The following is a 105,001-nucleotide window of genomic DNA, read 5'->3' on the forward strand; positions in this document are numbered from 1 at the left end:
CCTGAAGGATGGCTTTTGGAGCATGGATCAGCTATAGGTTGCATCCACGAGATTGTGCTGCTAGCTGTGGGCAGCCGATGACCGCGTGCCACGGTCAAGGTGCTACATGTTTACAGTTGACAGGCGAACTGTTTAGGATCGATACAACTCATTTCCAAGTCACATGGTGTTAGGATTCCTACTCGTGAAATGATTGTCTCTACTGTATTTTGATATATCTGCCCAGATGGGGACGTTGTCATCATTATTTATTGTTGTTCTAGGTTGTTGCTGTTGTTGTTAACCATAAGAAGGAAACTGTAAAAGATAGAAAGACGACGGCAGGACAGCAAGCCTAGCTTGAATGGCCGCTGGGAGAAAAGGAAAATCAATATTCTAACGTTTGGGTATAATGCAAGCTAGTTTTAGATATAGTGCACTACTAGTACGTACGATACGATTGGGGAATTACTGAACGAGAATAGAACGCGATGAATAATTAATAAGTCTCGACCGCACCAACACGAGTGAGCATATAGAGCATTGTTAGTGTTGTTGCTGTTGTGTTGTTGTTGTTGTTGTTGTCCACACTGGACCATTATCTTATCAAGAAATAGAGCACATGGACTGACGTTCACATAATTCTGCGGACAAATGCGTCGTAATTATGGTACATTGTATACGACTAATCTATGATGCAACTAAGGCATCCTATTTCCTCATTTCCAAGACCAAAGATGAACACATAAAGTTGATGATTTTGTTAATAAGAAAATACATTCGAAACAAAAAAAAAGAGGGCAGATAACGTACTTAAAAAAGCAATGTAGAGAGACCTATGAAGAGATGTGTGTGTGTGTGTGTGTGTATGTTTGTTTGTTTGTGTCATGATACCAGTAATATTATTATATGAGTCTGTTTTCCCACTGGTTATCGTGTAAGTTTGTATAAACGTATAAAGCAGGCCTACTGGTATAGATGACTGTATGTATAGTTCGCTCTTTAGCAACTCCTTCATTTTCATTTCCTTGCAGTCTTTTACGAAACTAGGTGTGTTTCTATCTGTGATATCTATTACATCTAATGTATACCTTATTTCGTCGTTTTGTTGTATACGTGGTGTTGGAAATGAAAATGAAAATAAATGAATGAACAAGTGTCTATTCTATTTCGTATTCTCCTTAGAAAGGTTGATGGCTTTGATTCAACTACGCTTTATTTATGTTATGAATGTACCCCTCTATACGTTGCAGATCGTTAATTCAATTACTTCTTTTTAGTAGCATTCGGAGTATGGGCTGGGAGAGTATACTCTCTTTTATTTTGGCTGTGTTTGGTTTTGTTTGTGGCGAAGATGATATGTTCCTACCAAAGAATTATAACTACATGAGGTACTAAAGCATTTTATTGTTACAGATGCATGACGATTTTTCCCCTTGAAAAGCATAGTTCAATGTGACTTGCTAATTCTATATGTGCGTGGGCGTTTATCATGGTTTGGTCACTATCGTGTCCGTGGTGAAGAAGGCCTTCAGAGTGTTATATACTCTCAAAGAGATTCTTTCTTTGGCATCTCCTGATGTATGCTACATGGATTCTACCTCAAAGCAGGCTCTGCTTATAATGGCATGGCTACAAATTACAGGCCTGTCATTCATTCACTGACAGAATATAGGTAATTGATGACACTTCAAGGTATTAGTCTGAAGTATAAGCCCAACGTAGTATACAAGCGCTGCTTCCGTCTTTCTCTTTCCAAGGTTATAATAATTCTTAATGGACATCATTACGCATGCAGTACCGCAGCGAAATGAAACAATGCGCGATGTGCTGTGCTCCCATTGTGCCAATTTCCTCGCCAAACAAAGCAACTAGCTTTTAGTCACCGAGCGCATGCAGACGTGAATTTAAGATGACTCCATTCTTTTGCCGTGGTTCACACTGCAGGCAAAACTGGTATACATGTACTTATTATAGTAGATGGAACTTGCACGGTTGCTATGGTTACCTGAATGCGTCATCTCTGTTGCCGCACAGACGGAAGACATGTCATGGTATAGTCCATCGGCAAGACCGGACGCTGTTTGCACATTGGTGGCAAAACCTGACGATTTTTTTCTTCTTCAAGTCATCATGCACATATGCCTAAGGATCATTCATTCAGTTCTCCCCATAGGCCATTCCCCCTTTAAATGGCTTATGCCTAACATATGTAATGATTTGTATTATCAATGAGGTACTGGGCGAATCATAATGTACGGAAAGTCTCTGTTCTTACATTATTATTATCATTTTTTTTTTGCAAGATAGAATTAATAAGGTCTGCAAATGTCACTCTCTGACAAAATTAGTGTCTGCAATGATACCTGGGGGGGGGGGGGGTGTTTCATCAACGTTTGTCAGCGCTGACAATTTCAGCAAAATCCTTGGTTTTGATTGGCAGAGATGCTCTGGTCACTGACTGTTACTATGGTGATTCAAGTTGTTAGCGCTGACAAACGTTGATGAAACACCCCCCAGATAAGAGTGAACAGTGATGCACATCATACATCTTACATTGAGCAATGATACGGTTGCACAATTTCAACGCAATTCAATAATCATTTATTCCCATTCAGCATATAAACCATGAGCTGATACTTGAAACTTACGACGAGATTTCAAAAGGTTCAAACAGTATGGACATTCATAGTTTCCCTTACTATGTCTTGCTCTCTTCGTTGTATCGATATTGAGAAAACATATTATTCCCAATATATTATATTCACGCTTCGATGATTCGCAATCATGCTGGCAGGTGCGCATCTTGTAATACGAAAATACAAAGAAAGTCAAATACTCGATACTGAATTATCGTATGTAGGCCGCGGACCACATTTTGCAGAGCTGTACACGAATACTGAATGACACACTTCACCATACGAGAATGGATACCATCAAGAATGACCAATGGTACTGGTAGTGGTCGAGACTTGCCCATTGCAATTTAATGATACAAATTGGAAAATATTATTCTTCAAAGTTCGAACGACCTTTTGTCCCTAGAATGCTCTCAGGTTACTCAGAGTAAGATATACTTATGTGTTGCACAGCAAGATAGCCACAGCTTGCTATAGTGCGTACAACTGTATACCCCTGACCAGACAGATCATTCTCTTCCAATCAACATCTCGATGACTAATACACATAAAATTAATAACAAAGTATTCCAGAGATATTTTTATTTTCGCAATATATACTTCCATTGTTGGCTGTATCAGGCCATAAAGCAAAACACACCGAAAATAAGAACATCACATCGTTTATGTAATGATAACACAGGATTGTTTTAGGTGTAGCGTTTACACTGTTTATTTTGCTGGTTGGAGACAATAAATTTGAATAGATATAAATGTAGATTTCAAAAAACAAAACAAAATGTAGCCTTTACAGAGGGTCTAGAGGAGCTAAAATTTGTTTCTTCCATTTCATAGCAATAAGATTTCCTTTGAAGGATCCACATCCTACACGCATTGCTTGGTATTCAGTGTTGTTGTTGTTGCTTTTAAGAGAAAGAGAGAAAAAATGGGGCCCTATAAATCAAATGATTTGCCCCAGACAATACTAATATAAAACAAATAAATCTTTGATTCAGTGTTCCTCCACCTGTGGCATAACTTAATATCTTTAATTTGCCAGGCTGATTACAATATATTTGATTTAAAACTTTTACATTGTGTTGTCAGACAAATAAAAATTTTCGAGCTTTGTGTCTCTTTTTGGACGTAAAGTCGGAAAATAGCTAAAATTGACACGATTACGAATTAGTTACCACCTGATGAAGAAGAGCCGAGGGAAGACACTAGAGCTCACCAACATTCTTTGTCAGTTTGATTTAGATCTTCTCCTTTATCATTTATTGCGATAAAATAATCATCGACTATGGCGCATAGCATATAAATTGATCGTGTGACATTGGCGTAATATATTTAAATACCAAGTGGAAAAAATAACACGTTTCTGTCACGTTCGTGAATACATAGTGATATATAATGGTGATTGAACGAGTATTATATCTCACAGGGATCAATGGGGAGCAATAGCTTATCTTCCTAGGCTAAAACATCGGACTACACCAGTACCGCCAAAGAGCACTGCTTAAAGGGATTACTCCATCAAGTATCAAGGGTGGTGGCGTTTGAAGGATTGGGTGCCCTCATGCCTTGGGGATATTATGCAACATCACGATGTAATATATACGTCAAATCGTGAGCCCACTCATATCAATTGCATATTTCTTTCGATAAAAAGAAATGCGGTCAGTGGCATTTCATGTGTTATGAAGAATAAGAAGAATTATTAAGATGACGTCACTCCACGGACTTAAAGGACAAGTTCACCTTCATTGTAATGCATGTGGATTAAGTGATAGTAGAACACATCAGTGAAAGTTTTAGGACAATATTATTAGACTGTCCTTTCAAATATATATTTTTTAATGTTTCTGTGCAGTTACTGCTGGATGAGAAGACTACAGTTTATGATGTCACATGCGTAAAATGATGAAAATATGAAGAGAATTTTACAAAATGTATTTTTGACAAAAGTAGGCCTACACATTCCTTTGATTTCCACTAACATTATTCTGTTAAAGATGACTCCCTGCCTTCTGAAAGAGGCGAGTCAGGTGCTCTTTTATCATAAGAGAAAACTGATATGTTGAATTTCCTTTTTTTTCTTTATATCGTTATTCTACACAAATAATGTGACAAGACAAGTTTTAGTATGATTGTTTTCTCATCCGGCGATGACGGCACTGAAATTTCAAAAATCCATAGCTTTTGAACGAAATTTTCCGATTTTCCTCAAACTTTCACTAATGTTTTCTTTTGACAACCTCCTTGTTGCTTTCTCTCAATTCACATGCATATAAAGTGAACTTTGAGTACCTTTATAAACCTTCATTAACCTGACAGTATCACAATCATACACTTTCTAAATTAAATGAACATACTTTCTGTATTTATGATAAGACTGATAATATAGAAACTGTGTTCATTATAGCATCTGTATATTATAGAGAATAACACGAGGATGCGGCTTATATCCTCTTCCCAGAGGGCGTCTGAACACTGCAAAAAAGTCGAGTGTTAAATATGAAATACCAAGCTGCTGGTGCTCATTGTGGTGCTAAATTAACACCTCACGGTGTCACTTAAAAATATGAAACTTTTTTTTTTCTTCCAGATAGGTATCAGTAAAGTTGTCCTTCTTGTTGGTTTTGAACTTCAACAAGACAAACAAGAACTTTCCGATAAAGTTCTTGATTCTTGAAAAAAAAAAAGTGTTGTGAACACATTTACACCACTGTAACACCAGTTGGTGCGGTTTCCCATTGAAACTGGGCTGGTGTTATACCATTGACATTAACACCAGCAATATCAACCGATACCATGCGTGCGTCCATGTTAAATTAACGTGTCAACAATATCACCATCTAAAGTGTCAGGTTAACACCACGAAGTGTCAGGTGAAGACTTTCCAACACCATCACAACATACTTTTTACATCTGTTTAGGTGTGGTCCACTATTAAGACTTGATCTGTGTTAGAGTTAACACCGATCTTTTTGCAGTGAATGTGAGAGCGCACATGCAGGTGAGCTGCCACATGGTTAGTCAGCGTTTGCGATGTGGATGGAGCACAGAACTCTTACTATAAGAGTTCTGGGGGTGGAGCAGCCAAAGAATACATGCAGGAAGAAAAAAGTGTTTAAAAAAAACCCACCCGTATGGTATATGATGCTATATACGTTTTCTTTGTTGGTATAACAATTTTAATCAGGGGCTGATCCAGGAATTCCGAAAATAGGGGGGGGGGGGACCTTTATAAGATTAAAGGATGTGCACCCGCCCCTTCCGTTTTCTTTTTATTTCTTTTGTTTTAACAAAAATAAAGGGGGAGCCCAGGCGCGCCCCCGCCTGCATCCGCTGCTGTTAATGGGAAGAGGCGTCCCCGGACCTTGACTTAACACGTTCAATACTGAATTCTGTAATCCCCTTAGACTTAGTACACAGGCCACAAGGTTCCCGTATGGAACGGGTTAAGCAGTCAGATCATAGCCCCCCCCCCCCTCCCCCCAAATCACAATCGTTCCGAGGCCTCTGTCACCCCTTTTAATATAAATGGAAATCTTTTACAGACATGCTCATCATACAGGACTGTTGACGTCTGCACCAGCGCGCGTCCTGTCACCAGTTTCATCAACGTTTGTCGGCGCAGACAGGTGTCAGCGTTGACAATTTCAGCAAAATCCTTGGTTTTGATTGGATGAGATGCTCTGGTCACTGACTGTTCCTCTGGTGATTGTCAGCGATGACAACTTTTTGCGCTGACTTAAACGTTGATGAAACACCCCCCTGGGGGGCGTTTCATCAACGAGTTCGTCGGAGTTTTCACCGACGAATTTGCTATCAGCCAATCAGACCAAGGATTTCATTAGCTTTTAACAGTTGTCAGTGTAAATCCTTGCGTCTGATTGGCTGATAGCAAATTCGTCGGTGAAAACCCCCGACGAACTCGTTGATGAAACGCCCCCCTGATCGTAAACAGAGCCCTGTCGCTTTGATCGTAATGTTGGATAGCGCCATCACTCGGAGCAAATAAGAAGCGAGCGTGCAAGCAGAGTGTGCATGTGATCCCATATGTACACAAACAATACCGTTATAGGATCTTGCCGGTAGCAGAGAGTTCGATGAGTGTTGTTGACATTATATTCGCTTCGAGGATAGATCAGAAAACTCGTCGCACAGCAGCAGAGAGGTATAAACGGCTGTCCTCAAGTTTCTATCTTCTGCTTCGGCGAGGCGAATCTGCCCATCAGTCAGATTTTGTTCGTTTTCGCAGATATTACTAATCGACTCACTGATTGAGCGACGATGAGGGTCATATTTTCACTGGCGACACTTTTTGTATCGGCTGCTGTCGTCCTCCCACGGGCTGCAGCCGGACAATTCCGCCGGGACGTTCCCGTGCCTCGGCTTACCATCGACCTAGACGCCGCCCCCGAAGATCGTTGGGCACCCGTCTTGAAGCACTGGGACCTCGAGCAGCTGAGAAATTTGTGGATATCTGCTATCGAGTAAGTTTTCTAGGGACTCACACCATGCAGATCTATTCTTCTGGGATGTAGTAAGCCTTACTCCACATAGTTTACTAATTTAAACCACCAAAACTGAATCACCTGAATCATAGACCGATATGCCGCTACACAGTCTAAAATTACCTCTTCACGGCCCGGTGGGCGTGGGCTTTGTACTTGACGTTCGGACATTGCTATGGTCAGTCCTCTGGTGGGCCGTGGGCTGACCATCCTCATACATGTCCCAACGTCAGATAAGAAGCCCACCGTGGAGAGACAGATACCACTGCACTGGTCGAGGATAGCCCGACCAGACGCTGTTAGTACGCTGTGCGGCAACTTACAGCGACTGGGCTGTGTATAGTTACGGTCTAGGATAGACCTGGATACTATAGTTGTAGATCTGGCTACTCAGCTAAAGAAGTCATCTGTTTACTTGCATTCAACATGCTCAAAACCGAGCTGCAAAGCTGGTTTTTCTAGCCCAGAAGAGTGACCATGTCTTTCCTCATCTTCAGCAATTACACTGGCTTCCTGTGCAAAAGCGAATCATCTATGTACAAAATTGGGAATTGTCAATCACGTACAAATGCCTTCAAAATTGTGCTCCATCTTACCTCCTGAATCTACTTTCACATCATCAATCTGAAAGACAAGCTTGGGCCCATTGCATAAAACTCCAACCAGATTTTTTTCCGGTTGAAATCACAAAGTTCCGGTTGGAAGCTCCCAACCAGAGTTTTTATGCAACGGATTTTACATTCTTAGATTAGCAACCTTAAAAAATTCAGGTTGGGCAAATCCCAACCAGAATTTTCTAAGGTTGCTAAAAAAGTTTTATGCAACGGGACCAACTTATTTTTTAAGGAATGCGGTCAAGCCAAGACCCAACCCAGCTATCTGTCCCTAGGACTCTCACTCGGACAGGAGACAGATCCTTCTCAGCAGCTGCCCCACGCCTATGGAATCAACTCCCTCAAAGTATCGGGGAATCACCATCTCTGTCAGTGTTCCAGAAATCCTTTTCAATAACTGATTGATTCATTATGTACTTTTTTCTCTCTCTGTCTGTTGTATTTTTTTTCTCTTCTCCTTCCTCCCAAGTGTAAGATGGATTTGTGAAGCGCTGTGATACATGCATTCATTGTAAGAGCGCTATGTAGATACCAATATTGTATTTCTCTCCTTACTCAAGTTGTACCCACCCACAGGCCACACTAACTGCACTGTACGACCAGCCCCAACGCGTAGCGTTGGGGCTGGTCGCAGTTACCACCCACACATGCTTGTGATGTACAACTGTATACCGGTAGGCCTATATGTTTCTTGTATTAATTTTCAGCCCCTTATCGCATTAATATGGTGGTTTGTTGGCATACCCCTAACATGCTTATGATGGGGATGGCCACCCACTGCAGGTGTCCTTTATTTTATGCAGATCCTTTATAGGTGTATATTAAGGCAAGATGGCAACCAATTTGATCTAATCAAGGAGAGTGTATACCTCCTTACCCTAATCACATCTTGACAATGTCACACACACACACACACACCTCCTGCCCAGTATGATGAAAGTGAAAGGACATATTTGTCTCAACACTATTATCACTTACAGAAATAATTGTCGATCAAGAACAATTTTTATTTATAGTTTCCAAGACTTGGAATACTCTTGGGTGAAAATTTTGTTGGCTCTGAAAAGAGAGCTGTAACGTGATGCTAAAAATTAGGGAGAATTTCATTTCATTTCTTTGCTAGTCATTTGTCCATGTGCTGTTTAAAATCATTACATGGAAATTTGGCTTTAGAAGTTTTAGAATGATCAAAGCAAAAACCAAATTACCTTACACATAACTACATAACATCAAATGAAAAATGTAGGCCTTACTCATTTGTTGCAAAGAACTAAACACTCAAATGAAGTGGATGATATTAGTAATGCAAATCCATTTGAAATGACTGTGATTCCAAAGAAAATAATGCAAATAGTGAATTAGGAAAACATAAATAATTATGAAATATGGAACTGACTTCATTTGAAGATAATTCTGTGTAAGCTAAAATAATATTGTGGTTTATAAAATGTAGTCACCTATTTTTATTTTCCATCAATACACACTCCTCCACCCGCCTTTAAAGGGATCGTATAGTTTTGGCTGAGACCTAATTTTAGGTTTCTAACATTTTTTGGTGAGATAATGAGAAACCTTTAATGAAATATGAAAGAGCATGTAATTCTATGAGGAATGCAACATTCATTTGATGAAAATTGGTTTTGAAATGTGAGAGATATATATCCAAAAAAGAGTGATTGTAATAAAGTGTGGGACCCACACTTTATTACAATTCTTTGTTTTACTTTGTTTTTTGGATGTTTCAGTCATTCGAAACTCGATTTTCATCAAATTAATTGTGAATTCCTCTTAAAATGGTATGCTTTGTACTGTATCATTCGTGCTTTCTTGGTATCTCGCAAAAAGTTAAAAGCCCAATTTTCATCTCCACCAATACTGTACCATCCCTTTAACCCAAGCTATATCTCTCTCTCTATTGCCCTCTCTGCGCGATCAGCGGATATTGCACACTTGCATACGGATTGCTTAAATAGGACAAGAGCAAGAATAATTCTGTCGTACCAATAAAAAGATGCAGAGCTCTGCTATAGACAGGAAAATATCGCACACTTTGGACAGAGTGGGTGGCTACTGGTGCTTTTGTAGGTGGGTTACCTCAAGGGCAGGTTCAACTGTTGGTAATGCTACATGTACATTGATTCTGTCAACCATTCCTCAAATTCAATTGAATGAAATTCGCTCTACCTCTGTAGGCTGTAAGTGGCACTATCCCATTTAAACCAAATGCTGTTTGTGCCGAGACACTAGCATTAATACCTAAGTAATTCTCTTGCCAAACTTTCCATCAGCATTTTCTCATTTATCTAAAGCTTGATGTAGTTAGAAATTCAGCAAGTTCACCCAGCCCACTTCATATCTTTAAATACAAACTGTATCATTACCTCCGCCAAGGGAAGAGGTTATGTTTTATCATTGGCATTTGCTTGTTAGTTGGTTGGTTTGTTTACAAGTCTGGCCCATGTGCAAAATAAATAAAAAAGTAGAGAACAGATTTGGATGAAACTTATACAGAAGTAGTTGAAAATGATGCAAGGAGCAGATGAATAGATTTTGGTATTGATCCAGGAATTTTTATGGATTTTATGAAGGATTTTCAATATTTTGGCAGGTAGGGGCAATGAATTTGGGAGTTCAAGCTGCACATTTTTTTCTTTTCTTTGAGGTTTGCATATCTGTGCGCTGCAGTGCATGCTGTAGTTTCTGCTAGGGCAAGGTGCTCCACGCAGCTGGAAGTTGATGACGTATTAAAGGGAATGGTTAGTAACTGATCAGTGGGAATGCTGCAGGGATGATTGTTCCAATTCTTGTGGGATTCATTTAAGAGTTCATTATAATTGTCTATTGTTTATGTGAAAATAATTTGCTTCAGAATGGTCTCATATTCAAGTAATGTGCAGTTTAATGTTTCAAGGCTAGCATGCCTGTACAGTGACAGGGCATTAAACTGCACATTACTTGAATATGAGACTGTTCTGAAGCAAATAAGTTTCACACAACAATAGACAATCCCTGAACTCTTAAATGAATCCCACAAGAATTGGAACAATCACCCCAAGCATTCCCACTGATTCCCACTGATGAGTTACTAGCACTCCCCTTTAAAACAAAAGGCTTTTAATTTGGGAAATTGGGTGATTTTCAACTAATGAAATGGAAATCCCTGATCTCTATGGAAGAAAATATCAGTGGTGGAAATGAGCTGCTTGGCAGAGGTCTGCATACTCAGAGTGCTTCTCTAAATAATTCATTATTTGTCTAAGTAACTAGTCTAGTAACTTCAATAATTCATTTTGTTACCCTGTCACTTGTGGGGGGGGGGGGGGGGGGGGGAGGTCAAGGTCAAGTTGATTTCCCCCATCGCCTCCCCCATCGCCTCCCCCCCCCCCCCCCTTTTGCTGCCCTGGTGCTTAGACGGGAACTTTATGAAAGGGTGGAATTTTAAAAATTTAAATTCATAAGTGTGTGTGTGTGTGTGTGTGTGTGGGGGGGGGGGGGGTGCAGTCCCTAGCCGCCCCCCCCCCCCCCCCCCCCCCCCCCGTTCCACAGCCCCTGATTGTTTAGACTCAATTACTATTTTTATTCATGGTTTTATTCATTGGTTTGTAAAATACTCTCTTTTTTTCAACAACAACAACAACAACAACAACACTTCTAATATTGCACTGCTGTTTACAAGGTTGGAAACCTTGTACTCATGCCAAACAAAAATATTTTTATATAAGGAAAAATAACAACAACAAACCAACAAATACCATTAATACAGTACATGTAGGCTGTATGATACAGTGAGTGTACTTGTGGCCTTTGACCATACATTTTCTTTGTTGGGTGATCTTTCACCCAATACAATTCACTGTATAATGGGGAAGACTTTGTCTGGATGTTGACTGAACTGGAGATAAGGTGAATCCAAGAACTTTGAATAGAATGGTCACAGATCCAGCAGCCACAATTACACGCAGGGCCTTGGTATAACCTCCTTTGTATAATCAGGTTTTGCCTTCCAAGGCAAAAATTGATTTTATTGCTTGTCACCATTCATGCATGTTATGCAGGACAAATTATTGTACGAGTTTAAAGAATAACCAGCACTGAACAAAGAGTGACCCCTTGCATCTCTCTTTGTGCTATTTATTTACAACACTCAAAGCAAAATCAAGTGATGAATAAAAAAAAAAGAATCTTGGGGAGTGGGTACACTATGTGCCCATTTCATGGCCACATACATATACCCAAGAAAGAATTAATACATGTTGAATACCTTGAAGTGTTCTACCAATCAATGTATTATTGCCATGGAAATCTGAATTTTTTTAAAGAAATAATCAAGCACAAATATTTTCCTGTTATTCTGTAGATCGCAATAGTTAGCGATTTGTTTCTGTGCATGTGTGTAACCATCACACTTAAGCAAATTAATGGTTTCATGTTGTATTGCAAAAATTTGTTATCCAAAACCTTAAAGTTTGGATTTGTGTGAGTGGGGCTGATATATGGCACACCAGGCTAATTTGAAACTGTAAACTTTTTGACAAGATTAGTGTTTATGTGCTTGACATTGTTATCAGCAAGGGGGGGTTGGGGGATAAAGGATGGCTGTTATAGTGTTTGACATTGTGTGTTGTGGTTTACACTGTAGATGTGGCTTTTATGTATTTGCACACTGTATCAGTCATCGCTGGGTCATTACATGTTATTTGCTCTTACTGAGGATTTTATCAATAGCTCAGGAATTATTGCCTTTGTTGTAGATAGCAAAGCTTTTTTCTTTTCTTTTTTCAACCTCAACTTCTGTCATGATTTTTTAAGCCACAGATTGTAAAGAGATTTTGTTTGTTATGTGTACATAAGAAAGAAAGCCCTCTGGTATACATTGTAGCTACCAGTGTTTGTATCCATAGTACATTCATGACAGCATAAACTTGGTTCCAGAAGTTCCCAAAGATACCTTATTTTCTACTCTGTTATCCTAATTGGCATCAAACTCAAGATTACTGTTGTGCAAATTTGATATGGCTATCTCCATCCATAACTATGACAGTGAGTGGCTAAAATGGGATATTTTATATTCAAGCAGTGCACATACCAACGTGGGCTCACTTTTTCAAAGCAGCGCAATGCAATCATGGAAGATTCTGATAAGTTGACAGAACAATTAACTGCCTTGAAGCCAGACTAGCCTACATTGGCAACACATATTTAATCTGTACACAGATTTCTGTGGACGGCGTGGTATCAATATACCAGATTAAAGCATACAAAATCTGTGCATTAAGCGATGCATGGCTAACAGTATTAAGGTGGCCAAAACATAACAGCCAATATTAAGAAAAGGAAGACTTACAATCAACAAGTGAAAGCCATATTGGATTAGCACGAGGTGTATTTGCAAAAGAAGAAGGAGAAGGGGGAGGAGAAGAAGAAAAGAAAAGTCAGAAAGAAAGAAAGAGAGAATATATAAAAGAGGCAGTTATTAAACAGTGTCTGTGTGGTAAGAACTCATTAAAGTATCACTTCAAAATTGAATCTTAATGCTGAGTACAAATGGCAGAGGACACTTATTTTTTGAGTATGTGTGATTAAAAAAAATTCACCATTTATCCTGTTTCCTACAAATTGCTGTTGTCCTTTTGGGCTTTTAGGACAGTTTTCATTTACTGTTGAATATTCATGTCGAGATTCCAATCTCCTAAGACTTGCCCAAGCCCTGTCAGGTTTCCATAGGCTGTGAGGTATGGTTATGAAATTTGAATGAATGAATGGATATTATATTGTATGTATGTATACATACTACATTATATATAACACTTAATTATCAAAAAGAAGAGAGGAGAATGTTCACTCACATGAAGAATGATCAGTAGGGATTGGAAAGATTATGATGCAATTAGTTTTGGATCATGACAGCTGAGTGTCATATTATAGCCATGAAATTTTAAAGAGATACCCTGGTATAGTTTTGGTTGAGATGGGGCTTCAAGTTTCCAACATTTTTGTGAGGTGATAAGAAACCCCATATTATGAAATATTAAAGAGCATATGGTTCTTTAAGAGGAAATAAAAGTTAATTTGATGAAAATTGGTTTTGAAATGGCTGAGATATCCAACAGCAAAGAGGTCCAAAATCATCAAAGGTGGGACCTACCTTTTATTACGACCACTTTCTTTTACTTTGTTTTTGGATATCTCAGCCATTTCAAAACTGATTTTCATCAACTAAACTTTGAATTCCTCTTAAGATTGTATGCTCTTTTAATATGTCATATCAAAGTGGTTTCTAATTATCATAATATATAATTATATAATATATGATATTATATAAAAAGTTAAAATCTGAATCCCCCATCTCGACCAAAACTATACCGCCACTTTAATTTGTCATGGTTAGAAATACACCATAATATTATTTACATTTTGTTTGACTACTCATTGTAGATAAGAAAAGAAAAATGGAAGAAAAGGGGAGATCAAGTGTCACATGGTGTTGAAACAATCAAAGTTCAGATTCATACAGCAATTAGCTGTGAGTGTAGATTGTAAATAGAGCCTTCTTTATCATCTAGAGTAAAGATCTATTATCTAGAGCAAAAATTTATCATCTAGAGCAAAGATTTATCTTCCACTCAGAGTGACCTTTTTTGTGAGGTCAAGAGCACTGGTTTGTGGGTGTGTGCATTTTATGGGCCTGATCTACACAAGGCAGTAGGAGTTGACATGAATTGTGAATTATTTGAGATAAAAGTTTGTGTCTCAAATCCCTGTGTAAAGTGAGCAGCCATTTTTAGTCATGACAGTACGCTGTAAATGTGGATATTTTCGCATGAGTAATTGTTCTCGCTAGGCTGGGTTAGATGATATTTGTTGTGTGTTTTTGATCCTGCGGAATCAGGACGGCAATTAAAAGAGCGTATGGCCAGCAAATATAGGCTTACTTGTGTGCTTTTATTTTTGAGCTCTCTGCTGATTGCATGAAATGCACATAAATTTTGACACCGCGAAAATGTTCACTTTCACAGTACTGGTATACTGCATTTGCAAACAGACAGGAGAAATGCTCTGACTGTAGCTGTACAGTAGGTGACATACTGTATGAAGACATTGGGATTTATTTGCCCCTGCCAAATCCTACTCAATTTTCAATTTTGATTTTTTTTTTTAAATTTCATCATGCATAACATGGGGGAGAGATTAGATATTATTTACATTCTTGGGAATTCAGTCAAAAAGTGAGGTTGTTATCTAGCTAGAATAGTGAAAAACTTTTCTAAATAGCAGATTTTGAGAAGTAGATGAGAGGTGCAGCGGATGATGAGGCATCAAAATTGTTGAGGCATCATTGTTGTTGTTGTTAGTCTGTGTTCTCTGTGGTAGTGTCCCATTAGAGAAGGGCTTTTTGGTCTTTGTCATTAATTCATTGTCTGTCAATATAGTGAGGACAGGAGTACAGTTTTGTAGCAGGACAAAGTTACTTTTTATGAAATTTCAAAATGAATCTTTTTCAGTGGCTTAAAGTGTAATAAGAACTATATTTTTGGAATTTGCCCCAAATTATATGGATTCAGTGAATGCAAAATACGAAAAGAAGAAAAATCAGTAAAAATAAGTGAGGTTTTAGGAAAATTACATAAGATGTTCAGAGGTTTTCAACTTGTAAAAGTTTTGTGTGTAGTTTATAGTTAAAGGGTCATATTTCTCTGTCCTTTGCTGTACTCCATGATGGTGAATTTAACCACTCGTGATGTTGTCCAGAAATTCAGATTGGCGAAAGATTAGACATATATATTATATATAAGGAGTATTGCATACAGCATTAATTCAGATGGTTGATGAACTGTTGCTGTGTTATCAGAAATGAAGCTCAAGGCTGATTTATGGTGTCTTGATCTGAAACAGGTTGAGTAGCTCTCAGCAAAGTCATGTTACCACATGGCAGCAAAGATTAATCTGTGTATCTTGCTTTTATTGTCTCTATCTGTTCCCTTTTTCTCCAGCGATAACTTGCCCTATGAGGCAAGACCATTGATGGATGTGGTCGGCATGGCGATTGAGGATCTTCTCCCGCAACCATATGCTGACGAGCTGAGGGGCATCTCCAAGACCTTGAATATAACACTGGGCGAAATAACGGTAGTCAACATGCTGTATGAATTCTCAGCGTAAGTTTTTTTTTTTCCTAGGCCTTGCTCATCAGTGCGTAGACTTGATTTGATATTTTGTGTTTATTTTACCCAGGAAAGAGGAAATGAAAATTTGCTTGACTGTGAAAGGATTTCACTAAAATTAAGTCAATTGATTGTTTTATTTTTCATTTGTTCACTTTGAAACACTGTCAAAATGATTCAGGCAATGTTGTAGAGTGCCTTATAGCAGCAACATAAAAATAGTAAATTGCACTCAAGGTCAAAAGATGCGTGATGCTTTTTCAAGAGCAGGAACATGTATGTTGACAAGCACGCTGACTATTGGAAGTGGTGTTTAAAGACGCTTGGAAAGATAAGCCCATTTTGTTTTAAATAGGCAATTACACCCACCATGACGTGCTCATTTTCATGTAATCTTCCGTTTTGCAGTCATCATGCATGTAGGTGGGTGCATGCATGCATTTTGCACAGCTGTGTTCAGATGTGTGTTTCAGTGAATGTTAGGGTTTTTTGTGTCTGTCACTTAATGGACTTTGAATTTCTGTTCTTGACAAGTAATATTTTGGAAGAAATTGTTCTTGTTCAAATGCATTTTGTTTGACAGCTTAATAAAATTCCTGTAGTGTTCTTTGCCACATAAAGAAAAATAAGAAAAACTTCGGATTTACATTGCAACACCCAAGATCCATAATAACACAGGAGTTCACAATGTGTTCGTACTAGATTTTTGTATATCAGCGCTACAAAATCTTCTTGCATAAAGAAGTAAAAATTGCTTACACCCATTTTTTTCTTTTAGTAATCCAGGGTAGACCACTATTAAAACAAAGAAGATAATTATTCAGCAAAATTGCAAATTTCCATTTGGTGTCCAAGGGTGGCAGAAACCATATCATATATGATATACACCCTTCTTGACCAATACATGCTTCTCTGGCTTATTACAGCAAGAGGACTCTAATACAAAGGCTCATAAGGACCTTATAGCGTTTAATCCTCCTCTACTGTTCTCCTTGCAGGGCGTGTACTAGCATCGTTGCCCAGGACAGCAATGGCACCATTTGGCACAGCAGAAATCTGGACTTTGAGATGACGGCACAGTTGAAGAATATCACAGCCATCCTGGATTTCAAGTCAAAGGGAAAGGTAACCATCAGTTTCAAGTTGCACTGCTTTCTGGCAAATAGGGTACTGAGGACTTGAAAGGAAGGGTGCACATACATGACAGCAACCAAATATTGTAAAGGGGCATTCCAGATGATTTTCATAATTTCACAACATGGAGTACATAAATCGACAGCTTCATTATATAATAGATTAGTGGATAGTTCTTGAGCAGAAAAACAATATCTTTAAAACCCTTAAACAAATTACACTGAACAATGATGATGACATACGAGGCTCACATTTTTCAGTAATGTAGCAAAGCAACTCCATTACAATACCGCTTGCTTGCAAGTTCACATGTGTATAATCTATGCATGCCTTCTTCTTTTGTTCTGCTTTCTTAAGCCCCAACTCATGCATTCTTATGGTGAGGCAGCCATGTCATCATCCTCATTCATTGCAATTTGTTATAAATTTTGAAAACATTCTTATTCTTCATCCCAATCATCATAAATTCTTAAGCTCTGTACTCAGTGTAACTGATTTATAGTTGTTCAAAATGTAAAAATCTGAAAATCATCCGGAGGTCTCCTTTAAGTGCTGAGAGGTCATGTTCTTTTTGAGTTAAGAGCTTGTGGCAAAAGACTGCCAACAAAGACCAAAAAAAAAATTGAAAGAAATAGTACATCTCATCTTCAGATACTCTGTCTAAAAAGCAGGATGCAGGATGCAGGAAGAAGATGAATGTAGGATAGAAAAAAATGGCAGAGCAAACTATTATAAATGATAATAGTAGTCAGTTCTTAGAACACATAATACCTGAAGATAGTTTCTATGTGTGTACAAAATTACTGGAAACAAAATCTTTCAAATATTTCTCTCTTCACATGTAAATAACAATTTTCAAAAGGTAAGTTTTTAACACAGATCTGAATTTATCAAAATCTGTAATGCATCTAATACTGCCCCAAAAAAAAGTTTTCACGTGCATGAAAAGTTTGTTAATTCTGTGAGGAGCAAAGAGTAATTTGCAAAAATAAAATGCATGTGGAAGGTTTTGTCTACATGATGCATTGAATGACAGTGGCAATTCTCAAAAGTTTCATGCTGCGAAAAAGGCCATCACCACCAATTCCCAAAATTGCCATGCTACAAGTGTTTCTGGTTTTACAATTCTGAATTGCATGCATGCTGGCACACACAATTCATTCATTCATTCATTCATTCATTGGTCCATCCATCCATCCATCTATCCAATTCATTCATTCATTCATTCATTCATTTATTCATTCATTCATTGGTCCATCCATCCATCCATCCATCCATCCATTCATTCATTCAATCATACATTCAATCATTCATTCAATCCATTCATTCATTCATTCATTCATTTATTCATTCATTCAATCACTCATTCATTCATACATTCAATCATTCAATCATTCAATCAAAATCATTCATTCATTCATTCAATCATTCATTCAATCAATCAATCAATCATTCATTCATTCATTCAATTATTCATTCATTTAATTATTCATTCAATCATTCATTAATTCAATCATTCAATCATTCAATCATTCATTCATTCAATCATTCATTCATTCATTCAATCAATCATTCATTCATTCATTCATTCAATCATTCATTCATTCAATCATTCAATCAAAATCATTCATTCAATCATTCATTCAATCATTCATTCAATCAATCATTCAATCATTCATTCAATCAATCATTCATTCATTCATTCATGCAATTATTCATTCATTTAATCATTCATTGAATCATTCATTCATTCATTCATTCATTCATTCATTCATTCATTCATTCATATAACACTTCATGCCTGGTTGATATAGTTTGCTGACTTTTGCTGGTCACTCTCGGGGAAACAACTAGGGGTCACTGCCCTGGTATCCATTTTCTTGGTGTGTGTGTTTATGTTTGTATGTGGGGGGGGGGGGGGGGTGGGGACATTTCACTTGGTTTGCACTGTTGCTCTTTCAAGGAAGTCAAGCCTGATCTGTTATATATGGGTCTGAGTTTTGAATCTCTCGCACACAGGGACCCCACTCTATGTCTCATCAGAGGGACTGAAAGCCTTGTCTTTAGCTGAAGAGGATGGCATGATTGTGCACAACATTGCTTTCTAATAGCTAGACTTGTTGGGACCCATACCAAAGCCTCTTAATTATTATCATCATTACTAATGACATTACTATTGTGTTTCTCAAGAGGACAAACTTCAGTATTTAATATTGGTCAGAAAGTTTCATAAGTTGAAGAGACTCATGCGATACCATCTGTATTAAAAGTGAGAGTATCATTCAGATAATAAATGTCTTGAGCAAGCAACTTGACACTGATTGGTCCAGTGGTAACAATGCTTTCAATTATCAAGGAAGAGTTATGAACATATTGTCTCTCTGTTACGAAGATCTTTTTGTTGTCAACGACAAAGATATTAGTCTTAAATACTTCCTGCAATCATTCTTAGTGCTGAATGAAACTGGCTATGAACCAACTTGCCTGCATTGAAGTGCCAGTCTCATTATAATAATGATTAACAATAACTAACAGTGCATATAGCACATAACAAATCATGCATATGTCCCAATGTTGTCAAAAAATGGAAAAAAATTATTTAAAAGACATAGTGCAATTTCAGTAACGATAATGGTACCAAGCTTCATGCTTGTGTACACTGTTTAAAAAAAAAAATGAATTTTCAAAGCAGACTTGAATGTATTGATATTGGAAATTTATCTAAAATTTAGAAAATTTCTCTTAAAAAAAACAAACAAAATTGAAACAATGTCCAGAGTTGTGTAGAGGTGACAATTTTAGACCATTGTGATGTAATGTTTTCCCCTCTCCAAAGATCATTTCTTCTCCCATTTTGTTACAGAATTACATCACGATCAAATCACATGCGTCATACTATTAAATGTAACCAATGATGAGCAGACAAATGATAATAAATGAATTAGTCAATAATGATAAATGAATGAAGTCATTAATAATAATAAATGAATTAGTCATTCAATCCCTATCGATTTATGACATTTACCCCACTATCGTTTCCTGCTTACAGTGGTTATATGATTTTTGAAGAGACTTGACAGTTTTTTCCTGAAGATCGAGACCAAATGATTACTGACAGATTAGGACTTAGGACCACTCACAGTGACAAGCCTGAAATCTACTCGAGGAGGGTTGGAGGGTTGGTCAGTATGACAGGGGCAATTGTAGTTGTGGTTTTGTAGAGATGAGCTAACTGAAGTCTTCACTGATGCAAAGTGAATTTGGGCTAGCCTTGCAATATATCCAGCCTCAGAACCAATTTTTCTTCACCCACATACATTTGGCTTATTGTCAATAACATTATCATGCCCAGAGATGTTTTCAATCACATACATTTCCTTTTGTTGTATCAGGGCAATTCCCCCTGCAATTGCCCTATAAACCCCCTGTTGCAATTATCGCTAATTATGTGTGTAATGCTGCAGCCAGCTTTTGCATTTGGTCTGTACATATATAGCCCCCATGTCTACTCAAGTTTTGTGAATAATTGTTTTACTTCACCGAGTCCTGAAACACCACAAAATGTAAACAGCCTAGATCAGGGTACTCAAAAGAGAGTGCTAGGAATGTGATAAAACCATGCGATGTAAACAATGCAATTTAATGAGAACCAATCAGCAATTGGTATCAAAGTTCGTCGACCACTTTGCACACAGACATCAAGTGCATTTGCATTTCAGAGCATGTGATGTGCTTTGTTTTGTTATTTTTGGTTTGGGGGGGGGGGGGCGGGTGGGAAGGAGGTTGGGACAAGAAACTGTTTATCCTGTGGAAGTTGGGCCAATTATAGACAATCTGCAATATGCCAGAATGATAGGAGATAGCTGTAAAGAAAGGTGGTGATGTAATCGGTTTCAATTTCAATTTATACCTTTTATCTTCTGAAGTGGCCAGCATATCATGTCAAGAACAATAGATAGAGAGGGGTCACATGAGGTTTTTGATCATGTGATTATGTCACCTGATATTATAGTTTATGAACAGATGAACAAGTTACCCTGTGCCAGATCTGACTTACTCCTCGCACAAACGAATAAATAATTATGTGACTGAAATCAGATCTATCTAAAATCAAGCAGAATGTCTGACATTTTGTGACCAAATTCCCAGAGGTTTTACTGATGTCTCCACCATGCCCTACAACTCAGGGCCATGCAAGCAGAAAATCCCAAAACATTGAGTGCCCAGGAAATAATGATTGCTAGGATAGGATAAATGGCACCACCAGTATTGTTTGAGTACTCAATCTGGGCTTCTAGTCCTCTAAAACCCCCACTGAATAACCTGCAGCTGCCTCTCTTGAAAAAGCACTGAATCAGCAATGGGGCACTGCATGTGACATAGTGGATAAGACTACCCACTCCCAATCGGGGGTTCAATTCCCACCCAGTGCTTATGTCCTTCAAATATACACGTATATCTTACCTTACAGTACATGATCATTTTCTGTAGAGCTAGAAGCAAAATTGTAATATAGGCCCCTTTACAGCTTATTTCATCGAGTCAAGATGGGCATTGCAAGAAATCTTTCAGTGGTTATAGGGGGTGAAATACATTAGGCACATTCTGAAAGTAAAGTAGTGTATTATGCATCTTTGCTGCATGCATTTTTATCCACCTACCTCCTGATTTGTTTGCAATATTTACCAAGGCACCCCGTGGTAACAAGCACAGATGGTGTAGTCATCCTCAGAGTATTTTGTGAACAATTTGCAATGAATTATAATGTTAAGGACCATGTATGGAGTAAGCTCAATGCCAGAAGGGGAACAAGTGCTCTTGACTCAATAGTTTATTGACCTTTGTGCACCATGCTGGAGAAATTCACAAAGAAAAAAAAACTGATTGTGAATTTGTTTAAACTATGTTAGTGGAAGTGCCTCCAAGCTTTCTTCTTTGTATTTCGTCATTCTTTTTTTTTTTATAAAAGCTGTCAAGGCCGGGGGGGGGGGGGGGGGGGGGGGGGAGGGATATTTATGAGCAATCAAACACAACTTTTAGCCTAATTTAGTGGTTGCTTAGATTGTTTCACTTCTTTTGTTTTTTCTCTAATATAGCAAAAAACAAAATAAAGCAAAACAAAACCCCCAAACCACAGTTAATTATAGTCTCTATGGGCAAAAAAAAAAAAAAAAAAAAAATGTTACGAAGAAACACAAGCCCAAACTTAATTGTTACTATAGGCAAAATAGATTCACAGAGCAATTACACACAACTTTTAGCAAAATTTATTGGTTGCTGTTATTGTTTCACTTCTTTTGTTTTTGGCAAATTATTTACCTGTGCCACTTAAATGTGCATTTTTTTTTGCACAATTTACTTTTGTTTCCTTCATCCTGCCTTAATTGTCTTTCTTTTTCTCTTTCTCCTTCATATATTATTTTTTCTTCACATTCCAAAAGTGAAACCATAAATGTTTATCACGCTCATATTTACACTAAAGGTTTTCGAGTCTGTGAAGCATTTGCCTCCAGAGCGCTTAATGTTAGATTTTTGTTCATCACGAACTATTCGTCCAGATGTTCTGATAACAATATTGAGCTTGAAAGTTTTTACACTTGTAAAAAAAAATGATACTATGATTGATTATGTCTTTTAGGACTACTCTGTCAAAAATGAGACTGACTTTGTATCAAGCAGGTTGCCAGTGATAATGACTGGGTTAAAATGATAGAAAAAAAAAATGCTGAAATTTCTCATTTCTGTACAAATCTTATTTGTGTGTGTGTGTGTGTGTGTGTATGCATTTATTTTTTTTTCTGTGGGGAAGAAAAATTTGTTCATAATTGTCTAATTTGCTTGAATTCATGCTTACAGTATGATTTACGATAGTACAATTATATTTGTAGGATGATCTCCAAGTAAAGGACCTCTTTCAAAATGATAGCTATCATGTGATATTGATCAACACCTGCTCACTCTCAGACTGGTATTTTCTACAGATGGTTGATGTTGTCATGGTTTCATTGGAGAAATTTTCACTTTCTGTCGCTGATCATGTGTCAATCATCAGACGTACTGCTCTCATGAATCTGATATTACTCAATTATGAAATGTAACACCCATCATATGTAATGCAATCGATATTCTGAAATGAAAATTGATTCTGTGTTTCTCTCAAAAGTCCATTTCCATACGGTTTTCAAGTTGACTGCAACCCTGAAAGGGTGTGTACAGTTCTGGTTGAGGTGAGGATTTAGCTTTTAACGTTTTGCAAGATATTCAGAAACCACTCTATGAGATGTCAAAGAGCGTGCGATTCTAAGGGGTATCAAAAGTTTATTTGATGAAAATCGGTTTTGAAATGGCTGAGATATCAAAAACAAGGTGAGACAAAGAGATCCTAATAAAAGGAATGGCCTGGTGCCTTTTATTATTATCATTTTTTTTTTGGATATCTCAGCCATTTGAAAATCAATTTCATCAACTAAACCCCCCACCTCAACCACTACTGTACAGGACATCCCTTTAAAGGGATAGTACAGTATTGGTGGAGATGAGAATTGGGCTTTTAAATTTTTGCGAGATACCAAGAAAACACTTACATGTATGATATAGCACAGAGCATACCATTTTAAAAGGAATTCAAAGTTTATTTGATGAAAATCGGGTTTGGAATAACTGAAACATCCAAAAACAAAGTAAAACAAAGCGATCGTTACAAAGTGTGGGTCTTTTTTGGATATCTCAGCCATTTCAACACCAATTTTTATCAAACGTTGAATTCCTCATAGAATTACATGCTCTTTCATTATTTCATGAGATTTTTCATTATCTCATCTAAAAATGTTAGAAACCTGAAATAAGGTCTCAACCAGAACTGTACGATCCCTTTAATGCACTATATTTTTGCCAATTGGCATAAGATGTCTGGAAACTAATCATCCACAAATAATGTAAAGATCAACTAACTCCCCAGATTTCTATCATGTCATTATGACCTGCCCCCTAGACTGAGGCACAGTGCCATCCCACCTGAGTGGACTTGCTAACTTTTATAAAAAGATATAAAAAGTAAATTAGGAAATCACGCAGGGATAAAAGCAGCATAGTAGAAATTTTTTATGCCAAATTACAACCCCTCCCCCCCCCCCCAAAAAAAAAAAAAATGTCAGACTCAAAAAAGGAATAGATACATGTAACAATTCAGTAGTAACAGTGTCATAGATGAAAATTCAGAGGTTACGAGAGAAGCACTCTGAGAGCGCAGACTTCCACCAAGCAGCTCATTTCCACCACTGATCATGTTCTTCCATAGAGATCAGGGACTTCCACTCATGCATCTGAACGCATGCTGAAATCGCCGGATTTCCCAATATAGAAGCCTTTTGTTACATCATCAACTTCCAGCTGCTCGGTGCCTTGCCCGAGCAGATCAAATTTACAGCACACACTTCAGTGCACATAGATAAGTTACACACGAGAGAAAATTCGTAACTTGAATCATCATTGTAATGATGATTGCAATTCGTCTTTAGAATTATCGGACCTTACACACGCTCGCTCGAAAACTGTGATTAGAATTCGAATTCTCGAGTGAAGGCGTTACGTAATCCTTGGTGACTTGTCAATCAAATAGAAACGTACGATCGAGTGCATGCATGCGGTGTGCGTATTATCTACGGAAGTGCTTGAAAGGTCACGTAAGCTCCGCCCCTCAAAAGATGTTTTGGAGGTCAAGCATTACACATGCAAATTTCGCACCGTAATTTGAGTGAAACTTCCATGGAATTCACCTCCGGACTAGAATTTGAATTCGTGATTGTGATTAGCATTCGTGATTCTAATTTGCTTCCACACATGCTAAAAATTCATCATTAGAATTAGTTTTCACTGGAATCATCATTCAAATGACAAATTTTTGACCGTGTGTAGCCGCTCATAGTGCAATCCTCAAATATGCGCAGCTTGACATCCCAAGTTCATTGACCCTACCTGTCAAAATATAGAAAATCCCTCATAAATTTCCCCCCAAAATTATTGGATCACTACCAAAATTTAATAATTTAATTGTTACTTGTGTCATTTTCAACCTTTCCTGTAAGTTTCATCCAAATCCGTTAACTACTTTTTTGAGTTATTTTGCACATGGACAAACAAACAAACGGTAATGAAAACATAAACCTCCTCCCTTGGCGGAGGCAACAGACCAACACTGGCAAAATCAATCATATCTTGGTGGAGGTAAATAAACATGTTATTTTCACTTCTTCCTGTCGGTCAGAGGACAAAAACATGCATGAAAGCGAAAAGAAAATATGACGGAACTTGTAGTGTGTCTGTTAACAAGGGTCCATGTCCTTATTGTCATGTGATAGGCTCGAGGCGGGAGAATGAGTGTACTAGTAGTTGTTATGCCTTGCAGGTCTGAACATAAATGAGGGTATGACCATGCATGCATCTGACTTCCAGAGTAAGCCCTATGTATTATCAGCTGTTGCTGAGTTTCAAGCACAGACCCAATGTGTGAATCCAGCACTCGATGTAAAAACACGCATTCGTTTTTCCCCAGCATTTCCTCCTGTGGAGACACACCTGAAATTTCTCATAGAACAGTCTCAGCACAAATCGATAAGGTGGAGATCATTTCATTTCAATCCATTTCATTTGATTTATTCTTTGTCCGTAAAACTGGAAAATCTTCATGAATCGGTGATAGTATGACTCCCTCGAATCATGCAACTTTCTCGGTGTTTAAATTTGATTTTTATGATTTTTGTCTTCCAACTTTGGGTGTGTTTATGCTTCCATTTTGGGGGCCAAAATCAGGCTTTTGAAACGTGATTAGTGCAAAACGCCGTTGCGTTCATGCTTATTTTGATAGAAACGCTGATTCAAAACGCTGATCCAAACGCACAAAAAGATGCGTTTATGATCAGCGTTTCTGACTAATCGCATTTGACGGGGAAGCATAAATGCAATAGCGTTTCTATACGCATTCAAAGTGACGTCATCTACAAATGCCTTTCCGGTTCACGTGAAAAAGCGCGCGCCCGGCCAGCCAGCTACCTTAGCCTGTGCAATTTTCCCATGTACTGTGCATTTAAGCATGTCTTTCCCAGCTGCTCTCCCAGGCCAGGCCACCGATCGCAGCGAGCGCCCCAATTTGACCTGCCACTGCTGAGGTCAGCGAAGCAATCGCAAACACTCTTTCCAAGGCTCGAAGAAAGTGAGCATAAACAGTGCTCCCGTGAACGGCATTTTGAATCAGCGTTCTGAATCAGTGTTTCAAAACGCCGATTCTGCCTTCGCAAATTGAGCATAAACACACCCGTATTGCTCCCCTCCCCCACTACTACTCTTGAAACAGAGAGGTTTCAGACAGACTACCAATCAAATCACTTCAATTGTAATCATGTTTCAGAGCTTTGTTTTTAAACATGCTTAGAGTTATGGAGTGTTCACACACTGAAAGGTATGTGTACGATACTGCATTTCAGGCTTGAGAATGCTAATGGATATTTAATCTTTGATATTAACAAGGAAGGTCAATGAGGATTTTTTTTTTATTGAGTGGACATGATATCCCTCTAGATCCTAAAGTGCTATTAGGTGTTGTTTTTATGTCCCTTTACTTTCAAATGATCCTTAAATTACCTTGGAAGCTTTGTAGTCTGTGGCGAATTAAGACCTCATTTGACATCAGTTGATTCCCCCCCCCCCCCTAAAAAAAGGCATTGAATGTGAAGGTAGCGCTATTAAGGTATGCATGTCGGCCTATGAAGTAATATTTTCTGCTCACTCGTGGTGTTTGTTTCTTTCCACTAACATGTGTGAGATATTTATACACATAGAAGACCCAATTAATAGCACAGGGATATGTGGATGCTCTTCATACTTCATTCTTCGTATGCTGCCCACAGGGGTACATTCGAAAATCATAAATACTGTAAAACGCAATATTTTCGCAGCATGAAATTTTCGCAAATTGGAGCCGATGCCATTTTTTCGCGGCATGAAATAATGAGTAGCCTCTAGCATTCATATACATGTAGTGCAGACAAGAACTTTCGCGTGCATTTTAATTTCACGAATCTTGGCTCTCGCGAAATTCGTGAAAATTACAATGCACGCGAACATTCCTCGTTATACAGTAGTGCCCATCAACCGCACAAACGCCCGTTGAACCATTGACAAATTTCATACCCCGAAAATATCTTGCCTTACAGTATATGCTCCAACAACACAGACATCCCCAAGGCTAGCTTTCAATGAATATAGGTGTGTTGTCCTCTGAAACTGGATGGTGTAAGACAGGTACCTGGTAGTTCTTATACATGAGAGAATTGTTACAATTGTTTGACCTTCCTATAGAGATTGACTGCCCTTTCTGGCCAAGGACATGGAAAAGTTAACATAATGCCCCTGCCAATAGCTGAGCTACTTACATGCAGCTATGAGTCCATTGTGCTCTTATAAAAAGTGCTTCATTTCAGTGGATGCATCGCTACTCAAAAGCTGCACTTTATCCATGTCATTGAGTCATCTTTGTACTCTACAGTGTACACACTGAACATGCTGATATGTATCACATTCATGCTTTAGACTCTTTTTTTCAATGTTAATATTTGCATGGGAAATGCTCCTTAAATGAATAAAGGAATAAACTGTCTTGATAAATGTAACACTAAAAATTTTGCAGTAGTTCGAAATTTAAGATATCTATTTCTTCTTTTTCTCTTTGACAGACCGTGTATACTACCACCAGCTTTGTTGGCCAGGTTGGAGTGTTTACGGGAATGAAGCCCAACAAATTCACCATTAGCCTGAATGAAAGGGGTAACTCTCCTTGTTACAGTTTTTACCAGCACTTGCTACTGTAGTCTCTATGTAGAACATGTATAAGAGTCATGCAGTTGAATGCATTTTTATGTAAACATGTTTTGCTGTAATTTCGGAAAGCACTGATGAGATGTGACCTTATGGCGCTCTGCCAAAGATGGGAAAGACTTTTTTTTTTTTTTTTTTTGCATGAACAATATTTTTTATAAGTATACTACAAATTGTGGCTGGGAATATATTATGGTTCTCATGAGTGACAACTCATTTAATATTACTTGATATCAGATAATGTTTGACTATAAAGAAGAAGAGAATTCACAGTTATGAATCCATCTGTAATTCATCTTATTTCACTTCATGCTGACCCCTAATCCTCGTCCTCCCCCTCCTCGTCCCCCCCCCCCCCCCCATGAATATTTCAGAGAATTATCTACATCTATGTTTCCCATCTAATGCTGATGAACCAGCAATCAGAGAGCCTAGGGAGTAGAAAAAAGTACTGTATGCAACATATAGTTAGCGAGTCTAATTTCTTGTGAATTAGGACTTCTCGATAATTTTGGATTGTGGAGTACCGTTCTGAACAGAGAAATATGATATGCATGCACGTCACATTCAAGTCCGGATTAGAGTTCAATATTTTTGCGTGCTTTGGAATTTGCAAATAGCACTTGATGTGCAAAATATGTGAAAATAAAAAACTTACAAAATATTTGTTGTATGCAGTAGTTTATAATACAGAATGGGCACTGAGATGGTTGGAATACTTGGATTTAGAAACATTGATATTACACAAAGGAGAAAAAAGGGGAAAGTTGTTTTAAAAGAAGAATCACAAGAGAAGGAAGAGGAGGAGGAAGAAGGAGAGAATTTCAAAGGGATGAAAAGATAAGATAGAAAAAAAGGAAAGGAAAGGAAGAAAATGAAGAAGAAAAAGGTAGCTGGATGAATGGATGAAAAGGAAAAAAAAAAGGGAGAGGAGGATGATAAGAAGGAATAAAAGGGGAAGGAGGAAAACCAGAAAGAAAAGAAATGAAAATAAAGAAGATGGAGTGAAGAGGAGTTCCAGGAGGAAGATACCCAGGAGAGGAAGGAAGGGAAGAGAGGAAGATGAATAATAATTGGAAGGATAAGTGGATGGGCACCAGAGATAGGCAAGAGATGGATGTATGTAGTAACTTGAGAAAGAGAAAATAAAGTTTGAAGAGCTCTGTTTCTCTCTTCTTGATGATCTAGGGAACATTAATAGTTGAAACTGAAACTTGTGATAATAGTCATAATAATAAATGATGTGTTCATTATGATAATAATTAATGATTGATAATAATGAACGATGTGTTTGAGTGAATGGTATTAACTGAGTATGTTCTCTCTTTGTGTCACAGACAAAGGGAGCATTGCAGCCAACATGGTGGAGCTCCTCAAAGCCTTGCTACTGAAGAAAGTCAAGTTCACGTCGCTCATTGCAAGAGATGTGAGTTTGCCTTCCATCCACCTCTTGTATCCATGTACAGTCTGACCTCTCCTATCCGGACTTAAGTCGAGACCGGCTCTAATCTGGATAAGGGATTTATGTCCAGATATGGGAGACTCAATGTTTAATACACGCACCTGCTGAAGAACAACTGCCTGTACCATGCCCTCATAATGAAAAGTTTTCTATCCATGTTCTTGCGGTGATTTTGGGGAAGTGAATGTCTGAATGCAGGTTATTTGGATGAAAATTAGATGTGAATATATGTTCATATATTGTTGAGAATGATATGTAATTCATTTGAGTTTCTGTAGGAATTTTGTTTAAGTTTGAAATCCCCCTTTTCCCTGTAATTGTTAGATTGACAAAACAGAAATCATGCCGAGATTGCATCCAGATAACAGAGAGGTCCAGATAAAGGGAGGCCGGATAGGAGAGTTTGGACTGTATTTCAGAGATATTCATTCGATTTGATGGTGTGAACTCACTTGCCTGTCGCCCTATGGTGGATGTTGCTTCAAGCGAAAACCGTAAGGTTTGTCAGGCTGCCTGCCAGAAATGCAAGACTCCGATTCAGCAGGGAGATAATCTCCGAAGACCCTCGTTCACACCGGCTGCCTAATCTTTATTTTTAAAGGGATGGGAGTGGGATATGGGCATTTAATAGTGTTTCAAAACATGGCACTGCACTTTTTGATTATATTTTTCTCTATTCTGTCAGAGTTTGTTAAAGAACGGGTGTGCAGATGAGGATGTGACAAAAGACTTAATGGAACAAAACCAGCAAAATCAAACACAAAACAAATAGAATATCATTAATACCCTCCACATGATCCGATTGAAGTGTGCATGATTCATTTCTGATTTTTTTTCCCCTTTTTGTCGTTGTTGTTTCTTCTTTCAATGACGAGGATATTTGTTTGACTCCTTAACATCTGTTTTGTTTCATGTCATTCATTAAACTCTTCTGTTTACAGACAAGTTTACAAGTGCTTTGTTTTGTTTTTAATGTCATGCTGTTTGTATGCTCAAATCCAAACTAAATTGTGTTTTTTCCCCTGCAACCAGGATATGTGTAGAATTTGGGTCAAGTAGGCAATGAGTGAGCCCTTCATGTTTTCAGGGTTCAGGTTTTTGGTTTCTCTTTTTTTTTTTGGGGGGGGGGACTTGTGTTTATAGAAAGGCACCACATAGTTTGTAGGTGGCATTTGTTTTCTGCAGAACAAAAAAAAGAAAGAAAATGAATTGATTATACTTGCTGAACCTGAAGAGGAAGTACGAGGGTATGTGTATTATTATTATTATTTTTGGGGGTGGGGGTGGGGGGGGGGGGGGGGTGGGGGAAGACTTATGTGGGTATGTGGTGATCTAGTGGGAACTCTAGTCTTGCTGGTTGTGGAGATGTCTTAGTGACGTCTCTGCAATGTCTCCGCAATGTTTCCTTTGTTGCGGCAACGTTGCGGAGACTAATTTTGTCCCCGACGTCTCTCCCACGTCCTCTGGAGCTGGGAATTGTCATATACGCAAGACTGCTTCTTCCATTAAAGTGCAGGCTTCATGCTTGTAGACAAACACACTGTGTTTGTGTGGGTAGGTGTTGGCCACTTCACTTGGTTAGTGTTCTGCTCCTTGTGATACACAACGCAGGGGCCATGGAACGTTTTTGAGTGTGTGTGTGTGTGTGGGGGGGGGGGTTGTCAGGGCGATATATTTCCTCAGTCGACCATAATTAAGTGACCTTAAAAGTCTTTCAATTTCCCTTCATGAAGCTTTATTGTTGAGAAGGACATTTGACCCACTGGTGGTTTCTGTGTAAATTTGTTATGAAAATTTCTCAGAATCAATGTCTGATCAAAATTGGTTCAGATAGGGTGAAGAAATACATCATAGGAAGGTGAGTATGTGCATGAAAGGATGTTCATTTGTACTCTCATATATCACATATATCATATATGTAGGGCCCCACTTTTTTTTCTCTTTCTCTTCTTCCTTAAAAAAACCCAACAACAACAACAACAACATTTATCACTCTTCTCTTATTTTTGTTAGAACAGAAATATACATCACATGTGATGACTGGTATTACTGTGAAGGCACTAGATTCAATTGCAATCAGTCTGTGGGACACTCTATCCTATTTCTGGGACTTTATGTAATTCTCATGGTAATGACCTTCATCAGCTGGAATCTGAAATGAAAACATTCTAATTCATGCCACTTGCTCTGTTGTTGTCTTTTTGCCCTTGGTAGACATTGCTGAACGCTGAAAGCTATGAAGAAGCCTTCCGCAGACTGGTGTACGAGGAAGAGGTGGCTCCTGTCTACATCATCCTAGGAGGGGTAAACCCAGGCGAGGGCGCTGTCATAACCAGGGAGCGTACTGCACCCCTGGACGTCTGGCAGATAGATGTGGCCGATGGCAGGTAATGATAATACCGTGTCTTTCTTTTAGACTAAAATCTGAAGGTGTAGGATATTAAAAGGTAACTCCAAAGAAACTGTTCATGCTCCAGAAGGACTTGATGTATCATTGATTTAAAGGTCAAAGTTCAGAATGGCTGCCATTATTTGCGTAATAAAACTTAATCTGAAGGTGTAGGATGTCAAAGGTAAATGCAACAAAAGTTTGCATGTTCCAGAAAGTGTTCATATGTCATGTGATCCAGGGTCAAAGTTCAGATTTTGCTACCATTATTTTAGCCTACAGAATCACACTGTTGTGTCACCACCATGTGCCATGCAGATTCTTTAGGCAGCTCTTGTATGAGATAATGTGTATGATCTATTATGCTCATATGCTTTTTGTTTTGTTGTGATTGTGTGTTTCTATACTTCAGCGAAAGCTGCAGGGTTAATTGATAATGACATATGGCTACTTCAGAAAGTGTATTTCATGCCGTGTGAACAATGTGATGTTTACTTACATTGCTATTTGTGTTTTCAAAGACTGATATTACTGATTGATTAAACAGACATTCAAATATTTATTTAAGAAAATAAAAGTCATTTCATTCACAACTGAGTCAGGAGTGAGTAAATATCTGTCATCAGATATTTCAGATTGTGCTGTAGTCTGAGAGTCGTACTCTGTCTTTTTCCTAAATATTTGCATTGTTTTTGTCCCTAGGTGGTTCCTTCTGGAGACAAATTATGACCACTGGGTTCCACCACCGGCTAGTGATGACCGCAGGTAAAAATTGATTTTAAAAAATGATAAAGAAGTCATTAATCCTGTTTGAGCCACAGTGCTCGACCAAGTGATTCATTAAGATTTAATAGTCAACATGTGTGTTCATTAATATTTACCACTGTGTAGCATCAGCCATCAACTTATCAACCCATTGAGGACGGACCAATTTTGCTACAACAAGCATTTCCCATAGACACCTGCCCGAGTATACGCGGGACTACTGTAAACGTGGAAATTTTCGCGGTACATTAATTTTCGCGGATTTCACGCTACGTTCGGCTAGCGCGAATTCAGAAACGCGCGAATATATCTTCGCAATTTTCTATGCACATTTTGAACGGCCTTCGTCGATGATACAGCTACGTAGTACAGACGTGTTTACGCATACTATAGCAGTATCATCGCACGCACCGCACGCACCGAGCCCATGGCCGATTGGTGTGCTACATCCGGGCGACTACAGTACTAGTACTAGTACTACAGTACATGTATCGAGTAAAATACACATGTACTAGTAGTTGAGCGCCTGTACTCACACTCGCGCCGCTCGCTACGTCGCTTATCGTATGCTGGCATCGCTGGATGAAAACAGAGACTGTGTATTAACCCGCTGCGGAGCGCGAATTTAAGAACCGGCGAATATGTTTTCGAGCCGGTCAGCGCGAAAAATTAATCGCGCGAAAATATTGACGTTTACAGTAGTCCGTATCAAAACCGGTTAAGTTAACCATTAAGTTATGAACTTGCTTCACATTGTTGAATTATTTGTTTGATGTAGCTTTCATGGCCAGTGCATCATTAGTTTTCGCTATATCTTGCAAGCCTCTGGCAAACCTATATTGAGTTGTTCTAGTTAGCCCACTTGATTAAGTATTCCCAAATTTAGAATATAGAGGTGTCTTTGAAAGGCCAACAGATACATGTATCTGTATTAATCTTTCTGTATTAATCTTTCTCAAAGAATTACATATTGTGAGCTGTGAGCATTAATCACCATATCGTTTTGTATATTTTCATATATTTGCTTTGGACCTGTTTCTCTCTTGAAAGATTGTATATTCCCTTTGCCAAAGTCAAAAAATTTTGCATGGTTGAAGTATAATATCTCCCAAATTGTGAATGAATTCTTACAGTAATTCACTGCAGACGTTTTAAAACAGAAATGAAAAAGTAGGTTCATTTCACTTGAAAATACACTCCCCTTTCATACCGAGAATATTGCTTGGAATATTTTGGGGGTCCGTATACTAGATTCCCTAGCAAACTGAAGTATTGTTCCCCCCTCCATAAAAGAAGTTTCCAGTTTAAGTGTTCTGAGGAAAGGTTGAAATCACCCACCTCTACAGTGTACCAGCTTATGAAAGGAATCTGATTTTAATTGTCAGAGTTGCAAAAGAGACACACAAACTTTAACCATTCTTCCCCCCTCCTCCCTCCCCCTTTCCTTTTTAGGGATCCTGGTAACAAGGCTATGCGGGCTGTTGGTCAGAAGAACATCAACAACAAGACGCTGTGGGATGTACTGACCACACCACTGGTACTAAATAAGTAAGTGGTTGGGAAAATGGAATCACAAAGCTGAAGTTACATTTTTTGCTGTCTTTTTGGTTTTATAAACACACATACGTCTACGTGCTATAAAATGAATCAACATATATTTGCAAAAGGTCACATAATTTCACAATCAACATGTAGAGAATACAAAGAATACCAAGAAGCATATCAAAAGATATATTGATAGAAAACTATGTAAAGCACATGACATGGATAAGTTTATCGTTTAGAGGCAAAGCAAAAATTATGGTTTAGGTCCAACATCTTCAATAGAACAAGACCATTTTGTGAGGTGGACATGGTGCAATGTTTTGCACACTTGAGTGGTGTATGAAGTAGTGCTGGACTCATTCCTGGCATTGACACATAGTGTCCAAAGTTAGCCATTTATTTAGCCACAAACTTTTTGTTTAGCTGGGCATGTTTATGATTTCTCTGAAAGTATATAGCTTTTATTTTTAATACTAGGAAAATGCCTGTGGCAAATGCTCATATTACTGGGTGAAACCACTTCCTCATTTCAGCAACCAATATAACATTGCTCATCCAGATTACCAAAGAAAATGAATGCAAAGAGCGAGGACCAATTTCTTTTCACGCTGAATCAGATTCCATCAGTTAGACCTAAATTTCACATGGCTTTTAATATTTTCGGAAGATCTCTGGAGATTGATTGTGACTTAGCCAGTAAGGGCAAGGAAGAAAGGATTTCTTCATTTATGTTCACGGGTCTTTTTTGTTTTGTTTTGAGGAATAGGTCACATCAAATTCAACTCAGTCACATGTTTGTTTCTCTGAAACCATAACGAAATGAGAAATTCAATTCCTTCCTGTCCATCACTATCAGTAAACAATTCAAAGCAGCCTGTAATTATGCCAAATGTCACAGAGAGCATCATACATTGTGAGTACTGTAAAAGTGGATATTTTCACATGACTAATTTTTCGCGCTCTGCCGGGTATGAAGAGTTTCGCATGTCTTTAACTCCGTGAAATCAAGATATAAACTGCTGGAGCATATGGCAAGCAAATATATTCGCGTGCTTTTATTTTCGCGCTTGTTTGTGGTTGCACGAAAAGCACAAAAATTTCAGCACCGTGAAAATTTCCACTTTTACAGTATATGGAGAGTTTGATAGAAAAACGAGTTAACTCCATTCCTGTTGATTTGAAAAATTTGTGATAAAAGCTAGCTGCTACAAAACAGATAAGAAAATATGGGATATTTTTAATCATAATTTCAAGAATATTCCTTGTTGTGTAACAAGTGAGGTATCCCTGTAAAAGAGTTTGCTCTCTCTTAAATACAAAAGGACTTACTTTTATGTCTGAAAAGCACACTTAAAGGGACTTTACAGTACTGGTTGAGGTGGGGATTCATGTTTTGAACATTCCCAAGTGAGATAATGAGAAACCTCTTATGAAATGTGAAAGAGCATGTTATTTCAAGAAGGATTCAACATTTATTTGATGAAAATTGGTTTTCAAATGGCTGAGATATCCAAAAAAGTGATAATAATAAAAGGGGACAGGCCACGCCTTTTATTAGGATCTCTTTGTTTCACCTTGTTTTTGGACATCTCAGCCATTTCAAAACCGATTTTCATCAAATAAACTTTTGATACCCTTAGAATTGCATGCTCTTTGACATCTCATAGAGTGGTTTCTGAATATCTCGCAGAACGTTAAAAGCTAAATCCTCACCTCAACCAGAACTGTACACACCCTTTAACTTATTTTGCTATCAAACCTTACATGTGTCATTTTAGATTAGAAAAATTGTTTACTCCTGACTCCTTTTGGTTAGTCAGCGGTAAAACAGACAACATTGGTTGCTTGCTTCGTCTCTGTCACAATGTCAGTGTTGGAAACCTGAAATTTACCCGATGAAAAGCTTGAGAGGAAACTTGAAGAAGATTATCTTGAGATGAAGGAAAAAATAAGAAAAGAAACAAAGAGAGGTACATAACAAAAAAAAATAATTGAGGGGTTGATGGATGGATAGACTGATAGATAGACAGATGGAAAGATTGATTAACACAGAAGTAGATGAATATGGGATGGATGACAACAAAGATGGATCTGTGAAAGACAGTTTGATAGAGTTAAGGAGACATGCATGGTAGATAGATTGATGCATTCATTAAATGATAGATGAATGGAAATAATGGAAAGAAATGAGAGATAGAATGAGAGAAAAAGAGAAAGATATATATTTAGAGAGAGAAAGAAAAATATATATATAAAGAGAGAAAAATGGAGAGCAAAGGAGGATATATACAGAGAGATAAAATAGAGATGGAAAGAGAAGGATATGATATAGAGAAAGAAGATAGAGAAAGAGAAAGATATGTATATATAGAGAGAAAATAGACAAAGAGAAAGAAATATACACTCAGCAAAAAAAGAAAGTAAAAACTTTTTCGAGATTATATTTCTCATATAACATTTGGCTAAAAGTTAATGTATTATACACCATATTAAAGATAATTTAATTGGCTATCAACCTGGTAGGTCAACAAAAAGGAAAACTTTATGCATGAGTGAACACCTCTGTTTTTCTCTTCCAGGGCACAAAAGTAAAAATTGCAAAGCTGAGCAAGTTGTCATTCATGTGTAGGCGCTCTTCCATATAACAATGAGAACAAACAAAAATTTCACACAAAGAGCAACATGAATTAACTTGCAAAAATAAACCTATGATCTCTATGATATATTTAAAGCCCAAAAGATCAATGAAGGCTAAAAATAATGAAGGAACTCTATATGTACACATAGTGTACATATATATAGAGAGAAATAGAATAATATGTATATAGGGAGAGAGAAAATAGGGAAAGAGAAGGATATCTACAGAGAGAGAGAGAAATATTTATATAGATAGAGAAAATAGAGAAAGTTTGAGAGAGAGATAGATAGAAGAAAATGTGAGAGATAGAGAGGTAAAAACAATGAGATACTTTAATGAAAACTTCAAAGTATCTTATTCAAGTATTGACTGAGAATTCTGCCCCACCTGCATCGACGTGCACCTGGTAGGCCTGACGTCAGGGTTTGTTATTTAGGTGATATGGTACATCCTACCACAAACGTCCAGCGAATGTGTTTTTTCCTGTGTTGCTATGACTTCCTTTGTCATTGTGTATTAAAGGATGTCACTCAACCCGCATGAATGGAAAACCACCCATCCCTGTACAGATTTTCCAGATTAAAAAAAAAAGAAAATCAAATTTACAAGTACAACTGGGGAAATTATGAAGAATAGCAGTAGTAATACAAAGTGACCTCTCTTCTATCCAGTGGTGGGGAAGAACTGTTGCTATGATGAAATGTGACGACTAAGTGAAAAGAAATTCTCTGAATGATGTGTCTCGTTGCAACTCAATACTTGTTTAGCTTGAAAAGGAAAAGATATGCTTGCTGACCTTAGTTCATTGTTATATAAGATTTGATTGAAAAAAGTAGGAATTACAAAAGAAGGCAATGTGCATTAAAGTGATTTTCTAATCAAAATTGCACTTTCATTTTTCTCTGAAGTTACACATTTTGAGTAAAAGCAAATATGTATAAAATAATTCTAATAGCTCATATCTTTAAAATAGATATGAATTCCAAAAGATTGATTGTGTAAATAGTCAATGTTTGAATCTGATGCCTTTGGATGGGTTCCAATGGTACTGTAACCCGTTCCTTACGGAAACCTGGTGTACCAGGTTCCCAAAATGTAAACAAGAGTGCCTGCATTTGTGGCCTAAGTTCACATTTATTTGTGTTTAATTATGTTGCCTGCAAAAATGGGTTTGATAGAAAGAGTAGAGTTTTTTCTATCAATATCTGTATGACAGAGATGCATTGCTACATTTGCTGACTTTATAACTAGGCCGAGTTGGAATGGAGTCCTGAATGTTGATGAAAAAGCTTTTTGTGTATGGGCAACAAAGAGTGATCCATGTTTTCTTATGGTGGGTCACAAGTGTGTATGGGCAACCAAAGAGTGATCCATGTTTTCTTATGGTGGGTCACAAGTGTGTTATCTGTGAATTTCACAAATCTGACTGTAATCTGAATCACTGTTGAGCTGCAAATTTAACAGCATGCAAAGATATTACCACCTGATCTTTATGGCATAAAGTGGCAGAGTCAACGGGCGGGCATTAGTGCACTTGGGATAGCCTTGGTGTCAAACTGCAAAAATATCTGTATGCTAAAATAACTGACAGCTTTTAACAGTATGATATTCTGTAACTGAATTCTTTCTCCTGTCCATTCTTTGGCACATTGCAGCAGCACAGTCTACACCGCATCGATGTGCGCCGGGAGACCTGAGATTTATTCCACCAAGGTGAGGGATGTGTAGAGGCGTCGGACCACTCGCGGCAAAGTCGGCCTCCACTCTATCCGCCACATCTGGGAAAAAGTTCAAAACTTGATCACTTGTGCAATGAGAAGCTGATCTGTTTCATCAACAGAGGGCATGCTCCGATCATAGACGAGTAATTCTAACGAGATGAGTGCGATTGGCATTTGGAGTAAAACCAACCCCATTTAGGGCTTTTTTATGAAGTGTACTAGGTTAATGATAGACACATGATTAGCACATTGTTTTGAGCTCGGCTGTTCAAATTTTTAACTTGCCATCAGCCATATGAGCATGGTATGTATGCCAGTACTATACGATGCATATTCGCGTCAGCTGTCTTGCACCCAAAGATATAATCATTTTCTCTCTTCTTTTTTTTTTGTTCAGCTTCAGAAGAATTCCTGTTAGCAGACACTTGCACCTTTATCTAACGATACTAATGGTGCTCCATAGTATTCATGGAAATTTTGTTGAGAAAATGTGTGGAACTTTGTTTATATGAGAAAATGTATGGAACTTCATTTATATTTTTCATAATTTTGTTTATGACAGTGTATGAATAATGATAAATCTTTTGCAAAAGGATTTTTATAAACTTATTACTTGCTTTGTAAATTTATACTATGATAGTGATGTACATGAATATAGATATCTATCTTTCTATGTATTTTACACATACATACTAATCAAAGTGTGATTTGAAGATGTAGAGCGTAAGGACATTTCTTGTAGTGCATGATAGTGGTAGTATTTACAGAACCTACAAATTGTATGCAATGCAAATGCATGTTGACTTGTGCTGATTTGTGATACCCAGATCATCACTTTTGTGACACAAAGAATATATTTTATTTTAATATATTCATTTTTCTTTCATTTCTCTTAAGATTCCATCAATGACATCATCGATCAATCACTGCTCCATTACTAGTTGATTTGCAAAAGACAATGGAATGCACCTTCCCCTGAACTAAGCATTACCTACATATTTCCATACAGTGTCTTTTTGTTAATCAGATTAGTAGTTATGCTCAGATTTATGGAAAGGTGCATTCCAGTGTCTTCCTTAAAGCACATTAGTACTTTAGCAGGGATTGACAGATGATGTCAATGGCAGAATTTTGGTTTGAAAGAATTTTTTTAGAGTGTATCCAAGTAATCTGATGAAAAATAACAGACATTCATATAAGATATATGACACATATTTATATATATTCAATTTGCCACATAAGTGATGATCAGGGTGTTAAGATCAACAAAGTTAAAGTAAGTAAGTCATTCAAATCAACATAGTGCATTAACTAGGTCCATTAAATCAAAGTAATGTAGACTGCAGCACCTCAGCACAAAGCGGGATTATTCTGAGTTGAAGGTAAATAGGCATAGTCATGTGTAGGTGATTTCAAATAGCGTAATTGCTACACACTTTGTACTTCAGTGATAGTGAAAGTTATCGCAGTAGATGCATCGTCTTTCAGAGACGAGTGTGTTCACGTAATACTACAATCACTTCATTCCAGTAGAGTAATGGTGGCAATATATCTGTACATCCTTCGATTAGAAAGCTAGTCCAAAACAAAAGAAGGCAGACACATTTGTGATGTACATACAGCATGCATTATCTGTATGGACAGTTGAAAAGGTAGGGTGTATACAGTACATTTCCTGAATCAATGCAAAATGCCATTTTCCATTGTTTTTTACAGCTTTTCTCTGTGTGTGAGTAAAATATCAAAGGATACAAAGTAGCTTTGATGTTTTTCCCATTATAGCTTTTGCTCAAATTTTGTTTCCACATTGAAATGTAATGATGCCTCATCTTGTACGATATCTATGTTGTACCAGCAAGGTTACAACAGTCCTTTAGCATGATTGGTGTTGGAGGGATTAAGAGATATTCAGCTCTGCAAGCCTTTGTTGTTTTTTTATTCTTGTCTTTTTTGTTCTTGCCTTCTGTTATTTTTTTTCACTTATTGACAGATTCTTTAAAATGTAATGATAGGTGTTTGACACCTTGTGGGAATATCAATCTTGCCTAAATTTCCTACCACTTGCCTCAAAATTTCTGAAAAAAAATGTGGTTATTGTGTTTTGTGTTTTTGAAATAATATCTGGAAGAACTCTATTATTTTTTCTTAAAATTTGAGTACTGATGCACATTGTGTAAGTATACCTAGTACCACTTATATAATATAAAACTCTGCCCCAGTCATGGGTATTTTGCCATTTTCTATCAGGGCATATTTTAGCTGGTAAAACTTGTTCTCATGTCATAGTTTAGTCTCGTTGGAAAAATTGCTATGATCTGCAAACAAATGGTGTGAATATTGTCACACAGCATTGGCCCAATAAGGATTGTTTTTGTTTGTACTTTCCATAATCGTTAGTAGCATTTAAGTTTCTCTTGAGGAGGTTCCATGCAGAGCAACCATCTGCTTCCACTGTTTACGCTTTAAATTAAGGGTTAGCGAGGTATATGCAGTCTTAAAGAAGAAATCCAGTCCAGAAATAAGTTAGTCTGATAAAAAGAGTAAATATTATGAGTTCAACGGTAAAAACTTGACTGAAATGGGATGAAAAATGAGGAAGTTGATTTTGAAGTTTTGCTAATTTCTGCAAAACAGTTCTTTTACAGTGGACATATGAATATGCAAATGAGTGAGCTGACCATGTCATAACTTCACAATTTTCCATTGATCATGCACAAAAAATCACAAAAATTCAATATTTCTGTCATTGAAGTCTGAAACATGATGTTATTCCTGGTCGAATAACTTCCGAATAGTGATCAGTTAGATATATCAGGATTTGAGCCACGGGCATAATTGCGTTTGAATGAAAAACCGGAAATTTCACATTTATATATTCAAACTATATGGCAAGTTGTGAGGGAATGACACGCTCACTTTGCCATTAGTTTTGGCGTATTCATATTGACTGTTCAAGAACTGTTTCCTCAAAAATTAGGGAAACTTCAAAATGTCATAACTTCCTTATTTTTCATCCAATTTCGATCAAAATTTTGCCATTGAACTCGTGATATTTTACTCTGTCCTATTAGACTAAAGATATATTTGGACTGGATTTCCCCTTTAAGTATCTGTTCTGAAAATTCAAAGAGACCTAACAGAGTTTTGATACAAACAATTGTCCATCGGCCACCAAGCTGATCTGTCATTGTCCATGACTATCATGCCAAGTACAAAGAGATTAATGGTCTGATTGAATAATATGATTAGCAGAGCTACTTTGTATGCGCGATACAAAATGAAGATGTGCAGTCTTCAGTGGTCTTCTGTGTAATTTTTTGTTTTCACATTTCTCAGGATGTTGTTCATGACTATCATGTAAATCTTGTTGCAGAGTGAAATTAACCCCTGAGAAGCATGATGTGTCATATGAAAATTATTTTACCACTTTGTACATATTCACATCTAAGTGCACATCTAAGCGATTTCTGAAGCGTGCCTAATTATTGTTGTTGTACATAATCGATTATACAATGTTCATTTCTGACCCTTACAAACCTGGTAAAATTAGCAATTTGTTTGTTTGTTTCAATTTTGATGTGGTCAGATTCTCCACTTTCCTATCTTTGTATTTTACACTTATTTTGTACGTACAATTTGTCCCACTTCATGATGTCTAAGGGCCCAGCTCATAAAGTGTTGAGAAAGTTGGCTACAGAGAAACACAGTTGTGAGAAAATAAGCATTGGAAATTGGATGCAGTCAAATTCACTGGAGATTTGGTGCTTGAGCACTGAAGTCCAATCAAAACCCATTAAATCATCATGTGTCAGGGGAAAAACAACCCAACAAATTCTCTCTTTTTTTTTTGCCAGTTATATGAGAATTATGTGAAAATGAACTCATTCGTGAACCTTCACCCCTCTGAATAATATCTTTCTTTCATTTATGTGAAAATTATGTCAAATTTCTAATTGAAGTGTGAAGAGGTGATACTAGATATATCATTTTTGTTGTTAATTTTAGAACAAATCTAAAGGTTCCAATTATTCATTCCCAATACACTGTACCTGCAGCTGCAGGGTTTTGTTTGATATATGCTCTGATGTGAGTAACTTTATTGGGATGTAATGTTGATGAGTCCATATGTTCAGTTCAATATTCCAATGGGATGAATCAGTGGTTGGTCTGAAGCTTGACGATTATATGTGAAGAGCGAACACAAGGAAAGAGATGAATTTTTAATGACAAGTGTGTGGATTTTTATGGCAATTAATTGTGTTGGCAAGGCTTGATTTGTGCAATAAGAATTAAAACAGAGTCCTCCATAGGATCTAGAGTATGAGTAAGATGTAGGTCACAAAGTTACTAGTAACCTCGTAGTATTTTAAAGATAATGTGCTCATGATCAACTTCAACCACAACAAATATCTGCAGAGATACAGAAGGTCGTAATCCAAATTCTAGCCGGTAATCATGAGAGTAGGGTGAGAAATTGGGTTACTGCAGTGGCTCAAATACTGCAACTCATTGATGTCCACATGGCTGTAACTTTGTGGCACCTGGCAAGTCTAGGCCAATTTCTACTTATTAGAGATATAAACCTGTAAATCTCTTTGTTGTGGAAGAAGCCATTCTTTGAACGTTCACAGGAATTGAAGTTTTGGGAGAGGAGAAATTAATTCGACCATGTTGATCTACTGTGTAATACAGGGTATTGCTTTGATTTGTATCATCTACAGATTTTTTTTCCACTTGTTTTTTAGTGAAACCACTTTAAAATTGAAGAAAATTTTTATATTTCGAAGTGATCTTGTTAAAAGTCACTGGAAGTGATTACGGTGTGCAATCAGTGTGTTGTGATGTTATGTAGAAAGCCATGTGATCTTGGTTAATTACCTGCAAGGTCAATAGGAAATGAGTCAAAACAAATCTTTCCTGTTCAGTTGTATTCTTAGCGTGTGTGGAGACAGTTACTGAGCGTGCAATGAACTTGCGGAATCTGTTCTTGGATTCATGGTGACCAAACTTCTTCCGTTTTTCTGTCTTTAAGTCAAATGTGCATTTTGTACATTACCTCTGTGTTTTTTTGTAACTGGTCTAGTTTTTGGCATTCTTTTGACTGCATGTATGTCTGTCTATAGATGCAACCCACCCATAAAAAATAAGTTAATGAATAATGATAATAGATTGGAAAAGTGTTCCTAAGGTGGTTCATAATTTAGGTTTTAGTCTTGACTGAAGTTTAATGATTTGGATACATGTCTGAGGACGGTGTCTACACAAAATTTGGAAGTCATGGAATGTACATTGTATGTAAACTTCATTAACAGAGTCATATTTACTTCATCATATTGTATAGTTTATCATCAAATGATTCAGTGTCTCATCTGATTGTATGCAATTTTATCCCTGTAAACATGCAATTTAATCATTATCATGCAATATATATTTTTGGTAAATTCTTTGAGTGTTGTCTTTGTAACCATTTTGTGGCATGTCTTTTTTTTTTCTTTTTGTAAATGTATGAGGTACAGCCACTCAAATTTCTGTCAGCTATCATACTTACAATTCTGTATATTCAAAATGGGTTGACATTAAAACGGCTACAGTGAGAGAGCCTCTTCACTTAATCATCTTTCTGCACGGGCAGTATTTGAGGGTTATTATGAGATCATTCAAATAACCTTGTGTCACGTATAGACCGATTCGGGTTCGTTGAGGGCAGCAGACAATTTGTGGCACTGGGCGCAGCCATTAGCTCAAATTGCGGTGTCCCAGCCTACCCCCCCCCCCCCCCCCTCTCCCCCATCCCACGGGCAACATGTTTATCGCGCACATGTAGCAGGAGTACGCGCACTTGTAACAAAGGTTCGCGCATTGAGCAAGCGTTCGTGCACTCAGTACGAGACGCCTATTGGCTAAAACAACCATGCATCAGTTTTTCATTCCTTGCACGTGCTAATGTAGGGAGGGGGGTGGGGGAGTTGGAGGGGGGTCGGCCGGGACACCGCAGTAATGGCGCTGCCCATGCCGATAATACACAAACCGCCTCACAGAATCGGTCTATACAGAGCTACCAAGTCTACCTGATTTAAAACCACTTTTTCATCATTTTATAGAGGAAATATTTAAGAATTTCAATGAAGGCCATTTTGGTGGCTGTTTTGAATATCTCAGAACCCTCACGGATGCAATTAAAGAGTTGCTTCATCCAGAATAGGATTCAATTCAACTCTTGAAATAGGGTAAACGCATCAAAAACATAGGCCGGACGATGAAACAACATTTAGCCTCTGGCACCCCAGCTACCACCATACCTGAGATGAGGTTGATACTGTACAAGCTGAAATTTTCGCGAATTTCGCAAATCGCCTTTGAACCGCAAAAATAACAACAAGCGAAAATAACAACGCGCAAATAGCTAAGTTCAGTTAGACCCTCGCAACCGCAAAATTAACAAAAACATGAAAATGTTCTCCAAGTAGCAATTCGCGAAAATATGTGTACGCGAAAATTTCAGCTCGTACAGTAGTGTTAACTATATTATGTGTGTGTAAATCTGGGACAGTATCAATAAATCATTCTGTGGCATATAAGTAATGCGGATGAATTTTTAAAGCAAAAGTGCATTTGGAAATTTCACTGTGTGGAAGAAGCAGCTTTTACATTCAAGAGTGTATTCTTTAAAACCAACAACAGTGACTATAATACTAAGAGAGTTATACAGAAGTTGGACATTGAAATTAATGAAGGTGAAGATAATTGAGAATAGTATATACAGTGTATTTGGAGTATGTACGCATTATCATATTATCTATTTGTAATCTTTCTGTTATGTGGTCTGGATCTGGGGGCATTGAATGTCATTGCAATAAAGGACTTCCTATTATACGCAAAGTTCCTTTTTTGTACCAACCTGATTGTTACCTTTAAATTTCTTGTAGCAAATATTAAAAATCTCACACAAGTCTATGGCCTTCAGAAAAATCTGTCAACTCATGCAAGTGTGGACTTGTACGCACTACACACACACACACACACACACACACACACACATGCGTGCGCACACACACACACATACACATTTACATTTGACACAATCATACGCTTACATCAAGGTGCGTCTGCATGCAACATGCTGATTCGCGGGTGCAAACCAACATTACAGCAACCAACCCACATTGCAGATGGACAGGCATTCTCGTTGTGTTTGATGCTGTGTTAGTTATCAAAATGGAGGATCTCAAGCAAACCTTAGATCTCCCAAATTTGGATCAATAAATCATGACGACATATTAAGCCATACAGTATGTAAACTTAATTGTCAACTAAACACAAGGAATTTAATAGGAAATAGCATATGCAAAAAATCAGGATGTCCTGATGGTCCGCTTTCTATAAAGGCAAGGTTCAGTGCATTGCCATTAGTACCAGCTCAATATCATTTCTGTAGCAATGTCCAACCAAAATGGGTAGTAATCATCACCATCATAACTATCATCACTCATCATCGTTATTATCATCACCATCATTATCATGACCATCATCATCATCATCATAGTCAGTATGAAAATGTCAGGACACACCACTGATGATGACATAAATTGTGAGTGTGGGACACCTCAAACCATGCCACACCTTCTCCAGTGCCATAGCCTTGAGGAACAGTGTAGCCAAAACAACCTGAATGGCTGCAAATGAGAAGGCTCTGCAATGTGCCAAGTCCTTGTCAAATATCTAATGACTATGTAGATGTTGGATACGACGAGGTAGATCGTCATCATCGTCATCATCATCATCACCATCACCATTACCATCATTAGCATCATCACCATCATCACCAACATCACTATTATTATCATCATCATCATCACTATCATCACCATCATCATCATCATCACCATCACCATCATCATCACCATTACCATCATCACCACCACCACCACCATCATCATCATCATCATCATCACCAAAAGCATCATCACTATCACCATCATCACCAACATCACCATTATCATCATCATCATCACTATCATCACCATCACCATCACCATCCCCATTACCATCATCACCACCACCACCATCATCACCATCACCAAAAGCATCATCACCATCATCATCATCACCACCACCATCACCAAAAGCATCATCATCATCACCATCATCATCATCATCACCATCATCATCATCACCATCATCACCATCATCACCCTCATCATCACCATCATCACCATCACCATCATCATCACCAACACCATCATCACCAGCATCATCATCGATCACCATGATCATCACCATCAGTATCATCACCACTACCATCATCACCACTATCATTATCATCATCACCATCATCACCACCATCATCATCATCATCATAATCGTCATCAACACTGGATTTTATTAAAGTGCATTGCCTATTTATTCCAGGTAAATGGACTCCGTCTTTCTGTTCGTCAGACCATTCACTGTCTTACACTGTCATTTACGATCACAATCACAACAGACTAAATCAGCAGAGGGGCCATTTTCTTCTCAATTCACCTTGAAGTTTTTATTCCGTACACAAGTACATGTACACAAGTAACAATGTCTTTGTTGCATGGTGTTATCAAACTTTGAGAAATATATAGTGAATCTGAAAGATCACATATGTACAACTTACCTCTTGTATCACATGTAAAACATACTTATTTTTTTTTAATTTACAGCGTAATAGATATTCTTCATTTGACTCATAAATGCTAAAAAAAGCATACTAATAAATACACAATGGCTAGTGCCAGTGTGATGTGCTACCAATAAGTTACAAAGACATCATCTCACATGATGCCAAACTAGGCGCAGTCACACAGGCAAAAGATCGAGATGTTTAAGATCCCGATCTAGAAAGGTCCAGTTTACCTTTGGGAGCAGTCATTTGCAAAATGTTCAAGATATCGCCTTTCATGCATATGTGTAGGTCTGTTGTACCACAAAACACCCTTCCATGTGAAAGTTTTGCAATAAAGCCTAAGTTATAAGGAGATGTCAGCATTTTTCTCAATAAACCGTAGCGGTATACGATTTAGTTTGGAGACATTTCTATCATACCTATTGTACACATTTTGCATATTCAACAATACTTAGAATCGATTTTAGTGATTCAAATTTTCACAGTGGTTGTTTCTATCCCTAACTCACACTTTAAAACTATTTAAAGCACTAATGCTGGGTTTTCGTTTCATCTGCAAATGGTAAATTATGCCTTTAAGATCTCGAAGTTTTGCCAATGTGACTGCAAACTTCCCACAAAAGTTCTCACTTCCCACATCAACTAGGGATTTTTCCGCCACCCCCTCCAAACTTCTCGATCTTTTGCCAGTGTAATCGCGAGAAACTGAAACTTCGCGATCTTTGTCACGTGACCAGTACACCACATGCTTGCGGACAGTGTCTCCGAAGCGCGAGGCCATTGTCATGTACAGGCGTGGATTGTTACGTCACAATCAATAGCCATCAGAAGGCGCGCTCTTTCTTCTTTCTTGCACGCGCGCATCGATGACCAAAACTTCTTGATCCAAAAATCGAGAAGTTTGGCAGCCAGTGTAACTGCACGACAAAAGATCGCAAAGACTTCGCGATAGTAAACTTCTCAATATTTTGCCAGTCTGACCGCGCCTACTGACACAGAAATTCAAAGAAGCCTAACCCATTAGCAGAGACTCAACTGCAACACCCAATCATCTTCATGCCGAGTTCAACTCTAGAGGACTTCCCATTTGTTTCTGTACGATCTGCAAGCCAGTGCATCCTATGAACCACAGTTTAAAGGAGACCTCCGGATGATTTTCAAATTTTTACATTTGAACAACAATAAAGTACTTACACTGAGTACAGAGTTTCAGAATTTATAGTGATTGGGATGAGGAATACGAATGTGTTCTAAATTTATAACAAATTGCAATAAACAGGGATGATGGCATGGCAGCCTCACCAAAAGAATGCATGAGTTGGGGCTCAAGGAAATAGAACAAAAGAAAAAGGTACGCATACAGTCTACACAGGTGAACTTGTCAATCAAGCGGTATTGTAATGGAATTACACTGCTACTTTTCGGAAATATGTGAGGCTCCTCTGTCATCAAGACTGTTCAGTGTAATTTGTTTAAGATTTTTCAAAGTATTGGTTTCTCTGCTCAAAGACCCCGTTAACAGTGCGGGGCTGGGCCGAGCCGCGGCCGAGCCCAGCCTGAATTGCGAGGTCGGGCCCCGCAATTTTGTCCGTTTACACTGCCGGGCTTGGCCGCGCTTTTGATTCAAACCTTTCAATATGTTGTCGTAGTGGCGCTCTGCTTGTAAACAAATGCAATTTGGTATTGTCTGGTTTTCAGACCCTTTGCCAAATGAATTCCGTGGCGACAAAGTCGCCATTCGGGCAAAGGCCTTTGCCGAAGGAAAAAATCCTTTGCAGGACAAAACCACCTTAAACTATACCAGTTTTCAACGTTGAGGGGGTTAATATCCTGAACAGCGAAATAGTACAGAAAGAGGGTTTGGAAGTCAGACTAAAATTGGCTGCGCATATGGTCAAGTTTACGTTTACACTGAGAAAAGGCGGGGCTTGGCCGCGGCTCGGCCGCGGCCGAGACCGCCTCCAGAGCGAGGCCAAATGCGAGGCCAATTTTGGCCTCGCATTTGGCCTTTTGCGCGTTTACACTGAAGCGGGGCTGGGCCGAGCCGCGGCCTCGCCTCGCACTGTAAACGGGGTCTAAGACCACAATAAGTTTCACAAATCTATACACGGAGCTGTCGATTTATGTACTACACAATATTAAATTATGAAAATCGTCTGGAATGCCCCTTTAAAGTCCAGAGCAGGGGAGCCGTAGGCCCTCCCATCAAGCAAGTGAGCATATATGCCACTGATCTCTTCCGGGCAGTATCTGGATATCTCCTTGGCCCGTTCAAGCTGTACAAGCAAGTGAAGCCAACATGCTGCCATCTTACTGGGCACATTCTATGGGGATTTGCGTGCATTTTCCAGCAGAGACTGTCACCTAGATCATGTGATGTCATGAGTTCTGTAAACAAATGTATGGGCGATGTGCCTGGAAAGATGGCGGCGCAGTGGCTTCAAAGCAATTGGTTTATGAGATATGTGTATGCAAAATGAAGGGGCATTGAGCGTGTTGGAATTTTTGGAGAACATTTTGGCGCCCTCTTTGTTGTAAGTCCTCAATGGGGTTAGCCTCATCCCAAGATGTTGACTTTAATCATTTCCTACAGACACAAGTGTATGTACCACTGTAACATGTCTTGATTCTGCGGAATTAAAAACACACAAAATTCATCTTACTCGGCCCAGTGCAAAAATTTAATATGGCACAAATATCCACTTTTACAGAACCGCACTGCTTTTGTCCAAGTCAGCTGACAATACGATGGAAGCAAAACCCTAACATCCACTGTGGTTTGTTGAAGTATTACAGTGCCATACTGTGCAAGTGTGTGCGGGCCATTTTATACTCTGATATTCATGGATCCGTTGAAACATCTCCACACGCAAATGCATAAAACGCCAGAGGATACTAACACATTATCATTCATAACTTTATGGCTATTGCACTCACCTTCCTTGCACTCTACAACAAAATCTGTTGAGGTACAGTCTCACAACCCACTGGTTTTAATGCCCAGTACACAAGGTACGAGACTCGCATCTGCCCAGTCCCACATATAGTGACTTCAATAAGTAGTTTATAGCAAAAGTAGGTTCCTCCACAGGCAGTACGGGGGAACGTAGTGTAAAACACAGTCCGAGTGTACAGGACGTATCAGAAGTAGGTAATGACAAGTAAAGAACATAATATTACCCATCTCCTGCTGACTGAGCTACACAGCAATGACACCAACAAACGATTCATATAACAACCGTGATTGTCTACAATCTATGAATCTGTATCCAGAAACTTTACAAAGAAAGGCAGCTTCCAAGTTGAGGAGATATGTGATTTGATAAAGTCTTGACCTATAATCCTCATCATTTGAGCCTTGTTTAGAAAAATATGTATTTTGAAAATAACTTATATTATGCCTACATTAATATCTGATGAACCTAGGTAACAATGAAAGCTTAAAAGGCTCATAGACTTAAAAAAAAGAAAAATCATATCAATGACATCACAACTGACTGCACAGAGATGTTACCGTTCACTCTCAGTTTGAACAACCTTTGGTAGAGTACAGTAGAACCATCTGCCCAAACCTGCAATGACAGACCAGTACTGGGACATATTAAGCACATTTCAGTGGGGGGAAAAAAGGTGGTGGGGCAAAGATAGGGAAAGGGCGAGTTAGAAAGAAAGATAGAGAAAGAAAAAGAAAGAGAGGGAGAGACAGAAAGAAAAGGAGAGACAGAGAATGAGTGAAACAAATCAAGAGGATCAAACAGAGACATAGTGAAAGAAACAATAAAAGAGAAACTAAGAGAAAAAACAAAGGTGTAAAACAGGGGTCGAAGAAAACTATTGCTCATGGAGCAGAGTTGAGTTGACAGAGAAAACAAAATTTTGACAAATCAACAAAACTTAACCCAAACCCAAACCCAAGCCCAAACATAAACCCAAACCTAGCCCTGTTGCATAATGATAACAATGCCACCCCCCAGACATCACGACCTTATGACCTCTTCCTCCGCATCCGTCTCTTTGCCCTCGCGATTATTCGTCAAGTTCTCGACATTCGTCAAGCCCTCGAGGGCCACCCGGTTCTGGTTCGTCCACAGGTCGTAGTAGAAGGAGTTCGTGTCGGCGATCAGCTGGGAGTGGCGCCCTCGCTCGGCGATGCCGCCGTCCCTGATGACCAGGATCTCGTCGGCGTTGACGACGGTGGAGAGGCGGTGGGCGATGAAGATGGACGTGCGTCCCTTGGTGACTGCTTCCATGGAGTTCAAGATGTGCTGTGGGGAGAAGACACGGAAAAATTGACATTTTAAAGGCATAATTTACCACTTGCAGATGAAACAAAACCCTGCATCAATGCCTCAAAATAGTTCTAAAATGTGAGTTAGGGATAGAAACAACCAATGTTAAAATTTGAACCAGTATAATCAATGCTAAGTATTGTTAAATATACAAAATGTGAACGATAGTAATAACAAAAATGTTTTCAGACTAAGCCGTCTACAGTTATGGTTTAATGAGAAAAATAGTGATATCTCCTTATATTTTAGGCTTTATTGCAAAAAAAAATTATATGGTAGGATGTTTTGTGACACAACTAACCTACACATAGCATCAAATGTGATATCATGAACATTTTTAGATCACTGCTCCCAAAGGTAAACAGGACTTCTAACAGCCAATAAACTAAGAGGCACAACCGTATGAATACTGTACAAGCGAAATATGAAGGGCAGTTGTCATTTTCATGAATTTCACGAGTCGGGTGCTAATCCCAAATCTAAAAACATGGAAAATACTGACTCTGATCCTGACACGAATGATACGTGGGGAGAAGACATGGAAAATTTGACGTACAGTACTCTCCGCATAATCGGGTTGGCTCGGGCAGAGCATTTCTTACCCGATTAAGCGGAGTACCCGATTAACAGAAGAACATGTCTCATTCACAATATTTACACACACAATGTGTATGTACATACATTGTACACTGCATCAAACACCTACACTGCATGCTTTACACGCGTGCTTGCACGGCACACTATACATACCTTACACTTGCTCAGTCACGAGCAATAATTTACACTCTTTTTATGGACAAAAATGTCTCCAGAAAACCTTGTTGTGTGTATACTCCTAGCTAACACGCAGTCGTTTCCGAAATGAACATGTCTCTTTTTGTGCGCTAGTCACGTATAACGTCGGGTTACTATTCGAGAAGTGACTGGGGAAAAGCAAAATTATGGAGCAAGTGCATGGTCTGATTTTCGTTGCAAACTTCTCGTTTTGTGAATGTTGTTGCGGTGCAAGGGAGGAGCACAAGACTAGTGTGTTCAACTCTGTCTGTCTATGTAATTTCGAGTACCAGCTACATGTGTAATGCTCATTTATGCGTGGCAAGTCGGTACTGGTGCATGTTTTAGTTTTGTTTTTTTCATGTTTAATCACTGGATCCCCAAATGATTGGTCTTCTTTGCAAATTAAGCAGAGAATGGGATTAGCCGTAGAAAATTTGACATTCATGATTTCTTAAAGTGACATCTACGGTAAAATGTGGGTAGAAATTAGATAAAAAGAAAATTATTTACCCATTTATGCAGAGAGGCAACCCGATTATCAGGTAATTTTAAAGTGCACTGGAACTGACTTTGACATTACTACCCAATTAAACGGAGCATCCATTTAAGCGATACCCGATTACGCGGAGAGTACTGTATTAACAGCCAACTTACTAAGAGGCATAACCGCATGAATACTGCATGCCAAATACTAAGGACAGTTTTTATTTTCATGAATTTCACGAGTCAGGTGCTACTCCCAAATCTAAAAACATGGAAAGTATTGATTCTGATCCTGACATGAATGTGACGTGCACACCTACATTTCTATCACTACAGCAAGCAACCAAACACCTGCAAGCTTTTCTTGCTACAAACCTCTTTCTATCTGTGGTTCACCCATTCCGTGCCAGGGACATTCCACAGTGTGCACAATTTAAAGTTTGTTTGTTCTTTTGTGCCAATTTGCATTTTGTTTGTTTCATTTTCCATCTGAGAAGATGCACATATTCAACTGCACTAGCTAGCAGCTGTCCATGGGGTCCAGTTGGATGTGAGGTGGGACCATTTCACCGGGTTTATATGCACCCTGCTCTTTGCAATGAATGACTGATGCGAGATCTTTTGCACGCACGAGTTGTGACTTTCTAACATACAGGACCTCCATTTTATGTCCTATTTGACGGACAGAGTATTTTGCCTCATACAGTATGAGGGGGTGGCATGATTACGCACACAATATTGCACAGTCAGACTTGAAAATCAAACCCGGGTCCTTTGGATCTGGAGATTGTCCTACAGACTGAGCCAAATCACCACCCCTTGGGTGCATTCAAGTGATCTAAAATGAACCACAGCGAACTGAATTAGAGCGTACCGAACTGTACCATGCCAATTTTGGAGCGTTCGAGCACTCTGCGGAGAGAGCGTACCTCATGAGCTATTTTTAGAAGAGGTTAAGCATTTTTGTAGCAAGAATGTCATTCATCTGCCGCTTGAACTACTTGCAGCTGTCTCGAACAAAGAGAATGATATCTTTGCATTTTGACGTATGCGCAAAATATGCGCATGCTTTACAACGAACTTTCAGTATGCTTTTGGTACACTTTTGGAGCACATCAGGAAGTGGTCCACTTTTGGTTCGGTAGAGTACTGTATGGTACACTTTAGGAGCGTTCGATTGCTCCTATGGCACAAGTACGGTATGGTACGGTTCACTTTAGGAGAGCACTCGAACGCACCCTTAATCACCATACTCACGGGACACAAAGAGTTAAACAATGTTCCATAAGACCAACCACACCCACCTGCTCAGTGATAGAGTCGAGGGAGGAGGTGGCCTCGTCGTAGAGGACGATGGGCGGGTCCTTGAGGATCGTCCTGGCGATGGCCACGCGCTGCTTCTCGCCCCCGGACAGCTTGAGGCCGCGCTCGCCGACCTGGGTGTCGTAGCCCTCCGGCATGCGTATCACGCTGCCGTGGATGTCGGCCATCTTGGCTGCCTGGAGGACCTCCTCCTCCGATGCCTTTAGGTTGCCATAGCGCAGGTTGTAGAAGATGGAGTTGTGGAATAGAACACAGTCCTACACATCGCACACACACACATGGAGATAAGGCATACATTGTAGATCAATTCATCATCAGTCATTTTCTACGGTTTCCCAATTCACTGGATATTACTTAACACCCAATGCATGACCATTGAGGAGACTGCAAAATATAAGCTTAGCTTTTTAGCATGTCTCCTCCATTTCCTGCAACTTTAATTTTAATTCAGTTTTCACTTGCTTTTGTAATGCGTATATACAAATAGTATTGTTAACGTCACATATTTTTCTTTGTTAGTATATCGTATTGATGTTGTGCTATTTTGTGTATGAAAATGTTGTTGGAATTGAAATAAATGAAATGAATGAATGAATAGTCAGGGCTGCCAATTCTGCAGACCCCCCCACACACACACACAAAGAAAACAAAATACATACTTATCAAGAGTAAAAAACATTTCATAGGGAAAAAAATCCCATATTATCATTTAGAATGTAAGGGAAAATATATACACACATATTAAAGGGTGTGTACAGTTCTGGTCGCAGTGAGGATTTAGCTTTTAACGTTTTGCGAGATATTCAGAAACCACTCTATGAGATGTTAAAGAGCATGCAATTCTAAGGGGTGTTTAAAGTTTATTTGATGAAAATCGGTTTTGAAATGTCTGAGATAACCAAAAACAAGGTGAAAGAAAGAGATCCTAATAAAGGTGGGGCATGTTGCCTTTTATCATTATCACTTTTGGGGATATCTCAGCCATTTGAAAACCAATTTTCATCAAATAAACGTTGAATCCTTCTTAAAAATCACATGCTCTTTCATATTTCATAAGGGGTTTCTCATTATCTCACTTAGGAATGTTCAAAACATGAATCCCCACCTCAACCACTACTGTACGGTCCCTTTAAGGGTGCTTGCCAACATTAAAAAAAAGAATTTAATCTTAAAATTACATTTTCTTTTTCTTTAATGAAGAAACTGCATACTGAATGTGGGTTCAAATCACAAGTTTTCAGGCCCAAAAAACGAGGACAAATGAGTTGCTCATACATAATAAGAAAGAAAATCAAGCTGCAAAATACCATAATATATAACAGTCACACTTGTGCATATGGTGTGACCTTCATCGTCCATCACAGATCGGCAAAATGCCTTGACAGAAAAATAACGTATGGATATTGCCTTTTCCAGGTTAGCATGCCTTTACAGTAATGGGGCGATCGTTAACGATTGCCCCGTCATTGTACAGGCATGCTAACCTGGAAACATTAAATTGCACATTACTTGAATATGAGACCATTCTGAAGCAAATAATTTTCACACAATAGATATATAATGTACTCTTAAATGAATCCCACAAGGATTGGAACAATCATTCCCAAGCATTCCCACTGATTCCCACTGATCAGTTACTAGCCATCCCCTTTAAACATCTTGTCAATGTTGTAATAGTAACAAGTTTGATCCTGATTGCACTGTAACCTACATTGTATCACTGACCAGTCTCACTCAATGGATACCATTCAATACCAAAAGAAAATGCTGACCTGGGGAACGACGCCGATGGCCCTCCTCAGACTATCAACGTTCACCTCCCTGATGTCCTGGCCGTTGATCAGGATCCGCCCCTCCTCAGGGTCGTAGAACCGGAAGAGCAACCTCACTATCGTTGACTTCCTGTCGTACGGAGGAAAAGAAATGCATGTGGCTACCTATACCTGGCTTCTCAACTTTGCCATGACATAAACTGTTTATATCAGTTTACATGCATAATACAGTGCTGAAGTAGATGGGGTCTACCCCAACATATAATTATACAAAGAAATCAATACTTTACAAAAGCATGTCTATACTGACATCGTACACATACACGCACACACAGAAGAAGCTAATCTTCTACCTTTTCCACACTGAAAAGATAAGATAAAACAATCCCTTGTGAAATACTGTAAGAAAAGGTGGAAAAAAATCCTGCCGCTCTAAAAACAACAGAAAGCAAACAACTTCCCTCCACAATTTAAATCATTAATGTTTGTGATGGAACCACATCTGGTGTATAAATTTGTGTGTAAAAATTTGTCCAACTTTGTGCATATTACAAAAAAAAAAGTTTCACTAGACTCTTGTAATCTTTCTCGACTGCAAGATATGCAGTTAAAGGGATGGTATGATTTTGGTGGAGATGAGCATTGGGCTTTGAACTTTTTGCAAGATATCAAGTAACCACTTACGAAATATTACAGAGCATACCATTTTAAGAGGAATTCAGTTTATTTGATGAAAATCGGTTCGGGAATGGCTGAGACATCAAAAGTACAACAAAGCGATTGTAATGAAAGATGGGTCCCACTTTTCATCAGTATTGCACTGTTTTGGACATCTCAGCCATTTCAAAACCAATTTTCATCATACAAAGTTGAATTCCTCTTGGAATTACACACTCTTTCATAATTTCATTAAAGGTTTGTCATTGTCTCACCCAAATATGTTAGAAACCTGAATTCAGGTCTCAACCAAAACTATACGATCTCTTTAAAATTCATAGATGACAAGATAATTTCTGAAGAGAATTAACCACTAAGGTGTGATGCATTACCCATCAGTTATCGCAAAATCAAGATTCCTTTGTTTGTCTTTAAGCTGGTCAAAGCTAGTGAATAGCAGGATGCCAATACCTTATAACAAAGGGTCATTACGTTTGACCTACCCTGACCCGCTGCCGCCAACGATTGCGATCTTCTTCCCCGTGGGTACCTCGAAGCTGAGTTTCTTGAAGAGCTTCTGCTCTGGAAGGTAGCCAAAGGCCACATCCTCGAATTTGATGTGGGCCTCCTGGGGCGAGACTTTGAGGGCGGGGGCATCCACTTTGCTCTGGAGTGACGAGTTAAGCAAGAAGAGAGTCAGCAGAATGGGTCGGGGGGGGGGGGGGCTTATCATATTCAGTTTCCTTCACTGTACAGGAGCAACATATGTTGCCAGTGAAATCATTTCACTTCAAATAAAATTACACTTAAAAAAAAAATGACTTAACATATCTGGCAGTGAATGATGTGTTGTAGTTGCATGCCTTGGATTGTACAAACAAAAAATTACTTTAAAAAAACCCACTAAATAATGAAAACATGGGATTAAATAAGCCATTTAGGTTTCATACAAAATATAGACAAGTCTTTGTTGTTGTGTTGTGTCTTTGTCTCCCATATGCTGTTCTAAATCCTAGTGTACTGAACAGAGATCGTGCCGAAGTTCATATCTTATGACAATAACTATCAAATGTGACCGTGCATCATAAAACGAACAAAACGTCGCACGCACTGATTTTGTGTGAGGACTGAAAATAGGTGAAATGGGCTAACCTAGCCAATCTTGACTTTTTCATAGTTTCTAAAAGAGCAAGTCTTCTTCTACATTATGCTAAAACTTTGGATAATAAAACGAACAGGAAACTATGTTTTTAGGAGTTTATTTCGAACACATTTTTTAGAATAGTGTGATTAGGTATGTCTTTAGAGTCGCTTTTTTATTTCTTAAAAACCCTGTACACACTCTTCACTCTCAACTCTAATAAGTTTAGAAAGGATGATGCTACTGCTTTGAAAGCTGGCATTAATCATGGACAGAGTGTGTTGATAAAGCATGCTCAATTTCAGCTAATTCGATGATCCCATCATTGTTGTTACTGCAGTGGTTTACATCCTGTTTTTTGTCCCATTTGTTGCACAGCGAGCATAGCTTGGTAAAGATTAAGCACTTGAATAGACCCTGTGCTTCATAGCTTCTTTCCTCAGTTCACACTTTTCCTGAGTGTGTGCTTTCTTTCCAATATTCATACAGGTGAGGAAAGTCCATTTGATTTGATTTATACATCATTTTAAAGCTTAAAGTCTGCTCTTTCCGAATATGCTCTTTAAAAATCCATGTCTGGCGACTTTTTGTCGGTTTTGTGATTCAGGGTCACAAATAGTGTATAGTACTGGGCAATCCTCTTGTCTTTAGCTACTGCCATTGTCCTTGTTGTTACATAACTTCCCTTAACCATCAGTTACCAGATGACATATAAGTGAACCCCTGACACACAAAATCACCTGTCCCTCTGAATACAGTAATGAACCTTTGCAGTGGGATTTGATCATTTTAACTCCAGTAAAGTCTGATACCTCACAAACTATGGTCATTTAAAAGAATTAATCAAACCTTATGGGGCCTTGAACACTACCCTCCACAAAAAAAGAATATAACAATATCATCTGTAGATACTGAATATCCAGATTCAAGAATCGTAACAACCCCGCCCACAATCTTCCCACAAATGACCCTATTACTGTCACACAATCATATTCATCCATATCCGCAAATTTCTGTAACTTTGTAGTTGGGTTGGATCCCTCAACCCCTAGTAAGAATGGACCCACCCCCTAAAAAAAAAATGTATATCCAGATACTGGTACAAGAATCTGAGAATCTTGTCACCATGGAAATCTATGCGTGGGAAGAAACAAGCATCCATGGAACCTGTGGGTGGGTTTGAACCGCTAACCTTCCAGTAGGGTGGTTACCTTTATATCTGTCTCCACTTTGAGGAGGTTGAACATGGTACCCATGTCAATCAGTGACTGCCGGATCTCTCGGTACACCGAGCCCAGGAAGTTGAGGGGCAACGAGAGCTGGAAGAGCAGACCGTTGACCATGACGAGGTCACCAACGGTCAGGTTGCCTAGGAAACAAGCAACAATTATGGATGTAGCAGTCAGCCTATGTCACCTGTGCCCGTTTCTATCACAGCTCTAGAACATTTTACAAATAGTAGAGTGAACAATCTTATTAACTGTCAAATCCACACGCTAAGAAGCCTCGGTAAGACCTATCCATTCTCTCTTTTTTTTCTCTTTTTCTTTCCTTTTTTGCACATCAACCAAAGGCTTCTGGCTAGAAATTACATATTCCACAGTTATGGTGGGTGAAATTTTCAAGCATCAGTCAAATACCCTGGTACATAAAGTTCATAGATATGCCACACAATTCATATGGACAGGGTGACAGCCATTTCTCACAAAACAACTCCTCAACACTGACCCCTGGGGCAAAACTTCATCAAAGCAGCAAGTGATATAAATTTTATAAATCACACAAGTTGTACATTGAGATAAGTTCACAACATGTCTGCCTTGCACTTTACTCAATGATGCTGTTACAGCACTTGCAATGCTTTTACCATTATGGGAAGAAAGTCACATGTGTACCTCCACGACATTAGAGGTACAGCTGTACATCACTTTAGAGACTATAAAGCTAAATATTTTTGCGGCATTCAATTTTCGCCAATTGGAGTCAATGGCCTTTTTTTTTGCAGCATAAATTTTGTGAATTGCCACTGGCATTCAATGCACAAAGCATTGACAAGAGCTTCCATGTGCATTTTGATTCTGTAAATCTTGGCTCTCACGAAATTCACGATATTAACATGCACACAAACACTTCTGGTTTTCTTCTGGTTTTATGTGATCTATATGCATACATGTCACCCGCCGAAACAAAAGGATCTGAAAGTAGCTGACCGCTGAGCCGAGAAAATTGAGTTCGAAGTCAGGTCATCAAAATCAGTCAAAACCATGAAATATCTGTTTTTTGACATAATTTGTAGTCTGATGTTTCGTCTATTATCTGCTGAAATTTCGAAGCTAAATGATCAAAGGAAAGGCACGAAATTAGCGTTTTTCTGAGCCATGATTATCCGACTTTCAACAGAACAGAAATGTGTCTGAAGATTTGGATTTAGCTTAGCAGATAGACTCCGCCCCTCGCAACGAGGGAGTGATCTTATTGGTCAGTGTGTGGCATCTTGGTTACTGATTGATTGTGTGTAGACCACTGGCGCTAAGCTTGAATGAATATCGCAGAGGTTGCTATTAGCAGACCTTCTATTGCCTGGAGGTGAAAACTGTCCTACCTCACCTTGATCACCATTGCATCAGAAGGAAAACTTTGAAGGTGGTTTTCTCGAAACACTGTTTTCCTAGATCACTTGACATGCTCTCATAGAATCATTGATATCTCCGCAACCGAGTATCTTTATGAGTCATATCATATATGATAGTAAAGCCGAAGAGTAAGGGAATAATGTCATGTCACTTTCAGAAAACTGACCTCCCTCAACTTTCGGATCCTTTTGTTGTAGCGGATCACATATGATCTTTCACCGGCCCTTACTGAAACTTATTCATCAATTGGCACACATACTGGAGTACTGTCTATGATGACTTGCACATATGTCTGATAATTAAGTGTCAATTGATAAAGATCACCTAATCACCCTAATCCCTATTATGTCACCACAGTCTTCCTCTTGGACTGAGGCACCATGCTCCACCTTTAACCCGTTGAGGACGAGTCCCGAGTATACTAGGGCAAGTCTCTATGGGAAATCCGCGTTGTAGCAAAATTAGTCCACCCTCAATGGGATAATGGGCTTGCTAACTTTACAACTAGGTTAAGTTTGGATGAATTACTATATACATTGAAAAAGCTTGGCTCAATTAGCCAAGTGTCCTGGTACATAAAATGTTCCAAAAAAAAAAAAAGAGAGGAAAACTGATAAGTGCAATAAATGATTTCTACTGATTAAAGGGATGGTACAGTATTGGTGGAGATGAGAACTGGGCTTTTAACTTTTTGCGAGATACCAAAAAAACACGTATGACATAGTACAGAGCATACCATTTTAAGAGGAATTCAAAGTTTATTTGATGAAAATCGGGTTTGGAATGACTGAACCATCCAAAAACAAAGTAAAACAAAGCGATCATAATAAAGTGTGGGTCCCACGCTTTATCAGAATCGATCTTTTTTGGATATCTCAGCCATTTCAAAACCAATTTTCATCAAATCAAAGTTGAATTCCTCATAGAATTACATGCTCTTTCATATTTCATAAGAGGTTTCTCATTATATCACCAAACTAGATATATCGCTACGGCGACTGATATGCCTCCGCCATAATGCATGGTTCTCCTAATAGGTCTATAGTACAATGTCTTGACAATGTGTGATGACAGTTTCAAACAATTGGCAAAATATTAAAATGACAGGTTTGACACAAATGTGCTGAATGTTCACTTTCCTAGAACTAGGTTCAATTGGATGAATGATTAAAATGTCAGAGTGCAGGTATTTGGGGAACTGATGATTTTTACTTGACTTTTGACCCTTTTATAAGTTTATGCATTGAGTAATTTTTCAAGGTATTGAGAAAAAGTATAATTTCAGTATCAAATGGGAAAATAGCATTATCTAAACCTGGCCTTTGACCTTTGACCTCACAGTTCCAAAGAGACTCACTGTTAGGTTGAACATGCATAAATATGTAAGTTTCATGATGATACCTTGAGTTACTTTTGAGATATGGAGGAAAAAGTGCAATTCAGCACTTTCACTTGACCTTTGACCTTTTGACCTTTGACCTTTTGGCAAGAAACTTCCCACAGAATATATATTGGGTAATACATGTATACACCAAGTTAAAAAAAAAACCTTCATTCATTGCATAAATATAAGGAAAGTAGTGATATTTTGAGGAGTTGACCTTGACCTTTGACCCCCTGACCCATGACCCCCAACTTCCCTAGATAATCACTGCCCATCGGTACAAGCATATATACTAAGTTCCATGAAGATACCTTGAACCATTTGCGAGATATGGAGAAAAACATGAAATTTCACTTTTTTTTTTCACAAAATAACCTGTGACCTTTGACCTTTGACCCTGTGACCCTAAAATCCACACAAAGTATTATCCCCCAAGGATATACCCTCATACCACGTTTGATGTAAAACCACCACACGGTTCTTGAGATATCGACAAAAACAAAACGGGACGGACGGACGTACGGACGTACGGACGGACGGACGGACGACCCGAAAACATAATGCCTCCGGCCACTTCGTTGCGGAGGCATAAAAATGTTAGAAACCCGAAATTAGGTCTCAACCAAAACTATACGATCTCTTTGACCTCTTGTGTGCTGTGTGTGCTGATTGACACAGAACACCTCATAGCCTGGTACACACAGTCCAAAGTCCCTGGCACAGAAAGGGTTAAAGGGATGGTATAGTTTTGGTTGAGATAAGGCGTCAGGTTTCCAACTTTTTTTTGAGATAATGAGACAATTCTCATGGAAAATGAAAGACCATACAATTCTGAGAAGAATTCAAAGCTTATTTGATGAAAATTGGTTTCGAGATGCCCAGAAACAAAGAGGTCCTAATAAAAGGGGGGACCCACCTTCTATTAGGAACACTTTCTTTTACTTTGTCTTTTGATATCTCAGCCATGTCAAAACCAATTTTCATCAGCTAAAATTTACATTCCTCTTAGAATTGTATGCTCCTTAATATTTTATATAAGTAGCTTCTAATTTATCTCCTACAGAAATAAAACCCAAATCCCCATCTCAACCAAAACTAGATCCTCCCTTCAAGTAGGATTATCCTTTTTTTTGTTTTCGTGTTTTTCTTTGCTCGTCTTGTCTGGTTTACCTGCCATGATGCCGTTACTAGCGAGGACCATGACGGCAGCGAGCGAGGCACTGAAGATGACGTTCTGGCCGAAGTTGAGCAGGGCCAGGCTGGTGGTCGTCTTCAGCGAGGCCTTCTCGTACTCTGCAAGCGTCTTGTCGTAGTTGTTTGCCTCGTATGTCTCATTGTTGAAGTACTGGAGGGAGACAGGAAAAACCAAATGTGCAGAATTTTGGATGTGGCAGTTGAAGTCTTCCATGCAAAAAGCTTGCCTTACAGAGTTCAACACATTTACTTCAATTATAACAGAAATAGGAATCCTTTTAATAGTAACTGTTCATTCCATTCATTCTTATAAAAGTTTAAACTACCTGTATAAACTCCTTAATGACTGATACTGTAAGTCGATTTCACTTCTTGAGATATTGAGTACATTTTGTCCCACATGTCTGATATTCCACAACTTCTTGATCACATGGAAAATCGTATTAGACACAAAATGCATCATAAATGCCGAGAACCAAAAGAATTTGGTAGCATGAAATATTTTGCTGTATGGGAGTTTTTGTAAATGAAACACTTTGTGTAACTTGGGTAAAAGCAAGAACATGTGAGCATTTTTTAGGAGACCTTAAAGGGAAGCAGTCCTGAGATTTTCACTGTACTCATAATTAAGAAGAGTAAAAAATATAACCTTTCACCAATTTATACGCGTGGACATCAAAAATTGTCTCCGTACGCGATTTTTAAAAAATAATTCCTGCAAGCGATCGTGTAAGAGCCTGCCAAAAGGTGCAACGTCATTGATGCCCTACTCTCAAGTCGACAGCCGTGCCTCAGAAAACCAATTTAAGTGTTCAAAATGATCATATCTGATTTTTTCATAAAATGTGACAATATGTGGTTTTATTATTTCAAACAAAATATTTCAAGCTTATTTATATATACAATTAATATAAAAATAAATAGTAAACATGTATTTATAAATAACTAGGGATGACGAGCAGAACACCGCTGGAAAGAGTTGTGCATCAATGACGTATGACTCTCCGCCAAGACTTGCTCATTTGCAGAGTCACACTTTTTTAACCGAAATGTACGAGCTTATTTGGTGATTTGAAAGTTTGTTTTTGATGAAAGTAGTTCATTGGAGGTACCAACAACAACATATTTTTTTTAATTTCGTGAGGACTGCGTCCCTTTAAAATATGTGCAGAAATGCTCTCATCCATTAATCTGTGAAAATCAATTGATGTGACCAAATTTCACTGATAATGACCACATTTGCGTTATATATATGTTAGTGAGATCTGAGCCATTTGTCAATACGTCATACAACAGGCCCGAGCTTTGGAGAAGCATGTCAATCGGGGTCCCGTTTCATAAAACTTGTTATCAGTGACAACTGCACAATTTCAATGATAAATTCGCTTCTAGCCAATCAGATGCAAGGATTTTAGTAGCTTATAACAACTATGACAACTTGTAACAGATAACAAGTTTTATGAAATGGGGCCCTGATCCAATTATCATCCCAAAATATTGAAATCTTCCGCCAACATGACCCCGACCCTACCTTGACCGTCTCGTAGTTGATGAGGGAATCGATGGCGTGGTTGCCAGCCTCGTTGTCCGCCCTGTTCATTTCCATCCGGAACTTGGTCCTCCATGCCGTGATACTGAGCGTGAATGTTGCGTAGGCTGCTATGCACGAGAGGGTGATGCCGGCAAAGGCCGGTCCAAGTTTGTAGTACTACGACAGAACAGTACAGGAGAAATATGTCAAAGCTAGAAAACCACTCTGAGAGCGTAGTGCCCTGCCAAGCAGCTCATTTCCACCCATACACGCATGCTGAAAATCGCCCAATTCCCCAAATATAGAAGCCTTTTGTTTATGTCATCAGCTTTCAGCTGCGCCGTACCTCACCCGAGCAGAGCACGCACTATAGAGCGCGTATGCAAACCCCAAATACATATGTGCAGCTTGAACACAAATGTTCATTGATCCTATCCGCCAAAAGATAATAAATCCTTCAAAACATTCATAAATATTTCTATATTGCTACCAAAATTTAATCATATATTCCTCCAGTCATTATCAACTTTTCCTTAATACCAGTCTCACCCAAATCTGTTCTTAACCTTTCGAGCTATTCTGCACACAGACAAACAAACCAATGCCGGCAAAAAAAATAACTTCCTTGGCGGAGGTAATGAACAAAACGCGAAAATAATGTGCAATTGTCAGGAGCCGTCACCGTCACCATCTTCACTCACGTTCATCGCTTTTGAATTATCAAAAAATATTTGTAAATATCCAATGCCCCTCACACAGTCGGTTCCATCAAATAAAATCTGTAAATACATTTCTGAGACTATCAAAATAGTCTCTGTCCTTCAAGCATCACTCCAATTTCTGTCAATGTGCAGTCTTGAGTTCATAATGATACCTTTTTGTTAGCAATAAACACAAGCTTATCTGATACTGAACATTATACCTTAAAGATAATGACACTTGGTGGAAATGCTTGATATGTGCCTAAAAGACAAAAATACTGGAAATTGTCTTTTTAGTTGCTATCTATACCATGCTTTAAAGTTGGTTTTAATAAACAGGGTAAAATCCATGTTGTTATCATCAAGCAATGAAAACTTTGAAGGGGAAAGAGATTACAATGCTAAATTATCAACCAAAAGCATGATTTTTTTTTTTGTGTGTGTGACATTATTGTGGACATACCAGGGGAAGAATTGTCAGGTGATAACATTATCACCTTAACCTGTTGAGGACAAGTCCAAAGTATGCTCGGGCAGGCGTCTATGGGAAATGCGTGTTGTAGCAAAATCAAACCGTCCTCAACAGGTTAATATGTAATTCGCAAATAATGGTCTCTACCAGTATCCCTATTCAATATTTGATAACTCTCTAACTCAATGACTGATTTTGATGAGATTTCTGTCATTCTGTACTTGTTACTTTACCTCTTCTTTCATCAAAGTCAATGTGAACACGGTGTAAAATGCATCTTTGAATATCACTTTTTGAGTTAGATCATCTCCTGAAACACATTTCACTCACCATGATGCCCGTTACCAGACAAACTTCAAATATTGTTGGAACAATGTTGAATACTAGGGCCATGAGAACAAAGTTGATTCCTCTGAAAAGTAGAAAAAATGACAAGAAAATGCTTTGCTTCGTGCTTTAAAATTATTGTATTCGATTTCATCTCAGAGAAGTTCAAACGAGTTCACACACACACATACACACACACACACACAACAAAAAAAGTTCAATTAGTTCACCTTCAAATACATCCCTTTTATTTAAAACATGTCTTATTTCCATTTGAAGGGTACCGTTTACCATTGGGAGCAGTGATTTCAAAAAATGTTTGACGTATCACATTTGATGCATATCTATGGGTCAGTTGTATCACAAAACATCCTACCATATAAAAATTTTGCAATACTGGGTAAAGTCTAAAATGTAAGGAGATATAACTATTGTCCACACTAAACCATAAATTTAGGCTGTGTTTATCAACTTTCCCCAGTTTAAATGACTTTCAAAAGCCCTTTCGATAGCCCTTTCCATAGCCCTTTCCATAGCCCTTTCGAAAGCCCTTTCCATAGCCCTATCGAAAGCCCTGTCCACTCCCTGTACTACTAATGTGCCACTTGTTTTCGTCTGCTGCGTTTATCAACTTTCAACAGCCCTTTCCATAGCCCTTTCCATAGCCCTTTCGAGAGCCCTTTCCAAAGCCCTGACTGCCTGTACTATTAATGTGCCGCTTGTTTTCCAAGAAGGGACGGCGAAAAGCAATTACCATCATAAAGACATATCTTCCTTTGAGAGTGAGGAGTTATGATACAATGCCACATGAATCAATTGTCTTCCTATCTGTGAGGCAGCTCCAGTTTAGCACATACTTCAAAAATTTCTGAGTGGCGGCATGAGACATGGGATCAAAGGGAATGAGACTGTTGTTACTCTATTTCTCAAACCTTGTTGGTGAGAGAAACACCTCCTTGTTCCAAGCATATGCGTGCATTACACACAGCTGTATGTATACACCTGTGTACACGTACTCGTGTGCACTTTACGTGGCGCGCATCTTTTCGGAAACTTGAAATGCATAGTAACGTAACCGCAGTAGGGCGACCTAAAGGGCTTTCAAAACAGCTTTGCGTTTATCAACTTCGAAAGGCTTTTACAAACAGGTTTCTGATAACCTGTTTAGGAAACCTGTTTGGATCATCACAAATTTCGGGCTTTCGAAAAGGGTTTCCTAAAGGGCTTTCAAAACAGCTTTGCGTTTATCAACTCGTCAAAATTCCTTGAAAGCTGTTTGGATAACCTGTTTCTGCCGAGAAAGGAGAGTTGATAAACGCACCCTTTCGTAAAAGGCTTTCCTAAAAGGCTTTCAAAACAGCTTTGCGTTTATCAACTCGTAAAAATTCCTTGAAAGCTGTTTGGATTACCTGTTTCTGCCAAGAAAAGGAGTTGATAAACACAGCCATAGATAGTTCAGTCTAAAAACAATTTTATTATAACTATTGTTTACATTTAGTATATGTAACAATGGTTAACACTGACAATATTGACTTTTCAACACTGGTTGTTTCTATCCCTACCTCACTTTTTAGAACTATATTGAAGCACTAAAGCTGGGTTTTTGTTTCATCTGCAAACAGTAAACAATGCCTTTAATTATCTTCAATACCCCTCTACGGTACAGTATATGTCATATATTTCATGAATTGGGGCTTGTATGACAATTTGACCTTTGACCATGATCAGTTCATGTAACAATCTAACAATGCACTGACATTCTTCCTCCTTAATCACAATACTAACAAACATTATTTGAAAAGTTATAGCCTAACAATCGCCATTGTGATAACGCCATTGTGATAAACCAAAGTTCATTATGATTTAATAGACCTTCAACTTTATGGGGATATTGACACCAGTCTAATCAGGGCATCTACACCTCATGTAGCATGATGTGGCCAGATTTATAGTCAGAAATCTCATGTGACAAGTTTTCATGTATCATTTTGATAAGATCTGGGACAGATGAACAGAAAATTGGAAAAGAATTTAATGCCTTCTTTAGGTTTGGGGCCAGAGGCTGAACAGAACCGAAATGTCTTCTGAAATGTACAGTAGTCTTCGCTTAATTGGGTATGGTCCGGCAGAGCATTTCCTACCCTCTTAAGCGTAGTACCCCTGTAACCGGAAAGCATGTTAATTCTCTCTCAATGCAGATACCATACACTAGTCATACAACTACATGTATCTGGTGTACATTTTCATAGCATGTTAAAATGTCAACCTGACCTCTCTATCAACTTTCAGCACCTCACAGTTTCTTCATAATTTACATTTGCACAAATTTCAAAGGCTTTCTGCATTAAACTATCAATAGAATTAGATCAGGTTAATCTGGAAAATTCCTACCGGTTTATCCGGAATGCCTACTCAATTATCTGCTAAATACGCATTGGGAACTGTTTTTCCGCTTAAGCAGAGTACCTGATTAAGCGGAGAGCACTGTATTACCTGCTGCCTCTGTCGATGGCCTTGGACAGTGCCCCCGTCTGGCGCGACAGGTGGAAGCTCAGATCCAGCTGGTGGAGATGTGTAAAGACGTTCTTGGCAACACGGCGGATGGAGTTCTGGGCCACTTTGGCGAAGACGGCGTTCCGCGCTTCGTTGAAGAATGACGCTCCCGCCCTTGCAGCCCCGTCTGGATAGTAAAAGTGTTGAAAACGCAGATTTGACGATAAAGATCAAGAATTGAGCCTTTGAAACTGGCAACCTCCACCTTGCTTCTCTCCATCTCATTCTCTCTCTCTCCCCTCCCCCCCCCTTCCCAATTTTTCGAACAACTGCAAAGTCTGAAAAGCCCCCTGATATCACTTGCATGCTGACTTTGCAAGTGTGAACAGGTTTAGATATCAAAAACTGTGGAATTTTTAGATCTGAATGTGTACTGCAGATCAGTTTATTTGCCACGGGCATTTTGATCAGTCACTTTATTTATCATGTCTTCAGCACCAGCTGACCTTGGTCCCCCATTCCCCCCCCCCCCAAAAAAAAAAAAAATAACAACAACAACAACCCAACTTCCTTGTCTTTCATAAGGCCATAAACAGTAAAGCTAGCTGATGTACATGTTACATTAACTACTGCTCACACTCATAATAGCAAGGTAGGTTTTATAGAACTGCAATAAAGATAGTATAATAGTAAGGACAGAAAAGGTGTGATAAGGTGTATAAAACCTGTCTCATTCATGTGAACAGGTGCACCTGGTTATGACAACGTGCATATCATCAGGTAATGTTGTGCTTTAAGTTTCATTTATCATAAAGATGACTTTACAGTTGATGTCATCACGACAAGCGAGAAAGAAAGATTATTTGAGGGGTGGAGCTCATTGGTGGGTGCAGAAGAACAATACCATTTATTTTGAATAATTCAGAAAATTTGAGAAATATTTCATTCAAACAATTCTTGACTTCTGAAGACCTATGAACTTCAATAGAGGTCATGGTCAGAGGATTTGCACTGGAAGTCAGGGAACCTGAAAGATTTCCATGCCAATAATCCTGTTTGAACATGAGAGATGACAAAAGTCAGACAAAGTCAAAGTTGGTTGGGTTGAGGTGGTTAAAGCAGAGTTATTCTCCTCGCTGGAAAAGTATGACAAAACCATTTGAACCAAACACTTAAAAATCAAACACTCGTAACAGACGTGAGTACACTTTCAGCGTGGCATAGAAAACAACGCTAAATATAGAAAGATATAATCCTGGAGTATTCATCACACATTAAGAATATACAGAGATACGCATAAAACATATATGAATAATCATTTTGATATGTGGCACTGATTTAGTCTTGAGATAACCTCAGAGGCAGAAGCAATTTGCACTCACGGTACATGACATAATTGTAGTATACCGCTCTGCAGGATAACTTACAAGCAAGCAACAGTGTGGTAGCAACAGTTGTCCCTGTCCCAACTGCCGCAACAGTCTCCGATGCAGTTTGGTATTCAGTGAGGTAATCGACAGCATACTTGAAGAGGAACGGCACATACACGTTGGATACCTGACACCAAGATACAAGAGCAAATCATTCTCAATTTACATCAATCTACCTGTTCTCTCTTTCTCTTCTTCCTTAAAAAAAACAACAACAGCAGCCTTCATGGAAGTCAGAAGTCTGCAGACTCAAACAGTATGCCAAGAAGGAAAAGAAAAATATGTATAAAAGTACATATCTATGATTATTGCAATACATTGGGACTTGGTCTTCATCTTGTGCAATGGGCATCATGGTAAAAATCACAGAAAAGTGCAAAAGAAAACTTGTTTAAAAAAAAACAACTAACAACATGAACATAAACACAAAAGAGTGATAACAACGCTAAAACACAGCATTATTTTCTGCAATGCATGCACACTTTTAAGTTGGGAATGACATACTATAATATGCGCCAATACTTCAAAGGATCAAAGAATGTTGACCACAGGGGTGTATCCAGGATTTTTTTCTGGGGGGGTCAAAATCAAAATTTTTAGACCTTTTACTTTGCGAGGGAGCGGTGCGATCGAGCGGGGAGAGGGTGTGGGGGGGGGGGGTCCCCCTCCCACGGTAGGGAGTTTTTGAATTTTATATCTTAAAATGGGGCCATTTGGTGCATACAAAAGCGACTTTTTCGGCATGGCGGTGCGGCTTAGAAATAAGGTAGGACCCTAGTACATATGGCATATTAAAACTAAGTTACAAAATTTACGAGGTTTTTGACAATTTGCTGGAACACCACCTGTTCACTTTTTTTCCTGTTGTATATAGGGTAAAAAGCCCTCAAAAAACAAAAATGTCTTTTACCAAAAGTGGACCTTTTGAAATTTTTTTTTTTTTTTTTTTTTTTTGGGGGGGGGGGGGGGGTCGTACGACCCTCCCGACCCCCCTTGCATACAACCATGGACCAGTACCCTTACCTTGGCTGCTATCAACAGTGACAGTGCCACTACCACCCTGGCCTTTATGGCGTATTCTCCCTTCGGCCACACGTAGCCCATCATCGCTTTCATGATGTCCCATCCCCCGACCTGGTCGGTGACGTCCACGTTGGCCGGAATGCCCCCGCCATGGGCGTGGAAATCGCGCTGGGGCTGTGTCGGGAGCAGTGGCACGTCTGTCGACGGACCCTGGAACTGTAAAAATGCAAGATGTGAACTTAATGCAGGGTGCTACATAAGCACTTGCCCGATTGCCCGGGGAAAGCAGAAATCATATTCGGGCAAGTGTTTTTGAACAATAAGAACAAATGTTTGCCCGAATTGGGCAAGAAAAGTTTGGAAGTTATCTTTTTTTCCACTTATTCCCCCCGACAAATCCACAAAGTCTACCATACAGAAGCCTAAGACAATGACTCCTTAGTGATGCAAGACACTTCGTATTTCAATTCAGCAACTTTCCAAAACTTACATGAAGCAATGCAATGCAACAGCAACGCTTGATTGGACCAAGATTGTTACTCCATTGTTTTGAGAATCAATATGCGCTGTTTATTCAAATTATTGTGTTTTATCAAGCCCTCGACTTACACATGATTTTCTATTTTACTTCCTTATATTTTGGACTTTCTTTTCGGGCATGCAAAATTACAGTTCGGGCAAGTGTTTTGTCGCAAATTCGACAATCTGCTTGCCCGACCGGGCAAGTGGTTAAAAAAAGTTATGTACCACCCTGTTAATGATCAATTCCTACGCAGGCTTATCTTTCTGTCCTTACTACAAATTGCAAGCAATGGATACCATCAGCTCTTTTACAGTATGTCCAGGTGACAATTTTCCATATGTCTCTAGCTATTAAACTAGTAGTTCTTTTCAAAAGCTGGCAATCATGCAGGTTTCACATAGAAAAATAAAGCTCTGAGATTGAAAAAAACAACAACAAAGGAAACAGACAACACCGGTACTGTATTTTAAACATATAATAATCTAACTGATCATGACATTTAAAAGCAACAATCCAACAGCACTTTGAAACATTTAAAGTTCACTTTTCTATTCCTGTGGCACAAATCATCTCTCAATGACATTCATTCCTTCAATGACATTTGTAAACAATACAGAGATAACGAAAAAGCGCTGCATCACTTACAGTATGGTTTGAACTTGAAAGGACAAGTTCACCCAAATGTATGTTTGAATTGAGTGAATGGAGCAATATTCATAGAACTCATTAGTGAAAGTTTGAGGAAACTATGACAAATGATTCGATTTAATTAAAAGTTATGAACTATACAGCTTCAGTGCCGCCATGGCTGGATGAAAATACTACAACAGTTTGTAACCTCACTGCAGAATAATGGTATTTTTAACCCCCCCCCCCCACACACACACACATACCCTCCAAAAAATCAGCATATTGTCATATTTCTTACAAAGTGAGTTGAAGGAAGAGTATCTTTTCATTGAAGGTTGCGGAACTCTCTTTTCTTTAATTGTTACAAATACACTCGGTAAAAAAAAAAAGAGAGTACTTAAACACTTGTTACAATACATATTTTTCATAGAAGATTTTGATAAAAACTACATGTAGAACTATCACTCATTGTGATTTCTATACCCCTACCCACAAATGACTGAATTACTGGCTCAACCAGGACTATTTTTTTCTTACTTGTTAATGGGGGAAAAAATTGTTACTAATATGGCAATGCACTGTTCAACAGTGAATAAATGTATTCCTCACTGTTACTCACAAGTCTCACATCTCAAGGAAAGTGCTGAAAAACTTGAGTGAGCAAGATAAATAAACTGATGATTTCTATGGTTTTCATGAAAAATTGTGTTACCATGGCAACACAATGTTGGACATAGCTGTCACATGTGCCAAATTTCAAGCCAAATGCTGAAAGGGTGAGGGGCTTAGTTGAATTCATAATATTAGTGTATCATTTTCATAAAAAATAAACTGTTACTATGGCAACACATTTTCAACACTGACAAAAGATAACACTGGGCAACAATTTTTAACTTTTTGAATGTTGTCTTGATTTCTACAACTGATTCAGAGTATTTTTGTAGTGCTGAATCAGGAAATGGCATCCGTTTCTCTCCATCAGGTCAAGTTTTTGTGTTAACCCTTTGAATACTCAATTCTGTAATTCCCATAGACTTTGTACAGGGATCACTCGGTTCAAGTGGCCAACAGGTTAGGTTGATTTGAAAAAAAAAATAGATCTTGTGACAAAATCGATTATCGATGGTATTATCAGCTGATTTTTGTCACATATATCACCCTAAATATATTTTTAAGAGAAAAAAATGTTTTTCCAACTACATATATTGATAACCTGATCTTAGAAACATCAATTACTGTAAACTGAATGGTGGGCATTGATAAAGGTAAGTACGCGTAAATTGCATGTTGCTTCACCATTGTTCAAACTTCAGGGCTTGAACTTCCGTTTCTTCGAACTCCTGGAATGCTCAGCATCAGGGAGGTCTCTCTTCAGAGTCCAACATTAGTCAGCCATCATGACTGCGTCCCAGCGACCCTCCCTGATACCTGTTCTCCATCTCTTTCATGTCCTGATGGAATATTTCTCCCTGCTCGTCACTCATTGAACCCAGGTTCTCAGGAAACCGGTCCATATGTGAAAATAGGTATTGCATCTTGATGCTCATGTTGCAGCCAAGGTTTCTAAAAGCAGTCAGAATGTTGTTGACAAGTTCTGCGTAGTTTCTGGCCTTAATGTTGCCAAGAAAGTTCTTCACTACCAGAACAAATGCTTTCCAAGGTTCCAGTTCCACTTCATTCATTGAGTTTTCGAACTCTGGATCTCTGATGAGCTGACGGATCTGAGGACCATCAAAGATGCCAGCTTTCTTTTTCTCCATGGACAATCCTGGAAAACACTGGCACAAGTAAGTGAAGCAGTCACCATCCTTGTCCAGAGCCTTGGTGAACTGCTTGATTAAGCCGAGCTTGATGTGCAGCGGTGGGAAGAGTATTCTGTCTTGGTCCACCAGAGGGTCGTTGATGACATTCCTTTCTTTGCAAGGCACCAATTCCTCTCGTACAGGACAGTCCTTCTTCGTGTAATGCTGAGCACGGTCCCTACTATCCCACATGCACAGAAAACATGGGTACTTGGTGAAGCCACTCTGTTGTTGTTGTCCCAACAAAAAGTTCACCATCTTCAGGTCAACACAAATAAACCACTTACGCTGATCATAACCAATTTTCTCCAGCACATACTTCACTGCTTCATACTTCTCCTTCAGTGTACGTGTAGTTGAGTGAGTGAAGATTTCAAGGTTTTTATGACTACAAACTGATCCCTTTTCGACATAATCACCTAGAACTATCGGACCCGAATACTTTTTGTCATTAAAATAAACATTTCCAATCAAAACAATTAATCAAAATGGCATTTTACCCCCACCGATTTCTTCTAAAATGCTCCACACATGCGTTAATGTGAACAAAAACGTAAAAAACGACATGTGGCCCTAGCTCAAAAACTTGACCTGATTAAGCAAAACCAATGTGATTTTTGGATTCAGCGCATCAGGTTTACCCTAAATTAGCTGAAAATACGCAGACAACAAATTTGTTGTTGACCAGTGTAATCTTTGCACATCTTAGTAATGCATATCTACATGTATGTAAACATGAGCCAAATTTGAAGCCAAAATGCTCTAAAATGGAGAGAGTTAGGACAATTGAAATGTTTGTATGATTTTCATTCAAAATACACTGTTACCATGGCAACACATTGCTAAACAATGACGAAATATGAAGTTTGTGTATCTCTGCACTATAGTGGTTGCATGTGCCACATTTCAAGCCAAATGCTCAAAAACTGAATGAGTTACCTGAATCCACAACATTTGTGTGATTTTCATTCAAAATATGCTGTTACCATGGAAATGCATTGATCAACAACAGCAAAAACTTAAGTTTGCACCTGTACCATAGTGGTCAGGCATGCCAAATTTCAAGCTAAATGCTCAAAGACTGAGGGAGTTAACTGAATCTACAATATTTTTATATGATTTTCATTCAAAATATGTTGTTACCATGGCAACACATTGATCAACAATGACAAAAGATTATGTATGCACATCTACATACTACCAGTATAGACCGATTCAATTTCGATGACCTATTCACCTACCGCCGCTAGCGGCGCTATAACGGTCGCCATAACTGGGGGCCAACGGGGGTTTCCAGCGAGCTAGCTACCCAGCGAGTTGCACTTGCAGCTCAGCAGCCTAGCGTACCTAGCGTACCCCTGCGCCGCGGCGGCGCCGGCGACCACCACGCTAATATTGTGATTGTTTACTCACTGTGGGAAAAGTCATTCAGCGGCTTTTCATGCTTTTCTTTTGGACAAATTGAGTGATTCAAACATATTGATCTACAATGAAAGCTTCAAAGGAAGGATAAGGAAAACAAATTGTGCAGTTGTTGGGTGCACAAATAACAGAAAAAAAATGGAAATGGAAGCTGCACAGCAGTGTATGAAATTCAGACACCGCTGACGCATGATAAATTAAGGCAAAATTAAAGACAATTAAGTGAAAGACAACGGTATGAAAATGCACAGATTTCGAAACAAACTATGTCTACTAGATTCTCTATTTAATTAGGTTATCACTGCATATTCGTAAAATGTGTTGTTCATCTTAGAAGATAAGTGTAGATCAAAGAATTTGATAATTCACTGGTTTTTTTTTTTAATCCTTGGTGTTCTACTTGCCAAAGTTAGAATACACTTCCTGGCTAGACTGTATTATTATCACAAACATTTTACAGCCTACACTACAGCTGAATAAATGTTTCAAGATGCGTTAAATTCTGATTTGTGACCCTGCACCTCAAAACAAACAAAAAGTCGCCAGACATGAATTTTTAGTTAAGACCATATTCTGAAAGAGCAGACGTTAAGCTTTAAAATGATGTATAACTCAAATCAAATGGACTCTCCTAACCTATTTAGATATTGGAAAGAAAGCACAAACTCAGGAAAAGTGTGAATTGAGAAAAGAGGCTGTGAAGTACAGTGTCTATTCAAGCGCTTAATCTTTACTTAATCTTTGCTTAATCTTTGGCTGTGGGATGAATGGGACAAAAAAACAGGAAGTAAACCACCAGAGTAACAACAATGAAGGGATTATCAGATTAAACTGAAATCAAACACGCCTCATTAACACATTTTGTCCACAATTAAAGCCAACTTTCAAAGCAGTAGCACTATCCTTTCAAAAGTTATTAGAGTTGAAAGTGAAGAGTGTGGACAAGGTCTTTCAGAAATGTAAAAGTTATTCTAAAGACACACCTAATCACACTATTCTACCAAAAATGTTCGAGATGAACTGCTAAAAAAACACACTTTCCTGCCCGTTTTATGATACCAAATTTTAGCATAATGTAGAAGAAAACCCGCTCTTTCAGAAAATATAAAAAAAAATGAAGTTCGGGTAGGTTGACCCATTTCCCTTATTTTCAGTCCTCACGCAAAATCAGTGTGTGCGACCTTATGTTCGTTTTGAGGTGCACGGTCACATATTGTTTTCACTTCTTCAATGTTCAGCACTGAATTGACCATAGGCCTATGGCCCTATTCAATTTGGCCTGGAACTCTGAATTTGACTTTTGATAAAGTGACACTTATAAATATTTAACCATGGATGGTGGCAAACATCCGTTTCATAATCATAGTAAAAACGTATGATTTAAAAATCACTTTTGTAGATTACAATATTAGGCGTTAGCGTGATGTTATGCAAGGTTACTTAGACCTAAAACAGTAGAAGTTTTGGTTGTAGACATAAGGCGACGTAGTCGTAACTTAAGTTTAGGCATGAATACGGCCTAGAAATGCCTAGATTTATATTCCGTTTGGTTTACCGTACTTAGTTAGGCTTCCCTGAAGTTATTGACAACCGAAAATGATATAGGATGTAGGGTTCTAGAAGTCAATAAATCTAGATCTAGACTGGACTCTTGCCTAGAATTCTAGACAAGATCTAATGTTAGACAGATTCTACCCTGCTGGCCCGACACTCCCGAGTAAAGGCAAAAGCCTGCCCTAAAAAGATTAAGTTAACTGAAAGCTTGCAATTTATTGCGCCATATCTAGCTCAAGATTCTTATTCATTATTTGTGTTTAATTATATCAGTTAACTTGTCAACAGCCTAGGGTTATTAGCAAGACGTCTGCCTGCGCCTAGCAATAATTCTCCCCAGCGGTTTTTATTCTCTTATACACAAATGTGAATATACGGGGCTTACTAGTACACGCGAGTACCCAAGTCATCGCCAAAGAAATAGAGTCTACAAACATTCACGGATCGTACCGATATTTACCTTGAAATTCAAGTTTTGGCTACAACTGTATGTCATCTACCCATTCGCTTGTAGTCGGTATAAGTTGTTTGATTTTATTTATTTTTAATTAGCTAGGGAAAAAAAAATGTAGACTCTATAGTTGTCACAAAGCCATGTGCGTCGATCGCTGCCAGCGCCAGAGATTGCTAGCTGGCCGGCTGGCGCCGGGTGGTAAAAGTACAGGCTGCCGCTGGCACCCTTGCCACGCATGCAGGGCGCTTGCCGACCCGACCTGTTTGGCCCCCAGTTATGGCGTCGCCTTAAAAGGGCGCACTTCCATGAACAGTCGCTTGAATCGGTCTATAGTGGTCACATGTGCAACTTTCAAGCTAAATGCTCAAAGACTGAGGGAGCTATCTGAATCCACAATATTTTTGTTTGCTTTTTAGTGAAAAGATGTTACCATGGCAATGCATTGTTCACCACCGACAAAAGATTAAGTTTGCACATGTCTATAGTGGTCACATGTGCCAAATTTCAAGTCAAATGCCCTAAGGCTGAGAATAAACAATATGTTTGTATGTTTTTTATTCAAACTATGCTGTTGCCATGGCGACGCATTGATCAGAAATGACGAGAGAGTATTAAAATGCACATCTACGTACCATAGTGGTCAAATTTGCCAATTTTCAAGCCAAATGGTTAAAAACTGAAAAAGTTAGGTTACTCCACACATTTTTGTATGATTGGTAAAAAAAAATGCTGTTGCCATGGCAACAGATTTATTAACGACACATCAAAGGTGTTCTGCACAACTACACATTACACTGATTGCGTATTCCATATTCAAACTGAATTGCTACAAAACAGAAAGAGTAGTTCAATCCATAACATTTTGTAAGATTTTTATGAAAATCTGCTGTTGCCATGGCAATGCATTAAGAAATACTCATGAAAAAGGTGTCTTGCACATCTGCCTGTGATAGCGGTCACACATGCCAAATTGAAGTTAATTGCTCAATATATGAGAGAGTAGTTCGATCCACAATTTTTTACGAAAATTTGACATTGCCATGGCAACGCATTATGTGATATTAACCAAAAAAAAAGCGTCTTGCACATTTATCTTTGATGGCAATCGTTAAGCTCCGTCACTGTACAGGTATGCTAACATGGAAACATTACACTGCACATTACTTACTTGAATATGAGACCATTCTGAAGCAAATAATTTTCACACAATAGTAATGTACTCTTAAATGAATCCCACAAGAATTGGAACAATCATCCCCCAGCATTCCCACTGATTCCCACTGATCAGTTACTAGCCACGGATCTCCTTTAATGAGAAAAGTTGTACTGGTATTCAACAAGCCCAGCTTTACTTTGACATAAATTGAAAGACAAATCTATGTTTATGTTTTCGGTTTGTTTGTTTTTTTCTTCAGATGACCAGAAGCTAGATTATTGTAGAGGCAAGACTTTTGTACACAAAACAGCCACAAAAACTCAGGATTTACACACAAATCCAGTAGGGAACACCACTTGATAGTCAATCACCACATCATGCACGCTACATGTGACAGGAATGGAATAATGAGAAAGTTAACGCTTTCACTGCACTTTGGAATTTGGCAATTTATCAATCGCTTTTGGGCGGGTTTGTGCATTTGAGCAGGACGTGTGAACTTGGCACTCCGTCGACTGAGTCAGGCATGCAAACGTGGCACATAAAGAGTTAAGAATTCATGAGACAAATTCAAGAACCAAATATCATTTTCACGCTTCTCAATTTGAAACAAAATTTGAAATTTCTATGACTTTTATCATTCATTGCCTCTTTCAGGCTATCTGAATTTTGATTTGATAGAAGAGTCCTCATTTTCTCTATTATTTTTTCGCCTTTCTGTATCTTTGCGGGCTACAATGGCATTGTAGAGATCATAGATTTTTACAAATTAATTTGTATTTTAATTCTGTCAAATGGTCTTTTTTATCATTGTTACATTGAAGAGCACATATATGCATGAATGACAACTTGTCCATTTTTGCAATTTTTACTTTTGTGCTTTGGAAGAGCTAAATAAATGTGTTCACTCATGCAGAAAGTTTGCCTTTATATTGACCTGTACCAGGTTGATAGGCAATATAACATTTATTTACTTTTAACATGATCTCTATATATAAAACATTAATATTTAGCCAAATTTTCTACAAGAAATATGAACTTGAAAAGGGTTTACTTTCTTTTCTTTTTTTACAGTGTTATATGACATCATAAACTGAAGTAATCTTCTCTCTCTCACCAAACAAGGTGACAAAATCAGTCTCTTTAATTTGGCCGTGACTTGGCCGCGACTAAGGAGATGTCGGACAGACGTCTCCAAGACACGTTGGCGACTGGAATATAGTTTCTGAAAAAAAATTCAAATATGTTTGATTCTTTCGCAAATTTCTCAGAGACCAGGGAAGTCTCCATGCTAATGAGACACCTGTTTTAGACTATAAAATAGCAAAAAAACAGTCAATCTTAAAGGTCCTCTATACCTCTGGGAACAGTGATTTAAAAAATGTTCAAGACATCACATTTGATGCTTATGTGTAGGTATGTTGTATCACAAAACATCCTGCCATAAAAAAAAAAAATTGCACTTAAGCCTAAAATATAAGGAGATATTAGTGATTCTTCTCATTAAACCATAACTGTAGACGGTTAATTCCGTCAACATTTTTATCATAGCTAATTTTTCACATTTTGTCTATCTAACAATATACTATAACATCGATTATATGGATTCAAATACAGTGCTTGTTTCTATCCCAAACTCACACTTTGGAACTATTTTAAAGCACTACTGCTGGGTTTTTGTTTCATCTGCAAATGGTAAATTATGCCTTTTACTACATTTTTCAACAGGGTACATCATGAAAAAACAAACAAACAAACAAATAGCATTCTCATGGTAATTTCATCTCCATCTTTTGAACATATTGATTTTGTCTGAAGTCAATTGTCATAATTCGTGAGCTCTACCACTGTACATGTATTGAATATATGCTGCTGAGGCAAGCAGGTACGCTTGAAAAGCAATGGATTGTACCAAAAGCAAATGCATAACTGATGTATCATTACTATCAATATTGTTCAAGTACCTAGGTAATCAAAGGAGGATACACATTCCACATGAATACATGTCACAGCTGGAGGGAATTAATGGTCTGGAAGATTTGTGTGTGTGTGTGCGCGTGTGCGTGTGTGCAAGGAACTTACACATGAAGCTCCTAGGTGTGGGTGTGTGTGTGTGTGTGTGTGTGTGTGTGTGTGTGTGTGTGTGAATTGACTGGGGTTTAACAGGGTGCAGGCGAATGAAGAAAAAATAATCAACAATACATGATGCATATTTCCAACAGATACTGCATGATTTGGTTATAATACGTACACACCACACCAAAAGGTAAATGTATCTACAGTATACATCATTGGTGGTCAAGACACATTCGGAGTGTAGCCCGGACAACACAAGAAAATTTACAAATTGTATGTGACATGCACAAATCACCACATATTTTTTTTTACCCAATGCACACTGCACGCTTGTCAGTTTAATAGGTGGCCCGTTGCCAGCTGCTTGAGCTAGTCGGCTCGTGCAACTGCGCAATTTCTGGGTCTATAAATCATTACAACAATGCATGCACAGTGCACATTATATTGTCTCTCCAATATCCGGCCAAATGGCTTATCCTCATGGGCAGCCATTTCGACATGGTCAGAGAGGATGTAAAGCGCTGAAACAATGAACAATGCATTGACCTCATGCCACCCCCAACACATAAGACTGCCATAACCCCCTTCGAACAATTATCAGTCTTGTAAATCAAACAGCTACTGTCAGCACTGTGAAGAAAAGTACACTTGTAAGGCAAGATAAGATTTGTGGGAACTGCAGTGGAAACTACCTCCTATTCCCAGTAGAACATACACTCAAGCAGTCAAAAAAATTGCAGTTGCCAACGGCAGGAAATGCAATAGCTGGTCTGCAGACAAAGCCATTCTCCCCACGGACTTGGGCATGGTCGAAACCATAGCAACAAATCCAGAGGAGACATATTATAATCATGCCATAAGCCATCTCAACGTGATGTGCATGCATATATAGAGTCCTACAATCCAAACTCCTTACAATCCAAGGCTGAGTTACCACACATATACACACTGAAATTGAATTTGAAATGAAATTTATTCATATTCCACATTGATAGTGGACATTATCTCATAAATATACAGGGTATAACACATATTGGACATTATATCATAACTATACAGAATATATACAAAATATCGCGATACTAATTACTATTACTATTTATGCCCAAAATGCCAACACAGGCATTATCTGTTTTACAGAATGGGAGACATTTGTTCTTTCTTGAAATCCTTTTTTTTTTTTTTTAGAATGTAACCTGATAGCAAATTTACTGGATGAATTTCCTTTTGGCTTGCTAGAGATGCAAAGCATGCATCCAGTATTTCCATCCATTCATGGTACGTACCAGTACTACTGTATGCATGATTGGCCAGCAATAGGCATTTACAGCTCTGTAAGTGCACCAATGCTTGCTTTGTGCGCAAACTCTTCATTCAAGTGCAAGGTACTGTGACATGTTTACCATGGCCATTGTCAGTGAGGCAACGTGCGGCCAGTAGAGATAAACACACAGCTCTCAACCAATGAAATTGCAGGATTTGCTCAACTTGCTCTTTAATACCGCCTGTAAAACCAAAAAAAAAAAAAGAAGAGTTGATTTACCTGTATGGAAGTTCTGGCATCATAGTATCTGGAACAATTTGACAAACCGTTTGATGCAATCGTTGATTTTCGACATGAATATCCGTACACCACATCTTTGCGCGAGGGCGCACAGCCCGAGGTACACACGCCACTCATCGTGGGTCCTCCATGCACCTTCGAGATGAGCAGAAAGCTGAACTAAACAGCACGGGAAAACTCCATGTCATTCAACCTGTCACAGAACCCAAAGATTGGGCAAACAGCATCGCTAATATTATGAGCGGCAAATGGTCAAAGGCAGACTTGACTGGATCCCTAAGGACCTGAGCTCACAGACTAGGTGATACCACCTTAGAGCACACACACACTGTTACTACTGTCAGATCACACACAATTGAGCTCCTAGGTACAAAGGTTCACAGAGATTTGATAAATTAGACAGCACGCATGAGCACTGTGCAATGGTACAAAGATTTCTAGCAGACTGGATTCCAGGCACAGGTATTGGTCAATACACTTTGACGAGGAGAGTGTCCTTCTCATGACCTTCAAAAGCCAATTTGGACTGCTGCTGTTGCAGACGGCAAGCCATCTGGATTGGCCATGAGCCAGTGTTGATATGTTCTAGTAGTATGAAATGGATCGTCAGATTCTATGGAATAGATCAGATCCAGGAAAATTGTCAAAGGTCACCATCAGTATCGCCGATGACATCATTGTGTCTCAGAGCAGTCTCTCAATGACGACGGAACCCCCACAACCCGATGGAAATCGCTGCCAGGGATTCATATTCAACAGCAGTAGACGTGCCATGAAAACAGAAGCGGGAAGCATCATTATCTGCACGCTCTAAGATGAACAGAGGATGCAGCCATATGCTGCAAAGGTGGTGCCGTGAGAGATATGGCGCCACCACGTGACAGAACGCCGCCGCAACAGTTTCTCGTCATGGTCATTCACTCCGACGATGTGTGCCTGCGTCACACCTGATTTGTACGAGCTTCTTCAACGAGAGAACAGCTTCGCACGGAGAACGTGAGAGTCACTAGCACGCATATAGATGACATACGTGAACAAAATCTGTAAATCTGCGACCCTATGATATTTTGATCTGAGCAACAAAATAGCTATCGAGGTCAACACATCTTCATGCGGGCTTGGAGCAATGTTATTCATGGATTATATCACACTTGCATCAAATGCAGTCAGTGAAGCAGAAACAAGCTACGCTAATATTGAGAGGGATCAAACTTGTGTTGGCTGTTGTGTTCGTGCATGAGCGTTTTCATACATCTGCCTATGGCAAGCAGTTAAAGGTAGAATCTGATCACAAGCCAAATGCTGCAGATGATATGCCATTCACAGCTGTGCTACGCTGCCTCCACCAAAAGTTGTTATGCCTTCAGCTTTAATATAACAGAGACATGGCATGTGCTCCTGTGACAATAGCTGCGGTCATATTTTCTCAAAAGACCAAGAGTTAGGATGTAATAGGGGTTTAGGCTTAGTTTGAAGTGAAAATTAGGATACGGGCAAGGGAAGTTTGAGGGTAAAATTCATTTCTGGCTTACATGTAGCTTGCAGATATTTCATGGGAGCAGGAAAGGTTGCAGCAGATGCAAAATGTCATGGAGCCTATGCAACTATGTGTGACTACTGTCCTGGCACACAAATCGCCAGGTATGACACAAGAGATTTTCACAAAGCCGAGTGTACCAGAATAAGCTACCAGCGACAACAGCCCACATTTCACCTCATCGACACACAGAGCGTTCCCAGAGAAGTGGGGCTTAACACACACGACGTGATCTCCCCATTTTCCCCAGTATGACTGCTTTGTTTAGCAGTCAATCCAAATTTGTCAAGCAAACAATGAAGAAAGCAATTAAAGGCTGATGGTCAAAATGTGCGTGGTAACGTGGCCATCTTTAATTGTGTATGTCTGAGACAACCATTGTCGACAGCAAAATCCCGTCTCTTGCTGAGCTCTTACGCTGACGACAGGTTCGAAGCAATTTCCCCCATTCACCTGTTGAGGACGGTTTGATTTTGCTACAACACGCATTTCCCATAGACACCTGCCCGAGTATTTTCGGGACTCATCCTCAACAGGTTGAAATAAACGCAATGTCACACAAAAAGAGCAAACCTACAGCATCTTCAGGAACAGCAGTGCCAGCAAAAAGCCAATTTTGACTGTACAGCCCATGATCTAAGGTAACTTGTCCCTGGCAAACTTGTTCACATTCAGGACTTGCGAACAGGCTCGAGCCTTCGTTCATTCATCCTGAATAATGTCAAACTGTCACAAACTCTGCCGCAACTGCGGATATTCACATTTGTGACAATGAGCCTACCAGGGAGCAGGTTACAGTTGAGGCTGCCTCTTTCATCCTAGTCAATCCATGGTTCAGTACAAATTACTACTGGTAGTCAAACTGACAATATATCTGTAACTACTCATTACGGTCAGCAAATCAAAGTCTCAAATAGGTTGGATTTGCAGGATAAAAAAATGTTAAGTTGACCATTGCGCACCCAGTGAGTGTATGTGTGTTAATAGTTGTTGAATATTTTAGGTCTGATCTGATTTTTCAGTGAATTTCATGGTCTCCATGGCCTCAAAAAAGTTTTGAAACCATTCCAAATAGTCTCCTGGCAGTCTTCCAGTGGTCTTTAAGCACTGTTTTAGCAGCCTTGAAATGAGCATTCGAGGGATTGACTGGTCTTGAACTTTATTTTCAACACTCTCTCAATGAAGACAACTGCATTTTTTTTGTTGAGAAGATTACTGAAAAGATTACGGAGAGATCACCAAGAGATCATCTCAAGACTATTGTGACATCTCTAGGAGATGTTGATTGATCTTAAGTGAAGATTTCAGGGAGTGTATGCCAGATGGTCTTTCAGTAATCTCTCTATGGTCGTATTGGTCTCTCAGTGAATGTTCAGCAATCATAATTTAAGGGTTCCTCAGAGATCTGAGAAATATGTTGAAAAATTACTTAAATTAGTCTTTTGACACTCATTTATTTTTCTTTCTTTAAGTAATAGAGGGTCATTCCACATAGATAATATTCTTGTCTGGTCTTGGAGCCTTCTGAGAGATCTTACAAATATTGGGTCTCTTGGTGGTTTCTCAAGGGTCCTATCTGGAATGAGGACCTTTATTTGTTTGCAACATCAGCACACAATGAAGTATGCATGTGCACATGAACACACGACACACAACTTCCCTCTGTTAATTGTGTCTGAAGATGTCCTTTAGAGAGTACACAGTGTTGTGCTTTGATTTCTTTTAAAATAAAAATGTTAATGTACTTTGGCTAGATTTACAGATTTTGTAAACTGGCTCTTGAAAACATGGACATGTTTCCATGCTCACAAACACAGAATTTCCTTGAATGTGTTTGTAACATGCATCTGAGGGACAGCCCGTCCAAGGTGTGCCCAAGTCTTGTGTGCACAGAGACCTTATGAGCAAACAAACTTATTTCAAGATAAACACAACGGGATACAATTACTGTAAGGTCAAGTCTACACATGACCTCCCTGGCATGCAAAATGACAGTCGATACTGCAGAAGAAGAAGGTCCAATCCCCCTCTTCTTTTTTTTCTTTTTTTTTTTTCCTGATCCCACACATGTTCAAAAGACAAGATCAATTGTACCAGTGGGTAACAGCACTACACTTTCAGTTTGATGTCAAAACGTCTGGAATATGCTCTTTAGTTGTCATCGTACCTTTGCAAATACCGGACAATGATGCATTTACCATTCAATAATTAAATCAATGTAAAAAACGCAACACTTTTCCCTTTTTTATACAAATAAAAATCATCATCTAATCACAATGGCTATAGGCCTACCTGAATCTCAAAGGATCAAATTGTTTGGTAGAAGATTATATCATTGAAGTATGGACAATGTTTGCTTCTGACTTCAATTCTGCCTTCAATTGTGATTTAAATAAAGACACAAGAATGAAAAAACAATTCTTCCGACACCCTACTGTGCTTTCATCATCAGCACTCTTTCTCCGTTCTTCTTGTCTTTCTCTTCCTTTCATTTCTTTCCGAACTCTTTTCCTCTCAAGTTCCTGTTGCTCCAGTTAAATTGTACACATAAAACTTCCTTTTGATGGCAAAGGCCAAGGTTAGTCTCTAAGTTAGAGTACAAGTGTAACAAAAGCAAATGTATACTTCAAGGGTCAGATTCAATTATTGTTGGCTTCTTGATAAACATCTATCATTCTGCAAAAAAAAAAAAAAAATGGGATGAATTGGTTGGTCTTATACAATAAACAGGCACCACGGCATAACTAAGTATACACAACTCAACAAATGAAAAAAATGAAATCTGAGATTTATGGCACTGATAAAATGCAGTCAATGAGAAAGCCAAAAGCAGTCTCAATTCAAAAATGTGCTACATGTATTAGCAACAATATATCACAGCTGGTAATGGACCAAGAGAGTATCGGCCTTTCATGCAGAATTTTGATTTGTTTAAATTCAATACATCATAAAAACCATTCATGTCAACAAAGAGAGAAAATACACAACATATAATTTACATTACATTCAGATTCATGTCATCAAGTGTATATTATATGGAGTTACTGACATGCCTGACATGTCTGCACCGGATACAAAATATAAATTTGAAACAAAGAAGGAGACAAGTAATAATGAGGTGTGTCTCATGGCCTTCTCAGCATGTCACTTTCTTGCCCAGCACGAAATACCAAATGGAAAAGTGGTTTCACTACTTGACTGAAGTCCTAGAATCTATTGGACTTTACAAACATACTGTAGAGGGATTTCAGCACAAGTGTGAACGAGACTTTCATTTCGACTGGACAATCCATCAAAACGCTATGGCCGTACATTACATTGTGGGTAGAAAGTGTGGCGGAAATCGGAACATTTGGCATCCTTGCTGATAATGCTGCAGCTATTGCAGTGATTGAGCTGATGAGTCTATTCATTATATAGTTATCATGAGTCTGAGTTCAACTAAAGTTCAGGGCCCTGTTTCATTCCACAGAAGATATTTAATCGATTTTAAATTTCCTTAACACACAAACTGCTACAGACTTACAATAGAAATCAACTTTATAATCAATTTCAACTCTTCATAAAATAGGGCCCAGGTTGATTTTCTCTCAGCTGTTCATCAGTTCATGTTTTTTTCGAAAAGATTGGGAAGCATAATGTGCGACAGGGTGACTGTGTCACATGTTGCTACAGAAGCCAGAGTGGACGATTATAATGTGAACGGAAAACTTCCTGAGAAAAGTAACCAACAGATCAATGGTCTGTCTGGACAGGCAAAAGATGTTGACTGGAGTCTAGGGCAATTACCCCTGGGCAATTACCCTAGACCCTTCCCTTGACCCTAACCCTAACCTTAAATCCTGAACCTAAACCTTAACCTAATCCAAACTCTAACCTTAAACCTAACCTTAAACCTAATCTTTACTCTAACCTTGTAACTATTCCAGTGAAGGGGGGGGGGATCGCCCTGATAGGGTTGACTGGCTGCTCTGCTTAATTAAACAAGGTGAACCTTGTACCCATCCACGACATGTGCCCAGGGAGGTGTTAGAAAAGAAACCAAGGAGGTTAAAGAGATGGAGTAACATTTATAACAACAGCATTATTCCCTTTGATCCCATGTTTGATGCCGCCAACACAAAATATTTGAAGTACCGGTACGTGCTAAACTGGAGCTGCCTCACAGATAGGAAGACAATTGATTTATGTGGCATTGTATCATGACTCATCACTCTCAATGGAAGATAAATGGCTTTATGATGGTATTGGTAATTACTTTACCGCTGTCCCTTCTTATGAAACATAAGGGGTACATAAAGGTACAGACATAGGGATGTGCGAATAAAAATTCAAAAAAAAATGGACGAAATAATAATTGAAATTATTCGACTTTACATGTTTTTACACTAATCTAACAAAAATGAATAAAGAACTATATCTTGAAGATTACATCACATCAGTTTCATTTGTGGGAAGTGATCGGAAAGATGATAAAATTGACTTTCCTGTAAGGGTGCAGCTCAAATATTTTCACAACGTACAACGCAGATTTACACTTTTTGACATTTATAATCCTGGACAGGAGTTACTTTCTTTTTCATACTGTATGCCTTATCATTAGCTGAATCATAATTTCCTTTAATACAAAAAACAAACAACATATAGCCGACATTATGTTAGCATTCGAAATAAATCATCTCTTTGCTCGTGAAGAAAGACGGTCATCGAACCATGATCATCAAAGTCACAAATGCACTTGTGGAATTATTTTGTATGTCAAAAGAAAACTAACAGCTGTTTGAATGTTTACAGACAGTTGGAACTCCATTTCTCAAACCTCCTTGAAGAAACAAGAATCTCTCCTTTGCACACATGCTCCATGCCACTAAGAAGTTATGCGCAGTATCACAGGTGTTTCGAAAAATGGAAGCACTTGTGCATCATTCCTAAAATACAACATACTGAGCCAGCAGCAATTTGCAGTCCCTTAACATTTTTGGCAGCAAATTAATCAGTGTGCAATATAGGACATGCGAAGAAAATCAGTAAAAATTTGTCTTCTTTTTAACTGTAAAATGCTACTTAACATGTGGGACACACATTCATTTATTAGCCAATTACTTTAATACATTCAAAAGTTTTAACATTCAAGTGCTAAACCTGGCCAACAATATTACGCACAAATGTGTGCAAGATGGTTAATACGCTAACTTTTTTAATGAGATTTATGCTAATACTCCTTTTTCAGTCTGGGGGTATTTTAAAATAACATGGAGATTTGAGGAAAACCTTCAAAAAGTTCTTCTGCACAAGATCACCATTAAAGGACAAGTTCACCTTCATACACATTTGGGTGGAGTGAATGCAGTGCAGTAGAACACATTAGTGAGTGTTTGAGAAAAATTGGACAATCCGTTCAAAAGTTATGAAATTTTTAAGATTCTGTTCAGTCACGGCTGGATGAGAAGACTACTATAGCTTTTGATGTCACATGCGTACAACAATATAAAGAAAGTAATATAAAGAAAATTTAAAATATTTCCACTTTTCTTGCATAACAAAAGGTCACTCGACTTTTCTCTTTTAGAAGACACTGGGAATAATATTACCCTTAATATACGTCAGTAACAAGTTGAAGAAATGTGTACTGAATTCAAAAAGTAAAGTTTTGTGAAATTCTCTTTTTATTTTCCAAAACGTTGTACGCATCTGACATTATACGCTGTAGTGGTAGTCTTCTCATCCAGTGCCAGTGATTGTGCAGACATTTTAAAAATGCATTACTTTTGAACAGATTGTCCGATTTTCCACAAACTTTCACTGATGTGTTCTACTAATATTGCTGCATACCACATGTCTATGAAGGTGAACTTGTCCTTTTAAGTTTCATACAGAATTTCAACATTTCCTCTGAAATACAGCTTAGAATTATTAAAATTGAGAACCCCCTCTTTGGTTTCCATTTTCAAACTCTATGGAAGAGCATCTTGGAGCAGGGAACATCAAAGCCAGTGAAATGCTTAGCATTCAATTGTCATGCCATAGATCCTACAAATAAATCTGCACAAATTGCGAAGAGATTCCATTCCTTCTCTGTACCTCCCTGGGGGGCATTTCATGAAGCGTTTTGGTCGGATATTTTTCCGACAAATTGTTATATAAGCTACTGAAATCCTTACATCTGATTGGCTGAGAGCAAATTTGTCCAACCAATTTGTCATACAAAATGCTTCGTGAAATGCCCCTCTCGTTTTCTATAGACTGGTATTGGTATGTGGAAAATCAACTAAATATACACTGTACTCTAACGAGCATCTCACAGCTGCTGAAACTGTCTTGAGATAGCTGTGGCAATTTTTCAAAAATTTCCCCAAAATGACATCATAAATGAAATACACACAGACTCAGTGATGTGAATATATAAGAAGGCAATCCCCAGTGCAAAGAACAAGAAGGTCATTCTGAGAAAAGTACTGAAAATCATAAAAGAACATGTGGCAGTCACTAGATTGTGCAGTGGATTGAATGAACAGGTACTTGGACTTTATTCCCCTCCTGCTGACCCTTAAAAAGGGAAATGAAACTGAAAGATTATGTTGTCACTAGGCTTCTCCTGTTACAAAAAAGGAAGTGCCTAGCCCTCAAGTTTGGGTTTTTTTCCTCTCTTTTTTTTTTTTTTTTTTTTTTTGGGGGGGGGGGGGGGGGCTATGTACTTTTTCCATGATATACTTCCACTTTTTCTATTCCGACTTAAAAATTTCAGTATGGCACAGTGAACTATACCAGACTTAACATTTGTAAGCAATTCAAGCAGTAAAATCTGCCTTAAATAGAGTTGTTTTTTGGAATGATGACAGTGGACAATTTTAATAACCCCCTCCACCATCCCCATCCCCCCCCCAAAAAAAAAAAAATTAAAAAAATGAAGAGTTAAAGCCAAAAAGAGAAGAAGGTGTGTAATGATGAACCTTAGTATTACTTTCAGATTATGAAAGGGGATGGCTAGTAAAATCAGGCAAGGAAATCAGTGGAAATGCTGGGGGACGATTGTTCCAATCCTTGTGGGATTCATTTAAGAGTAGCCCCTACATTGTACATTATTAATATTATTGTTGTGTGAACATTATTTGCTTCAGAGTGGTATCATATTCAAATAATATGCAGTTTAATGTTTCCAGATTAGCATGCCTGTACAGTGACGGGGCATTAAAGTGCACACTACAGTAATGAAGTTCAAAAGTTCAAATACGTGCTGTAAAAAAGTTTAAAAATTTGAGTGCGCAAAGTCTGCCATTTACTAAGTGGGTAATGGCAGCCCCTGTGATACAGTTGTATCTCAGACACCATTGTATAGTTCGCCCTCTAGTGGTGGTGAGGAGGAGAAAAATCTCTTTGATGCAATTGCAAAAGAGCACACGAGTTGATTAAGGCAAATTCATAACTCAAACTATTCACGCCTACCAGGTTACAGAACCAGGGTAAATGACTGCATTTGATATGCTCAAATTCAAGTTCAAATTACATTAGATTCTTCAGAGGAACTATACAGACAATAGTTGTTACATTCACTACTTCTGCCCAGGAAGGAGGCTACAGTGTATGTTTTCATTGGCATTGGTTGGTTGGTTGATTTGTCTGTTTGCAAAATAACTCAAAAAGTTGTGAACAGATTTGAAAGACACTTGCAGGAAAAGTTGATAATGACACAAGGAACAGATGATTCAATTTTGAAGGTGGTTAGTGAATTGTCTTGGATATTTGAAGGATTTTCTAGCATTTGGCAGATACCATCAATGAAATTGGGAGTTCAAGCTGCGTGTATTTCAGGTTTACTAGAGAGTGGTCTCTGCTCGGCCCCACACAGCTGGAAACCTGACCTATGGCATAACAAATGACTTCAATATTGGGAAATTGAGCTGTTTTCAGCATGTTATAACCATGTTTGTTATAACGGGAGTGCACTGTAGTGATTCATTGTAAAAGAAAAATGACTGACATTTCATTCCTTCAGCACATGAAAGTGCTGAGGTAAATTTCAACTGATTCTCAAACTGCAGCATTATGGCACTGGCCATATGATCAGCTGTACAGCCTGTACGACCTTCTTGAGTAGTATTCAGCAGATCATACGAAATTTTAAAAAAAAGTATATCCCACCTGTATGCACACACTCACATGAACACACACACAAACACACACACACACTGACACATTACAGTAAAAACTATGAATATTGATAAACAGATGTTATTTTCAACATTAGATATCATTGCTGATCTATAGTAACTCCATATTAACAAGGGAATGCCAAAGTGATCTTTATAATTTCACATTCAAGCAGTACATAAATCAATCGTGTTAGGGACAGATTTTTAAGATACAAATGTATCTATCATGGTCATTGAGTAGAAAAACCAATGCTCTGAATAATCCAAGCATAACGGTAATAACACACCCAACAAAAATGATAGCATGGCAGGCTAACAATTCCAGTAATATAGCACAAATATTTTATGAGTCTTTAGCAGTTGGGTCTATGTTCATGGGTAACATGTGTACAGGCAATATATGCAAATTATCATACACACTAGTTAAACAAGGAAAAGTAGAAATTACGCGGTGCGTAATACATGTCCCCGCCGGAAGTATCATTTAGTAGCAAAATGTACAATATAGGTAAAAAGATCAAGGTCAAAGGTCAAAGAAGTCAAAGGTCAAAATTATGTGTAGAAGTTTTGAAGCCCTCACCTAGTGCCATCACATAAAGCAAACGGAATCAAAATCGGGTTAGAAATGGCGAAGGAGTAGCATTTTGTAGCCAATGTACAATATAGGTAAAAAATCAAGGTCAAAGATCAAAGAAGTCAAAGGTCAAAATTCTGTGTAGAAGTTTTGAAGCCCTCACCTACAATAGTGCCATCACATAAAGCAAACGGAATCGAAATCGGGTTAGAAATGGCGAAGGAGTAGCATTTGGTAGCAAAATGTACAATACAGGTCAAAAATCAAGGTCAGAGGTCAAAGAAGTCCAAGGTCAAAATTCTGTGTAGAAGTTTTGAAGCCCTCACCTAGTGCCATCACTTAAAGCAAAAGGAATTGAAATCAGGTTACAAATGGCGAAGGAGTAGCATTTTGTAGCAAAATGTACAATATAGGTCAAAAATCAAGGTCAAAGGTCAAAGAAGTCAAAGGTCAAAATTCTGTGTAGAAGTTTTGAAGCCCTTACCTAGTGCCATCACATAAAGCAAACGGAATCGAAATCGGGTTAGAAATGGCGAAGGAGTAGCATTTTGTAGGCAATGTACAATATAGGTCAAAAATCAAGGTCAAAGGTCAAAGAAGTCAAAGGTCAAAATTCTGTGTACAAGTTTTGAAGCCCTCACCTAGTGCCATCATATAAAGCAAACGGAATCAAAATCGGGTTAGAAATGGCGAAGGAGTAGCATTTTGAAGCAAAATGTACAATATAGGTCAAAGGTCAAGGTCAAAGGTCACAACTGAAATTCTATATACAAGTTTCAAAGCTCCCATGTAGTGCTATCATATAAAGCAAACAGAATCAAAATCGGGTTAGAAATGGCGAAGGAGTAGCATTTTGAACATTTTGATCACACACGGACGCACAGACGGACGGACGGACACACGACCTCACGGTGATATACTTGTGTGTCTACCCCTTTGTTCTCCCTTTTGTTAAAATAGACACACAAGCAAAAATTTTAGCCACACAAGCCTGACGGAATAAAGGCCATCTATTGTGCACTATTGTTCTCCTAGCCACACAAGCATACTCTCGTTAGCACGGACAGACGGACACACACATGTACGAAGCCCGTTTCATAGTCCCCTGCTCGAACTCGTTCGGCGGGGACAAAAAATATTAACAAGACCCTGCTGCCCTATTATCAACCCTATCAAAAAAAAAATGCAAACAATTCGGTGGATTCCAAATACGGTGTGCCACCTATCGGTTGTAGTGGACAGGCCGATTTTCAACTTTGGGGTCGACATCGCGTTATGCAGCTACATGTAGAGCGTGGTAGAGCTACGCTGCAGCGCAGCAGACAGTAGCTGCATGCGCAATGCACTGTTTACTGTACAATTGTACTGGCCTAGCGCCTGGCGATCGGTATACGCGGTAACTAGAGGTATGCGTTACGGTCGCCACAAAGCACAGCGGACTTGAAAAAATGGCAGACCCCCCCCAAACCCAAGGCCCAAGGCGAAAATGGCAGATCCCCAAGACCTAGCTGTCTCCGGCGAATGTGAGTCGACGAACTGAAGAAATACCTGAATGATCGCGGCATACCTCCCGTGCAGTCAGGTCCGGGAGAGGCGGGCCAAGCCAGACCAGAAGGCCAAGAAGCACAAGGAGGCTTTGGCAGCCCTGGTTGAGTCTGTTTACTTAGTCTAGAACAGCAGGTAAGTAACAATTTGGCATGTGAGATGCCTTTTTTTTCCAACCAGCTTTGGTGTCTTTTGCCAAAGAAATAAGTCCAAAGCCAAGCCTGCATTTTGGAGTGTACATACGTCGCGTCGAACATGCAACCGGAAAAGCCAGTTTGCTGCTAATACTATGTACCGTATCGATCTATCTCTCGATCTCGCAATTGGTATCCGGCCGGCCCGGCGCAGCCGGCTGAGCTGAGCCGCGCTGCTGCATGTGCATATAATGCGAGTAATTTTGATGTCGACTTTTTCCCATAAGGCATTGCGGATTTCGGCCTGTCCTAGGTGGCACATTGTATATGGAATCCACCGAATTGATAATGCATTGCACTTCATAAAATCAAATCTAAAAACAAAAGCTTTTAAAAACTACCATGTATCATTCATTGTATTGATTCAATTCTACACTTTTTTTCTCTGGTGGCCCTGGATGGGCCACTTGAATCCTTACAACCAAGAAATTGGTCCTGAAATAAATGGAAGAATAATCCTTTACAATTTTCAAGGGCCTGATCAAGCCACCAAAAAAAAAGCCTTTTTAAACATGTAGTGAGCTCAGTAGTCCCAGGCCACCACTAGTAGTGAGCCCTCCTTCTACAAAGCAGCTGCACCACCAATGCACAGACAATTACAATATTTCACAGGCAATGCAATGGAAATTTCAATCCTTTTGAAAAAAAAAAATACATGGAAAATTTCTATTCTTCAGAGGCAATGGATAGAAAATTACAATAGTTGACAATGGATGATAATTCAGAAGTAAATATACAGTAAACCAACCTGATTTTGAGGAATACAGAAGCTAGCGAGCTGAAGTGGCCAGCATGGTCGTACACTCTCTGCATTGTTAGGTAGGCCCCTAACAGTTCTTTTCCTCAAATACTGGTGATTCTGAAAAGATTTTTAAAAAAAGAACACTGAGCTTCAAAAACTTCAAGAGATATGCCATATTCCAAACATTTCTCATACCTGCTTAAATCACACTCGCCTTTTCTTATTCAAAGAAAAAAGGAGAAAGCAGATGAGTGCAATTTAGGTGTTGAAATCTGTCAAATTCAAACACTTGTCATGATTAAGATTTTAACTGCTACAATAACAATCAAAATAGACCATGAACATTGATGCAACCTGATGCCAGCTTGTCCATGAAGCTAAACTGGAATGGTTGAACAACATGACAGCAGACAGCAACACTGAGAGCGAGTAAAGTAAAGAGTAGAGAGCACAAGACATTTGTCGTGAAAAGGAGTATGTACAGTAAATAGGTGAGCGTGCAAGTGAAATACAGGACAGTGTTAATAATCTGAAGTCGACATCTCAGGAGGGTACATCCTTCCAGTGATGGGTAAGGTAGCCTGCTGGAAGCAGCAAGTGTGATTGCAGAGAGGGATAAGTAACAAGGAAAGGTAGAAATTACGCGGTGCGTAAAATATGTCCCCGCCGGAAGTAGCATTTAGTATCAAAATGTACTATATAGGTCAAAAGATCAAGGTCAAAGGTCAAAGAAGTCAAAGGTCAACATTCTGTGTAGAAGTTTTGAAGCCCTCACCTAGTGCCATCACATAAAGCAAACGGAATCGAAATCGGGTTAGAAATGGCGAAGGAGTAGCATTTTGTAGCAAAATGTACAATATAGGTCAAAAAATCAAGGTCAAAGGTCAAAGAAGTCAAAGGTCAAAATTCTGTGTAGAAGTTTTGAAGCCCTCACCTAGTGCCATCACATAAAGCAAACGGAATCGAAATCGGGTTAGAAATGGCGAAGGAGTAGCATTTTGTAGCAAAATGTACAATACAGGTCAAAAATCAAGGTCAAAGGTCAAAGAAGTCAAAGGTCAAAATTCTGTGTAGAAGTTTTGAAGCCCTCACCTAGTGCCATCACATAAAGCAAACGGAATCGAAATCGGGTTAGAAATGGCGAAGAAGTAGCATTTTGTAGCAAAATGTACAATATAGGTCAAAGGTCAAGGTCAAAGGTCACGACTGAAATTCTGTGTAGAAGTTTCAAAGCTCCCATGTAGTGCTATCATATAAAGCAAACAGAATCAAAATTGGCTCATAAATGACAGAGAAGTAGCAAATTGAAGATTTTGATCACACACGGACGCACACACGGACGGACGGACGGACACATGGACGGACACACGGACACACACACGTACGGAGCCCGTTTCATAGTCCCCTGCTCGAACTCGTTCGGCGGGGACAAAAATGTCAGTTCCACATCGTGATTGTGTAGGGATAGAAAGAGTAATATGTAAATATGTCTGTGGTGGCTGAAAGAATTTCTCACTTCAATAAGTGACCCTGTCTATCACAATATTTAGCAAGATTAACTTGTGCACAACCCTTGCACCCATGTATTACTAGGCATTATGCTCCATGAAAAACAGACATTAAGATAAAGTCATTTTATCCACTAAGATGATGATGATGATGATGATTATCATTATTACTACTACCACTACTAACCATTATCATGAAGTTATTATTATCATTGTCATTATTAGTAGCATTACTACTTAATTTATTAATTGATTAATTCATCTATTTATTCACGTATTTATTCATTCATTTGACCTAGTCTAGAAAATACGATACATAAATCACTACAAACATGAAACAAAAGCCAGAGTGAACATTGCAATGGAATCATACACTGTACTGTTTCTGTACATGAACAATGTATCCGTGTAACATAAAATGAAAGAGTTCAGTTAAATGGTAACAATACGTTGGTCAGAGCACATCAAGCGAAGACATAAATTGTATTGCCCATAGGCATGTGAGCCAACATACTGTACAATGTATGTTGGTCCAAGTTTTCAGGGAGTCTTTCATAGAATAAGGGAAACTTGGCGGCTCTGCATTAAATGCAAACATACGAAATAATGTGAGTTTAGACAAATTTTATTACATACTTTATTCTAACAATTAACCAATGCAATGAACTTTGCAATTGTATCAAAACAATGACATAGTGACATAGTGTACGTGTATTATTGCTAATATACACAGTTAATTCCTGAAATTTTGCATGACTGTTGTCTGAAGAACTTGGTATTTAGTGGTGAAAAGGCACTTTAAATATTTTAATCATAGTAGATGCCATGGTCTGATTCAATAGTAATACAACAAGGTATTTAGAATCATTTAACATCAGACTGAAACAGACTCTAACCCCAAGCACCTTCTGATCTGGAGATTCTCCTCCCTGAAACCCTGGCAAACTGGAGACTCAAATTTGATGTGCGCAAAGTCTCTTAATGAGGCCAGGGTCCAGGGCCCGAAGTCAGGCCCTGGAAGCTGTGGGCCCTGGAAGCTGTCGGCCCTTGGGGATTCTAGATGCTCTCTTGTGCTATCTCAGGCTTATTTTTCAACACACAATAATAGCACTAAAAATCATATATTTTGGCTTTAAACTTCATTTCAACATAAAAAAAGCTGTTTAGGGAAGGAGATAGATAATTTCAAGCGAGGAGGTGCGAAAACTCTGGAGTTGCTCCTCTCATGAAGGATGGCTTTCTTCAGACTGAACCTGCTGCAAAAGCCAACCTGCTGAACGAATAATTTACATCGGTTTTCACCCAGGAGACCACATCTGACCTGCCAGACCTTGGAGAGAGCCCACATCCAACAGTTCCTGTCTTTTCTGTTGACAAGGAAGGGGTAAGGAAGCTTCTAAGCAAACTCAAGCCCCACTCTGCCAGTGGTCCAGACGGTCTACCAGCCTATCTCCTCAAAGAAGTGGCAGATGAACTATCCCCTGCTCTGACACTCCTCTTCAATGCCACACTCCACCAAGGAAAGATCCCGCAAGAATGGAAATCAGCGTATGTCACACCAATCTATAAAAGGGGGGACAAACACAGACCGGAAAATTATAGGCCCATATCTCTGACATCTATCATCTGTAAAGTTGTTGAACATATAATACACAGCCAGATTATCTGCCACCTTGATAACCACAAGCTTCTTTCTGATTGCCAGTTTGGCTTTAGGAAGAAACGTTCGTGCGAGTCACAGCTCTTGGTAACTGTTCACGATCTTGCCACTGGACTTAAAGATAAAAAACAGATGGATGCCATCCTACTCGACTTCTCAAAAGCTTTTGATCGAGTACCACACGAGCGCCTTCTTCAAAAGCTTCATTTCTACGGAATCAAGGGACAGATCCTACATTGGATCAGGGACTTCCTCACAGGGCGTACACAGCAGGTCATACTAGAAGGGACTAAAAGCAACATCACACATGTAACATCTGGTGTGCCTCAAGGCACTGTCCTTGGACCCTTGCTCTTTCTGGTGTTCATCAATGACCTCCCAGAGTGTGTCTCTTCAAATATCCGCCTGTATGCTGATGATGCCCTATTATACCGTATTTAACTCACCTACAGACATTGACATTCTTCACAGAGATCTTGCTAACATACAGGAATGGGAGAGGAAGTGGCAAATGGCCTTCAACGCGGAGAAGTGCGAAGTGTTCAGGATATCAAACAAAAGGAAGAACATCATAGGAGATATCCAGTACTCAATCCATGGAAAAGCACTCCGCACCGTTGATGAAGCGAAATATCTCGGAGTCACACTTCATCGCAATCTTAGCTGGAAACCACACATACAAAATATCTGTAAGAAGAGTAATAGTACACTTGGTTTTCTTCAGCGCAATCTGAGGAGGTGTTCGTCCAACATCAAGGAACAAGCTTATAAGACATATGTCTGTCCAACGCTTGAATACTCCTCCTCAGTTTGGGATCCCCACACCAAAGAACTTGTAGCGGTTTTCTATACCTATGTATCATATTGTCTGGCATTCTGGCTGTTGTAAATTACGCTGTCTGGCGACCCCAGCATTTTGTCAACATCCACGCGAACTTTCTTTGTGCGCCGACACGTGACAGGTGCGCACTACATTCTCCGCTTTTGTCATCGTGCCGAGGTACGCGTATTTCACATTCCAACAGTAGTCGGATTTCCATAAACACACCCCTCTGTTTTGCTGTCACGGAAACAAGCTACCAATTAGTGGCGAGCTGTGCAGCTTCACCAGCCAATTACCACGCTCAAAGCTCCTGTCCGTGACACCTTTTTTCCGACCACGCTGTTTCATTTTCCACGCTTCCTCACTTCACGATTAGCTTTCATCCTGAGAGCACGTTCTAATCGTTGGAGTCACTCACGTCCGTATATCACGTCCGTACTTTACATTACTTCCCACGTCTTTTCTCGCGGACGATACCTCGCGCCGTGGACTGTCACTTCTTACGGATTTATATACTCAATACGGAATATTACACTTCCTCGGATTTTACACCTCGCAATATTCGCTCCTTTTTGTATCGCGACTCGCCCTTTCTTCAGGCTCTACACTCCAACCTGGGGATTTCTACATCGCTGCATTCAATGCGATCTGCATCCCGTCACATCGCTGCATCGGTCCTGCTAGCGTGCTGCCGGTGGTGTGCAGACTCTATCAGGGACCTCGCAGTTCTTCTATCCAGCGCTCCAGCGGTGGATTCTACCCTCGCTTGTGCTAGCCGCGGCACCCGGAGGATACTCCACGCTGCCGCTGGATCTTTTGTACATATTTATATGGGACACTGTCGTCTTCGGACACCCAAAGTGCATTCGGAGTTAGTCCATATTATTTCATATTAGTTCGGGAAGTGCAATACCCATTACAAGGACACTGACCACCTCTTCTGGTGCCCTGGTGCATTCTACACTACTGTCATACGGTCGGCTACCATTCCTGCTGGTGGTGCCTTCAGCCCCGTTGTCCTGTTTGCCATTCGGTGAGTTGTTAGGTATTACAATATAGGCCCGTACCATAATACCTACAAACTCATATCTGATATACATGTAGAAATGGTCCAACGACGTGCAGCAAGATTTGTGACGGCTGACTACAACCAACAAAGTAGCGTGGCTCTAATGTTACACAATCTTCACTGGCAGTCTCTACAGGAGCGTCGTGCACACAACAAGGCCATCATGTTATACAAGATCATCAACGGCCTTATTGCTATCCCTGCTTCCCCACCATACCTGTATCATTCATCAGACCTGACCAGAGGCCACCACATCCAACTCCGGCAACATCACTGCAGAATCCTCTCTTATCAACACAGTTTCTTCCCATGTGTTGTTTGCATCTGGAACGGCCTTCCCACAGCTGTGGTTTCAGCTCCGTCTCTCGAGACCTTTTGGAGCAGTTTGAAACCACTTACACTCCGATAACCCTCATACTAAGGAGGTGTTTTTTTTTTTACTTGCACCATAAAGTTATCTTCTTGCACCAACAGATGTGATGTTTGTTCCTGTAGTCACACCTATAGCACCCAGTACGACAATACTCTTTGAGAGTGATGTACTTATTGGAAGAAGAAGAAGAAGAAGAAGAAGAAGAAGAAGAAGAAGAAAAAAATCACTAATAATATGCCGGAGACACAGAGCCTGGGCAGGAGCGAGAGAATGGGCATGGGAGATTTTGCGAAATGGACTTCAGCGCGCGGCGGGAGAGCTGGATCGGAGTCTCTGCTGAAAATACAAATTAAGAATAAACACTGTCACTGTCGGAATGTCACTGCTGCAGCCGTGGAGTGGGCAGAGCACTGCCAGCCAGCTAGAAGTCATAGGTAGGACAGTAGCCAGTAGGAGATCGAGAAATGGTGAATTTTTTGGGAATGCAAACACATGTCACACACACCACAGCACAGAAAACAGACCATCTTCACCAATCTTCAGTCTCATCAGATGCCTTGATAGATTTATATGGTTGTGAAAATGAGGTAGCTTAGTCGACAATTTCCCTCCGCTACACAGATGGGGTGAACGTGAAAGGCAAGAAAATCCCCTTGCGGCGTTCCGCAACAGTATAATCGCGGCCATCGTTTCACGTTAGCGTCTTTAGCATGCACTTACACGACCGAGATCGCGCGCTCTGATCGCATCATCACACGTCACTAGCCACTGCATTCTTTGTGAATATTACGAGAACATCATACCTTGCAATTCGACTACTAGTACATGTACATGCGATTGGTCTTGCGATTTTGACTCGACTCTTTGGCATATCACAGACTTGTACCATATTTGTAATACAAGATGTGAAATAAAATGTCTTTGTCATTGTCATTGTCATTGTCATTGTCATTACGACTGTCAAGTCGCCACAGCCTCTTACAATGTCAAAAGGAATTCCAGTGGTATTCATACATTGAACTGCATAAAACAAATGAATGAAAAAGAATTAAATGAATGAATAAGGGTACGTGTCATCTTAAAAATCAATCATCATGTACGTTCAAGTAGAACAGATTCAAATTGATAGAAGAAAAACAAAAACACACACACCAGAGATAATTTCAGCCTCAAATAAGTTCAAGAAATTTCAATGTTCAATGTGTTTGAGTGCTTTTCTATAGTTCAATGTGTATCTTTAAATGACATTAAATTTTGTTGTCCTATCTACCCAGTTAGCCACATTCCCTCTGCCCTTATAAAAGAGGGTGATAAAATGATATCTTCTTCATAGTTTCTTACATTTCATATTTTGGCCCTACTGCAATAACACAAACTGTTGTAGTCTTCATGCTAGCAATGATGGACATATGGATTTAATCAAAATTGATCAAAATTCATTACTTTGGAATTGATCATGGTCCAGTTTTTCTCAAACTTCACTGCTGTATACATTTCAACATAATCACTGGAATCCACACACATATTTAGGTGATACGTGTATTTTCCCTTTATTGTAGATAGTTTTACCACCCCATGTGATGTACAGATTAGACTCCAACCTCAAGCACCTTCTGATCTGGAGATTCTCCCGCCTGAACCCTGCTCTTACTGCTCTTCTATTCTTAATTCAATGTAACTTTTATTTGACAATAGCAACACTGTATCATGTCTGTGTGTGCGTGAAATGTGAATAAATCACTGTAATCTATAATCATATGTACACCACATGTGTATTTACTGTGAGTTTGATCTGGCAAGCCTGGTATCGGAAGGTTTCTATCACCCTCTTTTTCCTGCTCTTTCTGTCTCTCCTATTATCCCCCTAACCCACGAGCATCATGTTGGACCCCCTTCTTTTATTGCATTAACATATTGTATTATCGGTTGCCAAAGGGTCAAGCTTATAGCTTATTATTGGCGATGGTTCTGTATGGTAATTCATAACACATGTATTGTAATTTTGTCTTAAATGTATTTGTAATCAAAATTGTTGAAATTGTTGAAACTAGCTGTAATGAGTTTCATATTTGTATATTATCATGTTTGATTATGTTGAAAAAAAAATGTTCAAGTTGCCATGCGGAGAATGAATAAATCAAATCAAATCAAACCCCTCGCAAACGGGAGACTCCAACTTGATGTGCACGTAGTCCATAATGGTCATTAAAGGGTTCTATATATGCTTTCTTGTGCTATCTCAGGCTTATTTTCAACATACAATGGCACTATGATAAGTAAGTAATAATTCAATGAATCAAATCATATATTTCGGCTTAATAAAACTTCATTTCATATATCATGTGCAGATGATATACATACATGTGTATTATGAAATTGACTGGCATCTACAAAACCATACAAGCAGGAGACACAGAGCCAGGGCGGGAGAAACTAAATCTTAAGCGGGAGAACGAGAGATTTCATGAAAATGGGTTTTTGGTGGGAGATCTCCCGTCAAAAGCAGGCGAGTTGGAGTCTCTGGATGTAGGATACTATCTCACTCTCTCTCGCTCTCTTATATGTATATATGTATATATGTATACATATGTATGTATATATGTCATATATATATATATATATATATATATATATATATATATACATATATGCATATGATAAAGAATATATTGATATATACACATTAATATACAGAATGTCAACACAGAAAGATATTGAATACATGCTATAAAACCAGAATTTTTGCATGCATGAAACTTTTGCAAATTTCAAGGAGCCAAGATTCACAAAAGTAAAATTCACACCGGTGTTTTCTACACAATGCACTAAATGCTAAGATGCCAAGGGCAATTGGGGAAAATTTGGCTCCAATTTGACTCCATTTAATTAATAAAAGTTCCATATGCCATGTATGTTTCTGTTTTTACAGGAAGACTTTCTTATTTCAGTTCTGATTTTGACAAACCAGCCACTTATAGACTGATGTGATTTAACTCTATTCACTTGGGACAACTTTAATACATATATGGCAGGGAATGACTTGGATAAAAAATTAAATTCAGAGCCAAATGTATCCAGGAAAATGGAAACGCAAGTACGAGTATCCCCTCCCCTCCCCCCCCCCCCCCCCCCCCCCCACCATACACATGCATTCAAAACATTCACAGACATACAGACACAGACACACACAGCACATAATTTTAGGGATAATTCATATGTTCACAGAAAACACATGTGAGCATATTGTAAGTGGTTGTTTAAACCTTTAATATCAAAATCATATAATGAATAAGTGGGCTTCAATTCAAAAGCAAACCACAAAGTACACTCCAAGCGCTTTAAATCCATTAATTCAATAAGGAATGAATACTGAGGCTGATGTAAAAAAATAATTGTGCTTTAAACATTACAGCATAATGCAGATAAAAATACTGCTCAATCAGACAAAGAATTTGAAAGATACATGTACACAACTGGGCCAGCCAGCAATGTCTGAATATTATATACATATTTCTATAGCAGAGCAAAACTTCACTGCACAAGATTTGAAATGTGACATACATTTTTATGGGTCACATCGATTTATCTCTACTTTCAACAAATTGTCACTTGACTTTAACCACAAATCAAAATCATATTGTTGATTCCACCCATAATTTGCACTTGATTTGACAAACATGGACTATATTATGATTCTAATAAATGTACTCGAAACATGTATTTAACCTTGCTTCATAGATGTCCTAGCTAGAAAAGTGAACAGCTCATTTTTTATTGCTTTATGATGGAAAGGAAATAAACCAGAGCTATTGTCTTCTCTCTGTGGAGTCAACCTTGTGAATGTCAACAAACTTACATCAATATATATCAGAGAATATCAGCCAACATAGGTCAATGCAAAGGAATTAATTCATAGTGATCTATGCTCTTGAGCAGGGGCAGATCCAGAAATTCAGGAAAAGGGAGCAGCCTTTATAAAATGTGCATCTATATCTTTTGTTTTAACTAAAAAACAGAAGGGGGGTGGGTTGTCTGGCATGTCCCATCTGGATCCATCACTGCTCTTGACGTGCAGAATGCATAACAGGGTTCGAAATTGGCGATGGTCCGCTGGCCATTGGCCACCCAAAATCACGTCGGACTAGCTAAAAATCATAAATCATAAAAATATTGCTTCAGTGTCAAAATTGATTCTAAGTAGTCCGCCTGGCTAGTTTAAAAAAAAGTTAAGCGCAACCCCTGCATAAAGAATCATATTTTTTACCCCCAGGACACATCTAAACCAGCTAACACTGCATGAGTCTGTAGTCTTTAAACTGGATAAGAAGGAACGAGTTTGTCCTCTGCCCCTCAGCAGAGCTCACTCACTGCGATTCAGATAATTTGATCAGGTGAATTTCTGTCATGAAATTTATATACTAGTTCACAGTCTTCAGGTATAGCAGTAGCATATTTGTTTATTTGTAACTTGCTTACTTGTTTGTCTATTTGTCTGTCTGTCTGTCTGTCTGTCTGTCTGTCTGTCTCATTGTTTGTTTTGGGGTTTTTGGGGGGTTTTTTTGTCGTTTTCCAGTCACAATGAATCTGAGCAAAAGAAGGTTTGATTGTATCCCCGTCTGGAAATATAATCAGCCGCATAAAAACTGTCCAACAGGGCATACATCAATACTTATACAATGTACCATAAAATATCATAAAACCTTATTGGGATTTCAAAGCTACTTTCAAGTGAAGGCTCAAATTCTGAGCCAATCCAGTTGGTTTAAGATGATCACATCCCTTGGACTGTGATTAAATTCTCTCACAAAATTGTCTTCCTGTCATTGAATGGTTGTGGGGGGGGGGGAGGATAAGCATGAAAACAAAAATGTTACAATACACAGAGACCCATTGCTACATAATTTTTCAGCTAATTGTCAACATGAAGTGTCAGATTTACTCAT

At 38.8% G+C, this 105,001-nt stretch overlaps 2 protein-coding genes across 2 annotated transcripts; one reads left to right on the forward strand and one right to left on the reverse strand.

Annotated features, from left to right (window-relative positions):
- The first annotated feature begins 6,757 nt into the window (after positions 1-6,757).
- On the forward strand, positions 6,758-39,047 carry LOC139730374 (N-acylethanolamine-hydrolyzing acid amidase-like). The gene is made up of 9 exons (XM_071641243.1): positions 6,758-7,099; positions 15,726-15,890; positions 16,895-17,021; positions 27,758-27,848; positions 29,237-29,325; positions 31,576-31,748; positions 32,453-32,515; positions 33,968-34,063; positions 38,354-39,047. The coding sequence occupies exons 1-9, from the start codon at positions 6,897-6,899 to the stop codon at positions 38,424-38,426; spliced, it is 1,080 nt and encodes a 359-aa protein (XP_071497344.1). The 5' UTR covers positions 6,758-6,896; the 3' UTR covers positions 38,427-39,047.
- Positions 39,048-50,994: 11,947 nt separating this feature from the next.
- Positions 50,995-82,000, reverse strand: LOC139730997 (iron-sulfur clusters transporter ABCB7, mitochondrial-like). Its single transcript, XM_071641872.1, has 12 exons — positions 81,863-82,000; positions 70,703-70,918; positions 69,677-69,806; positions 68,250-68,436; positions 65,760-65,841; positions 64,257-64,433; positions 62,702-62,876; positions 58,726-58,883; positions 56,877-57,040; positions 55,717-55,846; positions 53,926-54,201; positions 50,995-51,337 (listed from the first exon to the last, which is right to left on the reverse strand). The coding sequence occupies exons 1-12, from the start codon at positions 81,998-82,000 to the stop codon at positions 51,050-51,052; spliced, it is 2,121 nt and encodes a 706-aa protein (XP_071497973.1). The 3' UTR covers positions 50,995-51,049.
- Positions 82,001-105,001: the final 23,001 nt, after the last annotated feature.

This window comes from Diadema antillarum, unplaced genomic scaffold (genome assembly GCF_040938485.1).
Source record: "Diadema antillarum isolate AM-2024a unplaced genomic scaffold, OU_Dant_1.0 scf00000022, whole genome shotgun sequence".
NCBI lineage: Eukaryota > Metazoa > Echinodermata > Echinoidea > Diadematoida > Diadematidae > Diadema > Diadema antillarum.

Coding starts and splice junctions, on each gene's coding strand:
- LOC139730997 (XM_071641872.1), bottom strand. CDS start 82,000: ATGAGTGGCGTGTGTACCTCGGGCTGTGCGCCCTCGCGCAAAGATGTG. Junction 68,437..69,676: donor TACCACACTGTTGCTTGCTT/GTAAGTTATCCT, acceptor TTTACTATCCAG/ACGGGGCTGCAAGGGCGGGA. Junction 65,842..68,249: donor GCCATCGACAGAGGCAGCAG/GTAATACAGTGC, acceptor TCTACTTTTCAG/AGGAATCAACTTTGTTCTCA.
- LOC139730374 (XM_071641243.1), top strand. CDS start 6,897: ATGAGGGTCATATTTTCACTGGCGACACTTTTTGTATCGGCTGCTGTC. Junction 15,891..16,894: donor ATGCTGTATGAATTCTCAGC/GTAAGTTTTTTT, acceptor TTCTCCTTGCAG/GGCGTGTACTAGCATCGTTG. Junction 32,516..33,967: donor CCGGCTAGTGATGACCGCAG/GTAAAAATTGAT, acceptor TTTCCTTTTTAG/GGATCCTGGTAACAAGGCTA.